General features: G+C 47.3%; 1 protein-coding gene across 1 annotated transcript; it reads left to right on the top strand.

Annotated features, from left to right (window-relative positions):
• Positions 1–37986: 37986 nt before the first annotated feature.
• On the top strand, positions 37987–100041 carry LOC115459125 (glycerol kinase-like; the record flags this gene model as incomplete). Its single annotated transcript, XM_030188996.1, has 5 exons — positions 37987–38117; positions 77552–77625; positions 95957–96063; positions 98302–98379; positions 99962–100041. Coding segments are annotated over exons 1-5 (417 nt in total), but the record flags the coding sequence as incomplete, so codon positions are not given.
• Between the last annotated feature and the right edge of the window lie 30313 nt (positions 100042–130354).

Below are 130354 nucleotides of genomic sequence, written 5' to 3'. Positions count from 1 at the left end.
CGCCGTCGTCCTTCCCACACTGAGTCCCGCCCACCTTCACGGTAATAGGAAGCTGCCTCAGAGGGGGACGGGACTCAATGTGAGAAGGGCGACAACGTCAGCGAGATCTTCTTTACTAGCAGGGCAGACGCGAGGCGCGCTGCCTGCCACTCTCCAGTGCTTCCAAAAAAAAATTTTAAAGGCGGAGCAGCGGGAGCGGAGCACCCCACCCCCACCCGGTGACACCCGGGGCGGACCGCCCCCACCGCCCCGCCCTTGCTACGCCACTGCAGGAGATGATATGAGACAATTAGCCCATTATATGGAATGAAGCCAGTAGGCAGACTTGTCACCATTTTCGCTCACCTAAAACAATAGCAAAAGATTATTAGATATACGGGACTGCCTATGCGTAGTCCATCTGTAAAAAGTCATAAGCTGTTCCAGTTGGAAAGGCAGTGCTTTAAAAGGTGGAGGACAAAAGATCTTATTTTTACTTCACAGCTTCCCATATGTAAATATAAATATCATGAAATAAAAATTGAATACCACTAAAACAGCTAAGAAATATTGTAGCTGGTAGAAACAGGCATTTTTCTATACTGATCTATACATTACAGCAGGGGCGTAGCCAGACAATAGATTTTGGGTGGGCCTAGGCAACAAGTGGGTGGGCACCAACTGCCCCCCCCCTCCCCACACACATACATCAAAAATATATCTCAGCTGGCAGGAAAGTGGTTCTGTCCACCTTGGCAGTCTGCAGCAGGCATGCGTTGAAACTGAGCATGCGCAGTTGCCAGTATCATGGAGAGCAGAGTTTTTGTTACCATCAGGGGGAAGTCTTCAGCTGGTGGAGCTTGGGATCCCCAACAGTTACCGCTAAACATGTGCTACTATTGGGTGGGCCTGAGCCCTAACTGGGTGGGCCTTGGCCCACCCAGGCCCACCTGTGGCTACGCCACTGCATTACAGGTGGTCAAATTTCAGTGAGGATATCCTGTTTCCTGATGAGTTCATCTTAACTGTTGTTGTAATCTGCCTTGGGAAGCCTGGTGTATAGAATATATTGAAATTAAACTTTCCTTTCATTGGGGCACATGGAATCACATCTTCACCATCTGTTATGTAGACGTTTACACTTTAAATACACAAATGGATTATTCTGTTTGGACCATGTTTTAGGGACAAGTGGTTTTACAAGTCAAAATAAAAATATTTTGTTTCAAGCAGATCTCTTTTGTTTAAATATAACTAAATGATAGGCCCTTAATGCAGTCCATTGGTTTTCTTATATTTTGTTCTTATGATGACCTCTTGTTTCAATTATGGCTATCTGGTGATTAATAAAAGGAGCGCATTGTGAAAATTATCCATCCTAAAAGGTTGTTTTGTGGCTGTAACATAGTAACATAGTAGATGACGGCAGAAAAAGACCTGCACGGTCCATCCAGTCTGCCCAACAAGACAAACTCATATGTGTATACCTTACCTTGATTTGTACCTGCCTTATTCAGGGCACAGACCGTACAAGTCTGCCCAGCAGTACTTCCCGCCTCCCAACCACCAGTCCCACCTCCCATCACCGGCTCTGGCACAGACCGTATAAGTCTGCCCTCCACTATCCTCGCCTCCCAACCACCCACCCACCCCTCTTCCCCCCACCTGCTCCGCCACTCAATTTCGGCTAAGTTTCTGAGGATCCATTCCTTCTGCACAAGATTCCTTTATGCTTATCCCACGCATGTTTGAATTCTGTTACCGTTTTCATCTCCGGAATTCAAACATGCATGGGATATGCATAAAGGAATCCTGTGCAGAAGGAATGGATCCTCAGAAACTTAGCCGAAATTGGGTGGTGGAGCAGGTGGGGGGAAGAGGGGTGGGTGGGTGGTTGGGAGGCGAGGATAGTGGAGGGCATTGTGATATTGACTAAATAAGTGTATGTTTTTGTTCCCAGTCATGCAGTCAAAGTTTATATAATCCTTTCAAGAAAGCCAATTAATCATTTAACTTATTAGTGGAACAGAGAGACATGGTATGGTCACATTTCCAATAGGGAGCTCAGAGAGGTTCTGGCGGGTCCTCTTAAAGACTTGTTTAATAAATCCTTGGAGACGGGAGAGGTTCCGAGGGATTGGAGAACGGCGGAGGTGGTCCCTCTTCACAAAAGTGGGGATAGGGAAGAAGCTGGAAACTACAGGCCGGTAAGCCTCACTTCGGTTATTGGAAAAGTAATGGAAGCCATGCTGAAGGAAAGGATAGTGAATTTCCTGGAAGCCAATAAGTTGCAAGATCCGAGACAACATGGTTTCACCAAAGGGAAATCGTGCCAAACTAATCTAATTGAATTCTTTGACTGGGTGACAGGAGAATTAAATCAAGGACGTGCTATGGACGTCATCTACTTAGATTTCAGCAAGGCTTTCGACACGGTTCCCCACTGGAGGCTCTTAAATAAACTAGACGGCCTGAAAATAGGACCCGAAGTGGTGAACTGGATTAGGAACTGGTTGACGGACAGACGCCAGAGGGTGGTGGTGAATGGAGTTCGCTCGGAGGAAGGAAAGGTGAGTAGTGGAGTGCCTCAGGGATCGGTGCTGGGGCCGATTCTGTTCAATATATTTGTGAGTGACATTGCCGAAGGGTTAGAAGGTAAAGTTTGCCTTTTTGCGGATGACACCAAGATTTCCAACAGAGTGGACACCCCGGAGGGTGTGGAAAACATGAAAAAAGATCTGAAGAAGCTAGAAGAATGGTCTAACGTTTGGCAATTAAAATTCAATGCGAAGAAATGCAAAGTGATGCACTTAGGGAGTAGAAATCCAAGGGAGACGTATGTGTTAGGCGGGGAGAGTCTGATAGGCACGGACGGGGAGAGGGATCTTGGGGTGATAGTATCTGAGGACCTGAAGGCGACGAAACAGTGCGACAAGGCGGTGGCAGTAGCTAGAAGATTGCTAGGGTGTATAGAGAGAGGAGTGACCAGCAGAAGAAAGGAGGTTTTAATGCCCCTGTATAAGACGTTGGTGAGGCCCCACCTGGAGTATTGTGTTCAGTTTTGGAGGCCGTATCTTGCGAAGGATGTTAAAAAATGGAAGCGGTGCAAAGAAAAGCTACGAGGATGGTATGGGATTTACGTTCCAAGACGTATGAAGAGAGGCTTGCTGACCTGAACATGTACACCCTGGAGGAAAAGAGGAACAGGGGTGATATGATACAGACGTTCAAATATTTGAAAGGTATTAATCCGCAAACGAATCTTTTCCGGAGATGGGAAGGTGGTAGAACGAGAGGACATAAAATGAGATTGAAGGGGGGCAGACTCAGGAAAGATGTCAGGAAGTATTTTTTCACGGAGAGGGTGGTGGACGCTTGGAATGCCCTCCCGCGGGAGGTGGTGGAGATGAAAACGGTAACGGAGTTCAAACATGCGTGGGATATGCATAGAGGAATCCTGTGCAGAAGGAATTGATGCTCAGAAGCTTAGCTGAAATTGGGTGGCGGAGCAGTTGGGGGGAAGAGGGGGTGGTGGTTGGGAGGCGAGGATAGGGGAGGGCAGACTTATACGGTCTGTAACAGAGCCGGTGATGGGAGGCGGGACTGGTGGTTGGGAGGCGGGAAATACTGCTGGGCAGACTTATATGGTCTGTGCCCTGAAAAGGACAGGTACAAATTCAAGGTAAGGTATACACATATGAGTTTGTCATGGGCAGACTGGATGGACCATGCAGGTCTTTTTCTGCCGTCATCTACTATGTTACTATGGTAATACTAGAGCCCAGCTACGGAACAGGTTATTTTGAGTTGGTCTTCACTAGACCAAACTTGCTTTCCTTGTGCCATCACCATCCAGCTGGATAGGCAGTGTCAAAAAAGGTAGAGGATAAAGGAATTTTTTTTACATTTATATCCCATATTATTCCAAGCAAACTCGGGTTCAATGTGGCTTACATTTGAAAATACAGTGAGACAGAATAATAGAATTCAGTTATATGATGGGAGCAAGTTGATGGTTATGTCTGAAACATTTAACAAAGTTGAGATTAGCATATAACAGCCATCTGGGCATTTAAAAGTCTGCCCTTTAATGATGCTGCATGTTCCGAAATCATAGCCATAAATATAGTGCTCAGAACCGCTGCGGAAAGGAATCACAGGTTTGAAGCAGGCAGGGGGGAGGGAAAGGGGTTGGGGGAGGTGGAGGAGCCAGACAAGACAAAAGTAAAAAGGAATTTATGCTGACGCACTTGGGGAAGGGGAAGATGGAGGAACCTGGTTCAGCAGCATATGGGGGGCATTCGCCCCCTGAAACTACACTCAAGGTGATAACCCTGACCAAGAAGACCTTGTGAGGTTTAAAAATCCCAGAATAGGGAAAGGAAAAGATTAAAAGTGTTCAAAGGGAAGAACTTTAATGTGCAGGACTACTGTCAGGTTCCAAGACTGGATGTGCAAGGCCACTGGATGGTGGTGGGCTGAGTATAAGGGATAGCCCTGGTGTAGCAGAGGAAGGTTCTGAGTAAATGAGAAATAGTTTAAGTAAACAGATTTTGTGCTATAGGCTTTGAAATAAGGCCAGCGGCTAGAGCTGAGGGACAGCCTCAGGAAGAGCAGGTCCTTGGGATTAGTTTCAAAAACTGATTGGTATTCCCCTTAAAAGAGGAAAGGTTCTGTTGCCACTGAATAAGCAGCTGGGCTAGTAGGTTAAAGTATTATATAGGCGCAGCTAGGGACAGTAGGGGTGTGCTCTAGGGCCTAATTTAAGAGAGTCTGAGACAACAGTAATAGCTGGGAAAGTCCTGGGACTGATTAAGAGGCATTTGCAGTGTGGCAGGCAGGATTTCTCTTTCAGCCCTCAACTGATGCTGTGTTGTGTCCTCCTGGTGTGTTCATAATCCTACTCGGAGTAAATTCGGAAGGAGGCTGGCCAACGACAAGAAAGACTCCAGAAGTTTTGATGCCTGTTTTTGTTTGTTTGTGTGCACACACTTTTTCACTCACTTTTCCCATGCTTTTTTGAAATATATATAAACATTTTGAGCAGAGTACTCTAGCCAGGGAAAAAAGGAGGTTACATAAAGTTTGTGCAGGGAAAGTATACTTACTGGTGTTGGATTACAAGAGTAGTGACCAACTGAGAACAGGAGTCCTGTAGTCCTCTTCTATAGCAGGCTTTGGAGACAAACCAAAAGGAAAATGAACAAAGAAGCAAACTCTTAGAGGTAGATGCACTAAACGTTTTTCATCGTTAAATGAGCCCTCAGGGAAGAATTTCCTATCCTTTCCATGCACTTAAGCCTATTTTCCGACGACAGTAGCAGCTAACGAAAACGGAATGGAGATGAGCAATTAGTGTGAAAACCCCATTGAAACGACATGCACTAACCTTTTCCGATTGCCTTTACGCAGGAAAAAGGCAGGAAAACTAACGAGAGGTCTGGACCTCTCGTTAGGACAGCTCCGTGGCAGGAAAAAGTATTAAGTGAAAAAATAAACAAACTTTGAGCCAATCCCAGCGCATTAGCAGAGCTAAAAGCGCTGTGATTGGTCCAAAGGACCTCAGAAAACACATAAAAAAATAAAAATAAAAAAAGGATCGGGAGGGGGCAAGGGCGCTCATCAGGAGCGTCCTGTACGGACGGCCTTGCCCCCCCCCCCCCGCTGCTCCCCACTTTCCGCCGCTCCCCCCACCCCGAAAAAGCAAACTTCTAGAAGCCCCTCCCCCCCTCCCTTCCTCACTACTCTCTCACCTCAGCTCCGCCTCCCGACATCCTCCATCCGTGCCCCGCCCCCTTTTGGGGTCGTCGCCGCCATTCCCCTCCTCCATCGGGCCCCCCTTCCTCTTACCGGGCCCGTGCAGCGCCTCTCTCCTCTGTCCGAAGGCGCTGCACGGGCAAGAAGAAAGCTGAATCAGCTGATGCCTTCCTTCGCGATGGCGCGTCTTTCTTCTGCTGCGCCCGCCCCTGTCTGACGTCAGTAACCTACGTAGGTTACTGACGTCAGACAGGGGCGGGCCCAGGACGAGAAAGACGCTCTATCGAAGCTAGGCGAAGGCAGGCATCAGCTGATTCAGCTTTCTTCTTGCCCGTGCAGCGCCTTCGGACAGAGGAGAGAGGCGCTGCACGGGCCCGGTAAGAGGAAGGGGGGCCCGATGGAGGAGGGGAATGGCGGCGACGACCCCAAAAGGGGGCGGGGCACGGACGGAGGATGTCGGGAGGCGGAGCTGAGGTGAGACAGTAGTGAGGAAGGGAGGGGGGCAGGGGCTTCTAGAAGTTTGCTTTTTCGGGGTGGGGGGAGCGGCGGAAAGTGGGGAGGGGGCAGGGGCTGCTAGAATTTTGCTTTTTCGGGGTGGGGGGAGCGGCGGAAAGTGGGGAGCAGCGGGGGGGGGGGGGGGCAAGGCCGTCTGTACAGGACGCTCCTGATGAGCGCCCTTGCCCCCTCCCGACCCTTTTTTTTTATTTTTGTTTTTATTTGGGAGCCATGTGCTTGCGATTTGACTGTGTTTTGACTGTTTGTGGCATGCGCAGAGCAGCTAACATAACGCTTGGCTGCTCTGCGCATGATTTGGGGGCCGATTAACGATGTGTATTGTGATTCTTTGATACATTGTACGTTTCACTACCGATCTCAGCATGTGTGACTTTTTTTTTTGGTGCATTTTTCGTTATTTTAAAATCGTTAGGGACTTTAACGATTTTGATTTTTTTATGTTTGGTTGCTGCATCTGCCTCTTAAAGTTAAAGTGTACTAAAAGTTGGGAAGAAATGTTTAAATGTACTTAGCTGACATGTCAACTGAGACGATGCTCAATATAAGTTCTGAGATTCTCTTTAAGAACTGAAAGAAAGGGGAAAATGATAAACACTAATGCACAGCTGGGGGATCCAAGCTTTTAACTGTGCTTAACTGACTTTAATCCATGTTTTTTCACACATTTTAAACATTTTAAATTGTTTTTCATATTTTAACTGATGCACGCTTTCTATTTACAACCAAATACTGTTTACTGGTTCTCACTGTAATTCCGTGTAATAAACAAAACTTTGTTACCTTAAGAAAACTTGGTGCGAGAGTCTCTTCTTGCTCAACACACACCCAGGATATTTAAATGGTTATTTTAAAATGTCTGTAATACGTTTAGGTGGAAATGTACTCTAATTCATGGGAAAACCACCTTACCCCGACAACTGTGACCAACAACCACACCAGCTGTTGAAACTGAGACTACAGAGTAGCGCTGAAACCGAGGTAGTATTACATAACTTTAGACTGATGGGTTTCAAACAAAACTTCAGAATGAACATGCCTCTAAAAATTATGCATTGCTTAATGATTCAAACTCTCCACATTTGTTTTTTCAGAGCTAAAGAAATGCAAAGTGCACTTTATTTTTGAAAGACTGGCTGCTTTGGCTAGTTGGTTCCATCTAGTGGTCACAGAATGTAGGCACACAACTTAATTTTTTTGTTCAGTTTTTACAAATTTATTTACATAGTAACATAACAGATGATGGCAGATAAAGCGAAGATACTTACCTGTAGCAGGTATTCTCCGAGGACAGAAGGCTGATTATTCTCACATGGGTCAGCGATCACAGGTGGGCAAAACAGGGTTGTAAGGTGTTAGGACATGTGGTGGTTAGAGGTACAATGATCCCCTTTCCAGTACTAAAAGAAAGATGCGGATTAAAGGAGGGTGATGGTTTTCTCTATGGGCAGTTATGACTTTATGAGATCAAGGTTTGTTAAAAAATTTTCATATGGGAATTGGAACAGGATTGATTTCTAGATTATATCGAGCATTGTTATTTAGTCAACCTATATCCCAACAATATGAGAAGATGTGGGAGAAAATGCTCAATGTTCCTTTATCAACCGCACAGTGGCATAGGATTTATAAGCGCCTACCGAGAGCCACCATTGCATCTAACTATATTGAACATGGATATAAAATGCTATTCCAATGGTACTATACCCCAGCCAGATTATATAAGATGTTGCCACGGGGAAGAAAGAGTGTTGGAGAGGCTCTTCTGTTCAAGGTTCTTTTGAACACATCTGGTTACACTGTCCCAAAATTCAGCCCTATTGGCTAATGATTGCAGAGATGTTTCACGAGATGACAGGACTCTACTGTGTGCCAAGTATTCTGAATTTCCTGCTTAATGACTATCCAGCACATTGGGAAGATACCAAAGGACAACTGCTGATGCTGGTGGTGTCAGCAGCTTCCCTTTGCGTGGCGGCTGCCTGGCGAAAGCTAGAGCCTCCTAATAAGGAACAAGTGATGCAAAAACTAGACTATTTATATCTGATGTCCACACTAACGGCATTGAAGCACGATCGGATTGTCACGCTACTAACGGACTTCTAGGTAGTGAGTCCTACGGCCACTGCCGAGGAGCGGCAGCAGCAGGAGAATCACCCAAACACAGGACAGGCAGAATAGACTTCCCAGTACCCTCGGCCGGAACTTTCAGACAAAGGCTGCCGCCGAGGCAGCTCAGGCTGACACCAACTGGACCAGAAAGAGCCCAAACTTCACCTGCACTTAACCACCGTTCCTCAGGGGTTGAGCCCCAGAGTGCGGGTGGTCGGCAGGACTTACTGGACAGGGCAGGAAAGCAGAGCTGCAGGGACCAGCAGGCTAAAGGAACCAGGAACCCGGCTGGAGCAGGGCAGGTAGCCGGCAGCAGAGTAAGCCAGGAGACAAGCCGGGTCTGGGCAGGCAGCAGTCAGAAGAGTAAGTCAAAAGACAAGCCGGGTCTGGGCAGGCAGCAGGCAGAAGAGTAAGTCAGAAGACAAGCCAGGTCAGGGCAGGCAGCAGTCAGAAGAATAAGTCAGCAAACAAGCAGGGTCAAAACCTAAAACAGGAAAAACTTAGCAGCACTGCAAACGACCTCCACCAAAAGAAATTCCTCTGAGGACCTCTGTTGCAAGGCAACTAGGAACCTTTCCAGGTGGTTAATAAAGGCAGCCCACAAGGGAGTTCCCCAGGTACGGATACTGCTTAGTTCCAAAAAACTCCCAAAACAATCTGGAGGGCTGGAAGGACCGGACCGGACCAGACCGGACCGGACCAGCATATCTTCTGGAACATGGGAACCAGTAAACATCAATTTGCAGCATTCCCCGGGTCTAACTCCCGGGCCCCAAGGTGACTGCAAGCCAGGAACCTGGACACAACCGTGACACGGATGGGTCACTTTTATGCAGTATGGAAGCCGTACCAGAGGTGGAGAGGTACTGTCTTGCGGTGAACTTTATATTGTTTGAATACTTTCGGTTTATCTTAATTGAGCAAGTGGGGGGAGGGGAGGGGGGAGGAAGTTTGTGCTGTTACCTATATTGCTACTGAACCAATAAGTGATGCTATTCTGTATCAATGCATGACTTGTTGTTACAGTACAATTGTTTGTATTTTCTTTGCAATTTGAATAAAGCATAATAAAATTAAAAAAAAAAAAAAGCCCAGCATCCTGTTTCCAACAGTGGCCAATCTAGATCACAAGTACCTGGCAAGATCCAAAAAAGTGCAATACATTTTATGCTGCTTATCTTAGAAATAAGCAGTGGATTTTCACCAAGTCCATTTTAATAATGGTCTATGGACTTTTCCTTTAGGAAGCCATCCAAACCTTTTTTAAACCCCGCTAAGGTAACTGCTTTTACCACATTCTCTGGCAATGAATTCCAGAGTTTAATTACACATTGAGGGGCATAATCGAACGAAAACGTCTATCTCCATGGGCGTTTATCTCCAAGAACGGGTCCGTGAAGGGGCGGACCGAACCGTATTCTGGGAAAAAATAGACGTCCATGTTTTATTCGACAATTTGTGAGCTGGGCGTTTTTGTTTTTCAGCGATAATGGAAAATGAAAGCGCCCAGCTCAAAAACGAATAAATCCAAGGCATTTGTTCGTGGGAGGGGCCAGGAGTCGTAGTGCACTGGTCCCCCTCACATGCCAGGACACCAACCGGGCACCCTAGGGGGCACTGTTACAAAAAAAAAAAAAAAAAAGGTAAAAGAGCTCCCAGGTGCATAGTACCCTTCCCTTGTGTGTTGAGCCCCCCAAATCTCCCTCAAAACCCACCACCCACAAGTCTACACCATTACTATAGCCCTAAGGGGTGAAGGGGGGCACCTACATGTGGGTACAGTGGGTTTGGGGGGCGGTGTGGAGGGCTCCCATTTACCAGCACAAGTGTAACAGGTGGGGGGGAATGGGCCTGGGTCTACCTGCCTGACGTCCACTGCACCCACTAATAACTGCTCCAGTGACCTGCATACTGCTGCCAGGGAGGTGGGTATGACATTTGAGGGTGAACATAAAAAGTTGTGAAACGGCATATTTTTGTGGTGGGAGGGGGTTTGTGACCACTGGGGGAGTCAGGGGAGGTCATCCCCGACTCCCTCCAGTGGTCATCTGGTCGTTTAGGGCACTTTTTGGGGCCCTATTCATGGAAAAACAGGGTCCAGGAAAAGTGCCCTAAATTCTCGCTAAAAACGCATATTTTTTTCCATTATCGGCGAAAGGCGCCTATCTCTGATCGGCTGATAACCACGCCCCAGTTCCACCTTCACCACGCCTTTGACATGCCCCCATCAACTTTGTCCGCATCCGCGACGGAGTGCAGTTGAAAATGTCCAAATTCGGCTTTCGATTATACCGCTTTATTCGTTTTTGTGAGATAAACGTCTACCTCCCGATTTGGGTCGCAATATAGGCGTTTTTCTTTTTCAATTATAAGCTGGATTGAGTCCCAGAAACACCAAAGAAAGACCATGATCAAGTATATACTATCACATTCATTGTTGATTTAAATCTTGAATTGATAATGAATGTGACTGTTGGGCAGACTGGATGGACCATTCAGGTCTTTATCTGCCATCACTTACTATGTTACTATATTACTGTGCTACAAAGGTGGAAAACATAGACATTGGTTATGGTCATGCTCTCCGTCACCTTCACATTTGACCATGACATATTCTAAGGTGGGCTTTGTAGTGTGGGAGTTGACCATGGGAGTTAGGGCCCAACCTTTGCCTACTGGTTATACATTGACACGTAGTGACTGCCATAGGGTTGAGCGAAAGGTAGAGAGGGTCATTTTATACTGAAGTGTTACTCACCTCCCTAGGCCCGCAGGTCATCGTGCACCTCCCCCCCCCCCCGGAGGAAGTCCCTGTTGTGCTACCACAGGTACCTTCCCCGTTTCCTGAAGGCCTCCTTCTGTATTGAGACAAGGGTGGGAAGGAAGAGGGAAAAGGAGGTTGAGTACCAGGTACATGACAGATGTTTCATACAGAAGTTTGACATGACATGCCTGTTCCTGCCTCCACCTCCATCTCACAGTTTAGTATGCCATGCCGATGTCTATCATGACATGGATAGAGAGGCTGTTGTGATTGTCATTTCGCATAGTAGATCAGTAAAGAAAGTGGAAACATTGCAGAGGAGGTGGAAAGCAGGAGATATCCTAGTGGTTAGAATGCTTAACTTATCATTGAGTGGTTGTTCAAATCCCAACTCTAGCACCTATGACCCTGAGTTTTTCATTTCCCTCTCCAGGGAAACTGGCTTCTCCATTCTAAGAGGCTTAGCTATGCAGGGGAGGAGGTACCCTAATGGTTAGAAAACTTGACTTATCATTCATGGCTGGTTAGTTCAGAGCCCAGCACTGGCCCCTGAGCCATCTGCACCACCCCAGGGACAGCTGACCAATACAATCAGGAACATAACTTGAGCACAGTACCCTGCTTACTTTTTAAACTTATATCTTTGGGGAAGGAGGCTTGAGAATTATGCACAGCAGTCGATTACCCCCAGGCCCTCCTGTACCTCTGGTAGGATCTCTTCCTGTAGCCTGGGAAGATGAAATTCTACTTTTCCTTCACCAGAAACAGGCTTGCTAATACCAGACTGTCCTGGGACGAAAAGTCAGGCTGCCATTTTCCCAATGTTCCTGCACACATAACATTATGACATCACTACACAGCACCATCAAATCAGTGCCAGTATTTTAGCATTCTATAAACAGCACAGAAGCTGGCTATGCGTATTCTGCAAACAGCACAGAAACTGGCACACAGCCTTTATGGAATTGCGCTTAACATCTATGGTTTTTCACGCCAATTTTTCAGCGCCATTTGTAGAACCTAGTTCTGTATGCAAGTCAATATAAAGCATTTGCTAAATGGAAATGATAAAATTGGCCCTGGTGTTTAAAATCTATTTAATTTTATCACACTTTTAAAATATGGTTTCTTCCTACAGTGATATTGCTGGTTAGGAATGCTATAGGAAGAACAGATTTACAAAACAAGCTTTTGTGTACTGTACTACCTAGTTATTAATGCCTGGCAAAATAATCAGAAGGCCCAAAAATCTTAATATTCAAGTTTTTCATTATCTTTATCAGTTGTATGAGTCTATAAACAACCTTTACTGTTATGTACTCTGTCCTTTAAGCGCAAGATATGCTGTGTGTTGCTAGGTTGCCTCTGAGGAATGGAAACGGCATGAGTGAATGGAAAACAGCACCTAGTGCACATCATGTGGCAACATGAACGGATGCCAGCTGAGGAGTATAGATACCATTCATAGAGTTTCTCAGACACAAGTTCTGGTTGTTCATTCTATCAAAGATCATCTCTTTAGTTGCCTCTGCTATCCTGAGTACAGATTCTGACTTCTTATGTTTTCAATGGCCCTGGTATTTTCTTCTTAGAGCTAATTTTATACCCTCTTCCCCCTGCCCAAGAACTTTTTAAAATGTAATCACCAAACTACAAAGAAAATACTAACCCCCCCCCCCCCCCAATACACATACACAGCCATTCTTCTGCTCGTTATCCCATCCATGGTTACAAACTAAGTAGAAATCAACTACGGCCACCCCTGCTCTACCATAGCTATGGTTATGGGGTGACAAGGGATGGCAAGTGCCACCCTCAAATAATGGCTTGCAACCCTTTTGCCTCTCCCAACATTGAATTAGGCCTCGAGTAATCAATATCTCTGCCTTATCCGATGCTGTGTTGCAGTGGCCTCTTCTGCTCTTTGCTCTTCTTTGTCAAGTGTTTTCAACGATCCCTGAGTTGCACAGCAGGAAATAATGTCAGATCAAACATGTCTTCTGCTACCAACTCAGCGATCATTGAATGCACTAACAAAGAAAATTGGGATCGGGACTGTGCAGCTTCGCGTTGTGAGGAGGGGTGAAAAAAGGAATCTGAGTGGGACATTGAGTGAAAGAATATATGCTGGAGGGAGATGGGAATAGAAGGAGAGAATAGCCTCAGGAGGGAGGAGTAAAGAATGACTCTGCAGGGAGAAAGGAAGATGAGTGAAAAAGCCTATGGAGGAAGTGATTGATAAGAAAGGGGAAATAATTCATAAATGGATGGACTGGGAAGGGAACAACAGTCTAGATGGAGTTGTGACAAAAGTGGTAGGAGGAAGGGAGCAGGTGCAAATTGAGGAACAGTATCTGAAGTGAGCAGGAAGAGGGAACAAATGTGTCTGGAGCAAGGTGGGGGGGGGGGGAATTTTCCCAGGAAGGAGAGAAGGTGAGACAGGGTACAAAGTGTCTTACAGGAAAACATAGAAGTTGGAATAGGGGAATGAGAAGCTAAGTAGGGGAAAGAGAAAGAAGAACGTTCTTGTAGCTGCTTGGAAACTTTCCAAAGTTTACAGGGGCAACAAATAATGTAAATAACATCTGTAGATGTACAAGTAGCACAGCAATATAATGTAAATTTTCAGCCATCATAAAGTCAAGTTCTTCCATAACCTCACAGACAGAACACTGATGACATTTATAATGTCCCACCGTTCCACTCGCTGAATTCAGCAAAACATTTGGCTGTGCCACCACTAGCAAAATTGTGGAACATAAAAGTTCTTGCAGATTGTTGCCCCTACTATAAGTGCACCCTCGATAATGGTGAATGGGAGAACAGAGTAAAGAATGCAAATTATCCCCCTTAACTTCAAAAAAGCTTGTAGATGCAAAGAAAAAAGACAATTTGAAGTGTCTATATACAAATGCTAGAAACCTTAAAAATAAGATAGCAGCATTGGAGTACATAGCACTAAATGAAGAGATACATATAATAGGCATTTCAGAGACTTGAAGGAAGGAGGACAATTAATGGGACACTGTGTTAACAGGGTACAAATTATATTGCAATGACAGAGTGGATCAAATTGGAGGGAGGGGTGTTGCGCTATATGTTAAAGAGGGAATTGAGACAAACAAAATAAGCATTCTACATGAAACGGTTAGCAGTATGGAACAGTGGCCTAGCCAAGGGTGGGCTTGGGTGGGCCCAGGCCCACTCACTTTGCGCTCAGGCCCACCAGTAGCAGCACACCTATGATGTGGCTGGCAGAGATTCCCAAGCTGAAAACTCCCAACAACTGTCCCTCCTGCATACCTTATAAATAGCAGATCTTCGCCTGCAGGAAGCAGCGACTGATACATACTGCTCACACTGGCTCCAGAGCCTTCCCCTCTGACTTATTCCCGCCTATGCAGAAACAGCTTCAGTGGGAAGGATGTGGGGCCAACATGAGTGCTGTGTATTAGTTGCTGCTTACTGCTGGTGAAAATCTGCTATTTAAAAGGTGTGCAGGAGAGGGGGGGGATATTTGAGAGACCATATGGCATGCAGGCGAGAGAAGGAGAGACCAAATCACCTGTGGGATGGGGTGGGGTTCTTCTGCCCACCCATCTTGGGCCCAGGCCCATCCAAAATTGGGTGTCTGGCTACGCCCCTGGTATGGAATCTTCATGGATAGAAATTCCAGGTGTGAAAGGAAGGTGTATACTGACAGGGTGTACTACTGTCCACCAGGACAGAATGAACAGACAGATGAAAATATCTACTATAATAAAACGCACCTCCGACGTTCTGAAGCTGACTCCGTGGCTTCAGGGTTCGTAAGTCTGTAAGGGTGTCACATCTCTCTATGCCCCGCCCTCGCATCAAAACGTGATGATGTCAAGGGCGGGTAACAACGCAGGAGTCTGAGGGAACGAACGAACTCATCTCGCTCCGTTCAGAAGCTGACTCCGTGGACGGCCAGGGCTTACAATAACGCCGCTGCTTCGACTGGGGGGGGGCGGGGGACAGAGGAGAATCGCAGGGTGGCTGCAGGGGGGGGGCAGGGGACACAGAACAATCGCTGGGTGGCTGAAGGGGGGGGCAGGGGATACAGGAGAATCGCTGGGTGGCTGGAGGGGGGGCAGGGCAGAGAACACAATCTCTGGGTGGCTGGAGGGGGGCAGGGGAGAGAGAAGAATCACTGCATGGTTCGAGGGGGGGCAGAGGATACAGGACAATCGCTGGCTGGCTGGAGGGCTGGCAGGGGAGAGAATAGCTGGGTGGCAAGGGGGGGCAGGGGAGAGAGCAGAATCACTGCATGGCTCGAGGGGGGCAGGGGATACAGGACAATTGCTGGCTGGCTGGAGGGCTGGCAGGGGAGAGGAGAATAGCTGGGTGGCTGGAGGGGGCCAGGGGACAGAGCATAATTGCTGCGTGGCTGGAGAGGGGCAGGGGAGAGAGGAGAATCGCTGCATGGCTCGAGGGGGGGCAGGGGATACAGGAGAATCGCTGGGTGGCTGGAGGGGGGCAGGGGAGACAGGAGAATAGCTGAGTGGCTGTGGGGGGGGGGGGCAGGGGAGACAAGAATCGCTGGGTGGCTGGAGGTGGGCCGGGGAGAGAGGAGAATCGCTGGGTGGCTGGAGTGGGGCAGTGGACAGAGGACAATCACACACACTCTCTCTCTCACAGACACACTCACACCCAGTCTCACTCTCTGTCACACACACACACACACACACACACTCGCACGGTGCTGCCAACCACGCAGAGGGGGGGAGAGGCAGGGGGTCATCACACATCAGGGGAGGGGAATGCAGAGGGGGGGAGGGGTCCTCAGACCTAAGAGGGGGGAGGGGATACTGAGACCAGAGGGGAGGAGGAGGGGGTGCTAAGACCACAGAGGGAGGGGGAGGTATCTCTGTTACACACACACACTCTCTCACAGTCACTGTCTTTCTCTCTCTCACTCTCATACAGTCTCTCACACTATGTCTCACACTGCCTCACATTCACTCTCTATCTGTCACACAGTCACCCTCACACACTCTCGGTCTCACACACTTGGTCTCATATACTCGGTCTCACAGACAGTCTGTATATCGCACACATAGTCTCTCACACTGTGTCACACACACACTCTCTCTCTCACACAGTGCATCTGTGTGAAACACACTCTCTCACACACTCTCATTCTCACACACACACTCTCATTCTCACACACACACACTCTCGCACCCAGACTCACTCTCTCTCTGTCACACACACACATTCGCACATTCACTCTCTCTCTCTCTCACACAGTCACTCTAACACACACTCTCTCAAACATACACACTCTGAGGAAAACCTTGCTAGCGCCCGTTTCATTTGTGTCAGAAACGGGCCTTATTTACTAGTGTTTACAGAAATTAGGAAAGCTAGAAATTGGGCAACATTATAATAATGGGTGATTTCAATTTTCTAATACTGACAGGATAAATGTTACATCTGGGAGCGCTAGGGAGGTAAAATTTCTAGATGTAATAAATGACTGCTTATTGGAGCAACTGGACCAGGAACCAACGAGAGCGGGAGCTATTTTGGATCTAATCCTTAGTGGAATGTGAGGCGTAGTACCAGAGGTAATGGTGCTGGATCCGCTGGGAAACAGTGTTCATAACATGATCACATTTGAGCTGATATCTGGAGTGAAGTCACTAAGGAAATCTACAGTAGCAGCTTTTAATTTTCAAAAGGGCGACTATGACAAAATGAGGAAAATGGTTAAAAAGAAGATGAAAGAATCAGCCGTTTAAACCAAGTATGGACGTTGTTTAAAAATACTATCGTGGAAGCCCAGACTAGATGTATTTCACATATTAAAAAAGGTGGAAAAAAAGAGCAAACGACAGCCAGTGTGGTTAAAAAGTGAGGTGAAAGAGGCTATTAGAGCCAAAAAAACATCCTTCAAAAAATGGTAAAAGGATCTGAATGAAGATAATAAAAGGCAACATAACCACTGTCAAGCCGGATGCAAAGCACTGATACAAAAGGCTAAAAGAGAATATGAAGAAAAACTTGCCATGGAGATGAAAACTCATAGTAACACTTTTTTCAGGTATATTAGAACCAGGATGCCTGCGAGGGAACCTGTTCTTCCTATAGCATTCCTAACAAGCAATACCACTATAGGAAGAACACATATTTTAAAAGTATGATAAAATACATTCTTTTTAATTACATTTTAAACAACAGGGCCAATTTTATATTTCCATTTAGCAAATGCTTTATACTGAGCTGCATACAGAACTAGGTTCTATAAATGACGCTGAAAAATTGGTGTGAAAAACCATAGGTGTTAAGCGTAATTCCATAAAGGCTGTGTGCCAGTTTCTGTGCTGTTTGCAGAATATGCCTAGCCAGTTTCCATTAGATCAGGAAAGAGCAAAAGGAGCACCCAGGGAGGACAAGGCCATAGTAAAAAGACTGAATGAATTCTTTGCTTTAGAAGACGAAAGAGATCTACCTAGACCAGAAATGGTTTTCAGGGGTGACGATGTGGAGGAACTGAAAGAAATCTCGGTGAACTTGGAACATGTACTGAGCCAAACTGACAAGTTAAAATGTAATAAATCACCTGGACCAGATGGTATACATCCCAGGGTATTGAAAAAACTCAAATTGCTGATTTGCTGCTAGGGATCTGTATCCTGTCATTAAAATTGTCCGTAGTACCTGAAGAATGGAGGGTAGCCACTCTGACTTTGATTTTTTAAAAAGGGTTCCAGGTTACAGACAAGTAAGCTTCATGTCAGTGCTGAGTAAAATAGTGAAAACTATTATAAAGAATAAAATTACAAAGCATGGAGACAAAACATGGTTTAATGGGTAAGAATCAGCATGGATTCAGCCAAGGGAGGTCTTGCCTCATCAATTTGTTTAATTTCTTTGAAGGCATGAATAAACATGTCGATAAAGTTGATGTAGTGTATGACAAAGAACCTCAGGAGAGACTCCTGGGAAAATGAAGGAGTCAAGGGATAGGAGGCATTGTCCTTCTGTGGATTAAGAATTGATTATGGACAGAAAACAGAAGGTAGGGTTAAATGGCCACTTTCTCAATGGAGGTGGGTGAATAGTGGAGTGCCACAGAGATCTGTATTGGGACCGGTGCTATTTAAAATAAGAAAATAGGTAAGCATTGCCATACTGGGACAGACTGAAGGTTCATCAAGCCCAGCATCCTGTTTCCAACAGTGACCAATCTAGGGTACAAGTACCTGGCAAGATCTCAGAACAGCAAAACAGATTTTATATGGCTTATCCCAGAATATGCAGTGGATTTTTTTTTTTGTTATATTTGTACCCCACGCTTTCCCACTCATGGCAGGCTCAATGCGGCAATGGAGGGTTAAGTGACTTGCCCAGAGTCACAAAGAGCTACCTGTGCCTGAAGTGGGAATCAAACTCAGTTCCTCAGGACCAAAGTCCACCACCCTAACCACTAGGCCACTCCTCCACTCCCAAGTCCATCTTAATAATGGCTTATAGACAGTGGTGTGCTGGTAAATTTTTAACAACAGGCTCTCTCCTCCGTCCACCTCTGTGCCTCCCCCCAAAATATTGCAGAGCTGGTTATACCCAGGGAGAGAGCCGGGGGGGGGGGATGCATTAATCTCTCCAGGAAAAACTTTTTTTTAAAAATGCTCCCAGGTTCCAATCTAATTCATGTTTAATGTGGGATAAAATGCCATAAATAAGCAAATAAATAGAAATTCTGAACATTGAGCACCTGAGTCCCATAACATGATGTCTGTTTTAGAAGCCCTTTACCAGGAGAAAAAAAAAATCTCTGCACCAATAACAGGGTTAGGTGTCCCTATAACCAGCCCCTCCAAATGACACACTGATTACGATTTATAATAAATTACTATTCTACCTATGAAAAGTTATTTCCTTATTATACTTCCTCTGTGTATATCCCTATGCACAAGCTGGTGCAATTCTTAAAAATGTAACTTTTTTTAACACTATCCTCCCCACCCCACCTCGCCTACCTATTACAGACGTCCTCCCCGCTCCCCTGAGCCGAAAGGTCTCACTACCAGTGCATACCTGAAGGCAGCATCCCTGGTGGTTTAGTGGATTCTTCTGACCCGCCTCCTGTTGCATCTTCTTTAAAATGGCTGCTGAGAATTACAAGGGTGGCCTCGCAAGACATCTCCTTCCTCTTTCTTCCCTCCCCTTCATCCATATGCATCTCCTTCCTCTCTCTTCCCTCTCATCCATGTCCAGCTTTTTTCCCTCTCCCCCCTCCATGATCCATGTCCAGCATTTCTCCTCTTTCCTCCCCTCCATCCATATTCATCTCACTTCCTCTCTCTCCCCTCCATCCATGTGCATCTCCTTCCTGTCTTCCCTCCCCTCCATCCATGTCCAGAATTTCTCCTCTCTCCCCTAAATCCATGTGCATCTCCTCCTCTGTGTTCCCTCCCCTCCATTCATGTCCAGCCTTTCTACTTCCTCTGTCTTCCCTCCCTCCCCTCCATCCATGTCCAGCATTTCCCTTCTCTCCCATCCCCTCGATCCATGTGCATCTCCCTCCTGTCTTCCCAGTTCCCTCTCCTCCATCCATGTCCAGCATTTCTCTTGCCCTCTCCTCCCCTCCCATCCATGTCCAGCAATTCTCCTCTGCCCTCCCCTCCCATCCATGTCTAGTGATTCTCCTTTGCCCCTACCCTCCCCTCCCATCCATATCCAGCGATTCTCCTCTCTCCCCTGCCCTCTTCTCCCATCCATGTCCAGCGTTTCTCCTCTGTCCTCACCTAACCATCCATATCCAGCGGTTTCTCCTCTCTCCCCTCCCCTCCCATCCATGTCCAGCGATTTACCTCTGCCCTCCCATTCATGGCCAGTAATTCTCCTTTGCCCCTATCCTCCCTTCCCATCCATGTGCAGTGACACACCAGCCTCCACTTGCCCCCCTTTTCATACCCCAAGTTCCAGTTCCAGCGCCGGCTCACCTGCCCGCCCTCAGCTCCCCAATAGCCCTCCTTTCATTCCTGCCGCTGCCCTCTCAGTGTCCCTCCTTCTTCTGATGTATTTCCTGTTTCCGTGAAGGCATTCAAAGCTGATGAGTCAGAGAAACTGAGTGAAATCTCAATGGGGCAATTTAACAAATTGAAGAGTATCAAATCTCCTGGACCGGATGGTATCCATCCCAGAGTACTGATAGAACTGAAAAATGAACTTGCGGCACTATTGTTAATAATATATAATTTATCTTTAAAATCGAGCGTGGTACGGAAGATTGGAGGGTGGCCATTGTAATGCCAATTTTTAAAAAAATGGTTCCAGAGGAGATCTGGGAAATTATAGACCGGTGAGTCTGACGTCGGTGCCGGGCAAAATGATAGAGACTACTATAAAGAACAAAATTACAGAGCATATTCAAAAGAATGGATTAATGAGACAAAGCCAACATGGATTTAGTGAAGGAAAATCGTGCCTAACCTACCTATTACATTTCTTTGAAGGGGTGAACAAACATGTGGATAAAGGTGAGCCGGTTGATATTGTGTATCTGGATTTTCAAAAGGCGTTTGGCAAAGTACTTCATGAAAGACTCTAGGGGAAATTAGTCATGGGATAGGAGGTAGAGTTGTATTGTGGATTAAAAACTGGTTAAAAGATAGAAAACAGAGAGTAGAATGGAGAAGGGTAGTTAGTGGGGTTCCCCAGGGGTCCGTGCTGGGACTGCTTCTTTTTAACATATTTATAAATGACCTAGAGATGGGAGTAACTAGTGAGGTATTTAAATTTGCTGACAATACAAAGTTATTCAAAGTTGTTAAATTGTGAAAAATTACAGGAGGACCTTAAGAGACTGGGCGTCTAAATGGCAGTTGACATTTAACGTGAGCAAGTGAAAAGTGATGCATGTGGGAAAGAGGAACCCGAATTATAGCTACATAATGCAAGGTTCCACGTTAGGAGTCACCAACCAAGAAAGAGATCTAGGTGTCATCGTTTGATACATTGAAACCTTCTGCGCAGTGTGCTGCTGCGGCTAAGAAAGCAAATAGAATGTTAGGTATTATTAGGAAAGGAATGGAAAACAAAAATGAGGATGTTATAATGCCTTTGTATCGCTCCATGGTGCAACCGCACTTCGAATATTGTGTTCAATTCTGGTCGCCGCGTCTCAAAAAAGATATAGGTGAATTAGGAAAGGTGCAGAGAAGGGCGACGAAAATGATAAAGGGGATGGGACGACTTCCCTATGAGGAAAGGCTAAAGCGGCTAGGGCTCTTCAGCTTGGAGAAAAGGCGGCTGAGGGGAAATATGATAGAGGTCTATAAAATAATGAGTGGAGTTGAACAGGTAGACATAAAGCGCTTGTTTACGCTTTCCAAAAATACTAGGACTAGGGGGCATGGAAAGAAGCTACTGAGTAGTAAATCTATATAAATAATTCTCACCTGCAACATTCTGAAGCTCATTCTGTGTGAGGGAAACACTGAAGGCTAGGCTGTCAGCACCACTCTCACTCATAGACCCGCCCTCAGCCACGCCCCTTCCGGACATAATTCGCAACCCCAATGTTCTAAATGGAGCCTCCAACCGGAAGTTGAGGCGTCGAGACCACTTTTGCTCATTACTGTGTGCCCCGCCCTCGCATCACAACGTGATGACGACGAAGGCGGAGCACTCCAGGAAACACAATCGATGACAGCACAGCACTGAGACAAGGGCAGAGCACTCCAGTAAACGCGATCGACGGATCTGGGCCGCCCTCGTGTCACAACGTCCAGGAAACGCAATCGCCGTGGGCGCACCACTGAGATGAGGGAATGGGTTTCTGCCAGGTACTTGTGACCTGCATTGGCCACTGTTGGAGACAGGATACTGGACTAGATGGACCACTGGTCTGACCCAGTATGGCTATTTTCCTCCACTGCCTTAGGTACAAAAAAAATTAGATTGTGAGCCCCTAGGGACAGAGAAAAGTACCTGTATATAATGTGTACAGCGCTGCATATGTCTAGTAGCACTACAGAAATGATTAGTAGTAGTAGTAAGTGATGGAGAGGAAAACAGTAACAGAATTCATAAATACGTGGGATAAGCACAAAGGAATCCTGTATAGATGGCATGTACAAATTGATATTTTTGAAACCCATATTTTAGATATTTTTCTACATTGTTCACCTGTATTGCGTCCAAATCACAATGTGGCATGTTAAGGGCGGAATTTGGGCATTCCTAACGCTTGGACATTTTTCTGCTATAATGGAACAAAACAAAAATGTCCAGGGCTAAAAGGTTTGGTCTAGACCTCTTTTAATAATGAATAAGCCACAAAAAAAGTGCCCTAAATGACCAGATGACCACTGGAGGGATAAAAAAGGAATAACACCTCCTTACTCCCCCAGTGGTCTATGACCCCCTTCCACCCCCAAAGATGTGAATGAAACAGTACATACCAGCCTTTATGACAGCTTTAGATGTTATGGCCAGTCCTATTATAGCAGCCAGCATGTACCTGGAGTAGACTAGTGGTTTGTGCAGTGCACTGTGGAGAAGGGGACCCAGGTCCATAATCTACTCTGTTACACTTGTGGTGGAAAGCGTAAGCCCACCAAAAAACCTACTGTACTCACATATAGGTTACATCTGCAGCCAAAAGGGCTATAAGGGCTCCTACTCACTTGTTCAGTACCCATGTCGGTTTTATTATTCCCACCTTAAGTAATTTCTTATCCCTTATTTGTCCTGTTTGTCTTGATTAAATTGTAAACTCTGTTGAGCATAGTCTCGTATATGTTTAGTGTACAGCACTGCGTACATTATTACATAAGTATTGCCACACTGGGACAGATCAAAGGTCCATCAAGTCCAGCATCTTGTTTCCAAGAGTAGCCAATCCAGGTCACAAATACTTGGCAAGATCCCAAAAAAGTTCAATATAGTGTCTAGTGGTACTATAGAAATAAGTAGTAGTAGTAGTACTATTGTAGTGGTGTACAGTAGGTGTTTGGTGAACCTGGAAGATGTATTGAGCCAAATCGACAAATCAAAGAGTAGTAAATCACTTGGACCAGATGGCATACATCCAAGGATACTCAAACAACTCAAGCATGAAATTGCTGATCTGCTGTTAGTAATATATAACCTGTCGTTAAAATCGTCTGTAGTACCTGAATACCTCCGACCCCCCCCCCCCCCCGCCGCCGACACTTCCCGCCACTTTCGACCCCCCCCCACCAACCCTCCCCTGCCACTTTCAACCCCACCCCGCTGCCGCAAGGTACCTTTTCTGGCGGGGGTTCACAACCCCCGCCAGCCTGTCTTCTTCAGTGCCGGCCTCCGGTGCGTTCGCTGATCTGTGCTGTGAGTCCTGACGTCCTGCACGTTCCTTTAAGTGCACTTAAAGGAATGTGCAGGACGTCAGGAGACACAGCACAGATCAGCGAACACGACAGAAACCGGTGCTGAAGAAGACTAAGCTGGCAGGGGTAGGAGACCCTCGCCAGCAAAGGTACCTTGCGGGGGGGGGGGGGGGGGGGTCAAAAATGGAGGGAGCCAGGACTAAATCTGTGGGGGCCCCTGTTAGATAATATGCTGACATCTTGTCAATGTGCAGCAGTGGCCAAAAGTACAAAGACTAGGGGACACTCCAGAAAGTTGCAAGGAAATACTTTTAAAACAAATAGAAGGAAATATTTTTTCACTCAATGAACAGTTAAGCTCTGGAACTCTTTGCCGGAGGATGTAGTAACAGTGGTTAGCGTATCTGGGTTGAAAAAAAGGTTTGGATAAGTTCCTGGAGGAAAAGTCTATAGTCTGCTATTGAGACAGACATGGGGAAGCAATTGCTTGCCCTGGGATTTGTAGTATGGAGTGTTGCCATGATTTGGGTTTCTGCCAGGTACTTTGACATGACTTGGCCACTGTTGGAAACAGGATATTGGGCTAGATGGCCCATTGGTCTGACACAGTATCGCTACACTTATGTTCTACGTAAATACTGTAGTAATACTTTTGGTTATAAACTGTTGTCCCAAGACTGCATCATATTTAACTACCTATATGCGGTTGGCATGATCGTAAATTGCCAACTAGTATTTAAGCATGAATGAGTATAACAAAGTAACATAGTAAATGACGGCAGATAAAGACCTGTATGGTCCATCCAGTCTGCCCAACAAGATAAACACATTTTACATGGTATGTGAAACTTTATACCCGAGTTTGATTTGTCCTTGCCAATCTCAGGGCACAGATCGTAGAAGTCTGCCCAGCACTGTTCCTGTACTAACAGTTGTGAAGCTAACTTCGAAGCCCCTTAAAATTTACACTCCAGCCCATCCATATCTATTCAGTCACGATCAGGGCGTAGACCGTAGAAGTCTGCCATCACCGGTTATGCTTCCCAATTACCGGCGTCGCCACCTAATCTCCACTAAGATTCCGTGGATCCATTCATACAAAACAGGATTCCTTTGTGTTTATCCCACACGTTTGAATTCCATTACCGTTTTCTCCTCCACCACCTCCCGCAGGAGGGCATTCCATGTATCTACCACCCTTTCCGTGAAAACATACTTCCTGACATTACTCCTGAGTCTGCCCCCCTTCAACCTCAACCCATGTCCTCTAGTTCTACCACCTTCCCGTCTCCAGAAAAGGTTCGTTTGAGGATTAACTCCTTTCAAATATTTGAACATCTGTATCATGTTGCCCGTCTCTCCTTTCCTCCAGGATATACATGTTCAGGTCCTCAAGTACATAACAGCTGTTGCAGAATAGTTAGAAACACTTGGATGGATGCAGTCTAAGTTGTTATACCTATCATGGCTCACACCAGTATGTCTAGTAACATAGTAAATGACGGCAGATAAAGACCTGTATGGTCCATCCAGTCTGCCCAACAAGATAAACTCATTTTACATGGTATGTGATACTTTATACCCGAGTTTGATTTGTCCTTGCCATTCTCAGGGCACAACCCTAGAAGTCTGCTGGGCAGACTTCGAGGCATATTTTCAAAGCACTTTGGGAGGCTAAGTTCCATAGGTTTCTATGGAACTTTGGGAGGCTAAGTGCTTTGAAAATGAGCCTCTTCTTGTACTAAGTTCTGAAGCTAACATTGAAGCCCCTTTTGTGATGTTGCTGGAACTAGCAGAGTATTAAGAAGTAGGGAGAATGCACCTTTTCCATTTCTCAGATCCCCTCAATCACAGCAAAAAGGAAACGCGACAGATTTAAAATAAAAACAAAAAGTAAAAAAAAAATCACACTCCTTACTAACTGTCCTCTTTTTCCCCTCCCCTCCCCTCCCCCCCCACCCATACATAGTAGTGTGGGCATGAAACCAAGCAGTGCCCCATTGTATTTATTGCATCCTGGCTATTACATCAAAACACACACACATTTAAACAAGAGATTTGCATCAAGTGTATTGTCTCCCCTATCAAGAGCTGCTTTAGCAACTGATGATTCAGTTCATTCATTCTGCAGTTGTCATGGGTATTGGGGCAGCCAGCAGCAGCAGCAGCAAGGGTGAGGCTCCTATCAAGCCAGCCCGTTAAGGAGAAGATAAAACAAACATCATGGCACAGGAGAATGACAACAAGACAAAGAATTCCCTCAGCAATGGGAGCTAACAAAAGTGAAAAGAAAAGGGGGGGGGGGGGAGGGTTACTATGGACTGATTTCTAGCTGGTTGGCACTGAAGTCTTCCACTCCATCACAACCCAAGCCCTGCAATTAACACTTACATTTCTGTTGCCACTTTCACAGGGAGGTGGGGGGGGGGGGAGAGAGAGAGATCCCAATATGGTGTTTTCAAACATGCAGGCTGCTGTTTATCATAGCAGCTAATAGTCCCTTTATGTAATGCAATGTTTTACGTGCATACTTCATTACACAAATGTAATAAAATAAGAAAACATTTGATTTTTGTTTTTACTTATAGCTGATAAAGGGTTTTAACACTGTAACAAAGTAGATGATAGCCCAAAAGCACCAGATGGCCTATCCAGTCTTCCCAGTCCTGTCCAAAATGCCAAGGCTACATTCCAGCTGCCACCCATAGAGTGACTGATTGTAAGATCTTTGTCGTCTTCCTCATTTGTAGTCTCCCATCTTAACCAACAGGTGAGCAAACAGGAGTAAAGATGATACTTGAAGAGTTGCCACCTAGTTCACACACAGTGCTCCATCCAGTCCCATGTCTACCAACACTGCTTTGTAATACTTTATTACAAATAATACAGTTGTATTAATGTATTGTTTAGGATCAAAAGTTTTTCTGCTTCCCGGGTTACTTGATGAATCAGATCTAGCGTCTGCATTGGGTTGTGGTGCAATAATCCATTATCTTTTTTCTGTTGTTTGATATCCCCTTATTCTTGCTGTGATAATACCTGGCCATGAGCCAGGCACCCTGGTTCCCTCTGAACACATAATTGTGCTCCACCTCCAGCTTGCTGGAATCACAGAAAAGTAATGACTGACACGTCCTATCCCAGGGAGATTTGAAGTCTGCCTCCACAGCATCTAAACTGAAGCTCTAGACAGCCTGGGAATCCAATCCAGGTCCTCTACCATTGAGCCTGTTGTTGCACTATATTGTTGATATGAGTACTTTGACTTTTTACACTCGGGAACTCCCTGAAGAAGCCTCTGCTTTGGTGAAACCGGTACTGTGTTGGAGAACTTATAATTCTCAAGGTGGAATGCCTATGGCTCCTACAGAAACCATTATATTTGAATAAGAGAAGTTAAAAAATTTTTGGGACATTAAGATCTGTTGCAGTGTAATGACACTAATAGAAGGTTTTCCATGTGCAGTGATGAAGTCATGGTCTGCCAATAGTTTATAGGTGGGAGCAGGGTTTTCTTGAGCACATGGTTCTTTCCTTCTTTATATATATTTTTGATTTTTAAATTTTGAGGTTTATATTTTGAGGTTTTCATGTTTTGCATTATAGTTTTTTTTGCAGGAATTTGATATGTCAATAAAGACTGTGCATTGAAATATTTGACTAGTCTTTTGGTTGACTATATAATTTGACTAGTCTGGCGGTTAGCTTAGCAGAGTTTAAAAAGGGGTTAGACGGTTTCCTAAAGGACAAGTCCATAAACCACTACTAAATGGACTTGGGAAAAATCCACAATCCCAGGAATAACATGTATAGAATGTTTGTACGTTTGGGAAGCTCGCCAGGTGCCCTTGGCCTGGATTGGCCACTGTCGTGGACAGGATAGTGGGCTCGATGGACTTTTGGTCTTTTCCCAGTGTGGCATTACTTATGTACTTATTTAATATCAATGGACCTAATCCCATAGCAAACAAAGATGAAATCATTGAGAAGTGGAATCATCAACGTATGACTCAAGGTGCGCTGTGCTAAAATATCCAAATAATACCTTAGAGAACAGAATGAACACAAAGCATGAAAAGTAGTCCTCACAGGAACAGAGATCAGGGCTTCACATTTTTAGCTTGTAATCAATAATAACACCTAAGTGTTTGAAGGAGTCAACCAAGACTGGAGAGTCACAGATAAGAGATGTCATTGGGACCCAGATCCACAAAGTTCCCAGTAAAGAATTGCTCTGTATTTCCTCCTCGGTAAAAATTAGCGATCCATAACTAGAGAGTGATTCCAGAAGTGAATCGATGCAAATGTGCTCACAAAATCAGCAAGCAGCTCGATAGAGAGTAGCCAGTCAATCAGCTAAGCATGCACAGAACAGCCAATCGCTAAGTGTGGCTACTCTGTACATGCTCAGAGTGGCGCTTTTATACAGCTTTGAAACACGCAAACGTAAATAGGACTTGATAAACCACCTTTCTGTGGTATTTTACAACTACATTCAAAGCGGTTCACATATTGTGAAAATGATGAGGCTATTGTGAAGATGAAGCTCCCACCTTAGGATCCCAGGTCCCTCTTTCAATCAGGGTTAGCTGGTTCTCAGTATGCAGATTTTATGCAAATTATTGTACTACCCCTTTCTGCTCAGGGTGACCTGTTTCTCAAAAGGCAAACATAGTCAGGTCTTATCAACAGGATTTTTCTCATACCAATCTTTATTCCCGCCTCTGGGGCACACTTTTAGCACAGTTCAACCCCAACAGATTTCTTCACCCTGAGCCCTCTCACACAGGCATTTGGACTCAGTACTAACTCAGTCCTGGACACACAGTCCCTCCTTGTAGCACACAGCTCTAGACACACAGTCTTTTCATCTTGGACACACAGTCCCTCTTACTCAATCCCTTTAGTGACTCACCCAGCCCTTCTCCCTGGACATTTTAGGGGAACAGCGCCCTCTAGGGGCCTAACCAGGGTAGGACAGCCTCTTCCTTCTCACATACCCCCACCCTTAAGTTAATTGCTGCTCAACCTCAGCAACTCTGTAAGCCTTTTCCACTGAGGAGCAGCAATTCCTCCGAGGGCATACACTTTTCCAGGCTCATCCCTGTTCTATCCCTGGGCCTCACCAACCCCCCCATCTAGGCTCCTCATCCCCCTCTTAGCACATCACATGGCCCGGGCCCGGGCCCTTCCCCTTCACTAGGCCTTGAGGGGCTCTCACTGCAGCGGGTGCTACCTGACCCTCTTCTCCTGCAGCCCCCTCCTACCTCCTGGGCGCCCGGCAATACCATGATCCCTCTGAGGGAGGGGTCACCTAGCTCCCTTATCTTTCTCTTAGCACCTCACATGGCTCGGGCCCTACCCTTTCTCTGGGCGCCCACCTATACCATGATCCCTCTGAGAAAGGGGTCACCTGGCGACTGTTTTGGGCTTTTTTACAGCTGGTTCTATCTGACCCTTATCCCCTGCAAGTCCCCAAAACCTGGTTCTTAATATCCAGCTTTAATAGATCCTCTCCAGCGGTAATTGACTCAGGTGAGTGCTCTTGCCTTCTCCTCTCCGGCTTGAACTTTTCTCCGGCCTCCATCCTTCCTGGCCGTCCGATGGGGTGCAGCCTGCAATCACACAAAACAAGATCCAAGTGTGGCCTGTTTACTCTCCTGGCCCCCTCACTTGTGCTGCACCTCTCTGTGTGTCGTCCCCTCCCCCTAGGAAGGGGCTTGTGGCCTCCTCCATCCTCTACAGCTACTCCCAAGCCTCCAGTTCTCACTTACATATCCACTCCCACCTTTCCCCTAGGTACCCTTTTTGCTAGTGTTGGCCCCCTCAACGGGCTCCTGGAACCACGGCCTCTGGAACCTCCAAGGGCACCTCCATCTCACACCAACCCCTCATCTGGTCTGATCTGTAACCCACCTGCTCCCACATTGATGTTCAGTGCAGATCCCACCACTGCCATCACTTGTGAAAATGATGAGGCTATTGTAACGATGAAGCTCCCACCTTAGGATCCCAGGTCCCTCTTTCACTCAGGGTGAGCTGGTTCTCAGTATGCAGATTTTATGCAAATTATTGTACTACCCCTTTCTGCTCAGGGTGACCTGCTTCTCAAAAGGCAAACATAGTTAGGTCTTATCAACAGGATTTTTCTCATACCAATCTTTATTCCCGCCTCTGGGGCACACTTCTTTTAGCTTAAAACACTTCTTCTTGCACAGTTCAACCCCAACAGATTTCTTCACCCTGAGCCCTCTCACACAGGCATTTGGGCTCAGTACTAACTCAGTCCTGGACACACAGTCCCTCCTTGTAGCACACAGCTCTAGACACACAGTCTTTTCATCTTGGACACACAGTCCCTCTTACTGAATCCCTTTAGTGACTCACCCAGTCCTTCTCCCTGGACATTTTAGGGGAACAGCGCCCTCTAGGGGCCTAACCAGGGTAGGACAGCCTCTTCCTTCTCACAATATATACAGGTACTTATTTTGTACCTGGGGCAATGGAGGGTTAAGTGACTTGCCCACAGTCACAAGGAGCTGCAGTGGGATTCGAACCCAGTTCCCAAGGATCAAAGTCCGCTGCACTAACCACTAGGCTACTCCTCCACTCAGAAGCTGCATGTATGAAAGCCGGCGTAGGTTTTTTTTTCTCGCAAAACTGCTGTAGGGTATGTTCGGGGGTGTGCTTCCAGGGCTGGAGCAGCAGCTGACGGATCAGGCGACCCTCAGGGGGAGGAATGCTGGCTTCGGCCTAACCCCTGGTAAGCCTTTTCTCAGCTGAGAGGTGCCCAGCTCTACCACCGGCTGCCTTTCAGGTGCTGTGGAGGACTTGCAGCTCATCTGCATATCCTTACAGCCTTCTCCGGGGTGACACCCAGGTCCACTCCAATCCACTCAGGGCCTCCGCTCTAGGTGCCCAGCGCTCCCACCAGGTGCTGTGGAGGACTTGCAGCCCTTCTGCATTTCCTCACAGCTGTATCCGGGGTGACTCCAGTTCCACCCCGATCTTCCCAGGGCCCTCGCTCCAAGTGCACAGAGTTTCCAGGTGCTTTTTGGCTAGGATCAGGTGACCCTCAGGGGGAGGAATGCTGGCTTCGGCCTAATCCCTGGTAAGCCTTTCCTCAGCTGAGAGGTGCCCAGCTCTACCACTGGCTGCCTTTCAGGTGCTGAGGAGGACTTGCAGCTCATCTGCATATCCATACAGCCTTCTCCGGGGTGACACCCAGGTCCACTCCGATCCACTCAGGGCCTCCGCTCTAGGTGCCGCGCAGGCCATTTTTCTCTTTGCATCTAATCTTCTTCCCAGTTGCTAAAGTACCTCAGTCATTTATGGGCCCCTATTCACATTCTCTTCCTTGCCCTGTCCCTTCCTAATCTTTTCCCTCACCCCCTACCTCTCTCTGCTACAGAAACTCACTGCCCATCCATTGACTTCATCACCTCACCTTCTCTCCTACCCTCTTCCTCCCTCTTGGCTTTTAATCTCTGCCTCTTTCTTCCGTCCATTTTGCCTTCCCCATTCCACATAAATACCTCTCGCCTTCAACGCATTCGTGGCCACACCTCTCCTACTCTTCTCCGCTCTCTTTTACTCCTTCTCTTACTCTCAGCCGGTGACATCAATCCCAATCCTGGCCCCCCTCACCAACTATTATCCCATCTCTACAGATCTCACCGCGACCTCTCTAACCTCATCTCTATTTCTCTACTCCCCTCCTCTTCTCTGCCCTTCTCTTGCGCCCTATGGAATGCCCGCTCTATCTGTAACAAACTCCCCTATATCCAGGACCTCTTTATCTCGCGTCACCTCCATCTGCTCGCCATAACAGAAACCTGGCTCTGCCCTGATGACTCTGCTTCAGTCGCAGCCCTGTGCCATGGCGGTTATCTATTTTCACATACTCCTTGCCCTGCTGGCCGTGGGGGCGGTGTTGGACTACTTCTCTCTCCCTCCTCCAGATTTCAACCCCTTCTTCCACCTCAATCTCACTGTTTTTCCTCCTTTGAAGTCCACTTTATCCGCCTTTTCTCTCCTCTGCCTCTTCGAATAGCGGTCATTTATCGTCCCCCTGATAAGTCCCTTTCATCCTTTCTCAGTGACTTTGACGCCTGGCTTGCCTTCTTCCATGATCCTTCCTCCCCCTCTCTCATCCTTGGTGACTTTAATATTCCTGCTAATGATCCTTCCAACTCTTATATTTCCAAGTTACTCGCTTTAATGTCCTCCTTTAATCTCCAACTATGCTCCACCTCCCCCACTCATCAAAATGGTCACTGTCTTGATCTCATCTTCTCCTCCAACTGTTCACCCTCTAGTTTCCTTGCCTCTGATCTTCATCTTATAACTTTCACACTTAAATCTCCTCCCTCCCAGTCCCATCCTATCTTATCTAATTTATCTAGGAATCTTCACGATATTGACCCTTCATCTCTATCCTCCCATGTTTCAAACCTCCTCTACTGTGGCACCATCCACGTCTGTCAACGAGGCTGTTTCTTCTTACAACAATACTCTATCCTCTGCCTTAGACACTCTTGCACCTTTGATGACCCGCCCTGTAAGGCGTACAAAACCCCAACCTTGGCTGACTTCTAATATCCGCTACCTAAGTTCCTGTACCCGCTCCGCCGAACGCCTCTGGCGGAAATCTCGGGCCCTTGCTGATTTCTTACACTTTAAGTTCATGCTGACCTCCTTCCAATCTGCTCTTTTACATGCCAAACAGGATTATTATATCCAACTGACCAACTCTCTTGGCTCTAATCCTCGACTTCTCTTCACCACATTGAACTCTCTCCTCAAGGTGCCCCCTCCCCCAACTCCCCCTTCATTATCTCCTCAGACCCTTGCTGAATTCTTTCACAACAAGGTTCAAAAGATAAACCTTGCTTTCTCTACCTCACCACCTCTCCCTCCACTAGTCCGTTCCCCTCTCTCCTTCCCCTCATTCCCTTTCCTCCTTTCCTGAAGTTACTATTGAGGAAACTACACTTCTCCTTTCTTCCTCAAAATGTACCACCTGTTCCTCTGATCCCATTCCCACCCACCTTCTTAATGCCATCTCTCCTGCTCTTATTCCTTTTATGTCACATTCTCAACCTCTCACTTTCCACTGCGACTGTCCCTGCTGCCTTTAAACATGCTATGGTCACACCTTGCTATGGTCACACCTCTCCTCAAGAAGCCTTCACTCGACCCTACTTGTCCCTCTAATTACCGACCCATCTCCCTCCTTCCTTTTCTCTCCAAATTACTTGAGCGTGCTGTTCACCGCCACTGCCTTGATTTTCTCTCCTCACATGCTATTCTTGACCCACTACAATCTGGTTTTCGCCCTCTCCACTCAACTGAAACTGCGCTTACTAAAGTCTCCAATGACCTATTACTGGCTAAATCCAGAGGTCAATATTCCATCCTCATTCTTCTTGATCTTTCCGCTGCTTTTGACACTGTCGATCACACCATACTTCTCGATACCCTGTCCTCACTTGGATTCCAGGGCTCTGTCCTTTCCTGGTTCTCTTCCTACCTCTCCCTCCGCACCTTTAGTGTTCACTCTGGTGGATCCTCTTCTACTTCTATCCCTCTGCCTGTCGGCGTACTCAGGGTTCTGTTCTTGGTCCCCTCCTCTTTTCTATCTACACTTCTTCCCTTGGTTCATTAATCTCATCCCATGGCTTTTCCTACCATCTCTATGCTGATGACTCCCAAATATACCTTTCTACCCCTGATATCTCACCTTGCATCCAAACCAAAGTTTCAGCGTGCTTGTCTGACGTTGCTGTCTGGATGTCTCAACGCCACCTGAAATTAAATATGACCAAAACCGAGCTTCTCATTTTCCCCCCCAAACCCACCTCCCCGCTCCCCCCGTTTTCTATTTCTGTTGATGGCTCTCTCATTCTCCCTGTCTCCTCAGCTCGAAACCTTGGGGTCATCTTTGACTCTTCTCTCTCCTTCTCTGCTCATATCCAGCAGATTGCCAAGACCTGTCGTTTCTTTCTTTACAACATCCGTAAAATCCGCCCCTTTCTTTCCGAGCACTCTACCAAAACCCTCATCCACACCCTTGTCATCTCTCGTTTAGACTACTGCAATCTGCTTCTTGCTGGCCTCCCACTTAGTCACCTCTCCCCCCTCCAGTCGGTTCAAAACTCTGCTGCTGCGTCTCATCTTCCGCCAGGGTCGCTTTACTCATACTACCCCTCTCCTCAAGACCCTTCACTGGCTCCCTATCCGTTTTCACATCCTGTTCAAACTTCTTCTACTAACCTATAAATGTACTCACTCTGCTGCTCCCCAGTATCTCTCTACACTCGTCCTTCCCTACACCCCTTCCCGTGCACTCCGCTCCATAGATAAATCCTTCTTATCTGTTCCCTTCTCCACTACTGCCAACTCCAGACTTCCCGCCTTCTGTCTCGCTGCACCCTACGCCTGGAATAAACTTCCTGAGCCCCTACGTCTTGCCCCATCCTTGGCCACCTTTAAATCTAGACTGAAAGCCCACCTCTTTAACATTGCTTTTGACTCGTAACCACTTGTAACAACTCGCCTCCACCTACCCTCCTCTCTTCCTTCCCGTTCACATTAATTGATTTGATTTGCTTACATTATTTATTTATTTTTGTCTATTAGATTGTAAGCTCTTTGAGCAGGGACTGTCTTTCTTCTATGTTTGTGCAGCGCTGCGTACGCCTTGTAGCGTTATAGAAATGCTAAATAGTAGTAGACGGGCAGACTGTCGTGGTGGGGCTCTGGCGTAGGTTTTTTTTTTTCTTTCAAAACTGTTGTAGGGTATGCTCGGGGGTGTGCTTCTAGGGCTGGAGCAGCGGCTGATGGGCAGACTGTTGTGTTGGGGCTCTGGCGTCTTCCCTGCCTCTCTCAAAATGATCTCCTAAATGCACTATTTTTGCCAGAAAGAATCAGGAGAAGGAAGGAGTGAAGTACAAACTTTAAAAAAGGGTAAAGCTCACTTGCGACAATGAAGAAGTGTGAGGACCAACAGCTCCAGACCGCCTGTTAAATTTTCCATGGTAAAGGTAGGGGCTGCTTCTGTGCATCACTCGGAAAATGGCTGTGCATCATTTTGCATGCACATTTTAGTATTTAGCTCATTATAATAGCTTTGCATACAATTTTCATTAACTGCTACTGTGACAGGAAAAGAGCTTGCAGAGAACCCTTTTGTGCATGTCTTGCTGAACTCGTGCTTGCTAAATTGCCTAAAATCAGTGTAAAAACTACTTTGCTGGCACATTAGGTTCTGTGCATCTGGGAACTGGGTAAGCAGACTACGTGCTATTATCCACCATCAACCCTTTTATTTTGTAAGACAGAGCAGAAACTATCCAGCCTTATCACCCTTTGGTGTCTGGATACTACCTCCCCACACCTTCCACTCAACAAAACCACCTGACTGTGACAGAGAATGGCAGGGAAGCTGTCATTTCAAGAGAGGGGGGAGCGGCGGCGGCGACCTCAGGCGGGGGGGGGGGGGGCAAATGCCGTCTATAAAGGACATCCATAGGCACATTGTTTTTTTTTTTTTTTTTTACATCCTTGGCATGTGCAGAACAGCCAGCATAACGCGTGGCTGCTCTGCACATGCTCTACCGGCCGATTCTCCGACCGTTTTACGAGGGATTAGAGAATGCAATGAGCTGCAACGAGCAGCTCATTTGCATTCCCTTTTTTTGATGCATGGCCGTTCCCTATCAATTTGCTATGGAATTCGGTAGGGAACGGCTCTAACGCCAACTTTAGTGCATCTGGCTCTTAAACTCCACCACCCTATGATCATACCGGGTAAAGGAAACAAATTCAAGACAACCTTCCCCTTCCCATCTTCAGAGGAGAACTACCCCTGCACCTCAGAAGCTGGAGAACAAACTCCCTCATCGTCAGAGGAGAAGTAGCCTTGGTTTCTCTGGCGCTGGAGAAGAATCCCCTCCCCAAACTTCAGAGGAGACCTTCACCTACCCTCTGTGTCTCAGCATCTCAGGTCCCTTTCCTGCATGTTCAGAGGGGAACTACCCCTTCCATTACAGGAGGACAACAAACTCGCTACATTCTATACCTCAGGAGCAAAACAGTGCTCCTCCCCCATCTTTAGTGGGGAGCTACCCCTTGCGCTCCAGGAGCTAGAGAAAAATCCCTTCTCCCATCCTAAGGGGGGGCTACCCTCTGAACTTCAGGAGTTGGAGACTAGGGAAAGACATGGGGACGGGGAACCGCGGGGATGGGGATGAGGACAGAGCTTGTGGGGACGGGGACAGATAAGTAATGCCACACTGGGAAAAGACCAAGGGTCCATCGAGCCCAGCATCCTGTCCACGACAGCGGCCAATCCAGGCCAAGGGCACCTGGCGAGCTTCCCAAATGTACAAATATTCTATACATGTTATTCCTGGAATTGTGGATTTTTCCCAAGTCCATTTAGTAGTGGTTTATGGACTTGTCCTTTAGGAAACTGCCTAACCTCTTTTTAAACTCTGCCACGGGGATGGGGACAGAGGACAAACGTTGTCCCCGTGTCATTTTCTACTTTGAAGCCTGTTAATGAACTGGTCTGTTATTTATGTTTAAGTGATGCCTACAAAGATATTTTGATTTTTGGAAAAACAAGCAAACATACTGGCCACAACTAGCAAAATTGCATGGGAGATCCTGTACATCCTGCTACCAGCACATCTTCAAAGAAGACAACTTCTATTCCGGAAGGACTGTGGAAGACAGGAGAGCTAGATTGAATCCTGAGATTGTTGATGATTTCTTATTTATCCACAGATTAAAAAAAACATAACAGTGCTTTATAGGGCACATTTTTCCCCTCTAGGGCATATAGAAGGGGTTGTATTTTATACCCCTGGACATTTTAACAGTATGAATTAGGATTCCTTGGTGTAGTAGAAATCACCTATTGGTGGGATTGGAAGGGTATTTATTTGTTGCATTTGTATCCCACATTTTCCCACCTTAGAAGGTGGTGGTGGGAAGGAGGGTTATTAAAGCTGGTCAGTTATTATTGTTCTACTACTACTATTTAACATTTCTAAAGCGCTAATTGTTCTCTATTTGTAATTTATGCACAACAGTTGCACAGCATATTGTTACTTTCTATTCTTTAATAAAAAGATTTAAATATAAAATCATGTGTTGAAGGCTTCTGCAGATGAGGACACAGCCCACGGTGACAGAACCTGTGGGGATGGGGACAGAGCCTGAGGGAACGGGGCGGGGACAGAACCTATGGGGACGAGGCGGGAATGGAGACAAATTTTGTCCCCTTGTCATTCTCTATTGGAGGCCAATCCTCCCCCTGCAATTTTAAGAGTGGAGCTACCCACTGCACCTCAGGAGCTAGAGAACCCCTTCCCCCCATCTAAAGAGTAGAGCTACCCCCTGCACCTCAGGAGCTAGAGAACCCCCTCCCCCCATCTAAAGAGTGAAGCTACCCCCTGATCCCCTGGGGCAACAGAAGAATCCCCTCCCCCATCATGAGGGGGGCTACCCTCTGCACAATCCTCTCCCTGCACCTCAGAGGGTAGAGAACCCCTCCCCCATCTAAAGAGTAGAGCTACCCCCTGCACCTCAGGAGCTAGAGAACCCCCTCCCCCCATCTAAAGAGTGAAGCTACCCCCTGATCCCCTGGGGCAACAGAAGAATCCCCTCCCCCATCATGAGGGGGGGCTACCCTCTGCACAATCCTCTCCCTGCACCTCAGAGGGTAGAGAACCCCTCCCCCATCTAAAGAGTAGAGCTACCCCCTGCACCTAAGGAGCTAGAGAACCCCCTCCCCCCATCTAAAGAGTGAAGCTACCCCCTGATCCCCTGGGGCAACAGAAGAATCCCCTCCCCCATCATGATGGGGGGGGGGCTACCCTCTGCACAATCCTCCCCCTGCCCCTCAGAGGCTAGAGAACCCCTCCCCCATCTAAAGAGTGGAGCTACCCCCTGATCCTCTGGGGCAAGAGAAGAATCCCCTCCCCCATCATGAGGGGGGGGTACCCTCTGCACAATCCTCCCCCTGCACCTCAGAGGGTAGAGAACCCCTCCCCCATCTAGAGTAGAGCTACCCCCTGCACCTCAGGAGCTAGAGAACCCCCTCCCCCCATCTAAAGAGTGAAGCTACCCCCTGATCCTCTGGGGCAAGAGAAGAATCCCCCTCCCTTATCTGCACTCCAGGAAGAGGAGAAACTACCGTACGTGTCCCGCGTGCATCATTCTTCGCCGATCTCCACCTGCTACGTCGGTGCTGGTGCAGGAGGGGGCGGGGCAGAGACAGGACACACTATTATGTCCGGGGAGGCTCCGAACCAACCTGACGCCTCTCGTGCGCTTCGGACCCGCCCTCCAGCCCTGGCTCGAGAGACATAGAGAGTGTGAGAAGAGGGGGCGTGTCCGGACTTTGGCGCCTAGCGGCGGGTGCGGACAGGTAGCGCTGCTATTGGCTGGTGGCGGCAGCGCCCTCTGACGTAGCGGAGACCTTGGCGGAGCGTAGAGAAGGGCGCGTGCCGGGTGTACCGACCGTGGTGGGCGCAGAGACAGAGTGAGTGACCGTGTTTATGGCGGCGTCTGATCGAGTTCGTCTTGGAGCCCTCGTCGGAGCCATTGATCAGGGGACCAGCTCCACCCGCTTCTTGGTGAGTCACCGACCTCTGGACTGTGTCAGGATATTAAGGGCTTCAGGATGTTCTCCATCAGGGAGAGAGACCAGTCTATCTACCTTTCTGAAAGAGGGAGGGAGGGAGAGAGACCCGTGTACCTGCCCTTCTGAGAGAGAGACAGACAGACAAGTCCTGTGTATCTACCCTTCAGTGTGTGTGTGTGTGTGTGAGATAGACAGAAACCCACCTACCCACCTTTTTGAAGGAGGGGGACAGACAGACCCGTGTATTTGCCCGAGAGAGAGGTAACTTTAAAACCATACAAGAACGTAAGACCTTTGAAGTCAGAATGATTGAATATTTTAACACCCAACAGAAAGGACTTAACAAGGACCTGGGGTTCCTAGCCCATTATAAACCATAAAGCTGTATTTCTCTCCACCCCTCACCTATCCACACCCATCAAGAAAGATATAGTAGAATTGGAAAAGGTGCAGCGAAGGGCGACTAAAATGATAGCGGGGATGGGACGACTTCCCTATGAAGAAAGACTAAGGAGGTTAGGGCTATTCAGCTTGGAGAAGAGACGGCTGAGGGGAGACATGATAGAGGTATATAAAATAATGAGTGGAATGGAACAGGTGGATGTGAAGCGTCTGTTCACGCTTTCCAAAAATACTAGTACTAGGGGGCATGCGATGAAACTACAGTGTAGTAAATTTAAAACAAATCGGAGAAACGTTTTCTTCACCCAACGTATAATTAAACTCTAGAATTCATTGCCGGAAAATGTGGTGAAGGCGGTTAGCTTAGCAGAGTTTAAAAAGGGGTTGGACGGATTCCTAAAGGACAAGTCCATAAACCACTACTAAATGGACTTGGGAAAAATCCACAATTCCAGGAATAACATGTATAGAATGTTTGTACGTTTGGGAAGCTTGCCAGGTGCCCTTGGCCTGGACTGGCCGCTGGGCTCGATGGACCCTTGGTCTTTTCCCAGTATGGCATTACTTATGATTTGGGTTTCTGCCAGGCTTGGCCACTGTTGGAAATAGGATGCTGGGCTCGATGGACCCTTGGTCTTTTCCCAGTATGGCATTACTTATGTACTTATGTACATCCTGTTAGAATATCAATGATATGCTTTGATGTCCCCATGCATACCTCCTACCCACCCCCCTCCTCCCACCCTGTCAGACTGTCATAGTAATGCTTGAATGTTTTCACTTATATACACTGTCAGCTAGCACATTTGCTTATTTCCGATCTGAGGAAGAAGGGCAACCTTCGAAAGCTAATCAAGAAATGTATTAAGTTATGTCCAATAAAAAAGGTGTCATCTTATTTTCTTTTCCATGTTTTATTTTGTTTGATTTCTATTGATAACCTTAAGAGTGGACTAACACGGCTACCACACTCCTCAACACAAAAGAAGAGAGAGAGAGAGAGAGAGACCCCCCCCCCCCCTGTGTATCTACCCTTCTGGAAGGAGGGGGGCGAGAGAGAGACCCGTGTGTCTAAGGTTCTGGGGGGTAGGGGAGAAGGAGAGACCCATCTGTCTATCTAACTCCCTGGGGCAGACTTGTGTGTTAAGTGAAATTTCCCCCTAATCAGTGTAGCTTACCTTGTCAAATTTTCAAAGACGGAATATACAGGTAGTTTATTTTGTGAGATTGGGTAAAATATCTCTTGTGTACTTTGTCCCTGTTTTTCTTTGTGCAGCTGGAGCCTTGGGGACAATGTTCAAGTATATGAACTTTTTCTCTTAGGCCTTTTGAAAAATTAAGGCGGTTGCATATCCACTCCACCTGCACAAAGGAAAAGGAAGCAAGTTCCAAAATGTTGGGGGTTGGTGACATGGGGAAAGGCTGATTCCATGGCGTCCCACAAATCAGTCCAGAGACTTGTGGGTTGTGTCCCTCTACCAGCAGGTGGAGATAGAGAGAACCTCCCAGGTTTTCTATATATGGAGCTGTGCAGCCAGCTGAACCTCAGTATTCTCTCTATCTAGCAGGTGGAGGGACATCTCTGTGCAGCTCTGGTTTGATCTGGCTACTGGTGTCCTTTGGGCCTAGTTTAGCACAGACAGGGGTTGAGTGGCAGTTTGCAGCTTGTGGTGTACACCTGGTGGTGCCTGATCCCTCCTGGTTTCCCCCTACCTTTCCTCCATCGCCCGGGGCTGTTGGCCTTATCGGGTGTTACCTTTTTTTTTTTTTGGTCAGGAGAGAAAGGAAAGAGGCTTTGTTTTTGTTTAATCATATGGAGGAACTAGACGTTCTGCCGAGTCAGTTTTGGGACAGGCGTTTATGGAGCATGTCAGTGCCTTCTGAGGCGGCAAAGTGCTGCTCCCAGTGTGGGGGCCAGAGAGCAGCATCAGGGGAGTGCGAGTCCTGCCGCCGTCAGCCTGCAGCGGGTGTTCAGTGCGACAGGGGTTCTCCTCAGGCGTCTGGTGCGTCGGAACTGCAGGAGATAGTTTTGGCGGTTTCCTTGGGGCAGTTAGTGCAGCACGCATTGGCAAGTGCCATTTTTTCCTCTCAGGTGCGACCCGCTCCGCACGTGGCAGTTGATAGACAAGAGGCACAGCACACTTCTGTGGCACAGGCTCTGATGGAGGGAAGCGATGTACAGGGAGCAGGGGAGTCCTTTGCAGTTCCTTTTTCACTGGATTTGTTTTATTAATGCACAACGCCTTTCTTTTGAAGACTTATGTAAGACTTATGAAGCTAAGTAATTTTTGAAGTTATGTTCTAGAAAATTAGCTGATGCTGTTTGTGCTTTCTTAACAGATCTTGAAAGTCAGACACCACGGACCCTGATGAAGGATTCAAAACTTAGGCCAAAGTTGGGCCGTGGAAGGTGTCTAAAAGACTGTTGAGTAAAAAGATAAGTGCATATGATCCGTTGATTAAATATAAATGGTTCACTTGTTGAAGTATTTTGAGCAGTAGCCATATCTTTAGAATAAAGAAAGGAGGTTTTTGCCCATGATGATTTAAGGGACCTCCCTAATGTTGGTTTACCAACGACGGAGTGTTCCCTTATAATGTGAGGCTTTTTCTCCTCCTTTTTCATAATTATTTTGCTACATCAGACGTATTTATGGATATTTCATAGAGCTATATGAGTTATCATTACACAAAATATCCTTTAGAGCTCTTTTTTTGAGATTTAGATTTCTTTTGAAGAAGTCAGGAGCTTCTCTTCAGGCAGCCCTGTCTTTTCCTCAGCAAACTTCGGTTGCTGCAGCCTCTGTCTTTCCTGCCAAAACGTCCCCGGGTGGAGATTTTGGAAACCGAGGAGCTATCTGACACAGATGGCCTAGTTTTGTCTCCGGGCTCTCCCTCAGAATCTTTGGATTTGGCAGATGAGGTCACCTTGCCCTCTGAGGAGGGGGATGATCCGACGGCTGCCTGCCTTTTCACAGGGAAGAGCTTCCCTCCCCTGATTGTTGGGCTTTTGAGGTTTTGGCCATTTCCCCCCTGAATTATCAGGGGGAACAGGTCCTGTGCCCTCTAATGTCTGGCACTAAATGCCCACCTCATTCCTTTCATGTGCATGAGGCCATGAAGATCCTTGTTTCGGCGCAGTGGGATATGCCAGACAGTAGGCTTAAGGTTGCTTAGAGCTATGTCGCGTCTTTACGTGCTACCTGCTCCTGACTTAGACTTGCTGAAGATCCCTATGGTGGATTCCTTAATACAGCGGTCACTAAGAAAACCACTCTCCCTGTGGAGGGTCGCATGGCACTCAAGGACCCTCAGGATCATAAGTTGGAGACTTGCTTGAAGCTGTCCTTGAAGTAGCGGCCCTTTCCCTGCAGGCCTCGGTTTGTGGCTCCTATGCGGCTTGGGCATGCTTATCATGGGTGCAGAAAGCCTCCTCTCCGGAAGATCTTGTGGCTGTTTTACCGGCCTTGGAGTCCGGTTTAGCCTTCCTTGTGGATCTTTGTTATGATCTTTTGAGGGCTTCGGCGAAGAAGGTTTCCTTAGCGGTCACCGCTCGTCGCTGGCTGTGGTTGCGGAATTGGAATGCAGACGTGGCCTCTAAGTCACCTTTAGCAAGGCTTCCTTTTAGGGGAAAGCTTTTGTTTGGAACAGACTTAGAACAGATTATGATGGACCTCGGTGTCTCTAAGGGCCAGTGCCTCCTGGAGGACAGGTCCAAGTTTGTACAACCAGTGGGACCTAGACCTAAGTTTAGGGATACACGGCATTACCGTCCAGGTCTCGGGGCCTCTTTTCAGAGAGCAAGATCTTCTCAGAGGCCTCAGCCCTTTCGAGGTGACAGGCAGGCCTTCCTTTTCAGTAACAGAAACCAGCCCACAGCCAGGTCCGCCCAATGATGGGGCCCTGGTCCATATCCAGCTAGTTATTGGGGGCAGACTGTCCCTATTCCTGGTGGAGTGGACCAGGGTAACATCTGATGAATGGGTCTTGGAGGTTATCAGAGACGGCTACAAGTTAGAATTGGCTCGTCCGATAGTAGACTCTTTTCTGATATCTCCTTGCAAATGTCCCACCAAGGTGCAGGCCGTTCGACACACCCTCCTCAACTTACAACGGCTGGGTGCCATCCAGCCTGTACCCCCAGCAGAAAGAGGGTGCAGTCGATACTCCATTTATTTTGTGGCGCCAAAAAAGGGCGGTTCTTGGCGACCTGTCTTAGATCTCACGTGCGTCAACAGGTCCTTACGGGCTGGGCTTTTCCGCATGGAAACCCTCCGATCGGTGATCGCAGCGGTACAGCCAGGGGAGTTTTTGACCTCTCTTGATCTCAGAGGCCTATTTACACATTCCAATCTGGCCTCCCCATAGGCGTTTTCTTCGCTTTGCAGCGCTCAGTCATCATTTTCAATTCAAAGCGATGCCCTTCGGCCTAGCCACAGCACCTCAGACCTTTTCCAAGGTCCTGGTAGTAGTGGTGGCCTATCTCAGGAAGGAAGGGATTCAGGTCCATCCCTATCTAGACGACTGACTTGTGCAGGCATCTTCTTTTGAGGAGAGTCGGCGGGCAACCGACAAAGTGGTCGGGTTGCTTCAGTCGCTTGGTTGGGTGATGAACTTCCCGAAGTGCAGCCTAACGCCTTCCCAAACGCTGGAATACTTGGGAGTGTGCTTCGATACCCGAACAGGGATAGTTTCTCTTCCTTCAGCTCGAGCACAGCAGTTACAGGCTCAGTTACGAGCGCTGTTTCAAACTCTGAACCCGCGGACTTTGTACAAGTTCTAGGAGTTCTAGGTTCTCCGAGGACAAGCAGGCTGCTTGTTCTCACGACTGGGTTGACGTCCACGGCAGCCCCCACCAACCGGAACAAAACTTTGCGGGCGGTCCCGCACGCAGGGCACGCCCACTGCGCGTGCGCGGCCGTCTTCCCGCCCGTGCGCGACCGTTCCCGCTCAGTCTTCTTTTCCGCGCTGGAGAGAGCCATGTTCGTCTCTCTCTCTGTCAGCCCCGGAAACCGGATCGCACTTTTGCCGCGAGTTTTTTTCTTCGTTGTTTTTTCTTCGTTCTTTTCTCTGTTTTATTTTGTAAAAAAACAAAACAAAACCGAAACGAGAACTTTGTTTCCCTCATACTTTTAGCGGGGGCATCTCGTTGCGGCCTTGTGGCCGCGCGGTGGATTTATTTTTCGAGGTGTGATTTTTACCGCCACCATCGACGACTTTGACTTCGCCGACGCGATTTTTCTGTCGATGTCCTCGAAGGTCCCGAGTGGATTTAAGAAGTGTGGTCGGTGCGGCCGGCATATCTCACAGACCGACACTCACGCTTGGTGCCTCCAGTGCCTCGGGCCGAAGCACGATACCAAGACGTGCACCTTGTGTCTTGGTTTACTTAAACGGACACAGGTGGCGAGGCAAGTTCTGCGGGACCGTCTTTTTGGAACATGCGCCGGCCCCTCGACGTCGACTTCGACGGCATCGGTGTCGACGGCCGGATCTTCGGTACCGGTATCGATGTCCACGAAATCGGCACCGACCCCAGGAGCACAGGTCCCGTTGGCCCGCCGGTCTTCCGGAGATGGCAGGGGTGAGCGGCCGCGTGGGCAATCAGCCCCGGTCACTCCCTTTACCCAGGGCCCTCGGGACCGAACCCTGTCGGACCCGATCCCTCGAGGCCGAGGGGGATCTACCACCTCCTCTTCGGTTCCGCCGAGCGCCGATGACGGGCACCGAAAAAAGACAAAAAAGCACCGTCATTGGTCGCCCACGGCGCATGTGGCTACCGGCTCCAGAGATGATTCGACGCCGAGGAAGCGGCAGCGCCGGGAGGAGCGTTCCCCCTCGGTGGTAGAGGTATCGTTACGTCATGGCACCAGCACTTCGGTGCCGTCTCCTGGACCCAAACAGCTTCCGGCACCGACACCTCTACCGGCCCCCTCGCCTTTCCCAACAGCGGGCCTGGACAAGTGACTTCGAGCCATCCTTCCGGGGATCCTGGAAGGGCTGATGCGCCAGACTGTGCACCCCCGGCGCCGTTGATGGAGGCGCCGGCGTGCTCTAGCTCGGTGCCGAGGCCTTCGACACCGACGCCGCTTGCGGTGCCGGTCTTGACCGCCACGCAGGTGGCGTCCCCATCGACATCGATGGAGGGAGCTTCATCCCCGCCGGCGCGGGAGTCCACCGGTCGATGACGCCACCGAGGACTCGGTGCCTCGAAGTCGAGCCGGGCCTTTTGAGGTCTGAGCTACAGGAGCTCATGTCCGACACCGAGGAAGAGGCTTCGTGGGGGGAGGAGGAGGACCCCAGATATTTCTCCTCAGAGGAGTCTGTGGGCCTTCCCTCCGACCCCACTCCTTCACCAGAGAGGAAGCTCTCGCCACCTGAGATCCTCTCCTTTGCCTCCTTCGTCAGGGACATGTCTATTTGCATTCCCTTCCCCGTGGTCTCTGTGGATGAGCCGAGGGCCGAGATGCTCGAGGTCCTCGACTATCCATCACCACCTAGAGAGTCCTCCACGGTGCCGTTGCACAATGTCCTCAAAGAGACACTGCTTTGGAACTGGTTGAGACCTTTATCTAATCCCACCATCCCCAAGAAAGCGGAGTCCTAATACAGGATCCACTCAGACCCAGAGTTAATGCGGCCTCAATTGCGTCATGACTCGGCGGTCGTGGACTCTGCTCTCAAGAGGGCACGGAGTTCGAGGGATACTGCCTCGGCGCCCCCGGGGCGGGAGTCTCGCACTCTGGACTCGTTTGGGAGGAAGGCATACCAATCCTCAATGCTCGTGACCCGCATCCAGCCCTACCAGCTCTACATGAGCATACACATGCGGAATAATGTGAAGCAACTGGCGGACCTGGTCGACAAGCTTCCCCCGGAGCAGTCCAGGCCTTTTCAGGAGGTGGTCAGGCAGCTGAAGGCGTGCAGAAAGTTCCTGTCCAGGGGTATATATGACGCCTGTGATGTGGCATCTCGTGCTGCGGCACAAGGTATAGTGATGCGCAGGCTCTCATGGCTGCATGCCTCTGACCTGGACAACCGCACCCAGCAGCGGCTGGCCGATGTCCCTTGCCGGGGGGATAATATTTTTGGTGAGAAGGTCGAGCAGTTGGTGGACCAACTACACCAGCGGGAAACCGCCCTCGACAAGCTCTCCCACCGGGCGCCTTTAGCATCCACCTCAGCAGGTGGACGTTTTTCCCGGGCCAGGCAGGCTGCGCCCTACGCCTTCAACAAGTGTAGGTACACCCAGCCGGCCCGAAGGCCTCACCAGGCACAGGGACAGTCCCAGCGCGCTCGTTCCCGTCAACAGCGTGCGCCTAAGCAGCCCCCGGCGCCTCCACAGCAAAAACCGGGGACGGGTTTTTGACTGGATCCATGGGAACATAGCCGCCATCAAAGTGTCCGTACCGGACGATCTGCCAGTCCGGGGGAGGTTAAAACTTTTTCACCAAACGTGGCCTCTAATAACCTCCGACCAGTGGGTTCTCCAAATAGTGCGGTGCGGATACGCCCTGAATTTGGCCTCCCCTCCACCAAATTGTCCTCCGGGAGCCCAATCCTTCAGCTCCCATCACAAGCAGGTACTTGCAGAGGAACTCTCCGCCCTTCTCAGCGCCAAAGCGGTCGAGCCCGTGCCACCCGGGCAAGAAGGGCAGGGATTCTATTCCAGGTACTTCCTTGTGGAAAAGAAAACAGGGGGGATGCGCCCCATCCTAGACCTGAGAGGCCTGAACAAATACCTGGTCAAAGAGAAGTTCAGGATGCTTTCCTTGGGCACCCTTCTACCAATGATTCAGAAAAACGATTGGCTATGTTCCCTGGATTTAAAGGACGCATACACTCATATCCCGATACTGCCAGCTCAAAGACAGTATCTCAGATTCCGCCTGGGGACACGGCCCTTTCAGTATTGTGTGCTGCCCTTTGGGCTCGCCTCCGCCCCACGGGTGTTCACGAAGTGCCTCGTGGTGGTCGCGGCGTATCTACGCAAGCTGGGAGTGCACATGTTCCCATATCACGACGATTGGCTGGTCAAGATCACCTCGGAGGCAGGAGCTCTCCGGTCCATGCAGTGCACTATTCACCTCCTGGAGCTGCTGGGGTTTGTGATAAATTTCCCAAAGTCCCATCTCCAGCCAGTCCAATCTCTGGAATTCATAGGAGCTCTGCTGAATTCACAGACGGCTCAGACCTTTCTTCCCGAAGCGAGGGCCCACAACCTCCTGTCCCTCGCTTCCCAGACCAGAGCGTCTCAGCAGGTCACAGCTCGGCAGATGTTGAGACTCCTTGGTCATATGGCCTCCACAGTTCATGTGACTCCCATGGCTCGTCTTCACATGAGATCTGCTCAATGGACCCTAGCTTCCCAGTGGTGCCAGGCCACCGGGAATCTAGAAGATGTCATCCGCCTGTCCCTCAGTTGCCGCAATTCGCTGCACTGGTGGACACTTCGGACCAATTTGACCCTGGGACGTCCATTCCAAATTCCGCAGCCCACGAAAGTGCTGACGACGGATGCATCTCGCCTGGGGTGGGGAGCTCATGTCGATGGGCTTCACACCCAGGGACTGTGGTCCCTCCAGGAAAAAGATCTTCAGATCAACCTCCTGGAGCTCCGAGCAGTCTGGAACGCACTGAAGGCCTTCAGAGATCGGCTGTCCTATCAAATTATCCAAATTCGGACAGACAATCAGGTTGCAATGTATTACATCAACAAGCAGGGGGGCACCGGATCTCGCCCCCTGTGTCAGGAAGCCGTCGGGATGTGGCGTTGGGCCTGCCAGTTCGGCATGCTTCTTCAAGCCACATACCTGGCAGGTGTAAACAACAGTCTGGCCAACAGACTGAGCAGAGTCATGCAACCGCACGAGTGGTCGCTCCATTCCAGAGTGGTACGCAAGATCTTCCGAGAGTGGGGCACTCCCTCGGTGGACCTTTTCGCCTCTCAGACCAACCACAAGCTGCCTCTGTTCTGTTCCAGACTACAGGCACACAGCAGACTAGCGTCGGATGCCTTTCTCCTCCATTGGGGGACCGGCCTCCTGTATGCTTATCCTCCCATACCTTTGGTGGGGAAGACCTTACTGAAGCTCAAGCAAGACCACGGCACCATGATTCTGATAGCACCTTCTTGGCCCCGCCAGATCTGGTTCCCTCTTCTTCTGGAGTTGTCCTCCGAAGAACCGTGGAGATTGGAGTGTTTTCCGACTCTCATTTCGCAGAACGACGGAGCACTTCTGCACCCCAACCTTCAGTCTCTGGCTCTCACGGCCTGGATGTTGAGGGCGTAGATTTCGCTTCGTTGGGTCTGTCTGAGGGTGTCTCCCGTGTCTTGCTTGCTTCTAAAAAGGATTCCACTAAAAAGAGTTACTTTTTCAAGTGGAGGAGGTTTGTCGTTTGGTGTGAGAGCAAGGCCCTAGAACCTCGTTCTTGTCCTGCACAGAACCTGCTTGAATACCTTCTGCACTTATCAGAGTCTGGCCTCAAGACCAACTCAGTAAGGAATCACCTTAGTGCGATTAGTGCTTACCATCATCGTGTAGAGGGTAAAGCCATCTCTGGAGAGCCTTTAGCCGTTCGATTCATGAGAGGCTTGCTTTTGTCAAGGCCCCCTGTCAAGCCTCCTGCAGTGTCATGGGATCTCAACGTCGTCCTCACCCAGCTGATGAAACCTCCTTTTGAGCCACTGAATTCATGCCATCTGAAGTACTTGACCTGGAAGGTCATTTTCTTGGTGGCAGTTACTTCGGCTCGTAGAGTCAGTGAGGTTCAAGCCCTGGTAGCTCATGCTCCATATACTACATTTCATCATAACAGAGTAGTGCTCCGCACTCACCCTAAGTTCCTGCCAAAGGTGGTGTCGGAGTTCCATCTTAACCAGTCAATTGTCTTGCCAACATTCTTTCCCAGACCGCATACCTGCCCTGCTGAACGTCAGTTGCACACATTGGACTGCAAGCGAGCTTTGGCCTTCTATCTGGAGCAGACACAGCCCCACAGACAGTCCGCCCAATTGTTTATTTCTTTCGACCCCAATAGGAAAGGGGTCGCTGTGGGGAAACGCACCATCTCCAATTGGCTAGCAGATTGCATTTCCTTCACTTACGCCCAGGCTGGGCTGACTCTTGAGGGTCATGTCACGGCTCATAGTGTCAGAGCCATGGCAGCGTCGGTGGCCCACTTGAAGTCAGCCACTATTGAAGAGATTTGCAAGGCTGCGACGTGGTCATCTGTCCACACATTCACATCACATTACTGCCTCCAGCAGGATACCCGACGCGACAGTCTGTTCGGGCAGTCGGTGCTGCAGAATCTGTTTGGGGTTTAAATCCAACTCCACCCTCCAGGACCCGAATTTATTCTGGTCAGGCTGCACTCTCAGTTAGTTGTTCTTCGTAGGTGAATTTCTGTTATACCCTCGCCGTTGCAAGGTTCAATTGACCTGGGTTCTTGTTTTGAGTGAGCCTGAGAGCTAGGGATACCCCAGTCGTGAGAACAAGCAGCCTGCTTGTCCTCGGAGAAAGCGAATGATACATACCTGTAGCAGGTGTTCGAGGACAGCAGGCTGATTGTTCTCACCTACCCTCCCTCCTCCCCTTTGGAGTTGCGTTTTTACTCATTTTTTGCTTGTCATTCAACTGAGCGGGAACGGTCGTGCACGGGCGGGAAGACGGCCGCGCATGCGCGGTGGGCGTGCCCTGCGTGCAGGACTGCCTGCAAAGTTTTGTTCCGGTTGGTGGGGGCTGCCGTGGACGTCAACCCAGTCGTGAGAACAATCAGCCTGCTGTCCTCGGAGAACACCTGCTACAGGTATGTATCATTCGCTTTCCATGGCCTCCACCTTGGACGTGGTAAAGTGGGTCAGAGCTCACATGCGCCCCCTCCAGTGGCACCTTCTGAGCCATTGGTCTCCGCTTTCGGAGGATTACAAGGATCTGGTGCCATGTTCACCCGTGTTCACACAATCATGCACTGGTGGTTCATTCAAAAGAATCTGGTGTCGGGCATTCCTCTGGCAACCCCGGACTGGAAAATAGTGACCATGGATGTGTCACTGTCTGGCTGGGGGGCTCATTGCCTGCAACAGACAGCTCAGGGCATTTGGACTTCAAGAAAGGCGTCATGGTCCATCAACCGCTTGGAGTTACGGGCGATTCATCTGACCCTTCGGGAGTTTCTGTGTCTTCTCCGCGGTTGCCCAGTTCGAGTTCTTTCGGACAATGCAATGGCGGTCGCCTATGTAAAGCGTCAGTGGGCACCAGGAGTGCACCCATAGCGCGCGAGGCGGCTCTGATCTTCCGTTGGGCAGAGACTCATCTCTCTTTCTTGACAGCAGCTCATATAATGGGGTCACAGAATGTGCAAGCAGGCTTTCTCAGTCACCACCAGTTGGATCCGGGGGAGTGGACGCTCTCCCCCTCTGTCCTTCGATCAGATAACTGCCCGTTGGGGGATGCCAGAGGTGGACTTAATGGCCACCGCATTCAATGCGAAGGTTCCCTGTTTCTTCAGCAGGGGATGAGAGCTGGGCTCAGAAGGCATCGATGCCCTTCTTCAACCTTGGCCCAGAGGCCTGCTCTATGCCTTTACCCAGTGGCCAATAGTGGGCAGGTTACTGACTCGCATTGCCAGTCATCCCGGTCGAGTGATCCTAGTGGCCCTGGATTGGCCCAGACGACCCTGGTACGCAGATGTGATCAGACTTCTGTTCAATCGTCCTTTTCTGCTACCGGTGCAGGACGTTCTCCTGCTGCAGGGGCCAGTCACGATGGAGGATCCCTCCCCCTTTGGTCTTATGGCCTGGCCCTTGAAAGGGCAAGGTTGAGAAGAAAATGGTATCTGGACACTATTATCGGTACGATGCTGTAGGCTCGTAAAAGATCCACCTCGATAGCTTATGCTAGGGTGTGGCATACCTTCGATTCGTGGTGTGCAAGTTCGGGATTGTCAGCAGCTTTGGCTTCAGTATCGGTTATCCTCGCATTTCTTCAGGAGGCTGTACAAAAATCACTCTCGAGTTCTCTTAAGGTGCAGGTGGCACCTCTGGCATGTTTTAGAGGCTGGCTTCAGGGGGCGTCCATCGCCTCCCACCCGGATGTGGTTCATTTCTTGAGGGGCATAAATCATTTGCACCCTCCTCAAGTGCCAGGTCTGCCATCCTGGAACCTTAATCTAGTTCTCAAAGCACTTCAGCATCCTCCTTTCAAACTCTTATCGGGGATTACGATTAAGGATCTCACCTTGAAGGCGATTTTCCTAGTAGCCATTACTTCCGCTTGCGTTTTACGGAGGCGGGGGTATCATTTAGGACAGTTCCTTCATTTTTGCCCAAGGTGGTTTCTCGTTTCCACTTGGGGCAGTCCCTGCATTTGCCGGCCTTCCGCCGGGAAGATTACCCTGAGCAATTCCAGGCTCTTCGCTGCGACGTGAGACGGGCTCTTCGCAGGTATTTAGAGGTGACGAATTTCATCTTTCTGACCATCTCTTTGTCCTTTTTGGAGGCAGTAAGAAGGGTCATATGGCGTCGAAACCATAGCCCGTTGGTTGCGGGAGGCCTTCTCGTCAGCATACGTGGCATTGGGCAAGCAAGCCCCTTTGCAAGTTTGTGCTTATTCTACGCGAGCTCAAGCTTCCTCCTGTGCAGAGTCCCATTTGGTTTCTCTGGAAAATATCTGCAGGGCAGTTACATGGGCTTCGGTCCATACATTCACTTGTCATTATCAGGTGGATGTGGTGTTTGGCTCGTCGGTGATTTCTGCCGGGTTGGGGGTGTCCCGCCCTACTTGAGGACTGCTTGGGTACATCCCACAAGTCTCTGGATTGATCTGTGGGACGCCATGGAAGGAAAAATTAATTCTTACCTGATAATTTTCTTTCCATTAGTCCCATCAGATCAATCCAGAGGCCCCCCCCTGGGTTTACTGTCTGCGGTTTTGTTGTGGTTGGTTAGTTTTTTTCAGGTTCCGTTGTTCTGAATATTCCTTCGTTTGATTTAAAAATAAATAAATATAGAAGTGGTGGAAGTATGTTGGGCAATTGGTCTGACAGTGTCAGGAGAGTTTTCTATTGTTTCCATTCCACTGCTTTGGTATCGTTCATACTGAGATTTAGCTGGCTGCACAGTCCACATATAGCAAACCTCGGAGGTTCTCTCTATCTACACCTGCTGGTAGAGGGACACAACCTACAAGTCTCTGGATTGATCTGTTGAGACTAATGGAAAGAAAATTATCAGGTAAGAATTAATTTTTCCTTTTCTCCCCCAGTTCAGACATGCCCTGGAAATGCCTACTTGTAAAGTGGTAAGATATAGTCATGCTGGAGGTAAATTTTTATACCGTATTTTTCGGACTATAAGACGCACCGGACCATAAGACGCACCTAGGTTTTAGAGGAGGGAAATAGGAAAAATTTTGTTTTTCCTTTTTCCCTCCTCTAAAACCTAGGTGCTCCGGTGTGTCTTGTCCGAATCCCTCCCTCCGAGTTCGGGATCGCCCTCCCCCGGCCCTGTCACCACTTCTCCCTACTCACGTCACGTGATCTTCCCTGGTGGTCTAGTGACGTCTCGGCGGCCATTTTGAATCTCGCCGAGACCGTCAGGCTGCATACAGGAGGATGGAGAGCAGCACGCTGGGCAGGAAAGAGGGGGCTCTTTCCTGCCACGACGTCACTAGACCACCAGGGAAGATCGCGTGAGTAGGGAGAAGTGGTGACAGGGCCATCCCGAACTCGGAGGGAGGGAGGGCGATCGATCCCGAACTCGGAGGGAGGGAGGGAGGGAAATCTCTACCTTAGGACTATAAGACGCACCCCCCATTTTCCTCCCAAATTTGGGGGGAAAAAGTGCGTCTTATAGTCCAAAAAATACGGTAATTAGGATCTGAGGGTATATATGAATTAAAATTGGTGTGCAAGAAAGATAGCTCCTAGTTTGTGATTATATGGATAAGCACCCCAGGGGGTGAGATCAGCACTTGTGCGTATAAAAAATTGATGTACATGTGGTTCTCAAAGCCCACCAGCAGACTGTGTGTTCTATTGCCCCCCCCAAACCACAAAGGATACTGTGATCAATATATAAGCACACTCATTTATTCAACACGGAGGAAAAAAAACCTCATACTACTGTGGCCAGCAATGGCATGTCAAACCGGTCTATAAGGTCAGCTGATCAATATGCACACAGTTAAAAAAAGTAATAATCGGTTAAAAATCCTCCGTGAAAAAATTCAATTCAATTTTAAAGGCAAAAAAGCTCATAAATAACAAAAACAGAGCAATAATCATTCAAAATCAAACTGCATGAGCACTTATCTTAAGTACTGCATAATATCAAATCGCAGTCGCTCGATCTTGGCAGGATAAGTGAAAAACAGTGAGGTCCTGACGGACCCGTTTCGCTCCAGCTTCCTCTGGAGACCTTCATTGTACCCCCCCCCCCCTTCATTGTTCTGTAAACAAGAAAAACATTAAATTACAACCACTCAAGAGAATCCACAAAATCAAAATACAAGCATGCTGAATTTAAATAACTCAAAACATACTACTGGGAAAGTCTATGTAGCGAGACAACCAGCGAGCCAGAAAACTAATATGGTGCGTGCTGTTTAAAAAGACGCTGCACAGTCTCGCAGCCAATCAAAGCTGAAAACGTCAAAACTGAAGCTGTGGACTTCAAAATCGAAAAAAAGAAACTATAAACATCAAAAAATGCTGTGGACGTCGAACAGGATGCTGAAGACATAAAAAAATTAATATAAAAAACAATGCTTGTTGAGCTATAGAAATGCTGACCAATGTAAAGTAGAACTTTTAAACTACTGGGTTCCGACGTTTTCAGTTTAAAGATCAAAGTTGTTAACGTTGTAAAAGCTGTTTGTCAATTCTCTACCCTGAATCCTAGATGGGACACAATCAATAATCCAGCATTGAAACGATTCAAACATGTGATGTAGGTCCCTGCAGTGCGAAACCAAGTGTGAATAACAAATTTGAGGCTCCCCTGGTTCATGTCAGGGCATTGCAGTAGGTGCAAGCCAGGAATCCAGCGGGATGTGGAGCAAACTGCGGCAGCACAGCACCGGATGCTGGGGTCTTCGGGCTCTCCATCAGGGCCAGTGCACAGTTGGTTGCAGTAGAGCACGGGAACTGGCTCTATTTTGTTGGGATGATCCGAAAGTACCGAGGTTTTCATAAAGAGGAGCTCAGTACTCTATTTCTGAGGCAATGGCAGTGCTTTCCATTGAGGAGCCTTCTGCACTTGGGAAGAATAATCAGCATCATAGTTACTGATGCTAGGGTCCACCTTAGCAGTCAGCACCCAAGAAAAAGATCTAGGTGTCATTTTAGACAGTATGTTGAAATCTGCTGAATGTACGGCTACAGCCAAAAAGCAAACAAAATGCTAGGAAAGCGATGGAAAATAAGACCAAGAATATTATAATGGTGTGTCCTCACCTTGAGTATTGCATTCAGTTCTGGTTGATGTATCTCAAAAAAGATATAGCAAAATTAGAAAAAGCTCAAAGAAGAGCCACCAAAATTATAAAAGTGAATGGAATTCCTAATATGAGGAAAAGCTAAAGAGGTTAGGTCTATATGTATCATACTATGAGTTTATCTTGGTGGGCAGACTGGATGGATCGTACAGGTCGTTATCTGTATCATCTACTATGTTATTATGGCTGTTCACCTTGGAAAAGAGACGGGTGAGGGGGGGATATGATTGAGGTCTACAGAGTCCCGAGTGGTGTAGAACGGGTAAAAGTGGATTGATGATGATTATTTTTTTTCAAAAATATTCAAAGATCAGAGAACACTCAATGAAATTACATGGAAATACTTTTAAAACACAGGAGAAGGCTCTTTGCTGGAGCCAGCGCCTTCGGCGTTTTTTTTTGCGCTATAGCGAGATCTATGTCAGTTATTTTGATTGTCCTTAAGGCATCTGCGCCTCAACATCTATATGTTACAATATTCACAAATTTGACCCCTGAGGCAGGCGCCTTGCTGGCGCCGAAACACGGCCCGTGTCGGGTCTTCGGTTAATAAAGTACTCCTGTTGTCCTAGTCTTGAAGGCCCAGTGTTGCTTTTTTCTTTTGGTAAAACAAATAGGAGGAAATATTTTTTACTCAAAGAATAGTTAAGCTCTGGAACTTGTTGCCTGAGGATTCGCCAAGGTTAGTGAATCTGGGTTTAAAAAAGGTTTCCATATCATCATGCTGATCAATCCATAGACTGATGGGTTGTGTCCATCTACCAGCAGGTGGAGATAGAGAGCAATCCTTTTTCCTCCCTATATGTGGTCATGTGCTGCCGGAAACTCCTCAGTATGTTCTCTATCTCAGTAAGTGGTGGTCACACACAGCAGCAGCTCTGGCTAGGTCTCCAAGACTAATCTTTAGGTTTTGTTGAGTACCTGGGGTCTCGGGCTCTTCTTGAGCAAGTGCAAACCTGGTGGTGCCAGGTCCCTCCTTTTCTCCCCCCTCCCGCTGGCTCCGTAAAAAAAAAATAAATTTGGATGTCCTTTAAGGGCGTTTATTTCAACGTTTATATCAGCGTTTATTGCAGCTGCTCACTGGGACACCAGTTCGTTACAGCTCGGAGCGAGAAGCAGGTAATTTTTACCTTTTGTAGCGGGCAGGGGGTTCCCCGATCGGTCTCCACGTGGCCTATGGCATCGGAGGGCGAGGGCGCAAAGAATCGCTCCCCGGACCGCGTGTGCGCATCTAGCGGGGATGCGGGGGTTTTAAAACCTGAATCGCCCTTTTTGGGCGTCAGTTTGGAGGCCGGTCAGTGTTCTGGTTCTTCCTCCAGTGCGGCGGTTTTTCCCGCCATAAACGCCCATCCCCCGCTGCTCGCCGCCACCATTTTGGCCGACCACTCTGCTCGGACGGCTTCTTCTTGGGCTGCCCTCGAGGTGGGAGACGTTAATGCTATGGTCGCCCTTGATTCTGGCGACGGCAAAAAAGCGGCCAAAGTTAAGCGCTGTTCTTCCCGCGCGGCTCCTTCTCAGAGTTTCGCGCTGGACGCCATTTTGGATGCGCAGCATGTTTCTCCTCCGCTCTTGCGAGCGCCGGTTGAGGGTGCGTCTAGGGCCGTTGCCCAGGCTGCAGAAGTGCACAGTCTGGGGGGTTTCTCCCCTGAGTTCATTTTGCTGCTGCATCAGGCTTTCCTTATGCCTCTTTGGGCCTTCAAGTAACACTATGTGCAGCTTGTTCATGGCAATAGCATGCTTGAAATGGCATCACCAGTGGGCAACACAAGACAGGCACAGTAATGTCCAGCTGAAAGCAGGGTCCGCCTACTTGGCAGATGCTATTTATGACATGTTATGGGTAACGACCAGCAGTATGTCTTTGGCTGTTACTGCTTATCCAACTGGAATAGCTTTAGACTTTTTACAAATAGACCACGCTTGGGCAGTCCCTTATTTCTAATAAGCTTTTGCTATTGTTTCAGTAGTGTTTGCTATTGTTTTGATTGAACTAAAATGCCGACAAACTACGCCTACTGGCTTCAGCCCACATAATGATCCAGATAGGCTAATGCCATCGCTTTTTCTCAATTTAACCTCTTTAGTGCAGACTGTGGCTGTAGATCCCAGGTCTTCCAGCTTCAGTAGCTCACTTCAAAAAAAAAAATTGCCAATTTCTTTGTCACCAGGCAGTCTTGAAGTCCTCACTATGCATCGCCCCTTAATTACAAACAAACAATAACTTTAAGCACTGCACAGAGCAAAAAAAAAAAAATTAAAAGACTTCTTTCTGCCTTGGCTAGTGGGATCAGTTGACTGCATGGATATACTCGGCCTGGAATTTAACAATTTGTAAAGGGAAAGGGGTGGGATTTGGTATACTGCCTTTTTGTTCTGATAATCAAAGCGGTTTACATATTATATACAGGTATTTATTTTGTATTTGAGGCAATGGAGGGTTAAGTGACTTGCCCAGAGTCTCAAGAAGCCGCAGTGGATAATTAAAAAAAAAAAATAAAAAATTAAAGCACAGCTCACTGTGAGATTGATCACGATTAAAATTTTTAATCGACCCAAAAATACATGCACACACTAACACTCACAGATAGGCATATAAATATACATGCACAGAAACATGTTGGAAAGAATTCTATGGTTTGCATATATATATTTTTGCCTCTGTATTTATTTATTTATTGGGATTTAACTGCTTTTATGAAGAGATTCAACCAAGGTGGTGTACACAGGTAAACTTTAACATAAAACTTGCAATTTTGTTAACAGCATAACAATAGTAAAATGACCAAATATAAACATAAATACAATAAAATGAGGTAAGCTTGAAAACAGCAAATTGAAGCCTAATAATAGGACTACCGTGAAACTATGAAAAATATACACATTTAACATCACTGAAATTCAAATAACAGATATAATATATCAATATAATATTAATGAAACATTTAATATTAATTCAAATAACATAAATATGATGCCAATGCTATTCTGCAATACATTATTATTCACTAGATTCTTGATTTGTTACCTCTCTTTGGATCTTACAGGAGAACGTGTTTATAGATATAGGGTGAGGCAAATAAAGTAACCCCTTGAGTTTTTTGCAGTTTTCTCAGTAACCGCTTGGAATCTTAACGTGAAACTTTACAGCTTTATTTACAAGTGGTCTCTGTATCTTTCAGATGCTCCTTGCTTTTGGCAGGGAAAGATTTTCTGGTGGCTTTCTGTATTTGAGGCTAGACTTTTCTAAGTACATAAATTATTGCTATACTGAGTCAATCCATCAATTTTGGTATCCTGCTTTCAACAGTACCCAGTCCAGGTCAAAGTACCTAGCAGAATCCTAAAAAGAGTAGCATGTTTATATGTTGCTTACTCCAAATCTACTGTAATAGTGGTTTATGGACTTTTCTCCAGAAACTTGTCTATTTCTTCTTTTTAAAATATATTAGATTAATCTTTTTTATATGCTACATCAAACAACAACTTCTTGAATAGGAATATAGTACATTCATAGCCAATCAATATCAAAGAAATGTTTATTAGCAGCAAATCAGTCCAGAAATTGTAGGTTGCGCCCATCTACCAGTAGGTAGAGATAGAGAACAAATTGAGTTCCACATATAGATAGCATGGGGTACAACTACCTCATGTCTTCAGCTTGTGCTCTCTGCAGCTTCTGAAATGATTTGAAGCTCCTTTTCTAATTTTCTAGTTCAGTTGATCTGGGGGTGAAAGACTTCAACCTCTGCCTTTTCAAGGATACATCTGGTAGTGCCAGATCTCTCCCCCTCCTCCCTCTCCATCATTTGCTAGCTTCTCCTTCCTCATAAAAAAAAAATAATAATTGTGGCTTCTTAATGGTGTTGAGCAATTTTCTGTTTGCTTCTGTGTTTGGCCCCCCCCCCCCCCCCCAAAGAGGAATATTTTAGTGAAACTGTCTCAAGACTGTGAATACATTATTTCTTATTTGGAAGACCTTTCTTTTTGGCTCCAAGTCTTTAACATTTTTTTTTCTCAGCCACACTTCCTCCTTCATGGTGGCTGAACCTCTAAAGTGCTGTTTGTGCCATGGGGCTCATCGAACAGTATTGCCATACCATACTGGGACAGACCGAAGCATCCTGTTTCCAACAATGGCCAATCCAGATCACAAATACCTGTCAAGATCCCAAAAAAGTTCAATGCATTTTATGCTGTTTATCCCAGAAATAAGCAGTGGATTTTCCCCAAGTCCATCTTAATAATGGCTTATGGACTTTTCTTTTAGGAAGCTATCCAAACCTTGCTTTAAACCCCGCTAAGCTAACTGCTTTTACTACATTCTCTGGCAATGAATTCCAGAGTTTAATTTGTGTTGAGTGAAGAAATAATTTGTTTTAAATGTACTACTTCGTTGCTTCATTGCATGCCCCTAGTCTGAGTATTTTTGAAAAGAGCAAACGATCCTATGAGTTGCACCCCACTCATCATTTTATAGACCTGTATCATATCTGCCCTCAGCCATCTTGTCTCTAAGCTGAGGAGCACTAGCCGCTTTAGCCTTCCCTCATAGGGAAGTTGTCCCATCCCCTTTATTCTTTTCCTCCCCCTTCTCTGTACCTTTACTAATTACACTATAGCTTTTTTGAGATGTGACCAGAATTGCACACAGTATTTGAGGTGTGTTCGCACCATGGAGCTATTCAAAGGCATTAAACGTCCTCATTTTTGTTTTCCATTCCTTTCCTAATAATACCTAACATTCTATTTGCTTTCTTAGCCAACATTGCACACTGAGCAGAGGGTTTCAACATATCAACGATGACACCTAGATCCCTTTTCTGGTCAGAGGAGTAGCCTAGTGGTTAGTGCAGCAGACTTTGATCCTGGGGAACGGAGTTTGATTCCCACTGCAGCTCCTTGTGACTCTGGGCAAGTCACTTAACCCTCCTTTGCCCCTGGTACAAATAAGTACCTGAATGTACTATGTAAACCGCTTTGAATGTAGTTGCAAAAACCTCAGAAAGGTGGTATATTAAGTCCCATTTCCCTTTCCCTAATGTGGAACCTTACATCACGTAAATATAGTTCGGGTTCCTGTTTCCCACATGCATCACTTTGTACTTGCTCACATTAAATGTAATTTTCCATTTGGATTCCCGGTCTCGCAAGATCCTGTTATAATTTTTCACAATCCTCTTGCGATTTAACAACTTTGAATAACTTTGTGTTCTCAGCAAATTTAATTACCTCACTAGTTACTCCCATCTCTAGATCATTTATATGTTATATTTTATGTTAAAAAGCAGCAATCCCAGCACAGACAGCAGGGGAACCTCACTATCTACCCTTCTCCATTGAGAATATACTGACCATTTACTGTCAGTGCACTGCTCAGTCTGACACAGAAATTGGTGGGCAGCATTTCCTCACATTGCACTGTAGGAGAAACCTCTCAGTTAGTATCAAACGCTTCTCTCATTCCTTAAGACAGTTGCTATTCCTGCACTATCTTGAACACCCTCTCTCCCCCTGCTTCGGACAGTGTGTTTGTTTTCTAAGACTCAATCTTCCAATCTGACAATCTTTCCCCCTATCCACGATTAAACATTCCCCCCCCCCCCCCCCCCGCATCAGTGTACCTTAAAAGTGGTCTTCTGGGGTCACGTGATGGATTGAGAGATGAAGACACGTTCCTGGGTCTCTCCGGGTTAACCTCCCCCCCAACACTCCAAAACTACGCTGAAAAATTAGCGAAACGACTCACAACAGAAATCGCTACCTCCCTAGGGGCTATGGACTCATTTGTAACTAGGGAAACCAGGGCGATGTCGGGCAAAACGACAAAAAGAGACAGCGAAAAGCCAAGAGCGCCGACAGACACAAAGATGGCGGCAAGTCCGAAACAGGAAGTCTGTTCCCCATTCACCGCGGAGCAACTTTCCCAGCTGACAGAGGCGGTAAAAATGGCATTGGAACCACAATTACATAAATTAACAAATCAGCTGGTAGGAATGGAAACTCTTTTGAATCACACAACTCGCCAAACGGGAGAATTGGAGGTCCTTGTATCAGAGATCGAAGATACGGAAATCCACAGAGAAGCAGCCTTCAAAGAGATTCAGCAAGAGCTCCAGGCCCTTCGCCATCAAGTCGACGACCTCGAGAACAGGTCCAGAAGGTCGAAACTCCGATTAATCAGGGTGCTGGAATCGATACCTGATTGGACCTTACCCACGCAGCTTGAACGATGGCTAAAATCAGAATTTGCGCTATCGGATAGCGCAGGACCGCTATGTTTAGAGCGAGCCCATCGAGTGGAGAGAGAGAACCCAGCGAACTCCAGACCGCGAGCAGTGCTCATAAAAATTCACAACTTTATCCATAAGGAAGAGATCTTGAGAGGGCCCTGCTCTAAATGGGATTCCTTAACGCTGGAAGGAGGGCAAATCAAGATATTCCAAGACTACTCACTGGCTGTGCAGGAAAGAAGAAAAGCCTTCAGCCCTATATGCCAGAGATTAGTGGCCAGAAAACAGCGTTTCATGTTACTGTATCCTGCACAGTTGAAAGTACAAATGGATGGGACATGGAAGACCTTTACAACGCCGTCAGAGGAGCAAGTTGCTCTGAATCACGAGAACACGCTAAATTCTGAGCGCACCTGATGGGATTTCAAATTTCAGATAACAGGCAGGGAAAAACGAGGAGCAGACCTCCCAAAACCAAAAGGAAGGAACAGACGGTACAACAAACAGCTTCTCGGACAGCAAAGGACAATGTAAAGTAAATGTTAGTACACATGTGATCATGTTGTAAGTTGTTGATATGTTATGACCACAGGCGTAGATACCACAGTAGTAAAAAAGAACTAAGTTGGGAGGGGGGAGCACCACCATCATTAGACCCTTACTCTTCTAACCGGTGTTCAGATAGAGAGTGTGGGATTAAGAGTAGGGGATGGAGAAGAAGAGGGAAGGGGGGGAGGATAGAAGGAAGGGTGGGGGGGGGGGGGCAGAAGAGCAACAAGAGAAAGGAGGGAAGTACACAAGGAGCTAGGCTACGTCAGAGGTGCAGCTGGGGAGGTGACAGACCAGGATGGGGACCCCTATATATGCTGCTAGCCAATAGAGGCAAGCAGACCCCTGGGGAAAGAGGTCAGGAACTAAATCAGGAAGTCTGGGTGAGCTGGGCACCAAGGGCGCCAATGGGAAAAAGTCACTGCATAAACAATATCAGGATCTCCATTGACCACAAAAACTAACTCCATAAGGTTCCTGACCTGGAACGTGGGAGGGGTTTCAAGTCCAATTAAACGAGCCAAAATATTAGCTGCATTAAATGGACACAAGGCGGACGTGATATGTTTACAGGAAACTAGGTTAACACCAGAGGAACATCAAAAGTTAAAAAGAAGCGGGGTGGGAGAGGTCCATGCGTCATCGGTTGAAGGGAGGAAAAGAGGGGTAGCCATATTAACCCGGAAAGGAATAGTGGCTAAAACCCAACTAATAGAAAGTGACTCCCAGGGAAGATATGTAATGGTACATTTATGGCTACATCACAAAGAATATTTAGTGGTAGGGATGTATGGCCCGAATTTAAGTGAGAGATCATTTTATGACAAAATAGTGCAGTCTTGCCTGCTCTATAGATTCCTACCGTTAATCATCCTAGGTGACTTTAATTTGGTGGCAGACCCTCGGTTAGACTGCTCAGCACCTAGGCGAGCAACCCGATCAGGGCACAGCAAAAGAGCCTTAAATCAATTCATGCAATCCCTGCTAGTAGTAGATGTGTGGAGGACATTAAACCCAGAAGGGAGGGAGTTCACTCGTATGTCCAGAGCGCACGGTACATTCTCAAGGATAGATTACATATTAGTGGACATTCTCCCAGGTGTGTTCAGCGGAGATTGGCCCTGAAGAAATATCGGACCATGCGATGGCCTGGGTAGATATGAGGGTCCCAGGGGCCGAACGGGGAACCAGGGGATGGCGATTCCCATCTTACCTATCAACCAACACAGAATTCCAGAGCTATATCCAACGTAGATGGGTAGACTACTCAGAAAATAATGCAGCCTACAAAGATCGCCCAATTATATTCTGGCCAGCAGCGAAAGCAGTGATAAGGGGGGATATAATTGCCTATACGGCTAAGAGAGAACGAAGACTGACCTGGGCCATCATCAACTTAGAGCAGAAATTTCAAAAAGCAAAACGAAGATTCTTACACTCCCCCAATAAGTACCTTAAAGAGCAAATGCAAACGGCACAAATAGCACTAAATTCTTTACTACACGAGAGAGCGACCAGAGCATTAATATTTAGGAAATACAAGCTCCAAAGATTTAGTAACAAACCGGGAACGCTACTGGCCAGATTAGTCAAATACCAGGGAGGCAGTCGGGTGATAACAGCAATAAAAGACCAGGGAGGGAAGCTCCAACATGAAAAAGAGAAAGTAGCCCGGGTATTAGAGGAATTCTTTGGCTCTCTGTACGAAGCGAGACAGACATCGAGCCAGGAAGGAATACAAGAATATTTGAGACAGGCTGGCATGACCCAATTCACTAGTGAGGTCGTAGAGACCATAAATAGCCCCATCTCAGGAAAAGAGCTACAAGAAATCATTAAATCACTACCTAATCACTCGGCACCTGGCCCAGACGGCTTCTCGAGTAAATTCTACAAAATCCTAGGGCCCACAGCAACAGCGGCCCTTCTGGATTACTTCAAAGAAGTAGTGGAAAAACAAAGCTTCCCTCCACACACAAATGAAGCTCTGATCACTTTGATACTAAAACCTGGAAAAGTAGAAACTCAAGCAGAACGTATCGGCCAATATCCTTGATAAATGTTGAAGTAAAAATCTTGGCCAAATTGATCTCAAATAGATTACATCAACACCTCCCTAGTTTAATAGGCCCGGAGCAGGTAGGGTTTGTTCGGAATCGCCAGTCGGTAGTAAATGTGAGGCGAGTATTATTAACAATGGGACATTGCCAACAAGAGAAGATAAAATCAGCGCTGATCAGTCTAGACGCGGAGAAAGCATTTGATAGCATTGACTGGGAATATCTGTTTGAAGTAATACGTTACACAGGCCTGGGGGGTTGGGTACTCCAGGCGATCATGGCACTTTAACCCTAAGGCTGCGGTGCTAGTGAATGGAGAACGAACCAGGCAATTTCCCATAAAGAGAGGGACTAGACAAGGATGCCCCCTCTCCCCAGCATTGTTCCTCCTGGCCATAGAACCTCTTTTAAGGACTCTGGTTAAGGAGGAAGCAATAGCGGGAGTGGAAATAGGAGGAGAGAAGGTCAAAGTAATGGCATTCGCAGACGATTTGTTGATAGTGACAGCGCGGCCCAGCACATCAGTTAAAACACTAATTCAGAAAATATCTCAATTTGGAGTGTTACCAGGATTTAAGATAAACATCCAAAAATCTAGCATTATGCAACTATATCCTTCGGGGAAGGTAGAAGGGGAGGAAAGGAAACTTAACTTACAGGGAGTGGTGGAGGTTAAGTACTTAGGAGTGCAAATCCCACAAGATTTATCGAAACTCTGATCGTAACATAAATTCCTTGTTAATGGAGACCATAGCAAAATTGAAACAATGGCAGGCGCTCCCAATATCGCTTCTGGGGCGTATAGCAATGTGTAACATGATGATAGCACCCTGTTGGCTCTATAAATTTCAGATGCTACCCCTCCACCTCAGCAGAACAGATGAACAAAAGCTGAATTCTGCACTCCAAAAATGTATATGGAAGGGAAAGAGGTCGAGGCTAATGTTAGACATGGTGTGCACACCAACGGAGTATGGCGGCTTGGGCCTAATGAACATTAGAACATTATCAATAGCACACGCTATGAAACACCTAAACGACTGGTTCCGAGGCACAGCGGATTTCTCCGCAACAAAGATTGAATTGAACCTCCTTGAAAATTACCACTTTAGTAGTTACCTGCATGGGTTGAAATGCAAGCCAGTACCAACACTGATGACATCACACATCTTACCCACCCTACAGAAAGCGTGGAAATGGATCTGCAAACTACACCATTGCCCTCCTAGAGTCACTCCCTTTCTGTCGCTGTGTGGAAACCCGGCGTTCCCTCCTGGCAATCTATACGAAATATTCGAAAAATGGAAGGCTAAAGGAGTAATATATTTGTTGAACATCATTACTGAAGAAGGGAGATTGAAATCATTCACTGACTTACAGGAGGCACAACTCTTTGGACCCAAAGATCACTTCCACTATTGGCAGTTAAAGCACTATGTGTCGAGCCTACCATGAGAGGCACTGGCAGAAGACGCCCAGGAGGAATTGGCCTCAGTTCTGTCCTTGAACTCGCAACAGAAGGTGTCTCTATCATTCCATCATAGGCACATCAAAGACACTAAGTTGGAAATGGACTATGCTAAACAAGCCAAGGTCTGGAGTGGAGACTTGTCAACTCAAATACCAACAAGTGTGTTCAAGTCTCATGTGTTGATGATCCGGAAGCACGACTCCTTGGACAGCATATTGGGAACTTCAATATAAGTTTGCGGCACGGCTCCACATCTGTCCCTGCAGAGCTTTCCACATGGGCTTATCCCCGGACGGAGCGTGCCCAAAATGTGGAGGAGGAGGAGCAACACTGGGCCACATGTTTTGGAGTTGTCCGAAAGTTCAAAAGTTCTGGTCGGTCATCGTGGAACACACTCGGAGAACATGGGATGCAACTTGGATACGCACCCCCTTGATGTTGTTTGGAAAGCCAGAGTTGGGTACATCAAGGCCCAAGGGTTATATTGATTTTGTGAAATGGGCAGTACTGGTGGCAAAAAAGGCCATTCTTATTGCCTGGTTAGAAGCGAAAGGGCCTCTGATCCAAACATGGCGCATCCAGATGATATCCCTACTAAGAATGGAGAGACTAAACTGCAAAGATCGGCCAAGCCGAGAACTTGACCAATTTCTGACAAGATGGACCCCACTCCTGAAGACTTTACCCCCTGCTGCACGAAGTCAATTGTTGAATATGTAGCCCAAACTTTAAGCTAATACCGTTAACTTTGTATGTAGAAGATAGTTGGGAACAAGGGGGGGGAAAGGGAGGGGGGAGGAAAGGGTAGGATGGGGAATAACATTAAAACTGATGATGAAAGTCATTATGAGAAAATAGAAATGTGTATGTTCTGATAGTCATCAATAAAAAAGATTTAAACATAAAACAGGACATTTAGGGAATCCCAATAGAGAGGTTTCAACAATGATGAAAGAAAGCCAGGAGTGTTTAAGGTTTAAGGAGCGAGCAGAGTAAAGGATGCACATTATCCCTATCAACTGCTAATCAGCTTGGCCTTGTATACAAATGCAAGAAGCCTGAAAAATAAGATGGGAGAAGTAGATATAATAGGCATCTCAGACCTGGTGGAAGGGAGGACAAGCAACGGGACACTGTGATGATGTAGAGAAACTGAAATAAATCTCGGTGAACCTGGAAGACGTACTGAGCCAAATCGACAAATTAAAAAGTAATAAATCACATGGACTTGATGGCATGCACTGTTAGGGTACTGAAAGAACTGAAACATAAAATTTCAGATCTGCTATTATTGATTTGTAACCTGTCATTAAAATTGTCCTTAGTATCTAAAAAAAAAAAAGTGGTCTTCTGTACATTCTCACCAGTGGCAGAGTTACATATATGCGGCCTGGTCTGGTCTGAACCTTTCTCTCTGACCTGTCCCACCCAGGCAGAAACAGGAAGTGATGCCAGAGGGAAAGTTTCGGACCAGGACACATATGTGCAACTCTGCCACTCCCAGAACCACCAGAAGAGAGTTAATGGACCCCAGGAAAGAGAGACTGATAATGGAACTGAGGGAAGAGGAGAGGAAAGGGAGAGATGTTGGATCTGGGGGTGGGAAGGAGGGAGATTATCAGCCCTTAAGGGAAGGGGTAGTGGGATTTGATATACTGCCACCCACCCAACATTCTAAAAGGAACGGGACACTCGCCCATTACAAATGTGCAACAGAATTATAAACCAGCATCCCAAGCCCATCAAGAGATTAATGCAATTTTCTGAGAAGTTCTGCGAGAAGAGGACAATTCTCTGGTAAGTGAACACTATTTTGCTTTGTGCTTTGGGAAATTAAAGATTGAGGTTTAAAGGAGGAATTGTAGGCTAGTGATAGGTAGAATAAAAATATAAAAAAGCAAATTTTATCAGCTAATCGCCATAGTCTTTTCCCCTTAGCTTTAAAATTTGAACTTTGTACCACAGCATTAACTGACAGCCTCTAGCAGGCATTGCAGGATCTAGTTTAGTCTGCCCACCCCTAGGACAAATCTTGATTTCTAGTCAATGTAATTAGGATAACAAGCAAGGAGTGCTCTTATAGAGTTTTAAATATATTTCATTACCATCTAAGAAGGAAACACTAAATAAATCACACAATATACAATATATAAACTAAAACATTTTTGTATTAGGATAATATCCTTAATACTTTAGCAAGTTTTAAATTATTGAAAAACTCAAAAATATTAAGATTGGAGTCAGCAGTCCAGCAGCGAGAGGGGTGCTATCCAGTCTTTTGCATTGAGTGTCACATGTATGATTATCTCCCAGTTGGTGAGTGGTTATATGTGTGTGCCCAATGCAAGGAGCTCCTAGCTCTCAGAGAATGTAACTGTTCTCTTGAGGATAGAGTAGCAGACTTGGTGGAGCTGAGGGAGACAGAGAGGTACATAGAAGAGACCTACAGGGATGTTGTAGGGAAGTCCCACCTCCAGTCTGGTCCCACCGAGGAGGATTTGGGAGGTACACCAGTGCCGGAAAGCGTATTTGAAGCAGGCGAGTCGGAGAAACTAAACGAATCCTCTGTAAACTTGGAGGATGTAATGGGTCAGTTCTGCAAACTGAAGAGTAGTAAATCACCAGGACCTGATGGTATTCATCCCAGAGTACTAATAGAACTGAAAAAGGAACTTGTAGAGCTGCTGTTAGTAATATGCAATCTATCCCTAAAATCGAGTGTGGTACTGAAAGACTGGAGGGTAGCCAATGTTACGCCGATTTTTAAAAAAGGTTCCAGAGGAGATCCGGGAAATTATAGACCGGTGAGTCTTGTGTCGGTACCGGGCAAAATGGTAGAGGCTATTATTAAGAATAAAATTACAGAGCACATACAAAAACATGGGCTGATGAGACAAAGTCAGCACGGATTTAGTGAAGGGAAGTCTTGCCTCACCAATCTACTGCATTTTTTTGAGGGGGTGAACAAACGTGGACAATGGGGAGCCGGTGGCTATTGTGTATCTGGATTTTCAAAAGGCGTTTGACAAAGTGCCTCATGAAAGACTCCAGAGGAAACTGGAGAGTCAAGTGATCAGAGGTAGGGTATTACTATGGATTAAGAACTGGTTGAAAGATAGGAAGCAAAGAGTAGGGTTGAATGGTCAGTATTCTCAATGGAGAAGGGTAGTTAGTGGGGTCCCGCAGGGGTCTGTGCTGGGACCGCTGCTTTTTAACATATTTATAAATGACCTAGAGATGGGAGTAACTAGTGGGGTAATTAAATTCGCAGATGACACAAAGTTATCCAGGGTCGTCTCCTCGCAGGAGGAGTGTGAAAGATTACAAGAAGACCTCATGAGACTGGGGGGATTGGGCATCCAAATGGCAGTGCAAAGTGATGCATGTGGGTAAGAGGAACCCGAATTACAGCTATGTCATGCAAGGTTCCACGTTAGGAGTCACGGACCTAGAAAGGGATGTGGGAGTCATCGTTGATAAGACGTTAAAAACTTCTGCTCAGTGTGCTGCTGCGGCGGCTAAGAGAGCGCACAGAATGTTGAGTATTATTAGGAAGGGGATGGAAAACAAACACGAGGATGTTATAATGCCGTTGTATCACTCCATGGTGCGACCGCACCTCGAGTATTGTGTCCAATTCTGGTCGCTGCATCTCAAAAAAGATATAAAGGAATTAGAGAAGGTGCAGAGAAGGGCGACGAAAATGATAAACGGAATGGAATGACTTCCCTATGAGGAAAGGCTGAGAAGGTTAGGGCTCTTGAGCTTGGAAAAAAGGCGGCTGAGGGGTGATATGATAGAAGTCTACAAGATAATGAGCGGATTAGAGCGGACAGATGTGAAGCGTTTGTTTACACTTTCAAACAACAACAAAACCAGGGGGCACAAGATGAAGCTAAAATATGGTAGATTTAAAACAAATAGGAGAAAGTTTTTCTTTACTCAGCGTGTAGTTAGACTCTGGAACTCGTTGCCAGAGAATGTAGTGACAGCAGCTGGCCTTACGGAATTTAAAGGGGGTTTGGACAGATTCCTGAGGGAAAAGCCCATTGAACATTATTAAATTTTTTTTTTGGGGGGGGGGGGGGGGGGTTGCCGGGTTCTTGAGGCCTGGATTGGCAGCTGTCGGGGACGGGATGCTGGGCTAAGAAAGCAAATAGAATGTTAGGTATTATTAGAAAAGGAATGGAAAACAAAAATGAGGATGTTATAATGCCTTTGTATAGGTCCATGGTGCAACCGAACCTCGAATATTGTGTTCAATTCTGGTCGCCGCATCTCAAAAAAGATATAGGTGAATTAGAAAAGGTGCAGAGAAGGGCGACGAAAATGATAAAGGGGATGGGACCACTTCCCTATGAGGAAAGGCTAAAGCGGCTAGGGCTGTTCAGCTTGGAGAAAAGGAGGCTGAGGGGAGATATGTTAGAGGTCTATAAAATAATGAGTGGAGTTGAATAGGTAGATGTGAAGCGTCTGTTTACGCTTTCCAAAAATACTAGGACTAGGGGGCATGCGATGAAGCTGCAAAGTAGTAAATTTAAAACTAATCAGAGAAAATATTTCTTCACTCAACATGTAATTAAACTCTGGAATTTGTTGTCATAGAATGTGGTAAAGGCAGTTAGCTTAGCAGAGTTTAGAAAAGGTTTAGACGGCTTCCTAAAGGAAAAGTCCATAGACCTTTATTAAATTGGACGGGGAAAATCCACTGCTTATTTCTGGGATAAGCAGCATAAAATATTTTGTACTTTTTTGGGATCTTGCCAGGTATTTGTAACCTGGATTGGCCACTGTTGGAAATAGGATGCTGGGCTTGATGGACCTTTGGTCTGTCCCAGTATGGCAATACTTATGTACTTATGTATATGTACTATTAGTACTTGCAGGCCTACTGCTACATGTTAAGTTGCATTCTTTAGGAAAGTGAGTTCCCTCACACTTAGGGAAAGAAACATATTCATCTTGTATTGCCTAAAAACAACAACAAAATAAGTAATGTTTCTAAAGACTACCCTGTTATTTTAATGTAGTAATTTGCCTCATTAAAGTCTGAAACTGAAATGTTCCTGACATTTTCTTACTTTAAAAGGACCTTGTTATGTCTGACTGTTTCAAATGATAAGTAAACTAGTGTAAAATATTTCAAAATTGCAATTTGTGTGACTCTGCTGTCTTTTTCTAGAGGTTTGCAGATTTGCCTCAGCCTTTCATTTCAAAGGTCAGACATTGATATTGTTGCCACTTGCATGAGTTCTGGGAGTTAACCATGCAATGGTTTAGTTGATTTTCTTGATCTTCAGGCCTGTTATAGCTAGTGAATCAAGGGAGGAGGATGAGTTACATGATTCTCCTGGATTAAAAATTTGGGCAGCTCCCAGATGTTTGCAAAGGTGAGTACAGCTACAATACTTCGATAATGTGATGCAGTATTATCTGCATACATTACAGGGACAATTCCAGTGCTCTGTATTGCTGCAACATATGCTGGGCACTTTTGTACCCCTGTACTTTTCAGGTTATTTTCAAAGGGAAAATACCTGGCTAGTTAGAATACTTTCAAAATCAACAAGATACGTGGGTATAAAGTGTCTATGTACTGTTTTTTATTTGTCATTTGTGGATGGTGGACTAGTGCCAGACTGAATGTGCGCACCTGAAAATGCAGTTCTACAGGTGCCATTTCCTCTTCCAACATAAGCACACTCCCAAAACTGCTGCCTTAACACAGCTAAAAATATGTAATTTTGAAAATATACTCCCCCCCCTACAGAGGGGAGGGGGCAATTTTTCACCCAGAGGGATCTAGCCAGCTAACTGCTTAAATACCTAGCAATGGTAACGTCCTTGTCTAAGTGGAGGAGTGGCCTAGTAGTTAGGGTGGTGGACTCTGGTCCTGGGGAACTGAGGAACTGAGTTCGATTCCCACTTCAGGCACAGGCAGCTCCTTATGACTCTGGGCAAGTCACAACCCTCCATTGCCCCAAGTACAAATAAGTACCTGTATATAATATGTAAGCCGCATTGAGCCTGCCATGAGTGGGAAAGCGCGGGGTACAAATGTAACAAAAATAAAAAAAATTCATTTCAGTCACAAAATGGGAAAATGTGACTTTTTTTTCTTACCTGCTGATTTCATTTCCTTAAGTTGTGCTACACCAGTCCATATGCATGGGTTATGCTGCCAACTAATTTAATTCTCTGTAAGCCACATTGCGCCTGCATGAGTGGGAAAATGTGGGATGTAAGTAACCCATAAATAAATAAACTAGAAGATACTGCTTCCTGTATAAGGTGTGGTGTAGCCCTGGAATTTCCCAGTTTACTATTGCCAAAGCAGATCTAAGCAGATTACCCTTTTGTTGGTGCTTGCTCTTCAGAGAGAACCTGGATGAGGCCTGACTGCTTAGGCTTCCAGAGAATAGCCAGAAGGAGTTGGCAAGGCTCACCCCAGAGGTTTTGGCCTTGCAAGCACTCGGTGAGACCCCTTGGCTTTCAGGCTGGCCAAGACACATGGGAGCTCAAAAAAAATCCATTGCTGCTGAACATTCCAGCGCCGCAGCAGCTACTAGGGTGCCTAATGAGGGCACTGAGCCCCTCATTGGTGCAGGTGGGCTTTCCCTATTCAACCACAAATGGATCCACATCATCTCTGACTAGTGGTGATGTAGCCAGTTTCATAGGCCTTTATGGTTTCCCCCTATAGGGCTTCCACAAAGTGGAGAGCAATGCCCAACATGCTGCAGAGTCGTCTTCACTCGGGTGCTGTGAAGCTGGTCCCTCCTGCGGAGGAGGGGTGGTGCTGCAGAATCTTCACTTGGGTGCTGTGGAGCTGGTCCCTCCTGCAGAGGAGGGGTGGTGCTGCTACTCCATTTTATTGTAGAAGTTATTGATAAACTCCTTTTTCCAAGTTCTTAGACAAAAATGGTAGGTTTGAAACCAGGTGGTATCTGGCACAGGCAGATGGATCTAATGAAGCATTCTTAAGCAGGGGGCGAACAAGAGCATGTTTCATCTTTTGGGAAAAAGACTTGTATATGAGTAAACCAAGGTGAGAAAGTTTGAGACTGTGTGAAGGAAACAGGTCTAAGGAGAACACTGTCACAGAGGAAGGGGGGTCATCTGATTAAAAGATGACCAATAAGATGTTGTCAGTCCCATCAGAACTGTAGTCCTTGATTAATTGGAATCCACAACAAGGTCCATTCCACAGGTGATATTACTAGATAACTGGCCCTGGGAACAGTCTGGCTCAAAAAGTAACCACATCCTGTGATAGTTTCTGTGTGGGAGCTTCCCATAGGTCAGCAGTAAATGATGGGGGGAAAAGTAAACAATCATGATATGAAGGGAAGGAGTAGAGCTGACATGGAAGAGCAACTGCTCTGAAAGAGAAAAGCAAAAGACGGCAGTTCATTAACCAATAGTATTTTGGTGAATGAATGCAAGACCACCTCCTTTCCAGTCTAGTCTTAGGGCAGAAAAAGCCGAGTAACTGGAAAGAAGATTAGGAGAAAATAGCATCTTCCCCATACCTTTAACCATGTTTCAATCTAACATAAAAATGTAAGTTTTTGTAAGAAATTAGTGTATTGTAAATTTAAGGAGCTTTTGGACCTAACAGTTGTGGTCTAATGGATGGGCAGACAGAACAGACTGTGATGAGCAACAGACTTGGGGAAGTAGGGACCACAAGAGGACAAATCTTACCCTGGAGATGATCTTGAGATTTTCCAGGCAGGGAGGTGTCTCCAAAATGATGGGATATTTTGATTACATGGTTTTCTGATATAGCATTATGGAGAGACTTATTTCAAGGTCACCCCAAGAAGCTCATCCAAGAAGTATGATTCCGGATCACAGGTTAATTCTGGGTCACAGTGGGCGGGGCCTATTGCAGCATGGGAGACTTGTCAGAAAAGCATAAATTTATACTACTACTACTTATAATACAGACAGAGAGGGTAATACAGTATACAATCAGAGAAACCAAAAGAAAAAAAGCAACACTGGGCCTTCAAGACTAGGACAACAGGAGTACTTTATTAACCGAAGACCCGACACGGGCCGTGTTTCGGCGCCAGCAAGGCGCTGCCTCAGGGGGCAAGGGGGTGGTGCCGGCAGCGGATGTGGGTTCTTCCCAGGTCAGAGTCGAGCCAGAGTTGGGAGTGGAGCCATGGCGGCGGCAGCAGCAGCACAGCAAGAGCAGTACTGAAAGCGGCTGACGTAGCGCGGCGGTAGCAGCAGAATGGCTGTGAATCTGGCTTGGGAAAATCAACACTAATCAACTCGTTATTCTTAACAGACTTGTATTCCCCAGACTATCCTGGCTCTTCACTTAGAATTAAAAAGACAGTACAGGCATCTGCGCCTCAACATCTATATGTTACAATATTCACAAATTTGACCCCTGAGGCAGGCGCCTTGCTGGCGCCGAAACACGGCCCGTGTCGGGTCTTCGGTTAATAAAGTACTCCTGTTGTCCTAGTCTTGAAGGCCCAGTGTTGCTTTTTTTCTTTGGTACTACTACTACTTAACATTTCTAAAGCACTACTAGGGTTATGCAGCGCTGTACAGTTTATCAAAGAAGGACAGTCCCTGCTCAATGGAGCTTACAATCTAATGGACAAAATGTGCAGACAATCAAATTACTACTACTACTTAACATTTCTAGAGCGCTACTAGGGTTACGCAGCGCTGTACAAAATAAACAAAGAAGGACGGTCCCTGCTCAAAGGAGCTTACAATCTAAAGAATGAAATGTCAAGTTGGGGCAGTCTAGATTTCCTGGGTAGAGGTGTAGAGGTTAGGTGCCGAAGGCGACATTGAAGAGGTGGGCTTTAAGCAGAGACTTTGGTCCTGAGGAACTGAGTTCGATTCCCACTTCAGGCACAGGCAGCTCCTTGTGACTCTGGGCAAGTCACTTAACCCTCCATTGCCCCATGTAAGCCGCATTGAGCCTGCCATGAGTGGGAAAGTGCGGGGTACAAATGTAACAAAAAAAAAAGATTTGAAGATTGGCAGGGAGGGGGCCTGGCGTATGGGCTCGGGGAGTTTGTTCCATGCGTGGGGTGAGGCGAGGCAGAAAGGGCGGAGCCTGGAGTTGGCGGTGGTGGAGAAGGATACTGACAGGAGGGATTTGTCTTGAGAGCAGAGGTTACGGGTAGGAACGTAAGGGGAGATGAGGGTTGAGAGGTAAGGAAGGGCTGCAGATCGAGTACATTTGTAGGTTAGTAGCAGAAGCTTGAATTGAATGCGGTACCTGATCGGAAGCCAATGAAGTGACTTGAGGAGAGGGGTGATATGAGTGTATCGGTTGAGGCGGAAGATAAGATGTGCATCAGAGTTCTGAACGGACTGAAGGGGGGGATAGGTGGCTAAGTGGGAGACCAATGAGGAGTAGTTTGCAGTAGTCAAGGCGAGAGGTAATGAGAGAGTGGATGAGAGTTTGGGTGGTTTGCTCAGAGAGGAAAGGGCGGATTTTGCTAATGTTATAGAGGAAGAAGTGACAGGTCTTGGCTATCTGCTGGATATGCGCAGAGAAGGAGAGGGAGCAGTCGAAGATGACACCGAGGTTGCGGGCAGATGAGACGGGGACGATGAGGGTGTTAACATCGTTTCTGTTACAAGAAATATTCACAGTTCTTAATATCCATTAAAATGTTACAAAAAATGTTACATTTCTAATATGATATTTAAGAACAGGGGGAATTGCTCGGAGCATGTGCTGTATTTTTAAGTTTTAAGATATATATATAGATATATATATAAAATTCTCCACCAATTACCTATATGGTAATAAGATTTACAATTGCAAGAATAAAGATGAATTGAATAATATACTTTTGTTTAAGAACATTAACCTGTACTGCAAGGCTTGAGAGCATGGCACTAAATTTTAAAAGCTACCATGTGCCATCAGAACATAAAAAAGACCATATAATTAGCTTTAGAAAGATTTATTTACAATACAGGTTTCAATATATAAAGTTGCAAACGAGAGGTAGCCTAGGTACAGGAGAATTTGTGCTTTAACACAAGGCAACAGGTTTAAATCAAAGTTAACTTACAAGTCCTTGTTACAAAGCATGCTGTGGTCCAGCTGAGTGAAGGGCCATGTGGCAGAGGCAGATCCTCACAGCAGTCAGTGATGGACGAGAAGTGTAGCAGAAGAGAAGAGAGTCTGTCTTTCAGGGAAGCAGCTCCTCTTTTTATAGTGTTAGTTAGCAGAGAAACATGATGGCATGTCCTGTGGGCATTTGCTTCCTGATTGCATTGATTTATGGGTAATTTGCAAGGCATTATAGTCTAGATGCACTGACTCCTGGGTAAATTGCAAAGGATCATAGTCTTACACTGAGTCTTGGGAAATGTAGTTGTAACATGATCACATGTTATCAGTCTGTATTCTGCAGATGTGCTGGCGTCTGTTGTCTGAGGTAGCCAGCAAATGGTTTAGCAAGCAAATTCACCAACCTTTCCGTGAAGAAATGTTTTTTTTCAAGTTACTTCTGAGTCCATCCCTTTTACCTTCATCCTATGCCCCCTCATTCCAAAGTTTCCTTTCAATTGAAAGAAACTTGTTTCCTGTGCATTTATGCCACATAGGTATTTAAATATATCTATCGTGTCTCTCCTCCCCTGCCTTTCTTCTAAGGTATACATATTGAGATCTTTAAGTCTGTCCCTATATTTATGAAGAAGACCATTGACCATTTTAGTAGTTTCCCTCTGGACTGACCCTATCCTGTTTCTTTTGAAGATGTGGTCTTCAGAATTTTATACAGTATTCTAAGTGAGGTCCACTCAACCAGTTCCTAATCCATTCGGTCACTTTAGGACCCTTACCGAGGGCACTCAGTTTGTTTATTAGTTGTCCATGCGGAACCGTGTCAAAGGCTGCTAAAATCTAAATATACCACATATCTACTGCTCTCCCTCAATCCAACTCTCTAGTCACCCAAATCAAAGAAATTAATCAGATATGTCTGCGAAAACCTGCCTTGGGTCCTGTAATCCATTGGATTCCAAGAACTTTACTATTCTCTGTTTTAAAAGCATTTTCATCAATGTGCTTACCGCAGAAGTCAGACTTACTGACCTGTAGTTCCCAACCTCTTCCTTATTTCCACTTTTGTGGAGATGGACCACATGTACTCTTCTAAAGTCCTCCAGGATCACTCCTGACTCTAAAGAAGCATTGAAAAGGTCAAGCCAGTGGAGTTGCCAGAACTCCCCTAAGGTTAGAACTCCCCTAAGATTATTTCCTCACTGGACATCCTTTTCAGGTGTCTGGGGTACTCCGTGTTAGGCAGCCCGGTCCTCATTAATATGGGAGGAGTCCAGACTGAGAGTTGCAGCAGCCAGATTTAGTTGGGTAGGTTGCCAGTCTTTTGTTTCCTGCCACAGCGGAGTGCTGCAGTATTTGGGAAGCTAGCTCATCTTAGCTGTTCAGCTGCTGGTGGCAGTGAGAGCAGAAGCCACAGAAAGGGGCTGCAAAAAGGCTTTGCTCAGCAGCCCTGAAGCCAGTGGAGTAAGGCTTCAGGTGGATCAATTTAGTCTTTATGCTACAGAATTTGTGGCTTGGTTAATGTCAACACTGTTATCTTCGCTGCCAGCAGGAATCTCTTATCTAGGATGCAAGAGTTGGTGCTGTTCAGGTTCCTGTGGCAGACATTTTGTTAGTTTTTGAGACCTTGGAGGCACACACAGGTATTCAGACCTAAGGGAGCTTTGTCCTGTTTTTTGTTTTTTTTGTTTTTGTTACCTTTGTACCCTGCGCTTTCCCACTCATGGCAGGCTCAATGCGGCTTACATGAGGCAATGGAGGGTTAAGTGACTTGCCCAGAGTCACAAGGAGCTGCCTGTGCCTGAAGTGGGAATCAAACTCAGTTCCTCAGTTCCCCAGAACCAAAGTCCGCCACCCTAACCACTAGGCCACTCCTCCACTTCCTGTTGGTGAAGAACTCAAGGCCCCCCAGATGTTTTTGGGCCTATGATGCTTTTTAAAAGAAAAACAAAAGCCCTCTGAGAGCGAGGTGCTTTTACACTCCTGTACTCCATTTTGGGGGAGTTGTTGCTGTATATGTTCTATCCTGAGCCTGGGCTGCCTGGCTGGATGTGATCTGAGGACTGGATTGGAAACCTGTGATCTAGTGGATCAGCCCTTTACTAGGTAGGCTGGTCCAGAGTCTTTAATAGGTGAGCAGCCTTTTCAGGTTTGATATCGGGCAGGGTGGGAGAATTTCTCCCCTTATCTGTTTGATGGTGTGTATGTGTGGGGTGTTTTTTTGCTTGTTTTTTGAGGTCTTCTCCTTAGATCCTTCATCTGCCTTGGAGTTGTCTTAAACTCTCATTGAAGTGTCGAGACTGGTGAGGCGAATTGGATGTTCAAAAGTACATCATTTCAGTATGGTAACCTTGAGACAGGTGATTGCAGTGGTACAAAAAGAACTAGTGAGGGGGTCACCATTATTCTGTTACCTCATTCTTTACTACTGTAATAAACCTGGATTCTTAATTCAAGGATATATAAAGAAGGATATGTAACAGAAATGTGCAGGAGTTTCAAAACCCTTTTGGTAAAATAACTATCTATCTATCTATCTACAGATCCTCTGTTTATCCTACCACTTTTTTATATATAGCAAGAGGATAGATAGAATCAAAGCAAAACTTAAATGACTGTCAGCATTCAAGAAAGCCATAGGACAGTGGTTCCCAAACCTGGTCTTGGAGGCACCTCAGTCAGGTTTTCATAATATTCACAATAAATATTCATAAGAGAGATTTTGCATACCAAGGAGGCAGTGCATCCAAATCTTTCTCATGAATATTCATTGTGGATATCTAGAAAACCTGACTGGCTGGGGTGCCTCCAGGACCAGGTTTGGAAACCACTTCTATAGGGGGTATAACTTCCATGGAACAGCAGGTACAACTTTAGCCATCTTACTGGGCAGATAGGATGGACTATTCTGAACCTTATCTACCATTATTTTCTGTGTTAAGTTTACTCTGCACTTAATATTTTTCTAGAATGGAGTCTTCTCTCTCCGTTTCCTTCTTTTAGTGCCTTTCTCTGTATCCGATAAGAAAATATTCCCAATTTTTGCTTCAGCACGTGTGTGTTTTTCAGAGCTAGAAACCTAATTATGTTGTAATAGTTATGTTCTATAGTTGTGCCAATGAATTGATTTGAACTTTTTTATTTACAGGTTTTCAATGCAAAAACAGCAGAGCTGCTTAGTCATCATCAAGTGGAAATAAACCAGAAGTTTCCAAAAGAAGGGTAATAATATGAGATGCAATTAGTAACTTTACTTCTCCATTGCTAGGTTGCATGATGTTCTGTTACAACGCTTAAGTTTTAACAAGCTGAAATGTCGGTTACTTGTCCTTTATTTTAAAATACAATAGCTTAGAAGGTTTTTCTTTCTCCATTGCTCTGGTTTGTTTATGGTATGGCCTTGTTCATAGCACATGCTGCTCTCTTTGTATTTGTTCTTGCCAACCCAGTGGTTATTGGAAATAAATTTTACACGAAATGGGTTGAGAATGCATGTCTGTCTCCAAAAATTAAATAAATTGGGCTTAAATTTGGCATTGGGGGAGGGGGGGGAGAGGAACTGGTAAAAAGACAAAGTTCAAAAACAAACCCAACTGGATTAGGGGTTCCAGACTGTACGGTTACCATATGGCTCCAGAAAAAAGAGGACAGATTGAGCCAGTCCAGGTTTTACTTCCATTGCATTCAACAGAAGTAAAACCCAGACTGGCTCAATCTGTCCTCCTTTTTCTGGAGCCTGCCTCTTCTCCTCCCCCCTCCCAAAGTCCAATACATTTCTTACTCCTGGGGGGAATTCTGTGTAGTGCAGAATTCTCCTTATGTGCAGACATGTGATACTGAAAGGAGGCTGCCATCATAACTTGCAGGAGCAAGAAGAGCTGGACAGCCAGGATCAGTGTGAGGACAGTACAGCACATCAGCAGGAGGCTGCACCTGTGACATGTGGATGAACTGCACAGACAGGACCTGTGCAGGTAAAGCAGAGTAACTTCTACCCAAATAAAGAAGGAAAGTACTGGAGGAAGGAAGGAGAAAACTGTAGGTTCTGGGCTGGGAGGAAAAACAAAACACGTTTTAAGCCTGGGAGAGTACTGTGGAATCTGGGCCAAAGGGGGAGAGCATGAGCCAGCTGAAGTGGTGGTGAGAGGTTAAGCAAGAGGAGAGAATGTGAATGCAGTGGTATAGAGCTTGGGGAATGGAAGAGATCCAGTATGAGTAGAGGTGGACAGTGGAACTGAAGGGTTTGTGGCTGGGGAGAGAGAACTGGGGATGAGAAAAAGCTGTGGAAAAAAAACTGGGTAAAGCCTTGTGCCAGGGGATGGGGAGAAGGAGGAGAAAACTGAGAGAGAGAATCTGGGTGGTGTGGGAGCTTCAGAGTTGATACTGGGATGGGTAAGTCTGTGTATGTGGGGAGAAGAATCAAGCCGAGGGAGGAGGTGCCCTGGGCATGGAAGAAATATTTGCAGAACAAATGTTACAAATTTTTGCTTCCTTAGCATTAGGGCTATACCATCCTGAACGAGTGTTATCCCTTCCTTCCGGCAGGTGGAAGTAGTTTTGTGTTTCAAGTTTGATGGCACTTGGTATTCCGCCCATCAAAGTTTATTCAGAGTGGTTTACAATATAATAGCTGTCATAAAGCAGAAAAGAAATATGTCAATATATAGAAATGGGAAAGACAAGTGGCAAATCTAGAGCCGCATTGCCCAAAACTGTCCACCAAGAAGCGCAAAGACAGCAAAATTAAAAATTATATGCATCTTTACTGGCAGCCAATGATCCTCTCATAGGAGGGAAGTGACATGATCATATTTCTTAGATCCTGTGATATCTTTACCGCTGAATTTTGTATGATTTGGAGATGACTGATATCCTGGACACAGGTGTCATGTAATAGAATTACAGTAGTCTAGATGTGTTATAACAAATGAGTGGGTAAGTAGCCGAAGGACTGATTTATTAGAGATATTGTATGGAATACATTTGCTTAGGTCTGTAGAAACGGACTTTAATGGTGTTAGATATTTGGGCCTGAAAGCTCATGGTGGTATCTATGATTTGCCTAAAACTTTTGTAGAAGATGCGAAGATTATAGGTATTCCTGGTAAGAAGATAGGGGTGATAAGGGTGGGTCAGTCTCTGTGTTCTATGACTAATCCTCCTGATTTACCTGGATTTAGTTTGAATTTGTAACCAGTCATTTATTTTGGACAAGTTCTGGTTGAGGGATGATATTCTGCTAAGTCATTACTATGTAGGCTGACCATAATCTGAATGTCATCAGTTTATACAAATGGTGTTGGGCCAAGATTGGATAAGGGTTTGAAGGGGGGAGTAAAGATATTAGAGTATCAGAGCTAGGATGGATCCTTGAGGTACTCCACATGAGAAGTAGTAGACCTGTGATGTGGTATTTATCCAATGTATGGTGTTCTGTCAGAGAAACTGATCTTTTCCAGTGACATCACTAGTATAAGGAGGGCTGGTACTGACAATATTTCTCTGCCTCACAGCAGATGGTGGGTTGTTCAGGCTGGTGCTCCTGGGCCCTTGCCTAGCTCCCAGCACTGCAGGCCAGTGCTGTACAGCTTGGTTGAGCCTAATGGCCGTCTGTCCGGTTCCTGGATCCAGAGTCCAGTCCTGGTTGAGTGTTGTGCGTTGCTGCACTGCCCCACGTCATTGCCTGATGGTGAGCACTTGGTGACACATATGGCTGATCCCTGAGGGGCCCTCCCACAGGGAGTGTAGGTCCCCATCCCCCCTCTGCCCTTGCACTCCTTTGAGGTGCTTCCCCCAAGGCTCCCCTGCACTTCCAGCCCCCCCCCCCCCCCCCCCCCCCCCTTTGTAAGGACATAATGCTACTTAGAAAAAAGAGGCTGCTGCATAAATCTGGTAAAAAAACAAAACAAAACCATAGCACACCTTGTGGAGCCAGATGGGGGGAAGCAAGATTGCTAGGGCCCTAGCTGCAGTCAGCCTTGGAAGGTCCTGCAGGCCTTTGTGAACCAGCAGGCTTGGCTGCATGATCTCAGAGTTCATCACTACTGTTTTCCTTCCCATGAAAAGGGTTTAAGTAAGTGGATGGGAAATTTGTTTCCTCACCTCAAGACAAAAGAACTCTGCAGTGTTTTGTTTAGAGTGCCTAGGCCAAAGCATCTGTTTTTCCCTCCAGCTCAGACAGCACATGAGGTAATTTCCAGGGTGCATTTCTGGATGCAGGCCTACTACTACTACTTATCATTTCTATAGCACTACTAGATGTACGCTGTACACTTGAATAAGAAGAGACAGTCCCTGCTCGACAGATCTTACAGTCTAAACAGGACAAATAAGAGATAAGGGAATTACTAAGGTGGGAAACACTGGCACTGAACAAGTGAATAGTGGATAAGACGTTGAAGACTTTTGCTCAATGTGCTGCGGCGGCTAAGAGAGCGCACAGAATGTTGGGTATTATTAGGAAAGGGATGGAAAACAAACACGAGGATATTATAATGTCGTTGTATCGCTCTGTGGTGCGACCGCACCTCGAATATTGTGTCCAATTCTGGTTGCTGCATCTCAAAAAAGATATAAAGGAATTGGAGAAGGTGCAGAGAAGGGCGACGAAAATGATAAAAGGGATGGAACGACTTCCCTATGAGGAAAGGCTGAGAAGGTTAGGGCTCTTCAGCTTGGAGAAAAGGCGGCTGAGGGGGTGATACGATAGAAGTCTACAAGATAATGAGTGGAGTAGAGCGGACAGATGTGAAGTGTTTGTTTACACTTTCAAACAACAATAGAACCAGGGGATACAAGATGAAGCTAGAATATGGTAGATTTAAAACAAATAGGGGAAAGTTTTTCTTTACTCAGCGTGTAGTTGGACTCTGGAACTTGTTGCCGGAAAATGTAGTGACAGCAGCTGGCCTTTACAGAGTTTAAAGGGGGTTTGGACAGATTCCTGAGGGAAAAGTCCATTGAACATTATTAAAAATTAAAATATATATATATATATATATATGTTTTTTTTTTTTTTTAATGGGTTTTGTCAGGTTCTTGAAGCCTGGATTGGCCGCTGTCGGAGACAGGATGCTGGGCTTGATGGACCCTTGGTCTTTTCCCAGTATGGCAGTGCTTATGTGCTTATGAGTTACAGCATCAAAAATGTGGGCTTTTAGCCTGGATTTGAAGACGGCCAGATATGGAGCTTGATGAGGAAGACTATTCCAGGCATATGGTGCATCAAGATAAAAGGAACGGAGTCTGGAGCTAGTAGTGGAGGAGAAGGGTACAGATAAGAGAGATTTACCCAACGTAGGCCTCAGTGGGGATGTACTTCTTGAAGCCTCAGAGGGGTCTGAGTCCCCCCTGCTGGTTTCTTTCTCTTCAGGCCATCAAGGAGGAGTTTTAGCACCCAAAAACAAGGCTGGAGAAGTTCCTGTGGCCTTTGCAGTGTATGGAACATAAGACTTGGCACTATTCACTTTTAGGAACCTATTTCTTTAACTTTTATTTTTATTAGTGCTTCAGGTTAAAAAAAAACAAAAGATGCTGGGTCCTTTATCTCTCTCTTTTCTGTTAGAGAATGAGAAACTTCATGAAGACTGTATATCTCGCTTATGCATGTCAGAGCCTGCCTAAGTCTAAATCTGTACTGAGTTGATATTTCAGAAGGTGATGTAACATGCATGTCAGAGCTCCTCTCTCCTACTTGCTCCCTTCCACCTCGGGGAGCAATGGTGGGAACATTTACAGAGCTAGCTCTGTGATCCGCTACACAGTGAAGCTTCCAAGAATGCCTTTTAAGGCCAGGATATGATTGTGGTGCTTTGGAAAAAAAAGGGGGCCCTATAGTGGAGGGTGTGTCAGGGGCCCATGAAGCAATTTCTGCTCCATAAGATGCTGTCCCATATTTTAGAGGAGTGAGAGACCCCGGGGGATATATCATTTTTGTGCCAGAGGAGGCGAATAGGTACTGGAAGTACCCTAAACTAGACACCCTCATCACGGTGGTTATCAAGAAGGCAGCCATGCCTTTGCAGCGGGGCTCAGATCTGAAGGAGATGTATGAGAAGGTGGAGCAGCAGTTCAAGATGGGTTTTTCCTTAGGTACTGCTGTCACGACTCAGGGTGATCCCTTGGGCTGAAGCTGAATTGACGCTATCCAGCCAACCCAAGGGCTGGTTAGGCTCCTACTGACAGTAGGTGAGACACCTGGGCAAAACTGGACTGAAGACAAGGCTGGAGCAAGGAAGGAAGCAGGGCAGGAACAAGGCTGAAATACAGAGTAGGAGCGGGGCTAGAGCAAGACACAGACAGAAACAGGAGACAAACTGGAACAGGGCTGCAACACACACTAGACAACTCTAGGAGATGTGTTGCAAAGGCACACTGGCAGGGAGTCAGAGACTTCCTTATATACTACCAGACAGGAAGTGAAGACATCAACCAAGGAAGTGCTAGGTTTCCAGGAGGTAAATAGTTGTCTTGTCATGGGATGCTACTGGAGACCACAGAGAACAGGTGAGGAGTGTGACAGTACCCCCTCCCTAAAGCTCCCTCCCCAGACCCGTGGGTTTCGGTTTTGTAGGGGTATATTCAGGAGGACAAGCTCCTAATATATATATATTCCGAGGTACTTAGCTGACAGAACACTACTAAATAGCAATTATTCTGGATTCGTTTCTAGGGGATGCGTGTACCTCTTATTGGCCCTTAGGCTAGCTAGCTGTACTAATGAAAGGAACAATGCCACAGATGGAATATATATTATTTATTAAGAATAGAAAAATAATAGTTGTATATATGTGGCAAATTGCAAAGCAGTTTACAAAAATAGCTTAGTTACCAAAAATAGATTATCACTAAAATATATATAAAGGTATATGATAATCCAAACAGACTATCTAAATGAGTGATCACAAACTAATTACAAAACTGATATACTGATGATTATGAAAACTTACACAACTAATATGTGTTATGCAAAATACTGTTAGCAGCTAAATTCACAGACCACCAATCCTGACAACCAATCTGTCACAGACAAAAAGCTGAGAATGAACTATCCCCTGACTAATAGGTAGTGTATCTGGTTATCTCACCTTGCTGTCTGTGGCAGACTTCCAATGGTAAAGAAGTGGATTCCTCCTCTGAGACTCAAGCTGAAGCCTCAACGAGTCTCTCAGTCCAGGAATAAAGTCCGAGGTCTGTACTCTGGATACAGATAGCACAGTCGGGTAATGTCGTGCATTGTAGCTGAATTAACCTTGTCAGTTTGTTACAAGGTCTGCAGTTCCCTCCTTCCTTCTGTTCTCCTTCTTCAGTCCAACATCCATGGGTCAGACGATACCAATCACAGAAGATGTAATAATGTCCTGCCAGATTCATGGTCATGAAGAGAGGCCTTTGTTATAGCAAAGAACCTGTTATCAGATGGTATGCAAACCTCCCTGACGGATCCCGTTCTCCTGGAACCATCTGTGTGTCTCCTCCATTCTTCCCAGGAGTTAACTGGGCTAGTTTGCAACAAATATGTTCTTGGATGAAGTCATCTTGGTATGCCCAGCAGTAGTTTTCCTTTTTAGAAAAGCTGGTTTCTGATGGTTATAGATGTATTCAGGCCACAGGCTGTAGTATCCATATTGTTTTATAACAGAATGGTTCAGGCTTGTATAAGCCCCAGACCAGCAAAGGTGAGATTGCAGGTAAATACTCCTACAGTTTGAGGGAATAATAGTGATTACAATTTCTTATAAGTGCAGGGACATGAACACTGATAGTAGGTTTCCATATATTTTCCTCCTTTTTCTTCTAACACCTAAAATATCCTGAATGTCCTGTAGACTTGAAGTTGCGTGTTTCTGTGCAAGGTCCACTTCCTTGACCGCTTGGGATCCAGAGTTCTCTCTGGAGGTACAGTGAGCTGAGAGATAGCAAGAATCTTTGCAGGGTCCAGGTTGGGTTGGGATTCCAAGATGGAAGGCTTGCCCTGGAGATAATCCATCTTGGGCAGGGCTAGCTGAGATTGAACAGACATATTAAGCAAGACTGAGAACAGTTTGGACCCCAAGCTAGAATGTTCCCACAGCACCAATCAATACATGTTTCTTCAACCAGAGAAGCCGCAAAATGACCCGATGGTCAAACCTGGAGAGTAAATGAAACTCTTTCAGCTTTTGGACTCTGCAATCTGTCACGACTTGAGGTGAGCCCTTGGGCCCAGCCAAGTTGATGCTACCTAGCCAACCCGAAGTGATTACATCAGCCAGCACCCTCTTACAGGGCTATAAAAGGAAGTGCTATGTTTCCAGGAACTAAACAGATTCTTCTTGGCATGGAATGCTGATGGAGACTACAGAGAATAGGTGAGGGGCGTGACAGTTGCAGGCATACAGTCCACCATTTGTGGCAGGTACATGGGAAGAACCATATTGCATTGACTGTAGCAACTGCCGGAGTCTCCAGAGTTGGCCTGTGAGGAATTGGGGCCGAAGTTTCTGTCCGATGTTTTGTATGATCTGGTGAGTATCTGCTCTTGCTCAGTGGTCTCCACCGTGGTGGGCTAGAGATGGCTTTGGTTGCGCTATTGGGCTGTGAATGCTTTCTCCAATAAGCTTCTCCGCTCCATGGATAAATCCTTCTTATCTGTTCCCTTCTCCACTACTGCCAACTCCAGACTTTGCGCCTTCTGTCTCGCTGCACCCTACGCCTGGAATAAACTTCCTGAGCCCCTATGTCTTGCCCCATCCTTGGCCACCTTTAAATCTAGACTGAAAGCTCACCTCTTTAACATTGCTTTTGACTTGTAACCACTCGCCTTCACCTACCCTCCTCTCCTCCTTCCTGTACACATTAATTGATTTGATTACTTTATTTTTTGTCTATTAGATTGTAATCTCTTTGAGCAGGGACTGTCTTTCTTCTAAGTTTGTGCAGCGCTGCGTACGCCTTGTAGCGCTATAGAAATGCTAAATATATATTCCGGAATATATATTAGTAGTAGTAGTAAAGCTTGCCTTGTAGGGGAATGCTTGCTCTTTGGAGAGGAGAAGAAGATGGTTAGGCTCCTGGAATTCTCATATAGACATTTCAGACAATGTTGTTTGTTCCTGTTTACATCATGCTCAGTACTTGACAGTATTAATTTGCAATCTTTTGTCTGATTTTTATTTTTATTTAAGAACATGTGATCTACTACGGTTTCTTTTGCAACCTCACTATCAGGATACCCTATCTTCCCTGTTTTGGTGATATCTTTGAAAGATAACTTATCCCAAACTATGTGCTTTTGAGCGATTGTCGGCCTTTCCCAAGTTTCTAGTTTAAAAGCTGCTGTATCTCCTTTTTAAATGCCGATGCCAGCAGCCTGGTCCCACCCTGGTTAAGGTGGAGCCCATCCTTTCAGAATAGGCTCCCTCTTCCCCAGAATGTTGCCCAGTTTCTGACAAATCTAAAACTCTGTTCCCTGCACCATCGTCTCATCTACGCATTAAGACTCTGGAGCTCTGCCTGTCTCTTGGGCCCTTCACGTGAAATGGGTAGCACTTCAGCAAATCTTACCCTAGCTGTTCTGGATTTCAGCTTTCTACCTAAGAGCCTAAATTTAGCTTCCAGAACCTCTCTCCGACATTTTCCTATGCCATTGGTACCCACATGTACCAAGACAGCCGGCTCCTCCCCAGCACTATCTAAAATCCTATCTAGGTGAAGCGTGAGGTTCGCCACCTTCGCACCAGGCAGGCAAGTGACCAGGCGATCCTCACGTCTACCAGTCACCCAGCTATCTATATGCCTAATGATCGAATCACCAACTACAACAGCTGTCCTAACTCTTCCCTCCTGGGTAGCAGTTGGAGACATATCCTTGGTGCGAGAGGATAGTACATCTCCTGGTGGGAAGGTCCTGGCTACAGGAGTACTTCCTACTTCACCAGGGTGATACTTTCCTTCTAGGAGACCTCTCTCCTCCAAGGTAGCAAAGGGGCTTCTTGGCATCTGAACCTCGTACTTCGTTCTCTGCAGGCTCCTCCATTCGAGCCCCTAAACAAGATCTCGGAAAAGGATTTTACACTTAAAACTGTGTTTTTGGTGGCCATTACTTTGCCTCGGCGGATATCAGAAAATTCAAGCCTTGTCTTGCAGAGATCATTTCTTGCAGTTTTCTGAGGCTGGTGTCTCTATTAGAATGGTGCCGTCGTTTTTGCCTAAGGTGGTCTCAGTTTTTCACCTCAGTCTCTTTATCTTCCTTCATTTTGAAGAGAAGATTATCAGGATGAATTTGTGTTCCTTCGCTTTTTGGATGTTCGGAGGGTGCTCTCCAGGTATCTGCAAGTTTCTAACGAATTTCATCGCTCTGATCATCTTTTTGCCCTTTTTTGTTGGGCCGAAGAGAGGGGAAGCGGCCTCCAAGGCTTCCATTGCTCGGTGGATTATGGAGGCCATTGTGTCGGCATACATCTTACATGTCCGGCAGCCTCCGATGGATTTGAGAGCCCATTCGACTCGGGCGCAGGCGACCTCTTAGGCGGAGACGTCTGTGTTATCTCTGGATGAGATCTGTCGCGCAGTTACTTGGGCGTCCCGTCATACTTATGTGAAGCATTACAGATTGGATGTAGCGGCTCGAGAAGATGCGCGTTTCGGGGTGGAGGTGTTGGCTAGGGGTGCATTGGCTTCCCGTCCTACTTAAGGATTGCTTTGGTACATCCCACCAGTTCCTGGATTCATCTGCTGCTGGTGACAAGGAAGGTAAAATTATGCCTTACCTGATAATTTTCTTTCCTTTAGCCACAGCAGATGAATCCAAGATCCCTCCCTAACTCAGCCGACTTTATGCGTTTTTTCCCCCGAGCGTATTGTGGTCTTTTCGCTCTGTGCTCTCTTTTACAGAATTCAGACAGACAAGGGAACACTGTGTGGATTTCAATTCATATGGCAAGAGAAATCTGTTTCGAGTTTTGTTATTTGGTTCTCTGTTTTTCATAGTGAGGATGGTTCTACTTGATGTTCTTCTTTTTGCCTTGGTTACTGCTTACAAATGATATATACTAAGTGAGAAAGGGGCTGGCCATCGGGCATCACTGTTTTCAGTTTGTTTATCTCTATCTCCACCTACTGGTAGGCGGACTTAACCCACCAGTTCCTGGATTCATCTGCTGTGGCTAAAAGAAAATTATCAGGTAAGGCATAATTTTACCGTATGGTGTTTGAGCTTTTAAAGGTTTAATCATGACCTAGCTACTTGTTTAGCTCAGTGAAAATATAATTAGCACCAAGACTTGATTTATAAACACTTGGGCATTCCCCACCCGCTTCACCATGTTTGTACCCTGCCACTAAGCCTAGCTACTTTAGCAATTCTTTGCCAGTCTACAATCCCTTTTAGCATTGCTTCTCTATCTTTTTTTTTTTTTTTTCAGCCAGGACACACCTGATGGATGATGCTTACATATGTGCCCCATTCATACAAATGACCCAACAGCCGTGTTTTGGCATGTATTGCCTGCATCGGGCGTTTGCTGTATCCAGAACGATACATATGTGCAAAACCCAAATCCAAAACACTTTTAAACTTCGTTTATCCAGTCGAGAAAACATTGCCTCTGTCTCTAAAACAATAACTTTCATTTGATCCCTCAAGCAGGGGGTCCTTTCGAGGCCCCAAGTGAACCGGGCCCTCAGATAGGACCGCAGCCACTCAGCCTGCCCAATGATGGTGCGCTGGGCCCTTCATTTTCGGTTAGAGGCAAACTCTTCCGCAATGAGTGAGTCTGCATTACCTTAGGTCAAAATTTCTGCGATTATAGGAACAGTGGAACCTGTTCCACCATTGGAGCACGGCCTGGACATATACTCCATCTATTTCCCTGGAGAATACCCAGCGGACCAAATGTGGACAAACATCGCCCCCCCCCCCCCCCCCCTCACCACCGAAACAGTTACCCATGCGATTAACAAGTTCTCCAACACTCAGTGCAAATTGGATATGTGCCCCATCTACCTAATAAAATCCGCCCCCGACCGCTTCATATCAGACCTCACATCCCACCTAAACTACTTGCTCCAGCAAGGTCTCTTCCCTAAGGAAAATGGTAACATCCTACTCTCCCCAATTCCAAAAGACACCAAGAAAAAGACAAGTAAACTCACCAATTACCACCCGGTAGCATCTATCCCACTAGCAGTCAAACTGATGGAAAGCATGGTAACCAAACAACTCGATGATTACATAAACAAATTCTCAATCCTACATGAATCACAATCAGGATTTCGCCCCCTCCATAGCACTGAAACAGTACTCATTACTCTCCTGGCCAAATTCAAGCAGGAAATAGCAACATGCATTCGACATGGTAAATCATAATATACTACTAATACTCCTAGATTACTTCAGTATTAGTGGAAACATATTTAGTTGGATCAAGGGTTTCCTAACCACTAGAACATACCAAGTGAAATCAAATTCAAACATATCATCACTGTGGAAAGCCGACTGCGGAGTACCTCAAGGATCACCACTATCACCAATCCTCTTCAACCTAATGATGACACTACTAGCTAAGTCCTTATCCAACCAAGGCTTCAACCCATTCATCTATGCAGACGACGTCACACAATATACATACCTTACAAACATGACCTGACAGAAATCACCAATGAAATCAAGCTCAGTCTAAACATCATGGACTCATGGGCAAATGCATTTCAACTAAAACTCAATACAGAAAAAACACACTGTCTCATCCTCTCATCCCGACACAATACGAGCAAACCCACAAATATAAACACCCCAGACTACACCCTCCCTATCTCAGACAGCCTGAAAATCCTTGGCTTTACTATCGACCGTAACCTTACACTTGAGAGCCAAGTTAACTCCACAACTAAGAAAATGTTCCACTCAATGTGGAAACTCAAACGCGTGAAACCATTCTTCCCGAGGGAAACATTTCGCAGCCTGATACAATCAATGGTACTAAGCCATGTAGACTACTGCAATGGAATTTACGCGGGATGCAAAGAACAACTCACAAAGAAACTTCAGACCGCTCAAAACACAGCAGCCAGGCTTATATTTGGAAAAACCAGATTCGAAAGCGCCAAACCCCTCCGAGAAAAACTACACTGACTACCAATCAAAGAACGTATTGCTTTCAAAATCTGCACCCTGGTCTTTCAAAATCTGCACCCTGGTCTTTCAAAAATCTGCACCCTGGTCCATAAAATTATCTATGGCGAAGGCCTGGGATACATGACAGACCTCATAGACCTACCAACAAGAAACACAATCGGAACCACACAAACATACCTAAATCTCCACTACCCAAGCTGCAAAGGACTCAAATACAAATCAACTTATGCATCCAGCTTCTCCTACATAAGCACACTACTACTACTACTACTACTTAACATTTCTAGAGCGCTACTAGGGTTACGCAGCGCTGTACAGTTTAACAAAGAAGGACAGTCCCTGCTCTAAGGAGCTTACAATCTAAAGGATGAAATGTCAAGTTGGGGCAGTCTAGATTTCCTGAATAGAGGTAAAGTGGTTAGGTGCCGAAGGAGGTGGGCTTTGAGTAAGGATTTGAAGATGGGCAGGGAGGGGGCCTGGCGTATGGGCTCAGGGAGTTTATTCCAAGCATGGGGTGAGGCGAGGCAGAAAGGGCGGAGCCTGGAGTTGGCGGTGGTGGAGAAGGGTACTGAAAGGAGGGATTTGTCTTGGGAGCGGAGGTTACGGGTAGGAACGTAAGGGGAGATTAGCACACAACTGTGGAATGCACTACCAAAAGCCGTGAAAACAACGTACCACCATCTAAACTTCCGGAAATCACTAAAAACCAACCTTTTCAAAAAGGCATACCCTATCGACCCAACTTAAGTGCCTAAACCCTGCAACACAACGAAACCAAAGCTTGTTATAGACTCTGCATAACTCTTCCTCTCTATGATTCCCCAATTGTGTCTATAACACATGAACCTTACTCGACCACAAAAACTCTTTGTATTTGTCTATCTACCGGAGATGGCGAACGCCTCTACGGTACAATGTAAGCCACATTGAGCCTGCAAATAGGTGGGAAAATGTGGGATACAAATGTAACAAATAAATAAAATGGTCCCTAAGCAGAGCAGTTCCTTTCACCACATCCTGGACCTCAAGGGGCTGGCTGCTTGTCTGCAAGTCCAGCGCTTCCGGATGGAAATGCTTCACTCGTTCATTGTCTTGGTATGGCTGGGGAAGTACTGGACTTCATGAAGACCTACCTCCACTTCCCTATTGCAGATCATCCCCCATCCTCTCCGAGCTCCAGGGCCCGGCCCCCCTCCAAGCTCCAGGGCTCCTCCCTCCTTCCCAGCTCCAAGACCCCCCTTCCCAGCTTCAAGGCTGGCCTCTCTCCCTCCCTCCTTCCCAGCTCCAAGGCCGGCCTCCCTCCCAGCTCCAAGGCCCCCCTCCTTCCGAGGCCTCCCTCCGAGCTCCAGTCCCCCTTCCTCTAAATTTTAAAAGTTACCTCGTCGGGTTACAGGCAGAGGCAGGAGTGAAAAGCGTGCGAGCTGCTCGGCGCTTCAGGAGCCTTCCTTTCTCTCTCTCAGCTCTGGTCCCACCCTCATTTCCTGTTTCCACGAGGGCGGGACCACAGCTGAGAGAGAGAAGGCTCCTGAAGCGCCGAGCAGCTCGCATGCTTTTCACTCCTGCCGCTGCCTGTAACCCGACGAGCTAACTTTTAAAATTCAGAGGGAGGGGGACTGGAACTCGGGCGGTCGAGGGCGGAGGCGCGCCGTGCGGGGCCCCCTTGAGCGCGAGGCCCTATGCGGTCGCCTCGCCCTAAGACCGGCCCTGGGTGGGACAGCACTTTCAGTTTCATGCCTTGCCCTTTGGCTGGGCTTTTTCCAAGGTGATGTCTCTAAAGTCTGTAACGACCTATTCCTTGCCAAATCCAGAGGTCACTACTCCATCCTCATCCTCCTCGATCTATCCGCCGCTTTTGACACTGTCAATCATGACTTACTTCTTGCCACACTGTCCTCATTTGGGTTCCAGGGCTCTGTCCTCTCCTGGTTCTCCTCCTATCTCTCCCACTGCACCTTCAGAGTTCATTCTCATGGATCTTCCTCCACTCCCATCCCCCTATCTGTTGGTGTTCCCCAGGGATCTGTCCTTGGACCCCTTCTCTTCTCAATCTACACCTCTTCCCTGGGCTCCCTGATCTCATCTCATGGTTTCCAGTATCATCTCTATGCTGATGACACCCAGCTATATCTCTCTACACCAGACATCACCGCAGAGTCCCAGGCTAAGGTATCAGCCTGCTTATCCGACATTGCTGCCTGGATGTCCAACCGCCACCTGAAACTGAACATGTCCAAGACTGAGCTCCTCGTCTTTCCACCAAAACCCATGTCTCCTCATCCTCCACTTTCTATCTCAGTTGATAACACCCTCATCCTCCCCGTCTCATCTGCCCGCAACCTCGGAGTCATCTTTGACTCCTCCCTCTCCTCTGCGCATATCCAGCAGATAGCCAAGACGTGCCGCTTCTTCCTCTTTAACATCAGCAAAATTCACCCTTTCCTCTCTGAACTCACCACCCGAACTCTCGTCCATGCTCTCATTACCTCTCGCCTTGACTACTGCAACTTACTCCTCACCGGCCTCCCACTTAGCCATCTATCCCCCCTTCAATCTGTTCAGAACTCTGCTGCAGGTCTTATATTCCGCCAGAACCGATATACTCATATCACCCCTCTCCTCAGGTCACTTCACTGGCTTCCAATCAGATACCGCATTCAATTCAAGCTTCTCCTTCTTACCTACAAATGCACTCAGTCTGCTGCCCCTCACTACCTTTCTACCCTCATCTTCCCTTATGTTCCCGCTCGAAACCTCCGTTCACAGGACAAATCCCTCCTCTCAGTACCCTTCTCCCCCACTGCCAACTCCAGGCTCCGCTCATTCTGCCTCGCCTTACCCTATGCTTGGAACAACCTTCCTGAGCCCTTACGCCAAGCCCCCTCCCTGCCCATCTTCAAGTCTTTGCTTAAAGCCCACCTCTTCAATGCTGCGTTCAGCACCTAACTCCTACCGTTTAGCAAATCCAGATGGCCCCAATTTGACTGCCCCTATCGGACTGATCGTTCACTTGTCTTTTAGATTGTAAGCTCTTTGAGCAGGGACTGTCCCTCTATGTTAAATTGTACAGCGCTGCGTAACCCTAGTAGCGCTTTAGAAATGTTAAGTAGTAGTAGTAGTATGGGAGTGTGGTGGCTGTTTACCTGCCGTTTCAGGGTGTTCTGGTTTATCCCCACCCGGATGACTGGCTGGTTCAGGATGACTTTGCCTCAAAGGCCAGTTTGGCTACCTTGCAGGTCATTTTCCTCCTGGAATGCCTGGGCTGGGTAATGAACTGACCCAAGAACCATCTGGCCCTGGTCTTGTCTCAGTCCCTGGAGTATATCGGGATCCACTTTGGCACGGCCAGAGAGAGGTTTTTTCTTCAAGAGAAGTGGGCAGAGAAACTCTGGGCGCAGTTGCACTGGTTGTGTGATCTCCTGGAGCCCAGTTTGGGATTACTTGCAGCTCTTGGGCTCCATGGCTGGAGGTGGTGCCTTGGGAAAGGGCTTATGTGCACCCTCAACAACGGGTCCTGTTGTCCCGATGAGCACTGGCCCTTGCAAGACTTCCATTGTCATCTGCTTCTGCTGCCCAAGGTGAGGCTCAGTCTAGCCTGGTTAGGACAGTCCAGCTCACCTGCTGAGAGGGGTTCCTCTGGATCCTCTGCAGTGGGTTCTGGTCACCATGGATGCAAGTCTTCTCTGTGGGAGAGCTCATTCTCTGGGTTGGGGGAGGATGTCCTAGTTCGTCAATCGCCTGGAGTTTGGGTGGTCCACCTAGCTCTGCATGAGTTTTTGCAACTCCTTGAGGGGAAAGCGGTCAGAGTAACGTCAGACACCGCAATCGTAGTTGCGTACGTAAACAAGCAGGACGGTGCCAGAAGTCAGGCAGTGGTTCTAGAGGCTGTGTATCTCTATCAGTGAGCGGAGACCCATCTGCAGGCTCTTTCAGCGGTTCACATTGTGGACCAGTACAAGGGCCAGGCAGATGTTCAGTTGCTCTCTCCTGGATCCAGGAAGATGGACGTTGGGGCACCAGGCCTTCCAGCTCATTCTGGATTGCTGGGGCCCTCCACGGTTTGACGATGGCATCCAGGATCGGTTCAAAGGCAGAGCCTCTTTGTTTTCCCTCTGATAGGCCATCTCTTGCGTAGGATTGTACATCATCCTCATCTGGTCCTGCTGATAGCGCCGGACTAGCCTAGCAGGCATTGGTATGCGGTTCTCCAGCAGCTCCTCATGAAGGATCCTCCAGATTCCTTCTGGCTTATGATTTGGCCATTGGGAAGAGGTTTTTTTTTTTGTGTGTGTGGGGTGGGGGGGGGTCTACAACTAGGCATGGTTCAGGGGCTGGCTCTGAGCTCCCTGAGGGTTCAAGTGGTTCCTCTGGCCAGTTTTCTTAGGAAGGTGGAGGGTATCTCTGACTTTGCATAGAGAGGTGGCTTGGTTTCATCTGCACCCTCTGCTACATCCTTCCTTCCCTTTGTGGGAGCTCAATCTCATACTCTGGGCACTGTCTGAGTCTCCATTTGAGCTGCTTCACTCGGTTTCCACCATGAACCATGCTGTCAAGGCTGTGTTTCTGGTAGCTATCATCTCTGCTTATAGAATCTCCAAGCTGCAGGCATTGTTTTGCTGGGACTTGTATCTGTCCTTCACAGAGGACTGGGGCTATGTTCTGGTATATCCTGAAGGGTAGTGAGTGCCACTCTGGTGTTTTCTAAATCTGGTTATCATTGCAGTTGCAGTGATTGATGGGGCATGGGTATGTTAAAAAGGGACCTTCTGCTGCTTTGGCAGGCGTATACTGGATTGTTCACTGGCAGAATTCAGTTTTCTCTACCTCCACCTGCTGGTAGGAAGAGCAACACCCATTTGTGCAGAGCGGTGTCACTGACTAAATAAGAAAAGAAAATTATCCCGGAAGACATAATTTCTCCTTTACCTTTTTTGCTGACAGCAGCAGCTGTAAGTGGACAGACCTAGTACCTTTCCTGTACTATGTCCTTCCCTCATATAGACAGAAAATTGTGTCTGAGGAGCAGGAGGTGCGAGAGGAAAGGTGCCTAATTGGCTTAGTTACAGCTGCTGCTACTGGCAAAAGAGGTGAAGTAGTAAGTTTGATGCACCAGGGGGGAGCACGATGGGTTGGGGGAGGGGGACGACGAAGGGAAAGTGTTGGACTCACAGTGGGAGGGGAGGGAAACAAGATCATGCTGCAATCTTTGATTTTAAAAAATGGACAAAAAATTCTACTGTGTGCACCGACCTCGCGACATACCTCCCAGGTTCTTGCTGCACACCAATTAAAAATGGGTGCCTTTCTAGATAGCATTGTCGACACCTTTGAGTCTGCATAGTAAGTGCTGCTGTTGTACACTCTATGTATCTTTCTTGGAATTACCTTCATCTTCTAGCTGTGAACACTGTCTGTGCAGTATCCTCATTTGGCCTAAACAATAAAAAGTGGCTTTGAGAACTGAGCCCAGATCCCCTACATGGGAGAAAAATAGTACTGCCAGAGCACTGATTATAACTTGAATTTAGTTGTATTAATTTTCTTGTGTATCCTAAAAATAGTCTATCCTATAAATACTATCAAGTCAGTACTCAGCTGTCACACTCAGGGGCCCTTTTACTAAGCCACGTAGGCACCTACATCAACCCAACACATGTCACTTTTGAGTTACTGCCCGTGCCCTTTGTGGTAATTTCATTTTTGATGCGCATCCACTACGCGTGCAGGAAAATATTTGTATTCTCTGGCACACGGGCGGTAATCAGCATTTTACGCACGTAGACCATTACAGCCCAGTTACCACGTGAGACCTTAGCGCTAGGTCAATGGCTGGCGGTAAGGTCTCAGACCCAAAATGGACACACGGCAATTTTCATTTTGCTGCACGTCCAATATTGGCAAAAAATTTTTAAAAAGGCATGTTTTACAGGTGCGTTGAAAAATGATTCTGCGCGCACCCAAAACATGCGTTTACACTACCGCAGGCCATTTTTCAGCGTGCCTTTGTAAAAGGGTCCGTCAGTGTTTTAAGATGCCAGTTGCAGTGACTACATAAAACAGGTCTTCTGTGCTGCTGTCCAGATACTGAGAAGTGCTGAATATCCAGATAGAGCAGCAATATTCAAACTGCTAAACAGATGCTGACTGGATAAATTTCTCTGTCCTGAGCCTTACCTTTTACCTAGGTAATTATCTGGATAGTGGTTTGAATATTGCCACTTGCACTCATGCACTGCCCCACACTGTGATAGTGCTGAGGTGACAGCCATTGAATATGCCATTTGTCTGAATAATGATGGCTGTTAGCCAGTTAAATAGCTATAAATCTTTATACAATTTGTTCCCAGATGATGGTTTATGGTGTAAACAATAAAACAAGTAAATAGCTGACTATACTTTTTTATGTTTTTGCTTTGTTAAATTTTCTTCCGGGGGTTGAAGATGGGTGGAGCAAGACCCAAAGGAGATTTTACAGTCAGTCTATGAATGTGTGGAGAAGACATGTGAGAAGCTGACCCAACTGAATGTTGACATTACCAACATAAAAGGTATTAAAGCACACGGAGTTTTATAATTCTCTACCTTCCTTTTTAGGAATGGTGTATTATACTTTAGGGTTGTATAGAAAACGTCTCCTTTTTATCTAATTTTAAATTATATTTTCACTTCTATTTTTGTGAATTTGTACATTTCTTGGAGCAGAGTTTCTTTGACATAATTAATACATTGAAATAAATTAACTAAAGGAATTTGCACATAAAACAAAATAACTTTATTAACAAAGAAATAAAAAATGTTTTTCTTTGGTTTGGACATTTTTAATGCATACCCCGCTGTCTCTAGGATTTATACATTTTGTAATCCATTCTGTATGCTCAGTGAAAGAATGGAATATAAATATGTAAGTTAAAATAATTTTTTTGATAACCCAGGTTCCCAGTAAGGTCCTTTTCTATTAAGTATTCTTTTAAATAACAGTACCTTTATGAGATCTTAGGGGCCCTTTTACTAAAGCTTAGCATATGTTAATGGAATTAGCACATACTAAATGTTAAGAATTCTGTTGGTGCACAGTAACTTTTAGTATAAGGGCCCTTTAGTTTGCTAGCAGCTGTTCTGAATGTCTATTTGAGTATTTTCTCCATCTAAAAATATAAAATACCTTACTTTACTGTTGTTCCCTACTGTTTTTGAGACTTACTCAGCATTAGGTATGCTGGTGATCAGGTTGGCCCAGTTGCTTAGGTGGTAAGCACTCTATACTACGATGTGCAGGTCTCTTGGTTTAATCCCCAAGGTGGGTCCTTCCACTCCTGGGTCAGCTGGGGATGCTGCCTAGGGGGGGAAATCATAGTTGTTGCCATGATGTAGGGCTGTGGAATGGAGTCCTGATGATGCAAGGTTCCATATTGGGAGTCACCAGGAAAGTGATCTAGGTGTCATCGTTGATGATATGAATCCCCCTGCTCAGTGTGCAGGGGTGGCTAAGAAAGCAAATAGAATGTTAAGTATTATTAGGAAAGGAATGGGAAATAAAAGTGAGGATGTTACAATGCCTTTGTATTGCTCCATGGTGCAATCGCACCTCAAATACTGTGTGTAATTCTGGTCACTGTATCTCAAAAAAGATATGTGGAATTAGAAAAGGTACAGAGAAGGGCAACGAAAATGATAAAGGATGGGATGACTTCCCTATCAGGAAAGGATAAAGTGGCTATGGCTCTTCAGCTTAGAGAAAAGTCCGCTGAGGGGAGGTATGATAGAGGAAAGGGTAGACGTGAATTGCTTGTTTACTCTTTCCAAACATACTAGGAGTAGGGGGCACGCAATGAAGCTACAAAGTAATAAATTTAAAACAAATGAGAGAAAATATTTCTTCAATCAATGTGTAATTAAACTCTAAAAGTTGTTGTCAGAGAATGTGGTAAAAGCAGTCAGCAGGGTTTAAGAAACGTTTGGATAGCTTCCTAAAAGATAAGTCCATAAGCCATTATTAAGATGGACTTGGGGAACATCCACTGCTTATTTCTAGGATAGGCAGCATAAAACGTATTGTACTGTTTTGGGATCTTGCTAGGTACTTGTAACCTGGAATGGGCCACTGTTGAAAACAGGATGCTGGGCTCGATGGACCTTCGGTCTGTACCAGTATGACAACGCTTATGTTCTTGTGGTCCCTGGTCAAGGATTATCACTGCAGTGAATATACTAAATGTGATGTAAAACAATGGAAAAATAGTCCAGTAGCTGTGAATAAAGGCTTATGGTTCCAATCCATGACTTGATTACTATTGAATTGGAAGCTCAAAGGAACCAGAAGAAACTGTAAGGTCCCCAAAATATCTCGGGATCTATAGCATAGACTGCTTGTAGAGTTTGTTTGTTTTTTTTAAACAAAAATTATATGCCTTTCTGCATACAACTAGATCACGTAAGTGAAATAAGGTTTTACTGAGTTAAAAAAAAAATCCTCCAGCTAGCTAAAAGCCTTGAAGACTGTGCAGGGCTTAAGGCTTTGCTTAGTTGTGCTGCTTTTGCCAGGTCAGAATTTTAACTGACCTGGTTTGCTAAGTTGGGTCATAATTATTATAACCTGTGAGGGTGTTGGCTGCTTAAGAACATTTTGTTTATATTGATGTCTCCTGATAACTTTTTAGAGAGCTGAGGTGTGGGCTCTTATCCCCATTCCCCACCCCATGCCCCCTGTAGGATTAGAATTCCCTTTATATATGTAACACTTTGCATATGCTTTTGTTTTCTTCAAATTTCATTTTTTTCCATTAAAGCTATTGGTGTCAGTAATCAGAGAGAAACAACTGTAGTCTGGGATAAGACAACTGGAGAACCCCTCTATAATGCCATTGGTAAGTATTGTAACAAAACTGCTTGAACTTAGGAGCTTAGTGTCACTGCATTTCACATTAGAGAGCAGGAATACTGTATAATAAAAACCATCTGAAATTTTAATAGTACTTTAAACCTTAAGAAATTCTTCAAATTGTTATTCCATAGGGGTCTTTATCTAAGAAAAGCAGAATTGCTCATCAATAAATAAATGTGGGTCATATTCCAGAGCTGTCTTCAGTGTTAGACAGCACTTCTGATCATATATAGAGTGTGTCCACAAAAAATTGAGCCCCCTAAATATTTTGTAATAACAACCTCGAACCTGCACTGAATTCATTAAAATTGTACATGCACAAAGTGACATCAATTTACTTCACTGATGCCAAATTACAAAGGAATCCCTCGGCCCATTTAAGTGATTTTTAATTTTTACAAACTGCTGCAACAAATCTCAGTTTCCAACTTAACGTAATTACTTACTTTCTGATGTCATCTGTGATGTCATTGCATGTTGACAAACAAAATGTTTAAAAGAAGATTGAGTTTCAATTAAAATACTCAGTTAAAAAAGGATACGGCACTAAAAGACTGTTCAAGTCAACATTACCTGTATTAGAAACCAACTTTTGGGTAGTATTTAAAATTTGACATCTCAGTATTTACTGTAAATTATTTCCATACTGGGAAAGACCAAAGGTCCATCGAGCCCAGCATCCTGTTTCCAACAGTGGCCAATCCAGGTCACAAATACCTGGCAAGATCCCAAAAAAGTACAAAACATTCTATACTGCTCATCCCAGAAATAGTGGATTTTCCCCAAGTCCATTTAATAACGGTCTATGGACTTTTCCTTTAGGAAGCCGTCCAAACCTTTTTAAAACTCCGCTAAGCTAACCGCCTTTACCACATTCTCTGGCAACAAATTCCAGAGTTTAATTACACGTTGAGTGAAGAAAACGTTTCTCCGATTCGTTTTAAATTTACTACATTGTAGCTTCATTGCATGCCCCCTAGTCCTAGTATATTTGGAAAGCGTGAACAGACGCTTCGCATCTACCCGTTCCACTCCACTCATTATTTTATAGACTTCTATCATATCTCCCCTCAGCCGCCTTTTCTCCAAGCTGAAGAGCCCTAGCCGCTTTAGCCTTTCCTCATAGGGAAGTCGTTCCATCCCCTTTATCATTTACCACTTTGATAGCTTTCAGGTTTGCAGGTGGTATATAAGAAAATGTTTTTTGACAAATCCTTCATAAGTAAGATCTTATGCTTCATTTTCAGTATCAAGAAACTAGAAGATAACAGGTTATGACTGGAAAATTGTCTCATTTATTCATTTGTTCATTTTCTCTTTTTAACTTTCATACTGCAGAACCTATTTGGTATCCAAGTTGATCTTCCTTTATAACTAAGGATCCTTTGCACTTGTTCTGGGCTTTCTTGAATAATGTTTCTCTGCCACATCCGTGGAAGGCTGTTTTGTGACTATCCATCATTGAAATCTTTATTTAGGTTGTTGACATTTTGAATACTATGCAAAAACAGAATGAAAAAATAAAAATCCCTTTTTGTGACAGTATTTTGATTTTTGTGTTGCAGTATGGCTTGACCTGAGAACACAGTCTACTATTGAGAGGCTTCTGAAACAAATTCCAGGAAAGAACAAAAATGTTTTTAAGGTAAAGAACATTTCAGCATCACTTGATATTTGGAGTACCTCAGTGTATACTTGTTTTTCCTTCCATTTTCTTTTGGGAACCTCTTCAACCACACATTATGTATGAAAGTATATCGTATTTGTTTAATTATTTTCAGCCAGAATGAAAGAATCTTATCCAAATATACATGAAGAACAATTTTCAAAAACGTCCTTGCAATAGTCTAAGCGAGAGATAAGAGTGTGGATGAGGGTTCTGGTAGTGTGCTCGGAAAGGAAAGGGCCTAAGCTGTTCCCAGTGTGAGACCAAAGGTACTTCCCTCTTGTGTCTGCTGTTCCGCAGTCCTGTGTTTGATCTTATTTCTTGTTTGCCCTATGTACCATTTTTTACAAGGGCCTAAGCTGTTCCCATTGTGAGACCAAAGGTGCTTCCCTCTTGTGTGTGCTGTTCCGCAGTCCTGTGTTTGATCTTATTTCTTGTTTGCCCTATGTGCCATTTTTTACAAGGGCAAATTATTACATAAATAACCTGGGCTGTATTACAGTCTGTATCAAACTGTAGTTTAAACTCCCACCCTGTTATTGAGTGCTGCACACTTTTAGTGACCCAAGCATATTAACAGTGGATGCATTTTCCATACATATGTCCCCTTACTTCCTCTACTGGTTGAGGCTTATTATGCCTTTTTCCTGCTAATATTTCTCCTATATTATTAGCTCTAGTAAATGCGATACGTGGATTGGTCTTAATCCCATGCAAAGCTAACAGGGGCTTTTAATGATATTCCTAATATGCTTAGCTTAAACAGTCCTGTCATCATAATCAACATTACCAGATGATGTGTTAAAAAGCCACTGTCGATGTGCATTGGCTGCTTTTTTGTACGCAGCCCTTATTACCCTACTGGGGTAACTTCTCCATCTGAGTCTATCAGCTAAATCTCTTGCATGGTGTTAAAAACTCTGCTGTGTGTCTCATAACCTTTTTAACCAGAGAAATCCCTTCTAACAAATGGGGTAAAAACTACGGTAATGTAGCAGAGTGTTATTCAGTCCTGGCAGAATAGCAAATCTTAATAAACTAGAACTGTAACTTTTATGCAGGGTTTGCTGTTAATAAAAACTTCTATCAAGCCCCTACAGTATCATGGGATCTCTGTCATCCTCACCCAGCTTCTGAAAGCTCCTTTTGAGCCACTTGATACTTGCCATCTGAAGTATCTGACCTTGATGGTCTTATTTCTAGTGATAGTCAGTGAGCTCCAGGCTCTAGTACAGGGGTGGGCAGCCTATGGCCCATGGACTGCATGTGGCTCGACAATGACTTTTATGCAGCCCGCAAGCAGATCTCCCCTCCCCATTTCGGTCACATGGGACCGAAGGAAAGTACCTGGCCCAACTCAGGTTGGTGTGGAAGAGCCTTGGTGTTACATTCACGAAAGTCCTGCTGGTCCTACCCCCACTGACGCATACACAGCATGTATGGAACGTGTCAGAGGGGGCAGGACAAGCAGGCCTTTGCCGAAGTTAATCATCAATACTGAGCGATCAGGTCCAGGTGCATTTCTTCTGTCAGCCAGGACCAGAAGGGAGAAGAGATATCTGAATTTGGTGAGTGAGGGAAAGAGATAAGGGGTGATGTTGGGATAAGGGAAGGACGGCAGATTAAAAAAAAAAAAAAAAAAAAAAGGGAACCATGGCACGTGGATTGTGGGGCAGGGAAAAAGAGAAAGGAAAGGGACCATGTTTGTGTGAAAAGATTTTATATATATATATTTTTTTTTGGGGGGGGGGTGGTTATGTGGATGGAGAAAATTTTATGTGCGGCCCCCTAGGGATAGTGCTGACATTTGTGTGTGTAAAAAGGTTGCCCACCCTTGCTCTAGTAACTAATCCACAAAACTTCATCACAACTGAGTAGGTCTGAGTGCGCATCCTAAGTTCCTTCCTAAGTTGATGGCAGAGTTCCATCTTTACCAGTCAGTTGTTACATAAGAACATAAAAATAGCCATACTGTGACAGAACAATTGTCCATCTAGCCCTGTGTTATGAAACGTCTAGCCATCCGCCTGCAGTTACCTCACAGCCACTTTAGGGGGTCTATCCCCAGCACAGCTTGGGTCCACCTGCTGCTTGTACTCTACACTAGCACCCTCCTCCCACCAACAGGCTCACAACTGCCTGTGGGTGAGTCTTCCACCCTCAAATTATCCCCAGTGATTTCTAGGTTACTGGAGATTATTTTATTTAGGAACTGCTCTGCTTAGGGACCATTTTATTTATTTGTTACATTTGTATCCCACATTTTCCCACCTATTTGCAGGCTCAATGTGGCTTACATTGTACCGTAGAGGTGTTCGCCATCTCCGGTAGAGAGACAAATACAAAGAGGAGTTGTGGTCGAGTAAGGTTCATGTGTTATAGACACAATTGGGGAATCGTAGAGAGGAAGAGTTATGCAGTGTCTATAACAAGCTTTGGTTTCGTTGTGTTGCAGGGTTTAGGCACTTAAGTTGGGTCGATAAGGTATGCCTTTTTGAACAGGTTGGTTTTAGTGATTTCTGGAAGTTTAAAAGGTGGTACGTTGTTTTCACGGCTTTTGGTAGTGCGTTCCACAGTTGTGTGCTCATCTCCCCTTAAGTTCCTACCCGTAACCTTCGCTCTCAAGACAAATCCCTCCTTTCAGTACCCTTCTCCACCACCGCCAACTCCAGGCCTATCATTCCTCCATGCTCGTGGCCAAGATCCAGTCGTACCAGCTCTACACGAGCATCCACGTGCGGAATAATGTGAGGCAACTGGCGGACCTGGTTGACAAGCTTCCATCGGAGCAGTCCAGGTCGTTTCAGGAGGTGGTCAGGCAGCTGAAGGCGTGTCGCAAATTCCTGTCCAGGGGTATTTATGACACTTTTGATGTTGCATCCCGTTCCGCTGTCCAAGGTATAGTGATGCACAGACTCTCATAGCTGCGTGCCTCTGACCTGGACAACTGGACCCCGCAGCGGCTGGCGGATGTTCCTTGCCAGTTGGTCGAACAGCTCCACCAGCGGGAAACCGCCCTCGACAACCTCTCCCACCGGGCGCCTTCAGCATCTACCTCATCAGGTAGACGGTTTTTCAGGGGAAAGAAGACTGCTCCTTAGACTTATTACAAGCGTAGGTACAATCCTCCTTTCCATCAGCCTGCCCAGGCTCAGCCCCAGCACGCTCGTTTGCGTCAACAGCATGCGACCAAGCCGGCCCCTGCGGCTCCCCAGCAAAAGCAAGGGACAGGCTTTTGACTGGATCAGGAGGAGCATAGCCGCCATAAACGTACCTGTGCCGGATGATCTACCGAAGGTGACCTCTCATAACCTCCGACCAGTGGGTTCTGCAAATAGTTTGGTGCAGGTACGCCAATTTGATCTCCACCCCGCCAAATTGCCCACCAGGAGCTCAGTCTTTCAGCTTCCAGCACTGGCAGGTATTTGCAGAGGAACTCTCCGCTCTTCTCAGCGCCAATGCGGTCGAGCCCGTTCCACCAGGGCAAGAAGGGCTGGGATTCTATTCCAGGTACTTCCTTGTGGAAAAGAAAAACGGGGGATGCGTCCCATCCTAGACCTAAGGGGCCTGAACAAACATCTGGTCCGAGAAAAGTTCAGGATGCTGTCCCTGGGCACCCTTCTTCCCCTCATTCAGAAAAACGACTGGCTATGCTCCCTGGATTTAAAGGATGCCTATACCCACATCCCGATACTACCAGCTCATAGGCAGTATCTGTGATTCCGTCTGGGAACACAGCATTTTCAGTATTGTGTGCTACCCTTTGGGCTCGCCTCTGCGCCACGGGTGTTTACGACATGCCTTGTAGTGGTTGCGGCGTTGCTACGGAAGCTGGGAGTGCATGTGTTTCCTTATCTCGACGATTTGCTGGTGAAGAGCACCTCGGAGGCAGGAGCTCTACAGTCCATGCAGATGACTATTCAACTTCTGGAGCTACTGGGGTTTGTGATAAATTACCCAATCCAGTCCCTCGAATTCATAGGAGCTCTGCTGAATTCACAGACGGCTCATACCTATCTCCCCGAGCTGAGGGCAGAGAATCTCCTGTCCCTCACTTCCCAGGCCAGAGCGTCTCAGCAGCTCACAGCTCGGCAGTTGTTTAGACTCCTGGGCCATATGGCCTCTACAGTCCATGTGACTCCCATGGCTCGTCTTCACATGAGATCAGCTCAATGGACCCTAGCTTCCCAGTGGTGTCAGGCTGCGGGGAATCTAGAGGATGCAATCCAACTGTCCACCAGTTTTCGCAATTCACTCCACTGGTGAATGATTCGGTCCAATCTGACTTTGGGACGCCCTTTCCAAATTTCTCAGCCGCAAAAAGTGCTGACGACGGATGCATCTCTCCTGGGGTGGGGAGCCCATGTCGATGGGCTTCACACTCAAGGACTGTGGTCCCTCCAGGAATCAGGTCTGCAGATCAACCTCCTGGAGTTGAGAGCGGTCTGGAACGCGCTAAAGGCTTTCAGAGATCGGCTGTCCTTTCAAGTTATCCAAATTCGGACAGACAGTCAGGTTGCCATGTACTACATCAACAAGCAGGGGGGCACCGGATCTCGCCCCCTGTGTCAGGAAGCCGTTGGGTTGTGGCACTGGGCTTGCCGGCACGGCATGCTTCTCCAAGCCACATACCTGGCAGGTATAACAGTCTGGCTGGCAGATTGAGCAGGATCATGCAACCTCAAGAGTGGTCGCTCAACTCGAGTGTGGTATGCAAGATCTTCCGGGAGTGGGGAACCCCCTTGGTGGATCTTTTCGGCACTCAAACCAATCACAAGCTGCCTCAGTTCTGTTCCAGGCTTCAGGCCCACGACAGGCTAGCATCGGATGCCTTTCTCCTGCATTGGGGGAAACGGTCTTCTGTACGCATATCCTCCCATACCTTTGGTGGGGAAGACTTTGCTGAAACTCAAACGAGACTGCGGGACCATGATTCTGATTGCCCCTTTTTGGCCCCGTCAGATCTGGTTCCCTCTTCTTCTGGAGTTGTCTTACGAAGAACCGTGGAGACTGGAGTGTTTTCCAACCCTCATCACTCAGAATGAGAGGGCGCTTCTGCATCCCAACCTCCAGTCTCTGGCCCTCACGGCCTGGATGTTGAGGGCATAGATTACGCTTCCTTGGGTCTTTCTGAGGGTATCTCCCGAGTCTTGCTTGCTTCCAGGAAAGATTCCACTAAAAAGAGTTACCTTTTCAAGTGGAGGAGGTTTGCCGTCTGGTGTGACAACAAGGCCCTAAATCCTCGCTCTTGTGCTACACAGACCCTGCTTGAATACCTTCTACACTTATCGGAGTCTGGTCTTAAGACCAACTTAGTAAAATGCCACCTTAGTGCGATTAGTGCTTATCATTTCCGTGTAGAGGGTAAGCCCATCTCTGGACAGCCTTTGTCCCGTCTGTGGCCGTGACAACCCTCAGACTTACCCTGTTTCTGGGAGCCAGTGTCTGTGCTGGCTGCTGCTTGTCTCTGTGTCTGTGTCTGTCTTAGGTTCTCTCTGGCTCTGTGTGCTGATTGCCCTACTGAACCTCACCTGTGTGGGCTATGCCTCTTCCAAGATGGCTGCCGCCTCTTCCTCTTTGCCAGTATCCAAGATGGCTCCCGCTGTTCCTTCCTATGGGATGACTGCTCTGTGTGTCTAGCCTCTGTTTGGTTGCAAGGTGATTGCTGCAGCTGTGGCTCTGGTGTTGAAGGGCTTTATTAATCACTTGAAGACTACAGTCCTGGCCTTTGCATCTCATCTAAAGGTCCTGGTGTATAGAGTGCTCTGTACACAGTTTCAGTGTTTGCTCTGTGTGAGTTTCTATGTTTGTTAGACTAGCTAGCTTAGGCACCGTCTGGCTTGTTGCCTGTGTATAGCTTTGCTAGTGTTCTATGTTTGTTTAGACTAGCTAGCTTAGGCACCGTGTGGCTTGTAGCCTGTGCATAGCTCTGCTAGTTCTCTGTGTTTGTTTCCAGTGCATGACTAGCTAGCTTAGGCACCGTGTGGCTTGTAGCCTGTGCATAGCTCTGCTAGTTCTCTGTGTTTGTTTCCAGTGCATGACTAGTTAGCTTAGGCACCGTCTGGCTTGTAGCCTGTGCATAGCTCTGCTAGTTCTCTGCGTTTGTTCCTAGTGTTAGACTAGCCGCCCTTGCTAGCAACTATCCCAAGACTGTGTTTGTTCCTAGTGTTAGACTAGCCGCCCTTGCTAGCCACTATCCCAAGACTGTGTTTGTTCCTAGTGTTAGACTAGCCGCCCTTGCTAGCCACTATCCCAAGACTGTGTTTGTTCCTAGTGTTAGACTAGCCGCCCTTGCTAGCCACTATCCCAAGACTGTGTTTGTTCCTAGTGTTAGACTAGCCGCCCTTGCTAGCCACTATCCCAAGACTGTGATTGTTCCTAGTGTTAGACTAGCCGCCCTTGCTAGCCACTATCCCAAGACTGTGTTTGTTCCTAGTGTAGACTAGCCAGCTTAGGCACCGTCTGGCTTGTAGCCTGTGCATAGCTCTGCTAGTTCTCTGTGTTTGTTCCTAGTGCAGACTAGCCAGCTTAGGCACCGTCTGGCTTGTAGCCTGTGCATAGCTCTGCTAGTTCTCTGTGTTGGTTCCTAGTGACAGACTAGCCAGCTTAGGCACCGTCTGGCTTGTAGCCTGTGTAAAGCTTTGCTAGTATTCTGCGTTTGTTTCCAGTGCATGACTTGTTAGCTTGGGTACAGCTTAGTTGTTAGCTGGTGTATAGCCTTCCAAGTCTCCTGAGTTTGCTCTGTGTATGTTCCTGTGTATGACTGGTTTGCCTGGGTATAGCGTTCCTATTAGCCTGGGTACAGTTTACTAGTCATTGTATTGAATCCTGCCAACTGCCAGAACCCGGACAGTCCCTGCTTGTCTGCCTTACCTTCGCCTAGGTGCCAGGGGGCACTCCCGGATCTTCATTCCTGCTGTTCCTGTAAGTCCTACCGGCTGCCAGAACCTGAGGGCTCAACCCTCGGGGAAAGGCAGTCAAGTGTAGGTGAAGCCTAGGTCCAGGGTGTTCCAGTTCCGCGGGTTCCGCTCCAGTGTGTTCCAGTCCAGTGGGTTTCACTCCTGTATGTTCCAGTCCAGTGGGGCCACTCCAGTGTGTCCAGTCCAGCGGGCCCCACTCCAGTGCGCACCCGTCCGGTGCGTTCCAGTTCCGAGTGTTCCGGTGTAGAACTCCAGTCCGGGGTTCCGGGCCAGTCTTGATTCATCTCTACCTGGAAGGTGATTTTGCCTGCCACTGCCGCTCCACGGTAGTGGCCTATGGACTCACAAACCCCGCGCTCCCGGGGAAGAAGCCTGAAGGTATGCCAAGGTCCTCGAGAGCGCGGCAAGCGCGAGAGACGCGACAGCCTTTAGTTGTTCGAGCCATGAGAGGTTTGCTTTTGTCAAAGCCCCCTGTCAAACCTCCACCAGTGTCATGGGATCTCAACTTCGTTCTCACCTAGCTGATGAAATCTCCTTTTGAGCCACTGGATTCCTTCCATCTGAAGTACTTGACCTGGAAGGTCATTTTCTTGGTGGCTGTTACTTCAGCTCGTAGAGTCAGTGAGCTTCAAGCCTTGGTAGCTCATGCTCCTTACACCAAATTCCATCATAACAGAGTAGTCCTCCACACTCACCCTAAGTTCCTGCCAAAGGTGGTGTCGGAGTTACATCTGAACCAGTCAATTGTCTTGCCAACATTTTTTCCCCGTCCGCATATCCGCCCTGCTGAACGTCGGTTGCACACATTAAGACTACAAGACAGCATTGGCCTTCTATCTGGAACGGACAAGCCCCCACAGACAGTCCGCCCAACTGTTTGTTTCTTTTGACCCCAATAGGAAGGGGGTTGCTGTCGGGAAACACACCATCTCCAGTTCCATATCATCATGCTGATCAATCCATAGACTGGTGGGTTGTGTCCATCTACCAGCAGGTGGAGATAGGGAGCAATCCTTTTGCCTCCCTATATGTGGTCATGTGCTGCCGGAAACTCCTCAGTATGTTCTCTATCTCAGCAGGTGGTGGTCACACACAGCAGCAGCTCTGGCTAGGTCTCCAAGCCTAATTTTTAGGTTTTGTTGAGTACCTGGGGTTGAGGGCTCTTCTTGAGCAAGTGCAAACCTGGTGGCGCCAGGTCCCTCCTTTTCTCCCCCCTCCCGCTGGCTCCATTAAAAAAAAAAAAAAAATTTTGGACGTCTTTAAGGGCGTTTATTTCAACGTTTATTGCAGCTGCTCACTGGGACACCAGTTCGTTACAGCTCGGAGCGAGAAGCAGGTAATTTTACCTTTTTATAGCGGGCAGGGGGTTCCCCGATCGATCTCCACGTGGCCTATGGCGTCGGAGGGCGAGGGCGCGAAGATTCGCTCCCCGGACCGCGTGTGCGCTTCTAGCGGGGATGCGGGGGTCTTAAAGTCTGATTCGCCCTTCTTGGGGGTCAGTTTGGAGGCCGGTCAGTGTCCCGGGTCTTCCTCCGGTGCGGCGGTTTTTCCCGCCATAAACGCCCATCCCCCGCTGCTCGCCTCCGCCATCTTGGCCGGCCACTCTGCTCGGATGGCTTCTTCTTGGGCCGCCCTTGAGCTGGGAGACAATGCCATGGCCGCCCTTGATTTGGGCGACGGCAAAAAAGCGGCTAAAGTTAAGCGCCGTTCTTCCCGCGCGGCTCCTTCGCGGAGTGTCGCTCCGGACGCCATCTTGGATGCGCAGCATGTTTCTCCCCCGCTCTTGCGAGCGCCGGTTGAGGGTGCGTCTAGGGCTGTGGCCCAGGCTGCTGAAGTGCACGGTCTGGGGGGTTTCTCCCCCGAGTTTATTTTGCTGCTGCATCAGGCCTTCCTTATGCAAAACGCTGCCCCTTCTCCCTTGTCCGATAAAGGGGTTGAGGCCCCCCGGAAGTAAACGCCCTCGGGTGGATTCCCAGGCCTTAGAGGACTCTGTTTCCTCTGATGTAGATGAGGGCAGCGTATCTGAGTTCTCCCAACGGTCCTTTGGGGATTCCTTGGAGGAGACAGATTCCCGCTCGGTTGGAGCGGATGACCCCTCTGCAGCGCGGATCTTTCGCTCAGAGGATTTGCCCAACCTGTTAGTGCAGGCCATGAGCATTTTGAAGATTTCCTCTCCAGAGGACGTCTCTCCCTCAGCCTCTGTTGGCTCCGCCATTATGCTGGGGACGAAGCGCCCGCCTAGAACCTTCCACGTGCGTGATGCCATGCACACCTTAATTTCGGCTCAATGGGATGTTCCAGAAGCGAGCCTCAAAGTGGCTAGGGCTATGTCCTGCCTCTATCCTTTGCCTGAAAGTGAACGGAAGGCCTTTCTTTGGCCTACCGTGGATTCTTTAATCACTGCGGTGACTAAGAAAACGGCGTTGCCGGTGGAAGGTGGCACGGCCCTAAAGGACGCCCAAGACAGAAGATTGGAGGCGGCCTTAAGGTCGTCCTTCGAGGCGGCTGCCTTAAGTTTGCAAGCCTCAGTTTGCGGCTCCTATGTGGCCAGGGCGTGCCTGACGATTGTGCAGCGGGCTTCCCCCTCGGATCCTTCCTTGAGGGCTGATTGGCCGGCCCTGGAATCGGGCTTGGCTTATTTGGCAGACTTACTGTATGATGTCTTGAGAGCCTCGGCTAAAGGTATGGCTCAGACAGTCTCTGCGCGGCGGTGGCTTTGGCTGAAACATTGGTCTGCGGACCACGCCTCTAAGTCCCGCTTGGCTAAGTTGCCTTTTAAAGGCAAGCTGCTCTTTGGGGTCGAGCTGGACAAAATTGTGACCGATCTCGGCACGTCTAAGGGCAAGAGGTTACCAGAGGTCAGGGCTCGGGCCAGTGCTCGCCCCGGTATCTCCAGAGGACGGTTTCAGGAAGCCCGTCGGTACCGCCCGGGCAAGTCGGGCTCCTCTGCCCCCTCTTCCTTCAAGAGGAACTTCTCCCCCAAGCAGCATTCCTTTCGCAGAGACCGCCGTCCCGGAGGTGCGCCCTCCGGTCCTCCCCCAGGGTCTTGTACCCAATATCGGGGTCCTGGTCCATGGCCCAGTGCAGATTGGAGGACGCCTGTCCTCGTTTCTGGGCGAGTGGACCAGGGTAACTTCAGACGCTTGGGTGCTGGAAGTCATCAGAGACAGCTACAAGCTAGAGTTCTGCCGACCCTTAAGAGACGGGTTGGTACACTCTCCCTGCAAGTCTCCGGTCAAAGCTGTGGCAGTGCAGCAGACTTTGGACAATCTGATCCGCCTGGGTGCGGTCGTTCCGGTGCCAGAAGATCAGCTTGGCAAGGGACGTTACTCCATTTACTTTGTGGTGCCAAAGAAAGCAGGTTCTGTACGGCCTATCCTCGACCTCAAAGGGGTCAATCATGCCTTGAAAGTTCGGCACTTTCGCATGGAGACTCTCTCCGCTCTGTTATAGCGGCAGTGAAGGCAGGGGAGTTCCTGGCATCCTTGGACATCAAGGAAGCGTACTTGCATATTCCCATCTGGCCTCCTCATCAACGCTTTCTGCGTTTTGCAGTCCTGGGCCGACACTTCCAGTTCAGAGCCCTCCCGTTCGGGTTGGCTACTGCTCCGCGGACCTTCTCCAAAGTAATGGTGGTCATCGCGGCCTTCCTGCGAAAGGAAGGAGTACAAGTCCATCCTTATCTGGACGACTGGTTGATCCGAGCCCCCTCTTATGCAGAGTGCGGCAAAGCTGTGGACCGGGTGATTGCTCTTTTGAGCTCCCTGGGGTGGATCATCAACTGGGAGAAAAGCCAGCTGTGCCCGACTCAGTCCCTGGAGTATCTGGGAGTTCGATTCGACACCCAAGTGGGCAGAGTGTTCCTGCCGGACAATCGGATTGTCAAACTTCAGGCTCAGGTGGACCAGTTCCTAGTAGCCTCTCCGCTTCGAGCTTGGGACTATGTGCAGCTGTTGGGCTCTATGACGGCCACGATGGAAGTAGTGCCCTGCGCCAGGGCTCATATGAGACCACTACAACTCTCTCTGCTGCAGCGCTGGACTCCGGTGTCGGAGGATTATGCTGTGCGCCTTCCCTTGGACCCAGCAGTGCGCAAGGCGCTGAGCTGGTGGCTGAAGACAGACAAGTTGTCTGCAGGGATGCCTCTGGTGACCCCGGAGTGGATTGTCGTCACGACGGACGCCTCTTTGACGGGCTGGGGAGCCCACTGCTTGGGAAGGACAGCGCAGGGGCTCTGGTCTCCTGCAGAGGCAAAGTGGTCTATCAACCTCCTGGAACTCAGAGCCATTCGGTGGGCGCTTTTGGAGTTCCTCCCGGTACTGGTGTTGAAGCCAGTACGGGTCCTGTCGGACAATGCCACGGCTGTGGCCTATGTCAACCGCCAGGGAGGTACAAAGAGCGCCCCTCTAGCCAAGGAAGCCATGAATCTATGCCAGTGGGCGGAAGCGAACCTGGAACAGCTGTCAGCGGCCCACATTGCCGGAGTCATGAATGTCAAGGCGGACTTTCTCAGTTGCCATACCTTGGATCCCGGAGAGTGGCAGTTATCGGCTCAGGCGTTCTTGGACATCACGAAGCGCTGGGGCCAGCCGAGCCTAGATCTGATGGCGTCATCGGCCAATTGCCAAGTGCCGCGCTTTTTCAGCAGAGGACGGGACCCTCGATCTCTGGGAGTAGATGCTCTTCTCCAACAGTGGCCGACACAGGAGCTTCTCTATGTGTTCCCGCCCCGGCCCATGTTGGGCAGGGTACTAGACCGGGTGGCAAAGCATCCGGGCCGAATAATCCTGGTGGGTCCGGACTGGCCCAGACGTCCCTGGTATGCGGACCTGATCAGGCTCTCAGTGGACGACCCTCTGCGGCTGCCAGTGGAGCAGGGCCTGTTGCATCAGGGTCCCGTGGTGATGGAGGATCCCTCCCCCTTTGGTCTTACGGCCTGGCTATTGAGCGGCAGCGTCTGAGGAAGAAGGGCTTCTCAGACAAGGTCATCGCCACTATGCTGAGAGCGAGGAAGCGCTCTACTTCTACTGCTTACGCCAGGGTTTGGCGTACCTTTGCAGCGTGGTGTGAAGCAGGCTCACTTTCTCCCTTCACTGCTCCAATTTCTTCAGTGCTGGCGTTCCTGCAAGAAGGTCTGGAGAAAGGCCTGTCGCTCAGTTCCCTTAAAGTCCAGGTAGCGGCTCTGGCTTGCTTCAGGGGCCGCCTGAAGGGTGCTTCCCTGGCTTCGCAGCCAGATGTGGTACGTTTTCTCAAGGGAGTTAATCACCTGCGCCCTCCTCTGCACTCAGTGGTGCCTGCGTGGAATCTCAACCTGGTGCTAAGAGCCTTGCAGAAGCCGCCTTTTGAACCCTTGTCGAGGGCATCTCTGAAAGACGTGACATTGAAAGCAGTCTTTTTGGTGGCTATCACTTCAGCCAGAAGAGTTTCCGAGCTCCAGGCACTCTCATGTCGAGAGCCTTTTCTGCAGTTCACTGAGGCAGGAGTGACTATTCGCACAGTGCCTTCCTTCCTGCCCAAGATTGTTTCTCGCTTCCATGTGAATCAGCAGCTCTGTCTCCCTTCCTTTTGTGGGGAGGACTACCCAGAGGAATACTCTGCTCTCAAATATCAGGATGTGAGACGAGTCATCATCAGATACTTGGAAGTGACCAATGATTTCTGGAAGTCGGATCATCTGTTTGTCCTGTTTGCAGGTCCTCGTAAGGGTCTGCAGCAGCTTATGTGGCCGCGGGGAAGGTGCCGCCTATTCAGCTGAAGGCTCACTCCACTAGAGCTCAGGCGGCCTCGATGGCAGAGGCCGGGTCCGTTTCCTTGGAAGAGATATGCAAGGCGGCAACTTGGGCATCGGCCCATACCTTCTCCAGGCATTACCGCTTAACTGTGGCTGCTCAGGCGGAGGCCCGGTTTGGAGCTTCAGTGTTGCGGTCAGGGATTTCAATGTCCCGCCCTGGGTGAGTACTGCTTCGGTACATCCCACAAGTCTATGGATTGATCAGCATGATGATATGGAAGGTAAAATTATGTATCATACCTGATAATTTTCTTTCCATTAATCATAGCTGATCAATCCATAGCCCCTCCCAGATATCTGTACTGTTTATATTCTGGTTGCATTTCAGGTTCAAGTTTAGTCTTCAGTTCCTGTTCAGGAAGACTTCGTGTTCAAGTTTTTTCAATTGGATTCTTCAAGAGTTGAGACGAGTTTGTGTTACAGTGAGCTGCTGCATTCCTCTCCCCTCCGTTTTACGGGGCTGGATTGAGACATAAATTCTGCCGGCGCTCCCTCCCGCTTCGTGCGGTTGTAGGGCAGCTTTGTACCCCTCCCGCTTCGGCGGTGTTAGGGTCAGTCAGCTCCTCCCGCGGTTGCGGTTGCAGGATAAGCCAGATCCCCCCGCATCGGCGGGGTGGTGTCCCTCCCCCGCTCCGCGGGGATGAGCTGGACGGATTCCCCTCCCCCACTTGTGTGGGGATGAGCTGGGTTCATTCCCCTCCCCCGTTTCGGCGGTGGTGAGCTGGGCAGAGTGTCCCTTTGTGGGTGTAATTCTCTAAGTGCTGAGTCCTGCGGATGGAGCTTGAATATCGACATACTGAGGAGTTTCCGGCAGCACATGACCACATATAGGGAGGCAAAAGGATTGCTCTCTATCTCCACCTGCTGGTAGATGGACACAACCCACCAGTCTATGGATTGATCAGCTATGATTAATGGAAAGAAAATTATCAGGTATGATACATAATTTTACCTTGGCTAGCAGATTGAATTTCCTTCATTTATGCCCAAGCTGGGCTGACTCTTGAGGGTCATGTCATGGCTCATAGTGTTCGAGCCATGGCAGCGTCAGTGGCCCACTTGAAGTCAGCCACTATCGAAGAGATTTGCAAGGCTGCGACATGGTCATCTGTCCACACATTCATATCGTATTACTGCCTTCAGCAGGATACCCGACACGACAGTTGGTGTGAGCAGTCGGTGCTGCACAATCTGTTTGGGGTTTAGAATCCAACTCCACCCTCCTAGGTCCTGTTTTATTCTGTTCAGGCTGCACTCTAAGTTAGTTGTTCTTCGTAGGTCAATTCTTATGTCCTCGCCGTTGCGAGGCCCAATTGACCCTTTTTGTTGTTTTGAGTGAGCCTGGGTGCTAGGGATACCCCACATGTGAGAACAAGCAGCCTGTTTGTCCTCGGAGAAAGCGAAAGATACATACCTGTAGCAGGTATTCTCCGAGGACAGCAGGCTGATTGTTCTCACCAACCCTCCCTCCTCCCCTTTGGAGTTGTTTTGTTCATTTTTGCTATTCATTCAACTGAGCGGGAGAGGTCGCACATGGGCAGGAAGATGGCTGCGCATGAGTGGTAGGCGTGCCCCGCGTGCTGGACCTCCCGTGAGACTTTTGGAGTTTGCTGGGAAACTCTTCCGATCCAAGGGGCTGCAGTGGACATCACCCACATGTGAGAACAATCAGCCTGCTGTCCTCAGAGAATACCTGCTACAGGTATGTATCTTTCACTTGCACCACCTGCTGGCCAAACTAGAGAAATACACTTCAGGAAATAATTAACCCATTAGTGCCCAATGTTCCGATGTCAGATTGTTCCCATATGGCTTATTATGAGAACGTTGGGCACTAATGGGTTAAGGCAGTTTTACATGCTTAAAAAAAACCCCAACTGTTCTGTCACACCCTGTATCCTGCTTTTAACAGTGGCCAATCCAGGTCACAAGTACCTGGCAGAATCCCATGTCTATCTCAATAGCAGACTATAGACTTCTCCTTTGGGAACATGTCCAAACCATTTTTTTAAACCCAGGTATGCTAACCGCTGAAACTGCTTCCTCTGGCAATGAGTTCTAGAGCTTAACTATTTGTTGAATAAAATAATATTTCCTCTTTTTCATTTTAAAAGTATTACCATGTAATTTCATTGAGTGTCCCCTAGTCTTTGTACTTTGTAAAAAAAATTGATTCACTTCTACCCATTTTACAACACTTAGGAGTTCGTAGACCTCTTTTATATACCCCCCTCAACCATCTCTTTTCCAAGCTGTAGAGGCCTAACCTCTTTTAGCTTTTCCTCATATGAGTGGTCTTCCATCCCCTTTATCATTTGGTCATCCTTCTTTGAACATAAGAACAGCTATACTGGGTCAGACCAATGGTCCATCCAGCCCAGTATCCTGCTTTCAGCAGTGGCCAATCCAGGTCACAAGTACCTGGCAGAAACACAATTAGTAGCACCATTCCATTCTACCAATCCCAGGGCAAGCAGTGGCTTTCTCCATGTCCATCTCAATAACAGGCTATAATAAACCTCTTATTATTGACAGTTTGATGGAGAACGTTGAAAATCTATTTCAGTTTCTAATTGGAATTTGATCAGTTATTGAGGTATTAGATTGTATTGCATGCACCTTTGAAGAAAGGGAAAGGGAAATGGGACTTGATATAACACCTTTCTGAGGTTTTTGCAACTACATTCAAAGCGGTTTACATTTATTCAGGTACTTATTTTTGTACCAGGGGCAATGGAGGGTTAAGTGACTTGCCCAGAGTCACAAGGAGCTGCAGTGGGAATTGAACTCAGTCCCCAGGATCAAAGCCCACTGCACTAACCACTAGGCTAAAAGTATAGTAATTAGAAAGTTGATTCCTTGGTGTGATCAAAATGTATTGAGGCAGAAATAAGGGTGCTGCCACTTAGAGAGATTATAGCGAGTATAATCAAGAAGACATTAAGCAATCATGGAAAATATTGATGGCACAATATAAGTTTGTGTCTGTAGCTAAGCAAACTTATTTTGCTGATATTATAGATTCTTCTTCTTTATTCTCTAAAATGCTCTTTTTAAATAATAAATAGGTCAATTTGTTTACCAAAACCAAGTGAAAGGTTACTGTAGCTCAGCCAGATGCTCAATTTTGCTTTCTTCTTTAAAAGTTAGCAAGATAAGGGCAGAGTTAGAAAATATGCAATCATTAGTGGAGGAAGATCGATTATCAGCTGTGGACATAAATGCACACATTCGTCTGGTATGTGGGATATCTCAAGAGTCGCTGCACCCTCCTATACTATTTTAATATAGTTATGAGTATTTTAAGCACTATCTCTGCTGTCCTCAGAGAACAATTGCAGTAGGTGAAAAACTTCAGTTTATCCACTAAATATTTACTTTTTAAAAATTTTGTGTGTGATATATATGGGTTTTTTATGTATACTGTTTTATGCATTTGTAATAAGCAGTCGATCAAGTGAATAAAACGGAATGGAATGGCATCCCACTTAAACCCTAAATTGAAGATTTTGCATATTAACTTTGATATATTGACAGAAAAGAGGCTGCTAGCTTTCTCGGTCAAAATAGGCAAACTGCTGCATCAGATAGTATTAAAGAGAAAAACTTGAAGTTGATCGTGGATGGCACTGAAGCTTATGAGCCTAGTTCTTCACTTGCTGAGTTTTCATAGCTTTCATTTGTTTCCCTGCTACAAAGGCTTCTGGTATCCCTTTTCTACCCGAATAGGGTATTCCTTAGCGTATGCAGCAGATGAATCCAAGAACTGGTGGGTTGCGTCCATCTACCACCAGATGGAGATAGAGATTACAAAGCTGAAGGCAGTGATACCAGATGGCCTACTCTTCCTTCACCTCAGTACATCTCTATCTGCAGTAGGTGGTGGACAGCTCTTCAGCAGCTCCTGGATTTGTTTGTTGTGGATACTTCTGGGCAGTGGCGTAGCTAGGTGGGGCGCAGGGGGAGCGGTCGCTCCCCCAAATAACTGTTTTGAAAAAATGGTGCTTGTGCGCCTCGTGGCAATAAATATTTTTTTCTGCTCCCTTCGTCCCAAGTCTTAATCTTTTCCAGTCTCTTCTGCCCGTCTCTCCCGTCCGCGTGGTCACTTTTTACTTCCTTGAAGCCTTCTCCCTCCTGCGCAGCACCGCACCGGCGATTCACAGTCTGCCCTCTGCTAGCGTCGGGGACGGGCCTCTCAGGTGCGTCCCACCTCTGCGGAAAACCGGAAGTTGCAATAGAGTAGGCGGGACACACCTGAGGAGAGGCCCTGACGCTGGCAGAAGGCTGACTGTGAATCGCTGGTGCTCTGCAGGAGGGAGAAGGCTTCAGGGAAGTAAAAGTGACCACGTGGACGGGAGAGACGGGCAGAAGAGAAGGTGAAAGATGCAACGCTGGGGGGGGGGGGGGGGGGGGCTGGAGAAGGGAGAAAGCTGCCCGGGAAGGTTTAATTGACCAGAGTGGAAGTGAGCCTATCTAGTCAACTTTAACAAGGGAGCCAATTTGGGTAATCTGTCTCCACCTCTCCCCCCCCCCCCGCGCAGCTGTCGTTGCCGTTCAGTTCAAAGCAAGCAAACTTATGATCTGCTGCATACACGTTGTCGTTCTTTATTGTTGGTCCATCTGTAACAATGCTAAACTGTTTCAATTGGATAGGCAGTGCCTTAAAAACTGGAGGAGTAGTTATCACTAAAACAGCATCAAAAATTGTTGTTGCTGGTAGAATATGGTAATACTAGGGCCCAGCTAAGGAACAAGTTATTTTGAGTTAGTCTTCACTGGACCAAACTTGCTTTCCTTGTGCCATCACTATCCAGCAGGTTAGGCAGTGTCTTGAAAGGTGGAGGATAAAGGATTTTTTTTTTTAATATTTATAGCACACATTATCCCAAGCAAAGTTGGATTCAGTGTGGCTTACATTTGAAAATACAGTGAGACAGAATAATAGAATTTAGTTATATCATGGGAATAAATAGATGGATATGTCTGAAACATTTAAAGTTGAGATTAGCATATATACTCAAATGGGCATTTAAAAGTTTGTCCTTTATTGATACCACATGCTTTTTTTTTTAAAATTTTTATTGCACTTGTATCCCACATTTTCCCACCTATTTGCAGGCTCAATGTGGCTTACAAAGACCTGTTATGGCATCACCATTTCAGGGTACAAAAGATACAATTGGTGTTAGAAAGATATCAAGGATAACAAGTCGATCTGATCAAGCAATTATAGAAAGAAGACAGTCAGAATAAGGGAGGAGTGGTGATGTGTTGTAGTTAGTTATGAATTCTCGTGGTAGGCTTTGTTGAAGAGAGAGGTTTTCAATGTTCAGAAATTATAGCCATAAGTAAAGACAGTTATTCAAAGATTATCACATGGGAGGGGAAGGAGATAGGGACACAAAGAGGGCACTACTGGAAAGGGGAGGAGGAGGAGATAGGGACACAGAGGGGCACCACTGGAAGGGGGAATGGAGACAATGGTGAAAAATGGGTGAGATGGGGACAAAGAAGTAATGCTGGAAAAGGGAGAAGATGGTAACAGAGGTAATGCTGGAAAAAGGGGGAAGATGGGGACACAGGACAATGTTAGAAAAAGGGAGAGACGGGGACACCAGGACGGCAGATGCTAGAAAGTGGGCAATGAGGACACCAGGTAGGCTTGTGCTGAAAAAGGGGGGAGATGGTGACACAGAAAGGGCAGATGCTGAACTTGGGGGTAGGATAGGGACAAGGGACACAGAAGGGAGTGGGAGATGCTGGACAGGACAAACTGTGGTGCAGAGGGAAAAAGGATGGTGCACTTGGAGACAGAAGAAATGTCAGATGGGCAAGAGACCCTGTAAAGGACAGAAAAGAGACAGCGGGACCAAAGCAAATGAGAAAATAAATTGTTCAAACAACAGTAGAGGGGTCCGAGTGCATTTTCTTAAGTCATTTTGGATGTACTGCAGCACAGATTTTGATGGGTAGAATCAGGGACTGCAAAGCTGCATCAGTGGGACTCTGTTTGTCCTCCCGAGACACCTTCTGTTTGGTGAATCCCTGCTTTTCTCTTTTTGGCGCGGGGCGACACTGGTGTTTGAAAGCTGTTCCCGCTGCAGTAGCAGATGCTTCGCAGTGGGACTCTGTGTGGTGGCGTGTTCGAATGCTTGAGACGGAAACGCTGAAGTTCCCCTTCCCCGTGCTGCTTTTTCTCGCGTTAAAATGGCGGGAGTGTGTGCCTTTTTGCCGGCGCAGCCCTCTCTTTTCTCCCGATAGCGTCTCTGATCCTTTCCTGCCCTGCGACCTTGATGTGTGTGTGGGTGGGGCAGCTTCTCCTAAAGGACCTTGTGTTCCATTAGAGACTGCTGGTACAGGGGATTCCCCTTTATTTTCTCTTACCTTTGGTTTCCTTTACCAAAATCACTGTTGAGTCAGAAACTGTTTGCATGTAGCTGGGGCAGTGGCACAAATTCTTCTCAATTCCCCCACTATGAAAGGGGGATCCAAGGGAAGAACAGAACTACTTTAAGCTGTTTCTATATCTTCTCAGCAGGATCTCCTCTGCTCTGGGACCCTTAATTTGAACCTTTCTTCTTAAGAGAGCTTGGCCTCAGTAGCCCTTTTCGTGACTGGGGGAGTTTTTATGCCCATCTCGGGCAAATGGGTTCTAGATAGCTAAGTTTTCCAGAAAGAATCTGATGGTCCTGTGATGCGCCTTTTTTTTTGGGGGGGGGGGATGCACGTCAGCCACTCGGGGGGGCTTCTCTGGGACTTCTGACCCCCCCCCCCCCCCCCCCCCCCCGAGCTCATTCTGCTGCTCTGGATGCCTATATGTTGCAGAAGTCTGGTAGGGGAACTGACAGTTCCTTTTTAGTTCACCCTTTGGAGTTTTCTGGCTTGTTCCCTGTCTCAGTCTCTTCTGATGGACCTTGCACCGAAGAGGGGATGTTTTCTCTCCAGCTCAGCAGTAGGATACATTGCTCCCCTGCCTTCCTGTATTCTGATGGAGTATTTTTAGGGCAGTCCCTTTTTTCACAAACGCAGCAAGATCACCTGCGCTGGAAAGCCATGTTCGCCTAAGTGGGTACATTGATGCCTCACTGTCTGTCAAACAACAACAAAGCCAGGGGACAAAAGATGAAGCTAGAATATGGTAGATTTAAAACAAATAGGAGAAAGTTGTTTTTCTTTACTCAGCGTGTAGTTAGACTCTGGAACTCGTTGCCGGAGAATGTAGTGACAGCAGCTGGCCTTAATGAATTTAAAGGGGGTTTGGACAGATTCCTGAGGGAAAAGTTCATTGAACATTATTAAATTTTTTTTTTTTTTTTTTTGGGGGGGGGGGGGGGGGTTGCCGGGTTCTTGAAGCCTGGATTGGCTGCTGTCAGAGACAGGATGACCCTTGGTCTTTTCCCAGTATGGCGGTGCTTATGCTTATGTACTTATAGTTCCTGTGTTGGCTAAGGTTGTTCCTGGTGTGGGAAATAGTGTACAGCAAGAAACCCCCAAATCACTAATGTTGAAACGCATACCAGGAAATGTAGATGGAAAGCGATGATCACAAATGCTCGCAGTCTAAGCAATAAAGTTAATGACCTTCAGGCCCTGATGTTGGAGACTTGGATGTTGTTGCAATCACGTAGACGTGGCTCAATGGTTCCCATGAATGGGATGCAAACATACCAGGCTATAATCTAGGAAGGATAGAGAGGGTCGTAAAGGTGGAGGAGTAGCTCTGTATGTGAGGAATGATGTCACGGCGACTGAAATGACAGGAACCTGGGGAAAGGAAGAAGCGATATGGATCACCTTAAAAAGAGAGGATAGAACCTCTGTCCACGTGGGTGTTGTCTACAGACCCCCGACACAATTAGAGGAACTAGATAAAGATCTGATCGCAGATATTCAAAAATTGGGCAAGAAGAGAGAGGTTCTGTTGATGGGAGATTTCAATCTGCCAGATGTAGATTGGAAGGTTCCGTCTGCGGAATCAGAAAGAAGTAGAGAGATAGTGGATGCTTTTCAAAGTGCTCTGCTCAGACAAATGGTGACGGAACCCACGAGGGAGGGAGCAACGCTGGTATATTAAAAGCAGGAAGCCGGGAAAAGAATCGGTTGGGCCGCTGGATGACCGAGGGGTAAAAGGGGCGATCAAGGAAGACAAAGACATAGCGGAGAGATTGAATGAATTCTTTGCTTCGGTCTTCTCCGAGGAAGATTTGGGTGGGATACCGGTGTCAGAAATGATATTTCAAGTGGATGAGTCGGAGAAACTTACTGACTTCACGGTAAAACCTGGAGGACGTAATGGGGCAGTTCAGCAAACTGAAGAAAAGCAAATCTCCTGGATCGGATGGTATTCATCCTAGAGTACTGATAGAACTGAAAAATGAGCTTGCGGAGCTACTGCTAGTAATATGCAATTTATCCTTAAAATCGAGTGTGGTACCGGAAGATTGGAGGGTGGCCAATGTAACGCCCATTTTTAAAAAAGGTTCCAGAGGAGATCCGGGAAATTATAGACCGGTGAATCTGACGTCGGTGCTGGGGAAAATGGTAGAGGCTATTATTAAAAACAAAATTACAGAGCACATCCAAGGACGTGGATTACTGAGACCGAGTCAGCACGGCTTTTGTGTGGGGAAATCTTGCCTGACCAATTTACTTCAATTCTTTGAAGGAGTAAACAAACGTGGACAAAGGGGAGCCGGTTGATATTGTATATATGGGTTTTCAAAAGGCGCTTGACAGGGTACCTCATGAAAGGCTACAGAGGAAATTGGAGGGTCATGGGATAGGAGGAAAAGTCCTATTGTGGATTAAAAACTGGTTGAAGGATAGGAAGCAGAGAGTGGGGTTAAATGGGGAGTATTCACAATGGAGAAGGATAGTTAGTGGGGTTCCTCAGGGGTCTGTGTTAAGACCGCTGCTTTTTAATATATTTATAAATGATTTAGAGATGGGAGTAACTAGCTAGGTAATTAAATTTGCTGATGACACAAAGTTATTCAAAGTCGTTAACTCGCGACAGGATTGTGAAAAATTACAGAAGGACCTTACGAGACTAGGAGACTGGGCAGCTAGATGGCAGATGACGTTTAATGTGAGCAAGGTGATGCGTGTGGGGAAAAAAGAACCTCAATTATAGCTACGTCATGCAAGGTTCCACGTTAGGAGTTACGGACCAAGAAAGGGATCTGGGTTCTGGGTGTCGTCGATAATACACTCAAACCTTCTGCTCAGTGTGCTGCTGCGGCTCGGAAAGCGATAGAATGTTGGGTATTATTAGGAAAGGTATGGAAAACAGGTGTGAGGATGTTCTAATGCCATTTTATCGCTCCATGGTGCGACTGCACCTTGAGTATTGTGTTCAATTCTGGTCGCCGCATCTCAAGAAAGATATAGTGGAATTGGAAAAGGTGCAGCGAAGGGCAACTAAAATGATAGCGGGGATGGGACAATTTCCCTATGAAGAAAGACTAAGGAGGCTAGGGCTTTTCAGCTTGGAGAAGAGAAGGCTGAGGGGAGACATGATAGAGGTATATAAAATAATGAGTGGAGTGGAACAGGTGGATGTGAAGCGTCTGTTCACGCTTTCCAAAAATACTAGGACCAGGGGGCATGCGATGAACCTACAGTGTAGTAAATGTAAAACAAATCAGAGAAAATGTTTCTTCACCCAACGCGTAATTAAACTCTGGAATTCGTTGCCGGAGAACGTGGTGAAGGCGGTTAGCTTGGCAGAGTCTACAAAGGGGTTAGACGGTTTCCTAAAGGACAAGTCCATAGACCGCTACTAAATGGACTTGGGAAAAATCCACAATTCCAGGAATAACATGTATAGAATGTTTGTACGTTTGGGAAGCTTGCCAGGTGCCCTTGGCCTGGATTGGCCACTGTCGTGGACAGGATGCTGGGCTCGATGGACCCTTGGTCTTTTCCCAGTGTGACATTACTTATGTACTTATGATCTGGTGCTCACAAATGGGGATAGTGTATCAAATGTCCGAGTGGGTGCCCACCTGAGCGGCAGTGAACATCAAACGGTTTGGTTTGATATGACAGCTGAAGTGGAGGGCGGCCACTCAAAACTCAAAGTCTTAGATTTCAAGCGTGCTGATTTTAGTAAAATGGGGGAATACCTGAGGAAGGAGCTGATGGGCTGGGAGAACAAACAAGAAGTGGAAGGACAATGGTCCAGGCTGATAGAAGCTATAAATTGAGCCACAAGCATTTAGAGAAAAAGGAAACCGATATGGTTCTCCAAGCAAGTGGCCGAGAAAATAAAGGCTAAAGAGTTGACGTTCCTGAAATACACAAAAACTCAAGAAGCCGAACACGGAGAGGAATACCGGAGGAAACTGAAAGAAGCCAAGAGAGAGATACGTCTGGCGAAAGCGCAAGCGGAAGAAAAAATGGCTAGAAATGTAAGGAGGGGTGACAAAAATTTCTTCAGGTATATTAGTGAAAGGAGGAAGACAAGGGAATTGTGAGACTGAAAGACGCTGCGAACCGCTATGTAGATAATGATGAAGAAAAAGCAAATTTGCTAAATAGATACTTTTGTTTTCACAGAAGAAAATCCTGGAGAAGGACCGCGATGGACTGGCAAAAGCACAAATGAAAATGGAGTAGATATAGCACCGTTCATGGAAGAGAGTGTGTATAAACAACTTGAAAAGCTAAAGGTGGACAAAGCCATGGGACCGGACGGGATCCACCCCAGGATATTAAAGGAGCTCAGAGAGGTTCTGGTGGGTCCTCTTAAAGATTTGTTTAATAAATCATTGGAACCGGGAGAGGTTCCGTGGGATTGGAGAACAGCGGGTGTGGTCCCTCTTCACAAAAGTGGTGATAGGGAAGAAGCTGGAAACTACAGGCCGGTAAGCCTCACTTCAATTATTGGAAAAGTAATGGAAGCGATGCTGAAGGAAAGGATAGTGAATTTCCTGGAAGCCAATAAGTTGCAAGATCCAAGACAACAATTTTACCAAAGGTAAATCGTGCCAAACGAACCTCATTGAATTCTTTGACTGGGTGACTGGAGAATTAAATCAGGGATGTGCTATAGACGTAATCTACCTAGATTTCAGCAAGCTTTTGACACGGTTCCCCACAGGAGGCTCTTGAACAAACTGGACGGGCTGAAGATAGGACCCGAAGTGGTGAACTGGATTAGGAACTGGTTGACGGACAGACGCCAGAGGGTGGTGGTAAATGGAATTCGCTCGGAGGAGGGAAAGGTGAGTAGTGGAGTGCCTCAGGGATCGGTGCTGGGACGATTCTGTTCAATATATTTGTGAGTGACATTGCTGAAGGGTTAGAAGGTAAAGTTTGCCTTTTTGCGGATGATACTAAGGTTTGTAACAGAGTGGACACCCGGGAGGGAGTGGAAAACATGAAAAAGGATCTGCGGAAGCTAGAAGAATGGTCTAAGGTTTGGCAATTAAAATTCAAGCCCCTCATGATCAAAAGCAAACTCTGGCACTAGAGGCTGTTAACGCCATACTAGCGCCAGAGTTTGCAGCCGATCCATGATCAGAGCCCTCGAGCACCTGAAACAGCGCACTCGAGGGCTCTCAGCGCAAGTAGCATGCAAATGCATGCTAAACAGGGCTTCTAGCGCAATTAGCTTGCAAATGCATGCTAATTGGCACTTAACGCATTCATCCCCAATGATCAGTGACCAGCGCGCCAAAGATTGGGTCGCTGGCCGCAGCAAAATCAACGCCAGCTCTGAGCTGGCGTTAGATTTTGCGGATCATTGGGGAGGAATGGTGAGCCCTGTCCAGCATGCAGTTGCATGCTGGCAGGCCCCCCTTCCCCCCCAAGGCAAACGCGAACGGGGGGCTGGAGGTCTGGTGGACCCCCGGTCCCCCCGACGATCCCCCCCCCCCCCCCATGTTCACGGAGGGCTGGAGATCCGGTGGGTCTCCAGCCCCCGAAACCCCCAGAAATCGTTGATTGGCCGCCTCCAGCCCACCCCAAATCCTCCCCCCAGCGTTGTCCTTAGATTCCCTGGTGGTCCGTGGTGTGCTGTGACGTCATGCCGGCCCCCTCCCGGCCCCTCTACCTTTTGTTGGAGGAGGGACGCAGCCTGCCTGCCTCCCTCCTCTTCCAGTCAGTCGACGCCCAAGATGGCGGCGCCCAGCACCGCCCACTGCATCCTGGGATGCACTGGGCGGGACTACAGACCATGTAAGGGAGCGATTCCCTTACATGGTCTGTAGCCCCGCCCAGCGCATCCCAGGATGCAATTGGCGGGGCTGGGCGCCGCCATTTTGGGCCTCGACTGACTGGAAGAGGAGGGAGGCAGGCAGGCTGCGTCCCTCCTCCAACAAAAGGTAGGGGGGCCGGGAGGGGGCCGGCACGACGTCACAGCACACCACGGGACCACCAGGGAATCTAAGGACAACGTCGTCGATGGATCACAGTAGGAGATCCTTTGGCCGGAGGCGGCCAATCAACGATTTCTGGGGGTTTCTGGGGCTGGAGACCCACCGATCCTCCAACCCCCCCCCCGTGGGAGGGTGGGAGAGGGTTTGGCCGGCGGCGGCCACAACGTTTTCTGGGGTTTGGGGGGGGGGGCCTCGTTCGGGCCTCGGGGCAGGTTGTTTGACAGGTTTGGGCTTTTGACAGCCCAGACCTGTCAAACAAGTGCGGGAGGATTAATTCTCCCGCACTTTAAACATGATAATCAAAGATAATAGTGCTGCTTAGATGTGCATGCATTATCTTTGATCATCGATGCAGAAAAGCCCTGCGCTGTCCCGGCGCTGTTTGGAACAGCGCAGGGCTTTTGATCATCTGCCCATCAGGGAGTAGAAATCCACGGGAGACGTATGTGTTAGACGGTGAGAGTCTGATAGGTACCGACAGAGAGCGGGATCTTGGGGTGATAGTATCTGAGGATCTGAAGGCGACGAAACAGTGTGACAAGGCGGTGGCCGTAAGTAGAAGGTTGCTAGGCTGTATAGAGAGGGGAGTGACCAGCAGAAGAAAAGAGGTTTTAATGCCCCTGTATAAGTCGTTAGTGAGGCCCCACCTGGAGTATTGTGTTCAGTTCTGGAGGCCGTATCTTGCTAAGGATGTAAAAAGAATTGAAGCGGTGCAAAGAAAAGCTACGAGAATGGTATGGGATTTGCGTTACAAGACGTATGAGAAGAGACTTGCTGACCTGAACATGTAAACCCTGAAGGAAAGGAGAAACAGGGGTGATATGATACAGACGTTCAAATATCTGAAAGGTATTAATCCGCAAACAACCCTTTTCCGGAGATGGGAAGGCGGTAGAACTAGAGGGCATGATATGAGATTGAAGGGGGGCAGACTCAAGAAAAATGTCAGGAAGTATTTTTTCACGGAGAGGGTGATTGATGCTTGGAATGCTCTCCCACGGGAAGTGGTGGAGAGGAAAACGGTAACGGAATTCAAACATGCATGGGATAAACATAAAGGAATCCTGTTCCGAGGGAATGGATCCGCAGAAGCTTAGCTGAGATTGGGAGGCGGGGCTGGTGGTTGGGAGGCGGGGCTGATGGTTGGGAGGCGGGGCTAGTGGTTAGGAGGCGGGGCTAGTGCTGAGCAGACTTCTATGGTCTGTGCCCTGAAAATGACAGATACAAATCAAGGTAAGGTATACACAAAAAGTAGCACATATAAGTTTATCTTGTTGGGCAGACTGGATGGACCGTGCAGGTCTTTTTCTGCCGTCATCTACTATGTTACTATGTATATTGGAGCAGGGCTCCTTGTACGTTGGGCCTCTGAAAGGGCCTATTTACTATTTTTATTTACAGACTTTTCTGTCCCCTCAGTATTTTTCTCTGAGGGCTTGAAAGTTTCCCTCTCTTCCTTTGTGAAACTCTTTTTATCCTGGCAGTACAGGCATTGCCTATGAGCACACCACCCCGAGTGTGCCTGATCTCTGATCTTGGAAGCTCAGCAGGGTTGGGCCTGGCTAGTCTCTACTTGGATGGGAGACTGCCTGGGAATTCTTGCTACTGTAGGTTTTCTTTTTTTTTCTGCACATTTACAGGGTGTTTCTAGGCTTAGTGCCTTCGACTTCAGGGATCTGTTTTCTGGGGCTAGTGCTCTGCTCTCCATGGTAACCATGGAACTTCAGTGATGCCATGGGGGCTTTATCTCTAGGTGCAGTAGTTTCAGCAAAATAGTTTTATTTTTCTGGAAGATGGTTGGCTTTCAGCCTGAAGGTCACAGGTTTTTCTCCGAGGACAAGCAGGCTGCTTGTTCTCACGACTGGGTTGACGTCCGCGGCAGCCCCCACCAACCGGAAAAAGCTTCGTGGGACGGTCGGCACGCAGGGCACGCCCACCGCGCATGCGCGGCCGTCTTCCCGCCCGTGCGCGACCGCTCCCGCCAGTTACTTTTTTTCCGCGACTGAGAGAGTCGTGTTTTTGCAACTCTCTCGTTTCAGCCGCCGGAATTTTCGACCGCGTTTACGCGGGTCGTCGCTCTTGGCCTTTTCGGCCTCTTCTTCTTTCGTTTCGTTTTGTTATCCAAAAAAAAAAAAAAAAAAAAAAGAATTTTGCGCGTGTGGAGCACGCGCTCCTCCCTTTTCCCTCGCTTTCTAGCGGGGACGCCTCGTTGCGGCCTAGTGGCCGCTCGGTCGGTTTCAATTTTCGTGGTGTGATTTTAGCCACCATTGCCGACTTTGACTTCGCCGACGCGATTTTTCCGTCGATGTCCTCGAAGGTCCCGAGTGGATTTAAAAAGTGTGGTCGCTGCGGCCGGCCGATCTCGCAGACCGACACCCACGCTTGGTGCCTCCAGTGCCTCGGGCCGGAGCACAATCTCAAGTCGTGTGCTTTGTGTCTCGGTCTCCGGAAACGGACTCAGGTTGCGAGGCAAGTTCTGCGGGACCGTCTTTTTGGAACTTGCGCCGGCCCCTCGACGTCGACCTCGACGGCATCGGTATCGAAGGCCGGTTCTTCGGTACCGGTATCGATGCCCGAGACATCGGCACCGATGGCAGCGACCCCAGGAGAACAGGTCCCGTCGGCCCGCCGGTCCGCCGGCGAGAGTGGGGTAGAGAGACCGCGTGGGCAGTCGGCCCCGGTCACTCCCTCAACTCGTGAGCCACGGGACCGAACCCTGTCGGACCCGGTACCTCGAGACCGAGGGGGATCGACCTCCTCCTCCTCCATGCCCTCCGGCACCGGTGACGTGCACCGGAAGAAGGACAAGAAGCGCCGTCACCGGGAGCCCTCGGTGCCTGAAGAGGAGTCGACGCCGAAGCGTCATCACAGAGAGGAGAGATCTCCGTCGGTGGTGGAGGTACCGACGCGTCGGGGTTCCGGCACCTCGGTGCCGTCTCCTGGCCCCCAGCAGCTTCTGGCACCGACACCCTTACCGGCCCCACCGCCTTTCTCGGCAGCGGGCCTGGACGAGTGCCTCAGAGCCATCCTTCCGGGGCTCCTGGAAGGGCTGATGCGCCAGGCTGTGCCGGCGCCGGGGGTGCTTGCGCCCTCGGCGCCGATGACTGTGGCGCCGGCGAGCTCTAGCCCGGCGCCGGGGCAGTCGACACCGCCGCCGCTTGCGGTGCCGGTCTCGACAGCCACGCAGGTGGAGTCCCCGTCGACGTCGATGGAGGGAGCTCCGTCCCCGCCGGCGCGGGAGTCCACCGCTCGACGACACCGAGGCCTCGGTGCCTCGACGTCGAGCCGGGCCCGGTACCGGACTCAGCTACATGAGCTAATGTCCGATACCGAGGATGAGGACTCGTGGGGGGAAGAGGAGGACCCGAGATATTTCTCCTCAGAGGAGTCTACGGGCCTTCCCTCGGACCCCACGCCGTCACCGGAGAGGAAGCTCTCACCTCCTGAGAGTCTCTCCTTTGCCTCCTTTGTGCGGGATATGTCTATAAGCATTCCCTTTCCCGTGGTCTCTGTGGAAGAGCCGAGGGCCGAGATGCTCGAGGTCCTCGACTATCCATCACCACCTAGAGAGTCCTCCACGGTACCGCTGCACAATGTCCTGAAGGAGACGCTGCTCCGGAACTGGGTGCGACCATTAACTAATCCCACCATTCCCAAGAAAGCAGAGTCCCAGTACAGGATCCACTCTGACCCAGAGCTCATGCGGCCCCAGTTGCCCCATGACTCAGCGGTCGTGGATTCTGCTCTCAAGAGGGCACGGAGTTCGAGGGATACCGCCTCGGCGCCCCCGGGGCGGGAGTCTCGCACTCTGGACTCATTTGGGAGGAAGGCCTACCAGTCCTCCATGCTCGTGACCCGCATCCAATCTTACCTGCTCTATATGAGCATCCACATGCGGACCAATGTGCAACAGCTGGCGGACCTGGTCGATAAGCTCCCGCCGGAGCAGTCCAGGCCTTATCAGGAGGTGGTCAGGCAGCTGAAGGCGTGCAGAAAGTTCCTGTCCAGGGGGATTTTTGACACCTGTGACGTGGCATCTCGTGCTGCGGCCCAAGGTATAGTGATGCGCAGGCTCTCATGGCTGCGTGCCTCTGACCTGGACAACCGCACCCAGCAGAGACTGGCTGACGTCCCTTGCCGGGGGGATAACATTTTCGGTGAGAAGGTCGAGCAGATGGTGGACCAACTGCATCAGCGGGAAACCGCTCTCGACAAGCTCTCCCACCGGGCGCCTTCAGCACCCGCCCCCACGGGTGGGCGTTTTTCCCGGGCACGGCAGGCTGCACCCTATTCTTTTGCAAAGCGTAGGTACAACCAGCCGGCCCGAAGGCCTCGTCAGGCACAGGGACAGCCCCAGCGCGCTCGTTCTCGTCAACAGCGTGCGCCTAAGCAGCCCCCTGCGCCTCCACAGCAAAAGCCGGGGACGGGCTTTTGACTGGATCCACGGGAACATAGCCGCCCTACAAGTGTCCGTACCGGACGATCTGCCGGTCGGAGGGAGGTTAAAATTTTTTCACCAAAGGTGGCCTCTCATAACCTCCGACCAGTGGGTTCTCCAATAGTGCGGTGCGGATACGCCCTGAATTTGGCCTCCCTGCCTCCAAATTGTCCTCCAGGAGCTCAGTCTTTCAGCTCCCATCACAAGCAGGTACTTGCAGAGGAACTCTCCGCCCTTCTCAGCGCCAATGCGGTCGAGCCCGTACCACCCGGGCAGGAAGGGCAGGGATTCTATTCCAGGTACTTCCTTGTGGAAAAGAAAACAGGGGGGATGCGTCCCATCCTAGACCTGAGAGGCCTGAACAAATTCCTGGTCAAAGAAAAGTTCAGGATGCTTTCCTTGGGCACCCTTCTGCCAATGATTCAGAAAAACGATTGGCTATGTTCCCTGGATTTAAAGGACGCATACACTCACATCCCGATACTGCCAGCTCACAGACAGTATCTCAGATTCCGCCTGGGCGCACGGCACTTTCAGTATTGTGTGCTGCCCTTTGGGCTCGCCTCTGCCCCACGAGTGTTTACAAAGTGCCTCGTGGTGGTAGCGGCCTACCTACGCAAGCTGGGAGTGCACGTGTTCCCATATCTCGACGATTGGCTGGTCAAGAACACCTCGGAGGCAGGAGCCCTCCGGTCCATGCAGTGCACTATTCAACTTCTGGAGCTGCTGGGGTTTGTGATAAATTACCCAAAGTCCCCAT

The sequence above is a fragment of the Microcaecilia unicolor genome, unplaced genomic scaffold (assembly GCF_901765095.1).
Source record: "Microcaecilia unicolor unplaced genomic scaffold, aMicUni1.1, whole genome shotgun sequence".
Classification (NCBI taxonomy): domain Eukaryota; kingdom Metazoa; phylum Chordata; class Amphibia; order Gymnophiona; family Siphonopidae; genus Microcaecilia; species Microcaecilia unicolor.
The sequence above is the reverse complement of the archived record's forward strand: the minus strand, read 5'-3'. Positions and strand labels throughout refer to the sequence as shown.